The 142848-nt window shown below is 48.0% G+C and overlaps 4 protein-coding genes across 4 annotated transcripts in view; 1 reads left to right on the top strand and 3 right to left on the bottom strand.

The window, feature by feature from the left end:
* The first annotated feature begins 868 nt into the window (after positions 1-868).
* GARIN5A (golgi associated RAB2 interactor 5A) lies at positions 869-17073 on the top strand. The gene is made up of 5 exons (XM_056864606.1): positions 869-912; positions 10854-10971; positions 12491-12669; positions 16624-16850; positions 17015-17073. The coding sequence occupies exons 1-5, from the start codon at positions 869-871 to the stop codon at positions 17071-17073; spliced, it is 627 nt and encodes a 208-aa protein (XP_056720584.1).
* Positions 17074-20402: 3329 nt separating this feature from the next.
* MYBPC2 (myosin binding protein C2) lies at positions 20403-86699 on the bottom strand. The gene is given in 31 exon segments (XM_056863877.1): positions 20403-20432; positions 21321-21363; positions 21495-21681; positions 22383-22519; positions 22752-22911; positions 24844-24983; positions 33860-34055; positions 35604-35692; positions 36362-36529; positions 36836-36970; positions 37254-37442; positions 39300-39404; positions 39497-39656; positions 40799-40938; positions 41900-41929; positions 42576-42682; positions 45243-45408; positions 45504-45670; positions 47087-47192; positions 47364-47488; positions 48202-48334; positions 50379-50578; positions 50864-50923; positions 51375-51429; positions 53831-53948; positions 55236-55384; positions 56378-56452; positions 58083-58115; positions 59656-59769; positions 86518-86668; positions 86670-86699. Coding segments are annotated over 30 exon segments (3636 nt in total). The 3' UTR covers positions 20403-20432; positions 21321-21352.
* Positions 86700-92215: 5516 nt separating this feature from the next.
* On the bottom strand, positions 92216-111352 carry SPIB (Spi-B transcription factor). Its single transcript, XM_056863870.1, has 6 exons — positions 111330-111352; positions 105769-105796; positions 105163-105250; positions 98715-98917; positions 97085-97229; positions 92216-92533 (listed from the first exon to the last, which is right to left on the bottom strand). Exons 1-6 carry the CDS (start codon positions 111350-111352, stop codon positions 92235-92237), a joined length of 786 nt encoding a protein of 261 aa, XP_056719848.1. The 3' UTR covers positions 92216-92234.
* Positions 111353-121281: 9929 nt separating this feature from the next.
* Positions 121282-142848, bottom strand: part of POLD1 (DNA polymerase delta 1, catalytic subunit) — a 34135-nt gene continuing 12568 nt past the window's right edge. The window contains exons 14-27 of the mRNA XM_056863793.1: positions 142227-142315; positions 139719-139835; positions 139084-139197; positions 137676-137823; positions 135652-135747; positions 134769-134906; positions 134162-134337; positions 132219-132371; positions 130234-130336; positions 127603-127735; positions 125434-125547; positions 124113-124165; positions 122958-123055; positions 121282-121418 (exon numbers count right to left, since the gene is read on the bottom strand). Coding sequence (XP_056719771.1) covers positions 121322-121418; positions 122958-123055; positions 124113-124165; positions 125434-125547; positions 127603-127735; positions 130234-130336; positions 132219-132371; positions 134162-134337; positions 134769-134906; positions 135652-135747; positions 137676-137823; positions 139084-139197; positions 139719-139835; positions 142227-142315 — 1629 coding nt within the window. The 3' untranslated portion in view covers positions 121282-121321. The remainder of the gene's footprint in view (positions 121419-122957; positions 123056-124112; positions 124166-125433; positions 125548-127602; positions 127736-130233; positions 130337-132218; positions 132372-134161; positions 134338-134768; positions 134907-135651; positions 135748-137675; positions 137824-139083; positions 139198-139718; positions 139836-142226; positions 142316-142848) is intronic.

The raw sequence follows: 142848 nt of genomic DNA on the forward strand, positions 1-142848 counted from the left end.
AATGGCTTAGAAGTAATTGTCTTTTTTCTTCTTTTTTCCCCAGGGGAACGGTGATACGTGCCCAGCGTTTTCTGGACTGTTGTTTCCTCTGACCCACCCCCTCAGGACCTGCCAGCAGGGGGGGCTGTCGGAGGGTGGGAAATGAGCCCTCTTTTCCCAATCTCCATTCCCCCCCCCCCCGGAAGTTGCTGCCTGATGCATTTTTTTTCAAAGCCATAAAGGCAGCCGGTCGAGGCGCATTTGGATGTGGGGAGGGGGAGATTGTGGGGAGGGGGGGGTCTAGAGTGGAAGGAACGCCCGCCCCCCCCCCTTGTCCTTCGACGGTTGCTCAGTATGGGGGGAAGGTGATCTTTCGTGACATGCATGCTTTGGAGTCTGTTGTGAAAGAGGGGTGGGGGTTGCGCTTGGGGGGGTGTCCCTTTTGTCCTGGCAGAGGTTTGGGGACTCCAGCAGCTGCATGACAGGCCAATTCGACCCGGTCCCCTTCCTGGGCGGGGGCCGTGTCCTTGAATTTGCGACTGTCCCGGGACTGTTAAAAGCCAGAGAGCTTTTGCCCTGGGCGAGAACCTTTCCCTTGGCCAGTGTCCGGGCTCCTAGCTGTGAATTTACAACGGTGCGACCGTTCGTCCTGTAACCGCTAACGTGGGCCTCTGCTTTGAGGGAACGTCCTGGGCTCTCTCTCCCCCCGTCTCAGCGGACTTCTTGGGAGATTGGGACCCTTCCTCCCGCCTCCCCATCTGGCGGAGGGTCCTCCGTTTGGGGCCAGGATGCATGCAGGACCCTCCTGCCTCAGTCTGCATGACCCTCCAAGCCGAGAGGAGGAGGAGGAGGGAGACGGGGAACCACTGGACCTCCGTTGCTCGCCGCCATGCCCCGACGGGACAACCTTGGGCCTGCCGAGAGACTGCCCAGGTGCGGGCTGGGGTGCTTTTGTGTCCGCCCCACAACTTGGGAATCACCGTGGGATGTCATGAAACAAATTCGGGGAGGGGGATTGTGGCCAAGAGGAGCCAACATGGACAACGCCCTTTTTTTTTTGTTTTGTTTTGTTAAAGACCGATTTGGGCCTCCCTCAGATATAGTGAGCTGACTTTGGACTATTTCATGCGTATGTATGTATGTGTGTGTGTGTGTTCAGTGTACAGGGGTAACAGCGTGTTTCTTCTCTCTTACCCCCTTCTCCTCTTTCTAAACCTCGATAATTTTGTTCTGTCTGTGGTTTGCATGGTTCCCCGCCGCCCGTTTGGGGCGGCAGGTGGCGGTTCCCGGCTTTCGGCTGGGAGAGTCCGTTCGGAGAACCCAGGTGTCCTAGCTCTGATAAAAGTCCCGCCTGTGTGTGTCTTTCTTTTCCAACTTACCCCCCACCCACCCCCCGATTTCTTCTCATTTGGAATGTCCATTCTGTTTACCTCCCCCTCCTGATCAAACGCACGTCCGTTTGTCCTTCTGTCTTTGTCTGTCTTGGTTTTTTGAGATTTTGTCCTGTCGATGGTTGGTTTGGTTTTTTTTTTTAATTAAACAAAAGGTGTGAGAAATGAAGACGAACAGGAAAAAATAGCCCTGCTTCCTAAACCTCTGTCCCCCTTTTTTTGGAAAAGCCATATACCTCCCCTCACCGCTTGGGGGAGTTACACTCCCCAGCGTTAGGGGCGAGGAGGAGGGGGCCAGACAGGGTTCTCTCTTTGCAATAGGTTTGGAACTTGAAGCTGCTAAAACAAAAAAAGCGACATCAATAAAACTGGACAAAAATGTGATCAGTCGGGCATCTGTGGGGTTTGGGAGCGTGTTGATGATCAAAGTAAGCGTTTGACGGGATTGGAGTTGGCCTGATGGTCCACGTGGATCAGGACTTGCCACTCTCAAAAATATCTGGGCTGTCATTTTCAAATACAAAGACTAGTCCTTAGAGCACAGAGGAGACACGATCCTTTCTCAAGCAAGAGAAGATGGTATAGGTGAGCATCGGCTGGCTAAATCATAGAATCGTAGAGTTGGAAGGGACCGCCAGGGTCATCTAGTCCAACCCCCTGCACACTACAGGAAATTCCAAACTACCTCCCCACACACACACCCAGCGACCCCTACTCCATGCCCAAGATGCCCTCCCTCTCATGATCTGTCTAAGGTGACAGAATCAGCATTGCTGACAGATGGCCATCTAGCCTCTTCTTAAAAACCTCCAGGAAAGGAGAGCTTACCACCTCCTGAGGTAAGCCTGTTCCACTGAAGAACCGCTCTAACTGTTACAAAATTCTTCCTAATATCTAGATGGAAACTCTTTTGATTTAATTTTAACCCGTTGGTTCTGGTCCGACCTTCTGGAGCAACAGAAAACAATCCAGCACCATCCTCTATATGACAGCCCTTCAAGTACTTGAAGATGGTTATCGTATCACCTCTCAGTCTTCTCTTCAGGCTAAACATACCCAGCTCCTTCAACCTTTCCTCATAGGACTTGGTCTCCAGACCCCTCACCATCTTTGTTGCCCTCTTCTGGACACGTTCCAGCTTGTCCAGCTGCTGCAGTTGTCTTGTTTGTGGGCTTCCTAAGAGTCACCTGGTTGGTCCATTCTGTGAACAGACTGATGGACCATGGTCTGATCCAGCATAGCTGTTCTTATGTTCTCAATCTTACTGTAATCACTGCAGTTACCCAATCGCCTGGTAGAGGAAGCCCCCAGGGTTGACCCAGTAGGGGGGGGAAAGCTAATCCAGTGCAGTGGAAATTAGGAGGGCCAGTAACAGCATTTGGTCCATCCTGCCAATCTATGATTTTAACCCTTGGTACGGCTTGGTGAAAAGCAAACAAGTTAGTATTTTGCAAAGAATGCCACCAGCGACTGGTTGGAAAACCTAAGGTCGAGGTGTCCAATGAGGCTTATCTCTGCCAAGAAGGAGGAGGTTTTCTAAGCCGGATCCATAGGTCTTTTATGCATGGCTGTTCCCCTCGTTATCACCCCTCTGACGACGTCAGGTCTTTGTGTTGATTATGCATGCTGTTTCTGACCGCCAGAGGTCACCTCGCTCTCCCCCGCCTCTCCCCGTGGTTTTCCCATGTTTTCAAATTCGAGATAAAACAGTCTCTGAAAACACGGGGAAAGGCAGGTGGGGAGAGAGGCGACTTCTGGCGGTCGGATACAGCATGCGCAATCCAAGCAAAGACACGAAGTCGTTGGAGGGGTGACCACGAGTGAAAAAGCCATGCTAAAAGACCATGGCGCAGAGTGGTCAGCTGCAGTTCTGCAGTCCAAGCTCTGCTCACGACCTGAGTTCGATCCCAACGAAAGTCTGTTCCAGGCAGCTGGCTCAAGGTTGACTCAGCCTTCCATCCTTCCGAGTTCGGTAAAATGAGTACCCAGCTTGCTGGGGGTAAAGGGAAGACAACTGGGGAAGACACTGGCAAACCACCCAGTAAAAAAAATCTGGTGAACTGGATTTGTTTCTCCACTCCTTCATACGAAGCCAGCTGGGTGACCTTGGGCTAGTCACAACTCTGTTAGAGCTCTCTCAGCCTCACCTACCTCACAGGGTGTCTGTTGTGGGGAGGGGAAGGGAAGGTGACTGTAAGCCGGTTTGAGTCTCTCTTAAGTGGTAGAGAAAGTCGGCATATAAAAATCAACTCTTAAGGGTTCCCCCACCCCGCCCAACCACTATAGTAGCCTGGAAGATGCAGAAGAAAGCAAGCATATGCTAACCAACTTCAGCATCAGAAGCTGCAGGCACAAGCTGCTCGATTGCAGAATCAGCATGTTGGATGGCTTGACTTCCCTTGGGGGGGAAATATAATGAAACAACGTTTCTAGGTCTTGTAACCATCGAGAATAGATGGTAACCTGCGAGTGACGGTAAATCTCAGAATTCAGAGCTTCTGGGTATGGCTTGGACAGTTTACACAGCTCTGTAGCCTCTCCCTGTGACACCTACAAGCCACTGATTCATCTTTCAACTCCCCCGGTTCTGAATCCTGGCAGCAGAATTATACAATGCAACTAGAAAAATGCCCTTCTGAGGATCATTAGGCCCGAAGCTGAGTTTCAAAGCAGCAAAGAGCTCTCGCCGTGGGACAGCAATAATACTCAAGTCTTACTGTCATGTCGAATTTACAAGGGATCTTTTTAAATGCTACAGATCCAGCCCCACAGATGCACCCAATCTCAAATCAATTTGTAGCCCAATCTTTTCATTTATGCCACCAACATGTCACATATCCAGGACTCCTGCCCCTGCCAATTCCAAGCCCACCGCACATTTCCCTTCTTCCCTGAATTCCCAGGAGTCCTGGCTCTTTGCCCGACAAACCAACCCCTCCGGGAGCAGAACTTCTGGCTTTGCTTCCCAGTCCCACATATTCGACAATCTTTCAGCACTTGGCTCCTGAGTTCTATTCCTTTGTGGTTACAGAAGTTCTAGAAAACCATAGCGAGCCAAGCTGGGTGAAACCAGAAAAGGTAGTCCTTCCATTGGAGAGATGCCACGACGGTGGGGGATCTGCACAGTCAGGTTCTGAATTGTAACAGGTAGGTAGTCCCCATCTTCTGGAGACCGTGTGTGTGTGACGAAAGGTTGGGGAAACATTTTCTCTTCCCCCCTCACCCAAGGCTGCCCTGCTTACACCCCTTTTTTCAATAAGCTAAGCAGGGTCAGCTCTGGTTGGTATTGGGATGGGAGACCACCAAGGAAGTCCAAGGTTGCTATACAGAGGAAGGCACTGGCAAACCACCTCTGTTAGTCTCTTGCTTTGAAAACCCCATAAGGAGTCGCCATAAGTCGGCTGCGACTTGACGGCACTTTACACACACAATTATTTATTACGGTCCTAGACCAGACTGCTATTATATTAATAGAATTAAAAGTGTTAATAGGTTGTAAATATAAATATAATGTCTTCAATCTGTCTCCATATGATTGATAATAATTTGCCATCACTAAAATATCAAATAATACTAAAATGAGGATGAGTAAAAAAGGAGGTACATGATAATATCTGCTTATGATCCATCTTGAACCTGATTAGACCAAGATTTAAGATGACCATAAAAGTCATCTCCTGATCCTTATCTGATAACATCTGATAACATACTATAAAGATAAAACCTTGTATTCTTCCCTGGAGAGCCCTGCATTATTGGGACAATCAAAGCATCCCGAACATGTTTATAGATTTCACAGTCAAAAACAACATGTTCTAAAGATTTAACACGCCCCTCTTCACATAAGCATTCACGTTCTTCAAGAGGACTGGTTAAGAAGTACAGGGCAGGGGGTGTCCCCTTGGATCCTTTCAGTTGCTACCTCTCCATCTTACAATGGGTAACCCCACAGGAAGGATAGGACATACTTAAGAGCTTATTTGCATTGCCCTAATGAGGGCAGAAAGTTTCATTGGCTGTGGCAGCTAGGGACATGTCCCTCCCCCTCCACACCCAATCCAGAATCCTCAGTTCCAACCCTCTTAAGCTCTGTCGGAACCCACCACCAGCCCCACCTGGTGCAAAAAGAGAAGCCACACAGCCTCAGGGATGGGCTTAGGGTTGCCAGCTCCAGGTTGGGAGAATTTGCGGGTGGAGTCTGAGGAGGGTGGGGTTTGGAGAGGGGATGGGCTTCAACACCATATAGTCCAATTGCCAAAGCAGCCATGTTCTCCAGGGGAACTAATCTCTATCGCCTGGAGATCAGTTGTAATAGCGGGAGATCTCCAGCCTCCACCTGCACGTTGTAGAAAGGATAATACCAAGCTCGAAATTATTCAAATTGAAACTTATATTCTAACAGTGTATAAGTGAAAAGGCGCTATACAACATCATGCGAAACAAAAATCAAAGGAAACTTACTAATATAAACATACAAAGGAACGAGTTTACACAAAGTAGCTGTATACAAACGCTGCAACGTTTTGCAAGGCAACAATGTCACAAGGAAGCAAGGTAAATATAAACAGCAATTTTGTTAGTATCAAAATCTTTTTTCTTTTCAGAGTCAATTGAACGTGTAGGATCAAAGAACAAAGTCGAAATGCGGCCCGGATGTCTCGAACGTTTTCACTGCCTACCAGGGCAGCTTCATCAGCGGTTCATTCGTTCAAATGTCAAAATTCCTAGAATACAATAAAAACCAATCTCCAAAACGTGTATCTCATTCTTATTATTTTTAAAAATATTTTTAGAATGTTATACAAAAATTAAGACAACAATACTATACCTAAGAACGAATAAAATATTATTCATATTTCAAATAGGTCGTCTTTCTCTGTGCCTGTAGGGCTGTTCTGCCTTCAAATGCTTGGATCTAAGCTACAGGTGTAGGTAATTTATTCACTACTGATGGAAGGTTAAGCCCAATACTAAGCAGCTGTGATTCTTTAGAGTAGACAAAAAATTAAGAAAAACAAGATAAATCAATTTCATTATTTAAACCAAATTGAAAATAAGATTTAAAAAGATGAATAAAGCGCATTTCTTGTCTTAACAAGATTTTTTGTACATCATCAAGATCAAAAGGATTGCCCCTGTAGACCCAAATGACAAAAAAATGTAAATCATTTTCATTATGTTTGTTATTAATAAAATGAAGAGTTAATGGAGCGTCAAGTACTTTTGCCCTAATTCTAGATGTATGTTCACCTATGCGCACTTTAACGGGTCAAAGTGTGCTCCCAACGTAGAGTTTTGCGCATTTACAAGTGATGCCATAGACACACTGGCTAGTAGAACAACTGGAAAAATGGTTAAGCTTAAATCTAAAATTGGAAGTAGTAGAACTGAACTCCTTTAAAGGAAGGCTGAGGGGACAGGAAGAACAAGAACCACATGGAAAATGCCCAAGGACCAAAGGTGGTGGACGTCTAGGAACGATATCATTCAGATATCATTCAGACATTCCCAGCCATGTCCATGTGAACCATCAGCTTTGTCCAACAGATTTGGCTCTACCATGGAGCATTGCCGGAGGGGAGAGGGACAGACAGAGGGAGATGATAGTGATGGTTTTACTCTTTCCTATAAAGGACAATGTACGATGAGCCACCGGCCTGCCTTCCTGTAGCCCTCACCTCAGCAAAGGCATTGGTGAGGTGGTGGTAAAGTGAGTGAAGGGGGCTCCCAGCTATTCCCTTTCTGAAGCTTACAAGGGCCATCCCCTTATCCCATTCCAATAATTTCTTAAGACAGACCTTTAGTGTCCTCTAAAGTTTTTTTCTAGCATGGAAAGTCTCAGAAACGTAAATGTTGCTTCTCTGAAGATGGGACTGAGATCAATACCAGGATAATTTTTTGTGCCCCTTTCACCTGGAGAAAATGGCTGCTTTGGCAATTGGTCTCTATGAAGTCCCCAAACCCACCCTCCTCAGCCTCTGCCCCAAAAACCTCCCACCGGTGGCAAAGAGGGACCTGGCAACCCTATCATTGCAATGTGAAACAGCTCGCTAATTATATTATTGTACGATTATGTACAATACAATGCCTTTATTGGCATCATAACGTCTGTACAATAGTATAATTAGTAGGGTTGCCAACCTCCAGGTAATAGCAGAAGATCTCCTGCTATTACAACTGATCTCCAGCCGATAGAGATCAGTTCACCTGGAGAAAATGGCCACTTTGGTAATTGGACTGTATGGCATTGAAGTCCCTCCCCTCCCTAAACCCTGCCCTCCTCAGGCTCCACCCCCAAAACCTCCCGCCGATGGCGAAGAGGGACCTGGCAACCCTAATAATTAGCGAGCTGTTTCACATTGCAACACTAGGGTTGCCATGTGTGTACAAGAGCCCCGTGGCGCAGAGTGGTCAGCTGCAGTACTGCAGTCAAAAGGTCTGCTCAGAACCCGCGTTCGATCTCGACGGAAGTCGGTTCTAGGTAGCCAGCTCGAGGTTGACTCAGCCTTCCATCCTTCCGAGGTCGATCAAATGAGTGCCCAGCTTGCTGGGGGTAAAGTGTAGATGACTGGGGAAGGCAGTGGCAAACCACCCCGTAAACAAAGTCTGCCTAGTAAACGTTGGGATGTGACGTCACCCCATGGGTCAGGAATGACCCGGTGCTTACACAGGGGCCCTTTCCCTTTTCCCTTTACGATTGTGTACTACTACGATTGCTTTTTTTCTTGTTATGCTGGTCAATGAACGTATTTAATAAATCTTATCGAACTTTTATATCCCACCCGTCTGCCCAATCAGGGCCACCAAGGTGGCTAACAATAAAAACAGCATAACAAAATACATCATAAAACAGCATAACAAAATACATCACAAAACCAGCCTCCTCTGTGTCTGAGGCACTGTAAGACAGCTGGCCTACAGGAGCCAGAGGCTGCCAGGCTGTGCTGAGCAATACCATCTGCTCAGCCCTGGCCGCCTCGGGGCCTGAGGCACTATAAGGAAGCCTGCCTTGATATAGTGCCTCCACAGTGGCGAATGGAGGGGCAGCATTTGTAGGAAACTCGCTGATGGTTGCCTAGGGAGGCCTGATGGGAGGGGCCAGCTACCCTGCCTAAACTGTGGGCTGAGGAATCCCCTTCCAGCACGGGGATCTCTTTCTCAGCCAAGAACCAGGGAGCAGCGTGCATAGGGATCCTTATCAAGGCATGACCGGACATCATCTTTGATTCTACCGAGGACTGTGAGTCCTGTCGTGGTTCCTTTTTAGGATAGCCAGCTCCAGGTAGGGTGGAGTCTATGGAGGGTGTGGCTTGGGGGAGGGACTTCAGTAGGGTATAATGTCGTAGAGACCACCTTCCAAAGAGGCCATTTTCTCTAGAGGGCCTGATGTCTATCGCCTGGAGATCAGTCGTAACCCCAGGAGATCTCCAGCCACCACCTAGAGGTTGGCAACCCTATTTAGTGGCTTACTGACATCTCTGTTTTTCTCCCTGGTTGAAATTAGGTGTTTTGTCCATGGAATGTAGTCATACCTGTTGAATTGTTTATGCTTAAGGATACAGTTGTTATATGTTGGGAGACTACAGGTGGAGGAAGACTAAACAGAATCTAAAGGTTTAATGGACAGTTTAGGTGATTCTAGTTTCTACTGGCTAACCATGAGTTTAAAAAATAGAACAATTAATTATACCTGGGGGAGGAACTTCAGGTTTATTAGGATGTGAATTATTGATGAATTGATTACCTATTGATTATCTCAAGATCGGGCTAGCCTGGACTAAGCCAGCTTAAACATTGGAAATGCATTCTCCTATATTTACATGGGAGAGGGCAAAAGGTCTTGTTAGAAGGCCTTCAAAATGGGAATTCTCACTCGGCTGGCAAACCAGATAGGCCATCCTAGAAGGAGTTATGGACTGTTACCTGCCCATGTAGACTCCTTTGAAATGTGGTGTTGGAGGGGAGTGTTACGGATACCGTGGGCGGCCAAAAAAAAAACAAATCAGTGGGTTATACAGTAGATCAAATCAAGCCTGAATTGACCCTAGAAGCTAAAATGACTAAACTGAGGCTATCGTATTTTGGTAACATTATGAGAAGACAAGAGTCACTGGAAAAGACAGTCATGCTAGGAAAGGTTGAGGGCAGCAGGAAAAGAGGAAGACCCCACAAGAGATGGAGGGACTTGATTCCACAGCCCTCTATTTGCAAGACCTGAGCAAGGCTGTCAAAGATAGGACATTTTGGAGGTCATTGATTCATAGGGTTGCCATGATCAGAAGCAACTTGATGGCACTTAACACACAACTGCCCGTGGGACATTCCCAGATACTCTTTTTCTTCCTTTTCCCTTTAGAGGGTTCTTAGGACATCAAGGCTGATGTGAGTTTCCTGCAGTGCTACATTTCTTGTAGCTTTCTGCTCCCCCAAGTATCTGAACACCCATGAAGCTGCCAAATACTGCGGCAGACCCTTTGTCTGTCCAGATCAGTATTGCCTGCTCTGACTGGCAGCAACACACCTTGGGAGAACCTGTCGCTTTATCCTTTTCACTGGAGATGCCAGAAATTGGACTCAGAACCTTCTGCATGCAAAGCAAGTGATCTACCACTGAGCCACAGCTCCTCCCCTAAATGTTGCATGAATCTGCCTTCTCCTGAGTCAGACCATTGGCTTAGCTATGTCAATATTGTCTATTCTTAAATGTAGCTTTGCAGAGTCTCAAGTGGTGTTCTTTCACATTGGGCAAAATGCATGGTCGCTTTATCCTCCTTCATTCCCTGTTTCAGCCAGGATTCAGCCAGGATCAAACACACCTACCTACCTCCTACCTGACCCTTTTAAAGACAGATGCTGGGGATTGAACATGGGACCATCTACCTGCAAAGCAGATGCTCTAGCACTGAGTCATGGCCACTCCCTTATTCTTATTCCCCAATTTTGAGGGAATAAGACTCTAATCTGGTGAACCCGGTTGGTTTCCCCACTCCTATACAAGAAGCCAGCTGGGTGACCTTGGGCTAGTCACAACTCTCTCTGAACACTCTCAGCCCTACCTGCCTCACAAGGTTTTGTGTTGTGGGGAGAGGAAGGAGATTGCAAGCCAGTGTGATTCTCCTTAAAAGGCAGAGAAAGTCGGCATATAAAAACAAACTCCTCTTCTTCCTCTTCTTAATTTTTCTTTTTATAAAAACTTCTAGTCTTCACTATTACTGGTGTCTACTAAAAACTGAAAATAACTGAGGAACCGCAATTCACTGTATTCTGTACTCATGTTCTAGTTTTCCAGGTTGTCTTGGTATTTTCTCAATTGTTTTTGCATTACACACCTGAGCAGGTGCACCTTCTAGGACATCAAGATGAATCATAGCAGTCCAGGGCCTTCTACAAAGAGACGGTAACCTTTTCCTGGGTGCTCAGGCAGTGCTGAAATTCATGACTGATCCAACATGGCATCGTGTTTCCCTCCGCTTCTTCCAACAGGTTCCAGGATTCAGTGGCAAAGACCATGTTTGAAATAGGGGATCTGCAGAAATGCCTAGCCAGAGGGGAATATGGGGAGCTGAAGGACTGCCACCTATTTGAAAGCAATTTTGTACAGGTGAGGCCCAGGTAAAGGGAGTAGGGAACAGAACTCAAGAATCCTTGTTCCCAAACAAGGCTGAGACAACCCTTAGACAGAACAAAGTGGCCCTATTGTAGTAGAGCAGATTTGGGGATCATAGAAACGTAAGAGCCCTGCTTGGGAGGGATGCTCAGCTTGTAGAGCATCTGCTTGGCATGCAGAAGGTCCCAGGTTCAATCCCCGGCATTGCCAGTTCAAGAGATTAGGCAAGTAGGTGATGTCAGAGATCTCTGCCCGAGACCCTGGAAAGCTGCTGCCGGTCTGAGTAGACAATGCTGACTTTGATGGACCAAGGGTCTAATTCAATGTAAGGCAAGTTCATGGGTTCGTGTTAGATCAGGCCAGTGGTCCATCAAGTCCAGCATCCTGGACATCTGCCAGCATGGTGTAGTGGTTAAGAGCGGCGGACTCTAATCTGGAGCAGAAGGTCTGATTCCCCCCCTCCTCCACATGAAGCCTGCTGGGTGACCTTGGGCTAGTCACAGTTCTCTCAGAACTCTCTCCACCCACACGGAGGCAGGCAATGGCAAACCACTTTTGAACGTCTCTTGCCTTGAAAACCCTACAGGTTGCCACAAGTCAGCCGTGACTTGATGGCACTTTCTGCCACCCATAAAATTTTTTTTAAAAGATAAATGCGAAAATCAAATCACAAATTCTGGGAAAGTTTCTCGGTGGGGCCAGGGAGAACAAGAGAGTCTCTCTCAACCAAGGCAGTGAGGATTACATATCCCCTTTTTGGTTATGGAGCAGTTGTCACTCTTGACCCGGGGGCTAAGTCACAGGGTTTGGGGGACCCGTCCCATCTGACAGACAGGGCCTGGGGTTTCCCAGTCCCCACACTCACACTGTCCAGCGCAGCTCAGGACTGCAGCATGCATGTCAAAGGGGGTTCATCCTCCCCTGCATGAGCAGACACACAACATTTGCCTGATCTGAAATAGTATTGGGGCTCAGTCGGTTCTATGTTGGGGAGACTGCCATTTAGCTGAATGCTCAAACAAATTCCCAGCACGAGGTGTTTGGGCAGGCAGGTGCCTGTAGTGTGTGTTTTTTTCTAGCTTGATAACTGTCATGTGATTGTTATTGTAAGAGTTTTCCCAGGGGACATTATTATTCATATGAAGAAGTCTTATTATTCATATGAAGAAGTAGTTAAGAGCGGTGGTTTGGAGCAGTGGAGTCTGATCTGGAGAACTGGGTTCGATTCCCCACTCCTCCACATGAGCGGCGGAGGCTACTCTGGGGGACTGGATTTGTTTCCCCACTCCTACACACGAAGCCAGCTGGGTGACTTTGGGCTAGTTACATCTCTTAGAGCTCTCTCAGCCCCACCTACCTCACAGGGTGTCTGTTGTGGGGAGGGGAAGAGAAGGTGATTGTAAGCCAGTATGAGTCTCCCTTAAGTTGTAGAGAAAGTTGGCATGTAAAAACTAAGTCATCGTCGTTGTCTTCTCCTTCTCCTTTTTCTCCTTCTCCTTCTCCTTCTTCCCAGGTCACAAGATCAGGGGAAGTAGGCAACAGGGTCACCATGGCTGTTGCTGCCAGCAGTCCAAGCTTGGAGCTTTCCGATCTCATGATCCTGGCAGTGCCAGAGGAATACCCGAAGGCAGAATGCGACAGCGAGTATCAAGAATCCAAGTTTGCCCCTAGCGAGGAGCTGCGACTTACAGCGTGAGTCCCCATCACATCCAGTCACAATGACACTTTTCTCTCATAGGGGTGGGATTGCCCATTTCTAGGTGGGGCCTGGAAATCTCCTGGAATCACAGCTGATCTCCAAACTACAGAGAGCTAGGTTTTTTTAATTATTATTTTTTAATTCTATTTGTACCCTACCCTTCTTTGGCGAGCCGGGCTCAGGGTAGCTGGCAACATATATATAAATATGGATAAAATTTACAGTTAAAATAATAAAAATCTGATCTGACTAAAACATAAATTTATCCTGTATATTGATGGCACCCTCAATAGGATCTAATTTCCCTACTGACTAAAGGAAGGGTATTCCCACATGGTGGGAAGCCGAGATGGTATAGAGCTATAATTATAGAGCTAGTTTCCACGCAGGGATTTTTTCCCATGTGGGAAGCAGGAAGCCCGCATATTTAAAGGAAATGTCCACAAGATGGCATGTCAGTTCTGAGCACAACATGCGAACAACCCTGGGGCCATTTATGCTTGGTTATTAGCTGCACAATCCCCGCGGAACTGCCCCAGGTCTTCTTGTGAGTTATTCATGAATTTTCTATCCTTCAAGGGTCACCCCGCACTTGCCTCGCGGTTTCAGAAACCTCTTTTATCACGATTTCAGATTTTGCCTCGATCCCAAAAAGTGAAGCTAATCGAGGCAATTTTTGTGATGGTCTCAACTTTGAGCTTCCTCTTCCCCCCCCATTGTTGCCTGTCCCACACTCACACAAGCCATCCCAGAGAAGCCATTTTAGTAAGTAGTTTAAAGATCTCAGAACTGAGTCAGCTTCTCTCCACCCCAATTCGTCCTCTCTGGTCAGTTTCAGCAGCTGGAATGGAGATGATTTAATGAAAAAATCCCGCCGCTGGGCTGGCGGGGGAATGTTGACAAAGGTTCAGGCCGCTGGGCTGGTGAGGCAGTGGTGGCGGCCAAGGGGCAGGAAGTCTCAGGCGGCGAGCCGCAGTGTTTTTTGTTTTACATTGCTGTTTTAACAAAATAATGCTTAATTTCAAATCAAATGTCAAAACCTTTATTGGCATAAACAACATCCAGCAAGACCGTAATTATGCAGTTTCACTCAATAAAGTTCACTTGTTCCTGTTTACAATAGCCTTCACGAATCCTCATTGCTTACTGAAAAAACTTGGCTACATAGTCAACTGTGGCCACATCCTGGGTAGACATAAGAAAGGCTACCTTACGTTCATCCGGTTGCCACTCCCCAGTAGCGAACAACAAATTGATAAACTTAAGGTGAATTATCTGATAAAGGGAACAGTGCAAAAGAACAGGTGCAACTGATTCTATATGGTTCGTTCCACAAGGGAATAACCTTGCTGTGTGTGCTATTTTTTGAAATCTCCCCTGTAATATTGCTGATGGTAACAGAAATCTCCGCCCTTGGTGAAAACACAATGTAGATAAAGTCATATCTGCTCCTTAATTCTAGTGCCAATTAATCAAATTAAATTCTCGTTCAGATTAAATTGGATATATCAACAGGAAAATCTTTTGACCAATTAAAAAGGTGTGCCAGTTAATCAGACAAAATTGTTTTGACGTAAATACCAGTGGGGTACTCTCTCTTGCTCAGGAGGGAATACCTGATCGACTTCACTGGCTCTATTCAGATGTCGAAAGGAAATCAGAGAGTTTTTCTATTCCTCCAAGCACAGGCCTGGTCCTTCTCTGATCCCTTTGCACACAGAAATGTGAGCGAAACCTCCAGGCTTAAGAAGTCTTTGATCTAGCTCCGTTTTTGTTTGTCTGCAAGCACTTCAGCAAACAGGAAATTCTTCCTTTCCCTGTAACTGGGATTCTAAATCCAAGATTTAGAAGTTAGTTGGCCAGGGAGACCCTTTATGTAGAATGTTAGTTAGCCAGAAAAAAAGAAATCCTAATTAGTTGAAATGCCTGGGTTTGAAGAGCACTACAAACCAGATTAAGTTAATTCATGCCATCGTATTCCCTATTACTATGTACGGGTGTGAAAGCTGGACAGTGAAGAAAGCTGACAGGAAGAAAGTAGACTCCTTTGAAATGTGGTGTAGGAGGAGAGTGTTACGGATACCCTGGACTGCCAGAAAAAAACAAAACAAATCAGTGGGTTCTAGATCAAATCAAGCCTGAACTGACCCTAGAAGCTAAAATGACTATCGTATTTTGGCCACATTATGAGAAGACAAGAGTCACTGGAAAAGACAGTCATGCTAGGAAAAGTTGAGGGCAGCAGGAAAAGAGGAAGACCCAACAAGAGATGGATTGACTCTATAAAGGAAGCCACAGCCCTCAATTTGCAAGACCTGAACAAGGATGTCAAAGATAGAACATTTTGGAGGACATTGATTCATAGGGTCGCCATGAGTCAGAAGCGACTTGACAGCACTTAACACACACACAAACCGGAACTGGAGCAAAGAAGACTTCCCAAACCAAAAACCACATGTGTGAGAGGCAGGCATGTTTGAGCTCAATAACAAACCAGGTCCATGCTCCAGTTTGTTAATGATGCCTGAATACAGCCACATAATGTGCATCATCTAAAAACTTCTGCAGGATGATTTTTTTGCTATGCACATTTATAAACAAAATTATTATTATTATAATTTTTATTGCAAGATTTACAGAAAGGAGGGATAGGGGAAGAGGCAAAGTAAAACAAATTATATCTTCAAAGCCTTAACAAAACTATATTGGGAGTAAAAAATAAAAAAATAACAGATTTATCAAAATTTCAATTCATATACTATGGCCTAAAACACCTTAAAATCTTAAACATATCATATTCTTAATACTTCAGTTAATTATCTTGTTATAACTACCTTCTGAAATTATAAAATATTTATAAATTATTTAAATAGCAATAGTTAAAATAAGAAGCCGTTCAAAATTCGATTCTTATTTTTTATCTTGAAACACCTTAAAACTCTTTCAGTTGACTTAAGCATAACATACTCTTAAAACATCAATACCTATTCTTACTACAAATACCCTCTTCTTTCTAAAAATATTTATGTGTTGTTGGAGTAATAATCATAAAAAGGCTGCCTTTTAAACTCAAACTCTTCCGTTGATTTCTGATTCACCAATTGCGTTAGATACTGTAATATCTGGAATTGAATTGGATTTCCAATACTTGGCATATACAATTCCAGCAGCAGGACTTGCATATTGATATAGCTCTTTATGTGTACAGTTTAGTTGTGAAGGAAACATTCCCAGCAGCATATGTTTAGGATCCAAATCGTAATTCTCCCAAAACATTTTCTGAAGTTCCAAATGTATCATTCGCCAATATTTTGGACTTTTGTGACAAGTCCACCATTGATGATAAAAGGTTCCTTCCAAGTCTGAACATTTCCAGCATTTGGCTTGAGACATATTATACATCTTAAGCTCCCTGGGTGATAAGTACCATCTGAAAAACATCTTTTACCAGTTCTCTTTAATACTCTGTGAGGAGGTGAACTTGATTTCCATTGTCCACATTGCTTCCCATTATTTCATCGATTTGATTGATTGGAATTCATAGGATCAAATAGCTAAGATCTCTTTCTCTGAGCGACAGCCCTTACAAAAGTGTCTTCTAGAGGGACCTCTGGCTTTGGTGTTTCCAGGGGAAAGGATACACCACAAATTAAGGGCATCTGCTGAGAGAACCTTTTGTTCTTGTGGATATCGGTTGGCCCATAGTTGGGGAATGGAAGGGGTGTGTTTGTAGGTCAGGGTAGAATGTATGGGGGAAGATGATCTCTTAGACATGCTGAGCACAGGCCTTGTAGCAACCTTTTTTGGTTATCGCCAGGATGGATTAACCTCGCAGGGCAACAGGGAGTGCTATACAGCATGGCCACAAACTCAGATTGGGTAAGAGGGGAGGTGTTTGCTTTTTATGGTCTCTTGATTCACATGCACGCATTTCTCCTACGCACCAGGCTTCTGCCCTTGAAGTTTGTCCGGATCTTCGTTCATGATGCTAGCCAGTACCAGTTGAAAGTGAGCCAGTCCAATGGGCGCACATTTTACCTGCAGCTTCATGCCCATCCTGAAAAACGGGACTACATCTTTGGGCAGTGGGTTCGGCTGCTCTATCGCCTCCGTTTTTACCGCACGGACGCCCCCATCAGTTATCAGCAGATGTACCCAAGCTACCCCCATCTTTGTAAGTCCAAGAGATCATCATAGGTGAGCCACAGCTTCCCTTCCAAAGAATCAAACCATCTGAGGACCCCCTTCTTTATATACATGTCTGTTGCCGTAAGAACCATGAAGAAAACGAAGTTGCACTTACCTGTGACTGTTGTTCATTGGGTGTCTTTTACGCAGGCAGGCACGTGTCTGCGCAGGTGCAGGCGGCCACGGGCATACGAATGAAAAGCTTCTAGAAGTTTCAGACTGCTTGGAGCGCTACCCCCTCCCCTCCGTCTCGGGCCGAGAGCGAGACGATTTCCCAACCAAACAGTCACGTGACGGAGGTGGGGTGTGTGTGCTCCTCCCTTAGTTCTCCACTGCCATGGAAGACAGAAAACAAGATAAGAAACCACGGCAGCCCACAGTGGGTAAAACGACAGAGGGATGTGTGCCTAGACAGAAGACACTCGATGAACAATAGCTACAGGTAAGTGCAACTTTATTCTCATTGTTGTGTCTTCAGTGTAGTCCCATGTGGGAGAATAGCAAGATTACTTAACACAGGGGCAGGTGTGGCCTTATCAATGAACAATGCTGAAAAATACTCTCCCAACAGCTGCTTCCCTCTTGGAATCCACGTTGATGGAATAAAGCCGGAAGAACATGGACAGAGTGGACCAGGTCGCTGCATTACTGATATCCTGGAGACCTGGCCGGGCTAGGAAAGCAGTTACAGAGGCTTGAGCCCTGGCGGAATGAGCTTTAATCTGGATTGGGCAGTCCACGCTAGCATTGTCATAAGCTAACCTAATGGCAGAGACCAAACGCCTTGGAATAATCTGCGACAAAGCATCTTGTTCCTTTTAGGTCGCTTGAAGCAGACAAATAGATTGCCGTCATGCCTAAATGAGCCTGTTTGAGTTAAATCAAAAGCGGGCGCTCATCTGACATCAAGTTATGTGGAGTGTTTGCTCAGCTGGTGACTGAGGATTTGGGAAGAAAACTATCAAGGGAATGACCTAGAACAATTGGAACTAGGACACGACTTTGGGCCTAACATTAAAGATGGACCATAGGACCACCTTAACGGGATAGAGTCAAGGTGGAGAAAGGGGGAAGACAAACCATAGTGCTGATAAGTCCCCCACCCTTCTGGCCACAGTGGTAGCAACCAGAAACACAACCTTATAAGTTAAAAAAACAAATCAGACATTACCAGTGGTTCAAAGGGTTAGTGCATTATCTGTGATAAAAATAAGGATAACCCTCATGCAGGAAGGGTATCCGAACTCGTCAAAAAATCTCTTGAATCAGGTACTGAAAACAAAGTCGCAGAATCTACAGGGTCATGGAACGCTGAGCTGGCAGCCCAATGTACTTTAATAGAGCTAGTGGGCAGATCGGTGTCTCGTAACGTTAAAAAGTAATGAAACACATCCTGTAATAGACCTTGCCTACTTGGCAAAATGTGTCGACTTGGCAGCCTAAGACTTGTATGTGGTAGGTTTGTGTGTGTGTTAAGTGCTGTCAAGTCGCTTCCGACTCATGGCGACCCTATGAATCCATGTCCTCCAAAATGTCCTGTCTTTGACAGTCTTGCTCAGATCTTGCAAACTGAGGGCTGTGGCTTCCTTTATTGAGTCAATCCATCTCTTGTTGGGTCTTCCTCGTTTCCTGCTGCCCTCAACTTTTCCTAGCATGATTGTCTTTCCCAGTGACTCTTTTCTTCTCATAATGTGACCAAAACATGATAGCCTCAGTTTAGTCCGTTTTGATCTAGAACCCACTGATTTGTTGTTGTTTTTTGGCAGTCCACTGTATCAGTAACAGTCTTCTCCAACACCACATTTCAAAGAAATCTACTTTCTTCCTATCAGCTTTCTTCATTGTCGGGCTTTCACACCCATACATAGTAATAGGGAATATGATGGCATGAATTAACTTGATCTTGGTGGCCAGTGACACATTCTTACACTTCAGAATCTTTTCTAGCTCCTTCATGGCTGCCCTTCCCAGTCTCAGGCTGTTACCACACTAGGTATTCTCAGCGATGTATTAAGAGTTTGAAAATGTTATAAAAAATACTGTTCGCACTTTCTATGTATTCCCACCGATGTATTAAGAATTTGAAACTGTTATAAAAAATACTGTTCGCACTTTGTTTCGCCCCTTTAGCTGTGAAGACGTCTTCCAACCATTTTTTAGCCATGGCATCCAAAAACCCTTTTAAAGCGATGTTTTTTATAACGTTTTCAAACTCTTAATACATCGCTGGGAATACATAATGCGGTAACCCCCATTATCTCCTTCTGATTTCTTGGCTGCAGTCTCCCTTTTGCCTTTTCTGTAATGTAGTAGGTTTACATAACACTCTGTACCCTTTGTAGGTACTGAGCTATGTTTAGATTAACTCAGCCCATAAATGTAAGACGGAACACCGTGATGGAGTTCGGATACTATCACAAGATCCCCTTCCAGTGGAAGAGCCCTGAAGTTCTCCTGAGATATATAGTTTACACAGAGTGGGAAACCAAAACCCCTTTGACCCTAGGGTGCTGCAAGAATTGCTGTCGATCCATCCGCTCTCAGTCTTGCTGTGGTAGAATTAGAAGAGTTGGTTTTTATATGCCGACTTTCTCTACCACTTAAGGAAGAATCAAACTGACTTACAATCCCCTCCCGCTCCCCACAACAGACACCCTGTGAGGTAGGTGGGGCTGAGAGAGCTCTAAGAGAGCTGTGACATGCCCATAGTCACCCAGTCGGCTTCGTGTGTAGGAGTAGGGAAACAAATCCAGTTCATCAGATTAGCCTCTGTCGCTCATGTGGAGGAGTGGGAAATCAAACCTGGTTCTCCAGATCAGAGTCCACTGCTCCAAACCACCACTCTTAACCACTACACCACGCTGCCTCCAGATCAGAGTCCACTGCTCCAAACCACTGCTCTTAACCACTACACCACTCTGGCTCTCTACTGTGAAAACAATGGGAATAGAGGAAAAATAATAGACGAATGTGACCAGGGGAGCATTCCCCAGCGATCCCTTGTCCGCACCTGCCCTGGAACAGAACGGGACACATAGCATTGGCTCTTTTGGTGGGCAGATCCATATGGGGTGAATTGAGGGATCACTCGTGGCTGAGGAAATTGTTTGTCCAGGAAAAACCAAACAGTAGTGTCATGTTCCCTTGTCTTATGAATGGCCAACAGGTAAATGGTGTGTGTTGTATGACTCGATGCCATAATCGGGAAACACTTAGTAGAGGGGGTAGGGAAACGGTGCCCTCCACTTGATAATGCAAACCTTTTGCTGTACACCCAAGCCAGGATCATCCCCACAGCTGACCCTCCTCCCACTCCCAATGTAATCACCAATCCCCTTTCTAAAAAGGAGGAAAGATGCACAGATTATCCCATCAAGATCATTTTATTGATACAACAACTAACCAGACAGACACACAGACAGATATAAGGAAGCTGGCTGTTCTAGGGTCGTTGCTTCTATCCGAGCACAAGATGTGTGGTGGGTTCAAGGGGGGCGGGGATAAACACCTTGATGCCCGCATGCAGCACAGGTAAGGCGGCCACCTTGATGAAAAGGTCAGTTGTAAGCTGTGAAGAGAGCAAATCCAGAATCACCAGGGTTGACATTTTTCAAGGCAAGCAAGATAATTCACCTGATCAGTTCCCTCTACACCAAACCTTCCCCCCATCCAGGCTTCCAAAATACAGTTTATGTGCCCCCTTCCCAAATTTCGCCTCATCCCCTTCCATGAAGTATTTCCCCCCATAGTTCCCCCACACAGACGCAAGCCACTTGCTCACCCCCCCTCCCAAAAAACAGAAGCCCCGATCTCAGGGCTATTTCTGCACCCAAGTTTGCTTCTAGATAGTTGAATTGTGGAACTCCCTGCCCCAGGATGTGGTGATTGCTACCAACTTGGAAGGCTTTAAGAGAGGAGTGGACATGGTCTTGGGGAGGGGGGTATTCATGGCTACTAGTAAAAATGGATGCTAGTCATGATGCATCCTTATTTTCTCCAGGATCAGAGGAGCATGCCTATTCTATTAGGTGCTGTGGAACACAGGAAGGATGGTGCTGCTGCAGTCGTCTTGTTTGTGGGTTTTGTGGAGGCATCTGATTGGCCACTGAGTGAACAGACTGCTGGACTTGATGAACCTTGGGCTGATCTAGCATGGCCTTTCTTATGTTCTTATCTATAAGGGATTTCCATTCTGCCTTGAAATCCCAAGTGCTGCATGTTCTTTCTGTAGGGTTGCCAGCTCTGGGTTGGGTGGGGTTTGGTGAGGGGAGGGACTTCAGTGCCATAGAGTCCAATTGCCAAAGCAGCCATTTTCTCCAGGAGAACTGGAGATCAAGTGTAATAGCTGTAGATCAGTAGTAATAGCGGGGGATCTCCAGCCATCACCTGGAGGTTGGCAACCCGATCCTTCTGTGAACACAGCGGGAAGGGTGTGTGTGGAAGGCATCTTACCTACCTCTTGCAATCTTGGCAGGCGTGGCAACAAGATTACTGGGGTGCTAGAGGGACAAAAGAGGACAGAAAGGGTGTTAGGCAGAGATTCTGGAGGGCCTGTGAGTGAGAAGGAGTGTACCCACTTCGCCAAAGAGAAGACATTTTCAACCCGTCTCTTTTCCCGACCCATGGTCACCTTTGACCTCCAGCTTGCACTCCACAAGGGCTTCGCCCAGCTCGTTGATGGCCTTGCAGGAGTACGTGGCGCTGTCGAAAGGGCTTGGCTTCCGGATGTTGAGGGTCAGCACCCCTTGGCTGTTTTTCTGGAGGAACTTCGGGTCCCCGCTGAGGTCCATTTTGTTCTTCATCCAGAACACTTTGGGCTGGGGACAGACAAAGGCAGGACGAATTGACAAAGGGAGGCGGCTGAAACATCCTGACGGTGGCCGTCCTCGTTCTGATCCCAAAGTGCCCATCGTGGGCTAAATTGTGCCACCTACCATGCCCCAGAGCAACCAGTTTCAACCAGAAAGATCTGGGCAAACCTTGCAATGTTTAAAAATCAGAGTTCAGAATTTGCAGTTCATTAAGCTGTGAAACTGAAAATCCATGTCTGTTTGTTTTAATCCCTGAGGCCCAATCTTCACATTACCTAGGGTTGCTAGGTCCCTCTTTGCCACTGGCAGGAGGTTTTTGCGGTGGAGCCTGAGGAGGGCAGGGCTTAGGGAGGGACTTCAATGCCATAGAGTCCAATGGCCAAAGCGGCCATTTTCTCCAGGTGAGCTGATCTCTATCGGCTGGAGATCAGTTGTAATAGCAGGTGATCTCCAGCAAGTACCTGGAAGTGGGCAACCCTAACATTACCAGATTCTTTTGTTTTCTCTTACCGAGAGTAAGTGATTTTTTCATTGTTACACAACCTTTTTCAATTAATACAAAAGAACACCCTCAGTCACCCCAACCATCCCCTCCTCCGTTCTGTTTTCTCTCCTTCCCATTATCTCACACCCCCATCTTTCCCATCCACACCCCCCCACCCAACCACCACATTTCATCCTGTTCCATTCCCTCGCTCAGTACATACTTTGGGGTGTCCCCTCACGGCACAGTTGAGGGCGGTGGTGTATCCAGCCACCACTGTCCGATCAACCAGTGGCGTTAGAAACACCGGAGCCATGCAGAAGTCATGTTCCTTGTAGTCCATCTGTTTACAGATTATTCCTAGAGAGAAAGGGAAACAAGAAAGGGAGATATCCAATAGTAGAGTCTCAAGGACACAGGAGTCCTAGGATCCCACCCTCCTCTGGTATATCCCGCCAGGCTCCCCTTTCTCCAGAAAACACCATGAAACGGTGCCTTCTAATCCACTAGCACTCCAAGTCCTCTGGAATCCCACAATTCTCCCACAGAACCATGGGAGAAACCCAGTTTATCAATCAATGTATGCGCTTACCAGTTTTCTGAATGTAAGCAGTGTTCTTTGAGACTCCAGGATTCTCGCTGAGTCCACAAATGTTCTCACTGAAGACTCGGAAGTAATACTCGTTGCCCATGATGAGGTCAGACACGGTGCAGCGTGTGAGACGGTTGTGTTCGTATACCGTGAACCATTCCTTGGGGAAGGAAAGCAGGAACAGGTGAACGTTTAGAAAGGCGTATGTTTAGAGAGAATATAGCTGGGCTTGGGAGACCTCTCGCTATTAAGTACGTTTATCACCAACAGGGTAAGCTGCGATATGGGGCAAAGTAGAAGATACGCAGATATGCATGTGATCGTCACTTTCTCTATAAAGGAAAGCAATTTCAAGAGGAGCTCATTTTGAGTGGAGGAATAGGAGGTACTTCTCTTACTGGCCATTTTCTCTTATAAACTGCCCCCTCCAGCTGCATCCCCATTATGAGGTTACAAATGCAGGAAAACATACTTGGAATCCTTGCGGGGAGAGGAGGGACAATCTGAACAGAAAGCAATAATTATTCTTCCTCCCAGAATGACCTATCAATGTCCTTCAATAAATAATGGCTGTTTTTTAACATTGTTAATTATTATGCTGCACATGGAGGGGGGGATTGTGCCCTTCACTTTCCTTTCAAGCTCCCGTGACCCAAAGGTCTTGAGCAGTAAATGGGGAGCCTTTATTTCTTTAAGGAAAATATGGCGGAGAGCTACTTGGCCTCAGCCAGTGTTATTTTTGGATCTCTATTCACCAGCAGAAAGGGAATTACTTTGTCTCTTGGTATGGTGGCAGATAATTTAATTAGAATCGCGGTAATCCATTGATCGCAGTAAGTATTGTATACAGGACATTCCAATATTATATGAGATGGTGTGTCCACTCTCTTCCGGTCACGTGGACAAAATCTATCTGAATAAGGTAAGTTAGCATATCTCCCTTTTAGCACCGTAGAAGGAGCAGCGTTCAGGCGAACAAGCGAAAAAGCTCTGCCATAAACAAGGGATTGTTAGGTTGCTAAAATAAGCTGGGGTTCACAGAGAGGGAAGGATACAAATAATTGGATAGAGCATAGTCTCCAAACACGCATTTTAGCACTGGAGTAATTAATTTTTTTATATAATTTTTGATGGCTAATACAGACTAGGAGCTGGAAAAGATTCGAAAGTGCAAGGATGTGTCACTGGCCACCAAGATTAAGTTAATTCATGCCATCGTATTCCCTATTACCATGTATGAGTGTGAGAGCTGGACAATGAAGAAAGCTGATGGGAAGAAAGTAGATTCCTTTGAAATGTGTTGTGGAGGAGAGTGTTACGGATACCCTGGACTGCCAGAAAAAACAAAACAAATCAGTGGGTTCTAGATCAAATCAAGCCTGAACCGACCCTAGAAGTTAAAATGACTATCATATTTTGGCCACATTATGAGAAGACAAGAGTCACTGGAAAAGACAGTCATGCTAGGAAAAGTTGAGGGCAGCAGGAAAAGAGGAAGACCCAACAAGAAATGGATTGACTCTATAAAGGACGCCACAGCCCTCAGTTTGCAAGACCTGAGCAAGGCTGTCAAAGACAGGCATTTTTGGAGGACATTGATTCATAGGGTCGCCATGAGTCAGAAGCGACTTGACGGCACTTAACACACACAATATAGACTCTATTTTCCCCATACTTAATAAGGTAAAAATCGTGCCCATTGACTCAGGATCTGGCAAGAGTTGGCCTCAGTCTAGGACACTTCAAAGTTGTATGGTTGCCACTAGTATGCATTTTCAGCAGGGACTTGAATAGGTTTGTCAACTTCAGGTTGGGACATTCCTGAAGATTTGGGGGTGGAGCCTGGGAAAGGCGGGGTTTGGGGAAGGGAAGGGTTTCAGCAGGGTTTCCTGCCATAAAGTCCACCCTCCAAAGCAGCCGTTTTCTCCAGAAGAACTGATCTCTGTAGTCCATAGATCGGCTGTAATTCTGGGAGATTTCCAGGCCCCACCTAGAGGATAGCAACCCTAGGCCTGAAACAAGCCAGCTTGTTAACTAGGTTTAGACTTGTGCTTTGCTGAGACAGCTCGAACGAGGGAAAAGGTTGTGTTACCATGGTCTTCTTGTCAGCTTTTTGGATGGAGTAACCGGTGATCTCCGAATTCCCATCATCCTTGGGCGGCTCCCACTCTATCAAAGCGTTGAATCCCCACACCTCTTTCACCATCACATTATGCGCTGGGCCTGGCTTCTCTGCAAGGGAAATGGAAAGTGAGGTTACGGCATTGCGGAATGGGGAGGTAGAGACAGAATGGCCCTTTGGCTAATGGCATAAAGAAAGGTGCTTCCTAGGACAGGAGACCAGGCTGGGTTAGGGGTAGGGAAAAACACCAAGCCCCTGTAATATCGCATATTGCCCGCTAAGTGGGTGATTCAGGCACCAGATGTGATGTTTCCAATACGGCAAAATAGATGCGTATATGAATGTAAAGTGCCATCAAGTCGCAGCCGACTCCTGGCCACCAAGCAAGGGGCTTCCAAGTAGGGTTGCCAGCTCTGGGTTGGGAAATACCTGCAGATTTTTGGGGTGGAGCCTGAGGAGGGCAGGGTTTGGGGAGGGGAGGGACTTCAATGCCATAGAGTCCAATTGCCAAAGCAGCCATTTTCTCCAGGTGAACTGATATCTATCGGCTGGAGATCAGTTGTAATAGCAGATCTCCAGCTAGTAGTAGTAGTAGTGGTGGTTTTTATATGCCGATTTTCTCTACCACGTAAGGGAGACTCAAACCTGCTTACAATCACCTTCACATCCCCTCCCCACAACAGACCCCCTGTGAGGTGGGTGGAGCTGAGAGAGTTCTGAGAGAGCTGTGTCTAGCCCAAGGTCACCCAGCTGGCTTCGTGTGTAGGGGTGGGGAAACAAATCCAGTTCACCAGATTAGCCTCCACAGCTCATGTGGAGGAGTGGGGAATCAAACCCGGTTCTCCAGATCAAACTCCACCGCTCCAACCTGGAGGCTAGCAACCCTACTCCCAAGGCAAGTGAGAAGCAGAGGTGGTTCTTCATTTCCTTCCTCTGAAAAGTCTTCCTTGGTGGTCTCACTTCTGAGTGCTGACCCTGCTTATCTTCTGAGATCTGACAAGATTGGGCTATTCAGTGGTCGGCAACCCGCGGCTCCCAAGCCGCATGCGGCTCTTTGGCCCCTTGAGTGCGGCTCTCCGCATCCCCGCACCCAGCCAGGCAGAGGCGCTGCGCTCCAGTCGGGCTCCAGTGCACCCCAGGCGGGAGGAGCCAGCAGGTGAGCGGGAGGCGGCGCCCCCCTCCCCCAGCCTCCCCTCTCCTCTCTCTCTCTCCCCGGCGGGGAGGGATCAGAGGTGGCGGGGTGAGGCACCAGCTGGGAAGCCTCTCCTCTCCCTCCCTCCCCGGGGCGAGCGGGCCACCCGCTGCAGGCCCGCGCACCAGTGGGAACCTCCCCTCGCCCTCCCCATGGTGAGCGATTCGCCGGCTGCAGCTGCTCGCTCCAGCTGGGAAGCCTCTCTTCTCCCTCCCCGGGGCGAGCGGGCCGCCCGCTGCAAGCCCGCGTGCTGCATCGGCGCACGCACACACAACTGAACAGAAACCTCCTGCCGAAGGTGAGTGGGGACCTGGCAACCCTAATGTCCAATAGTTGCCAGTTCCCCTGAGTAACAGGGGCAGAGTCTCTCCACCCTAGAGACTTTCCTGAATTTTCCTTCTAGGATGGCAGAAGGTAAGGCTGCACATCTAGCCTCGCCCAGCCGGCCCAGGAAGGAGGGGAAGGCGGTGGCAGTGGGGAATCCCGGAGTGCAATTGGGGGGGGGGTCCCTGAATCTCTCCCCTCATTGGACCTTTCAAGCCGACCGCCTGCCAATGCCCAGCACCGGGGGGGGGGCAGAGAGGAGCCCCCTTCCTGGGGGGGCAGCGGGGGGCCTCCGAGGGTTGGGCAGCCAGCCTCGGTTGCCGTTTTATTGGGGGGGGGGGCTTGGGAACCAGGAAGGGGGAAGTCTGCACTTGCACCGTTTGGGAGGGGCTGTGGGTCAGTGATGGAGCATCTGCTTGGCATGCAGAAGGTCCCAGGTTCAATCCCCGGCATCTCCAGTTAGGCGTCTCTCAAAAGAAATCTCAATCGTTGTACTGTTAATATTTGGCTCTGTTGACTAATGAGTGCCGACCACTGGACCATGCTGCCTTCCCTCCCCCAAAGTGGATGTAGACAAAGCAAAAACGTTTTGTTTTTTTCCAATAAAGTTGGGCTAAGCTGAACTAGGACTGCTAGGCAATTATGTTCATCTCCTTTTAGGAGGATCAGGGTAGAATATTTGTAATGGCTCCCGTTGAGTTTTATCCTGCTGCGTGTTAATTGTGTTAACGGCATGTTTTGTATTTGTTGTTCAGATTCTGTTCCTATTTTTGTACCCATTGCAGGAATTTTTAGCTGAAGACTGCAGCTGTGTTTTAACCCACAGTTGGCTTCCACGTCCCCTGCGAGCCACTGGGGGGGGGGGCACCTCCGTGCCAAAAAACATGCTGACAGATTAATCAATTGCTGCAAACACCTGCAGGATGAAGAGAAACATGTATTTTTAAAAAAAAAGAGAGAGAGGCACTTGGTGATTGCACATGCTTTGAGCTCTTTTTAATGTGCGTGTGGTGCATATCAATGAATCAGCCCCTGCTATGAGTCAGTCACTCTTCCCCGCTGGCTGGCTGGCTAGCTGCTCTGTCTTGGCCACTTCTTCCCGTGGGTGAACAAAGTGCCCCGGGGATACTTGCCTGAAGTGGGCTGCATTCGGTCAATCCTGACAACCTAACTAGACAGAGGTTTATCAGGTCAGGCATGACCACAGCTTTTTTGCGCCACTGACTCCTCCCCCCTACTCTAGCGTGCAGAACTTCACGGAACGCTTCCCGGTTTGATCCTGTGCCTCTTTAATTCAGGGGTGAATGTTAAGCCTGTACTTATAGAGTTTCTGTAAGAAAGTGTCCGAAGTGGTAGTTCTCATACTCTTGCTTTGAGGATGCAGCTGCAAGGTACTTTCATTCCCCAAAGCAACACAATGAAGCAGCTCCCAGGATGGATGGATGGATGGAGGGAGGGATGGAGGGATGGAGGGATGGATGGATGGAAGGAAGGAAGGAAGGAAGGAAGGGCTCGCACGAGCACATGAACTTGCCTTATACTGAATCAGACCACTGTTCCATCAAGGTCAGTAGTATCTACTCTGACTGGCAGAGGCATTCTAGGGTCTCAGGTAGAGGCCTTTCCCATCACCTCTGACCTGATCCTTTTAACTAGAAGTGCCAGACACTGATCCTAGGACCTTCTGCATGCAACGCAGATGCTCTACCACTGGTCCATGACGCCTCCCCACTCGGTTGCAACTTCCTTTCTTTCCTCACTCTCCTCCCATCTCTGGCTCTTGCTGATGGTCTGTTTTCAATCTGCAACAAGCAAAGCAAATCCCAGCCCCTGTCCAATAGTGCCATTAGGGTTGCCAGATCCCTCTTCACCACCGGTGGGAGGTTTTTGGGTGGAGCCTGACGAGGACGGGGTTTGGAGAGGGGAGGGACCTCAAATGGCCAAAGCAGCAATTTTTTTCCAGGGGAACTGATCTGTATCGGCTGAAGATCGGTTTTAACAGCAGATCTCCAGCTAGTGCCTGGAGGTTGAGAAAATTAGTACAGGAATATAGCTGTTAACAAAGCCAAATATATTGTAGCTGAATTTTTTCACAGTATGTGGCAATACTACCACCCTCAACAATTATATATACCACAACAAAAAGATGTATAATTATACATGGTGAAATGCTTGCAGTTATACAGATGATGTATAACTGCAAGCATTGTATTTTTGTAAGTATATGAAGTATTTTTGTACATATTTAAATTATTAACTGTGATAGAATTTTAGTAATTTATTGGTAAATATGGCAAGTATTCCAAAGGAATTGGAAACAATGGAAAAGTATTTTTATTTATTTATTGTATTGCATAGGAAGAACTGAGGAAGAATTGGGCTTCATGCCCCGAAACGATCGTTTTCTCCTTCAATGCACATCTCGCTGCTGTATGAGGAAAGAGCATCTTAAAAGAACATTTCTAGTGAACTGTACTTCAATACTTACCTGTTACAGGAAATTGTTGTGACTTACCTGCTTGGATATTTCACCATGTATAATTATACATCTTTTTGTTGTAGTATATATAATTGTTGAGGGTGGTAGTATTGCCACATACTGTGAAAAAATACAGCTACAATATATTTGGCTTTGTTAACAGCTATATTCCTGTACTAATTTTCTCATCCTCTTGATACGGGTGCAGAGGTGTCTTTATTTTCTTTCAGTACCTGGAGGTTGGCAACCCTAGGTGCCGTTAGGGTTGGGAGCGGCGGAGGACAAGGGTAGCAACTTCCCAAATAGATTCCTCTTCAAAGGCACATCAGCAGCAGGCCCTTGGAAGATGCTACACTTCTCTTCGGACCTCACAGAGGCCAAACAGGGATTAGAGGCAGCAGATCCAAACTATGTTGTCTGGGAAATGGATTGGCAAACTTTTCTGCAGCATTTGGGTGGGGAGGGGGGAAGAGATGACATCTGGCTTAAGCCATCAAGAAAGCTTAAATATAGAGCAAAGGAATATGATCTCTCTGTGCTAGACGGGTAAAGGGCAGGAGCAGGAGGGCATGTAAAAGAAGACGGGGAGAGCCGGGCGGAGGGATGGGCGGCAGGCACGGAGCAAGAGGAGGAAGATTTGGAAGGCAAGGAATGGGCTCAGAGAGGAGATCCAGGCCCAAACGGGCAGCTCGAGATAGTCCTCAAAATGAGGGCAGAACCCCTAAAGGACAGGGCACAGCCGTCAGGAAGCGGCTCTCCCCCTTGGCTGGCATCCCTACAGTCTCCACTTGTTCAGCTGGCAGGAGGCTGAGTCATGCGATGCCAACTTTGCTGTCTCCAAGTCCTTCACCTCTCCTATACCAGCCATGGGAGCTGGGCGCAGGGAGGATTCCCACCAGGACTAGGGGCAAAGGAGTGGAGACAGGTGGAACAGAACCGGATTAAAGCTTGTTAACAGTTTAGCAGCTGCAGTGAGGAGAAAGGGAAAACAGCATACAGGCTCTGGCTCTCTTTCCTTTCCTCTGTAGGATCCGAGCCACTCCCTAGTCCTAGCCATACTGTATTCTGAGGCCTTCTGCACCCCCCATCCTGTCCCTATTTAAACCAAACCTCTTCCCCCACATTCTTGCCTGTTCTGTAGCTTTAAAGTTCTCTGCACAAATATGTGACCTCATTGCTCATGAGTAGGGTTGCCAACCTTCAGGTAGCAGCTGGAGATCTCCTGCTATTGAAGCTGATCTCCAGCCGACAGAGATCAGTTCACCTTGGAGAAAATGCAATAACAACCAGCCTGGGGCTCGATCCAAACAATATGCATACAACTATATCTAAACAACTGTTGGCACAAATAAGTCCATACATAAGGTTGGGGTGTGCCTGGGTGCAATAAGTCCTTATGTATGGTTACGGATACCCTGGACCACCAAAAAAACAAATCAAATCAAATCAAGCCTGAACTGACCCTAGAAGTTAAAATGACTAAACTGAGGCTGTCGTACTTTGGACATATTATAAGACAAGAGTCACTGGAAAAGACAATCATGCTAGGAAAAGTTGAAGGCAGCAGGAAAAGAGGAAGACCCAGCAAGAGATGGATGGACTCTATAAAGGAAGCCATGGCCCTCAATTTGCAAGATCTGAGCAAAGCTGTTAAGGATAGGACACTTTGGAGGACATTGATTCATAGGGTCGCCATGAGTCGGAAACGACTTGATGGCACTTCTCTCACACACACACACGGACTTATTAGCACTGACAGTTGTTTGATTTGGTTTATTTTGTTGAAGTTCATGTACCTACATTTAGTACACGCATTATAAGCGCCCAAGGATTGAGAAGTTATCAACTTTTGGGTGTGCAAAGGAAATTTAAGGAATTATAATAAAAGCAAGTAAAATAGTTAGATATAGTTGTATGCATATTGTTTGGATCAAGGCCCATGCTGGTTGTTGTTGCAGTTTCTACTATAGCAGCATAGGTTCATTGTTTGTTACAGCACCTGGAAAAAATGGCTGCTTTGGCAATCGGGCTCTATGGCATTGAAGTCCCTCCCCTCCCCAAACCCCACCCTCCTCAGGCTCCACCCCAAAAACCTCCCGCCATTGGTGAAGAGGGACCTGCCAACCCTACCCATGAGGGTGTTTTTTTTCTGCAGTGGTTGTGTTGCCGGTGCAATTGCTGCTCAATTCACGCTTGACTTGCACCAGAGATTCCACACTGCACAGGGTCATCCGGTTTCCCACCCTTGTGAGCTGTGGTTTCCCTTTCACGCAAGGTGTGGGTGAAGCGCGGTCCTGTCGGCTGTCCCCCCTAGCCCCTCACGCTCCACTTGGGGTCGGTCGAGGAGAGCTTCCTCGGCCTCAGACCAATCCGACGGGGAGTCTGAGCTGTCCTCCCCGTCGGTAGCAGCCAGCTTGCCCTCTGTTACTTCACAGAGCTTGGGGTTGCTGCTGCCAGAACTCTCCTCTTCGGCCTCCGCTCCTCCCCGCCTTTTATTTCCCCTTCCTCCCCCTAGGCGCCTCCTCCCAAGCTCATAAAGGTCCCCCCGGGTTCGTTCCCTCCCCTCTGCTTCCCTGCCGGCTGCGACCACGGGCCCCACCTCTGCCCTGCTTGCGCTCGCCCGCCAGTCAGCTGGGCGGCGCCGGGGCCTTCAGCAGCAGCGCATCTCCTGCTGGGAGCAGCGGTCCCAGGGGCATGGGGCTCCCCGGCTCTGTTGTCCCGCCCTGCCCCCAACCAGCTGTCTTCTGCCGGCACCGTCCTGTTCCCCCATGGCTAGGGTGGCAGCGTCGTCTCCGGCGTCGGGCGGCTCCGGGTGACCCTGCCACGCTCGTGATGCGGGGTCTCCATGACCCCGCAGGGTCCCTCGGTGGCCACCCCTCCTCCCGGCGGGCCAGCGTCCCGGCGGGCACCACGGGGGTATGCCCTGCCTCCTGGGACGGTGGCGTCTTCCTCCTGTCGGCCTGGCTCCCTGCTTTCGCAGCCTGGCTCCTTGGGACCCTGCTGCCAGGTACATGTGGCCGGAACGGGGCGGGGGGTGCCAGCCGGCAACCCAGGACAATGGGGATTGCATCACTGCCGCCGCTGCCCCCCCCCCACGCTGTCGTCATGCCGCGGTCATGGTTCTCCGCCCACCTGTTTTATTTTTATTGGCGTGTGTACGGCAGGACTGGAGAAGAGCTCCAGGACAACGCAATACTTGAATCTTTTGGCAATGCTAATTGCTGGAAGGTACTGGGGGCCCCCATTGTGGTCATCTACATTGAAATGACTAATTGGCCTCCAATTATTTGGGGGCAGGGGAGAGAGAGAGAACTTCAAGAACTTTTCAAATGCTAATTGAAACAGAAAGACACTCGTATGGTGGTAAGCTAGTAACCTGGATGGCCCAGGCTAGCCGGACCTCGTCAGATCTCAGAAGCTAAGGAGGTTCAGACCTGGCTAGTACTTGGATGGGAGCCCACCAAGGAAGTCCAGAGTCGCAACGCAGAGGCAGGCAATAGCAAACCACCTCTGAACATCTCTTGCTTGAAAACTCTACAGCAGGGGTGGGGAACGTCAGGCCGGGGGGGGGGGGCGTTTAAGGCCCGTGAAATCATTTGGTCTGGCCCTTCGTGGGTCCTGGCAGATCTCTAGCTCAGAAGGATCTAAGACTGGCGATCCGCCCCCTCCCGTGGAGAGGAATAGCCTCTATTCAAGGCGGATGTGAGGTTTTTTTGCCGAGAAAAGGAACCTTTTTCCCCCTTGCAGAAGAGTCATTAGCTATGGAGCTGCTAGGACCGCCCATGAAACTGTGTTGACCATTTCCCACCCCGGCCATGGAGAAACATATTCCCTCTGTACTACGAGAGGGCTGGGGGCAGAAGTGGCGACAATAAAGGGGTTAAAGGGGGCAGGGCCAGAATGAGCGGGGGGGGGGGATTTCTTAGCTAGTGTGTCCTCATTTCATCCCTGCAGGCGGAGGTAGCAGGAGCCGGCTGTAGAATCCAGCCCCCACCATGCTGAGCATGAGCAACTCCGGCATGCGGCTGGATGGCTATGCCTGGCTGGTGCAACAGACCATCCTGTGCCACCAGGTGGGCGAGCGCACCACTGGTTGGATGCCTGCCTGCTTGCCCACACGGGGGGGTCATCTGGGGCAGCTACCTGCTTGGGGCTTGGTTGTCTAATTTTTAAGTTGATAATTTTGTATGGCCTGCAAATGATGTTATAAATATCCAAATGGCCCTTGGCGGAAAAAAGGTTCCCCACCCCTGCCCTACAGGGTCGCCATAAGTTGGATGCGACTTCACAGCACTGGCCACCTCCAAGGTAGTAACAGTGTTCAGGGATTAAAGGGAGTCAGGTCCAGTTCTCGGGCAATGAGGAAGACTCCAGTGCACCATAGTGAATCACTCTGCTACCAACATGATAGAGGTCTATAAAATTATGCATGGTTTGGAGTGGACAGGGAGAAGTTTTTCTCCCTCTCCCATAATACCAGAACGCAGGGTCATCTGCTGAAGCTGGAGGGTGAGAGACTCAAAATAGATAAAAGGAAGTATTTTTCACACAACGCATAGTTAAATTGTGGAACTCCCTGCCCCGAAATGTGGTGATGGCTGCCAGCTTGGAAGGCTTTAAGAGGGGAGTGGACATGTTCATGGAGGAAAGGGGTATTCATGGCTACTAGTTAAAATGAATACTGGTCATAATGCATACCTATTCTCTCCAGGATCAGAGGAGCATGCCTATTATATTAGGTGCTGTGGAACACAGGCAGGATGGTGCTGCTGCAGCCGTCTTGTTTGGGGGCTTCCTGGAGGCACCTGGTTGGCCACAGTGTTAGCAGACTGCTGGACTTGATGGGCCTTGGTCTGATCCGGCAGGGCTTTTCTTATGTTCTTACGTTCTAACAAAGCCTAACCACGACAGCACTCTGGCCCTACAACGTATCATTAGGTTTTGTTTTTAAGATATATTGGCTGAATCTGCGGTAGCTGACAGATCCTTACCCACAACGCGAATCTTGATGATGGCCTTGTCCTCCATGTTCTCAATCTGAACGGAGAGCTCATAGGGGCCTGAATGGTGCCGGGCAGCCGAGCGGATGAAGAGGATGGTGTCCATGTCTGAGGTACGGACGGCCACCTCCTTGGGGTCCAGAGGCTTCCCGTCTTTTGTCCACGTGACTTTAGGACGAGGCTTACCCTGGAATTGGCAGAACACTTGGCATTAGACCTTCCCAAGCTCTCCCGGACTGTAGGATTCCCTTTAGATTGGGGTGGATCCAACCAGTTTTTCTGTGGATGAAAAATGAAGGAAGGGTCCCCTTTGACCCCTACCCAAAAAAGGTTATACAAGAGACCTGCAGGGACAAAAGCAGTGTGGAACAAGGGCCGTAGTAAGGAGGGAAACTGGGCAAGATGGAGTGAAAAAGCTGGATGGATCCACCCAATTACTGGGAGCTTCCTCAAATGAGATCCTCAGGTTAAGACAGCAGTCCCCAACATTAGGGTTGCCAAACTCCAGGTACTGGCAGGAGAACAGTATACACTTATGGCAATAATAAAGCAAGAGTCTATATTGCTTTCACAATGAGAATTACTGTATAAAGTAGAATGCAAATCCAAATACATGAATAAGAGCCAAATATACAACAAAAAATATCTTGAGGAACAAACAAGTGCACACTCCCAATTGTACAGGTAAGTGTTAACGAATGATTTTCTTAGAGAGGTTCATTAATTGCTAATAGTTATCCATTTTGGGTGTAGTCTTATCTTGCAACGAGGGTAGGTTGCTAATAATCCTATTGTGGTCTTCTGCCATACACACAAACATTTCCGACCAAGTAGCCATGAAAAGGTTATAGAAATCAAACTAAACAGCTTGTGTCCTAAAGATAGTGGCAGGAGAACAGTAGACACTTATGGCAATAATAAAGCAAGAGTCTATATTGCTTTAACAACGAGAATTACTGTATAAAGTAGAACGCAAATCCAAATACATGAATAAGAGCCAAATATACAACAAAAAATATCTTGAGGAACAAACAAGTGCACACTCCCAATTGTACAGGTAAGTGTACAATTACAACCAATCTCCAGCCGATAGAGATCAGTTCTCCTGGAGGAAATGGCCGCTTTGGCAATTGGACTCTATGGCATTGAAGTCCCTCCCCTCCTCAGGCTCCACCCAAAAAATCTCCAGGTAATTCCCAACCTGGAGCTGTCAACCCTACCCAACATGGTGTTTGCAGGCAACATGCCACCTGCCAATGTATTTCCTGTTCCCTACTTCCTTCTTCCCCAAAACAAAGAGCCATCCTTGGCTTTCTGCCAACCATCTGGAGTAGGAGATGTTTCAGAAGGCATCACTTTTTCATCTGCAGGGAGCACCCATTCATAAACAACTGTCTCCGTCATAGGAGACTAGGCTTGGAACTTCCCAATATTTTGTGAATGGCCCCAAGCCCCATGGCTGCCTTTTTGTGGTGGTGGTAACCACTTGCGTGTTCTCAGCCTTCCAAACGCGTCCACAGGCTCAATAAGGTTCAGGACTCCTGGCTTAGGGCAAAAAGGAGACCAGAGGAATTTAGGCTCCAGAGGCAACTATTAAAATATGACAGTTGTTCCCACCCTCGTGGCTTCAATATATTAGCATCCCTGATCCTAGTAAACGCCATGGGCTTCAAGCCTAAGCTGCATTTCCATTTACAAGTTCCAGAGCTGTAAGTTTTCCCAGCCCGTTATTCACCTGGAAGGGGATCAGCAAGTTGATCTGCTCCCCCACTCTCTTGATATAGGTCTGTCGGAGGTGGCGAGGAAGTCGAATCTTGGGCTGTTCTGCAGTAAGAGAGAGAAAACAAACAGAGAATCCATGCTGTGAGGACACATCCTTCGGGATAATTTTCAAGTTAGCAGTTTATCTATTTCACCTCCCTGAGTTCTTTAAGAATCCTTCAGAGAGGGCTGTCCATTCCAGCAACTTGTTAGTATTCATACATCTGTTAGTTGCATAAGGAGAAAGTCAGATGAATCATTCATTTGGCTCATGCGTGTCGAGATAGAAGAAGAAGAGTTGGGTTTTATATGCCGACTTTCTCTCCCACTTAAGGGAGAATCAAACTGGTTTACAATCACCTTCCCTTCACCTCCCCACAACAGACACCCTGTGAGGTAGGTAGGGCTGAGAGAGCTCTAAGAGAACTGTGACTAGCCCAAGGTCACCCAGCTGGCTTCGTGTGTAGGAGTGGGGGAACAAATCCAGTTCACCTCCGCTGCTCATGTGGAGGAGTGGGGAATCGAACCCGATTCTCCAGATCAGAATCCACCGCTCCAAACCACCGTTCTTAACCATTACACCACGCTGGCTCTCTGAGAAATTCTAAACTCGAGATACCAAGGAATCTTGGATTGTCTACATACAAAGCATTTGCTACTGTTCCATACCCTCCTCTTAAGTCAGGATAGAGAGCTCAAGGATTAGCGATCGAGACTCCTTAGTGGACTTACGGACAATCTCTCGGATGGTGACAGGCTGCGCGAAGGTGGCTGGAACACTCTTGCCCGCGATATTAACTGCAACGACCCGGAATAAAAGCTTCTCGCCAGTAGGAAGGTCCTTGGCAGTAAAGCCGCAGCGCTCAACCAGTTCTGTGTTGGAAGCTATCCATTCATCAGCTGGAAAAGTGATGGAGAAGGCAAGGTTAGCGGGGCAAAGACAATTGTGGTCATCTATAACCCTGACCTGGATGGCCCAGGCTAGCCTGATCTCGTCAGATCTCAGAAACTAAGCAGGGTCAGCCCTGGTTAGTATTTGGATGGGAGACCACCAGGAAGACCAGGAGAAGGTCTCCTGAGCGGTTCCAAGGGAAGTTTGGGAGTTCCTGCTTTAACTGAGAGGCATCAGAGATTGTCTTTAAAGAAAGATTTCCCCCCCTCACTCTCCCAGACCCGCCCATCTTGTTTTCCGCTGCAGCAACTCACTTCCTTCCTTGCAGTACTCGATGAGGTAGCCGTCGATGCCCCCCGCACCAATACGATCCGGGGCGCGCCATTTCAGCGTGGCCGTGGTGTCTGTTACATCCTCCAAGGTAAGGTGGAGTGGCTCGCTCGTGGGGGCTGTGGTGGGATATGGGAACACGAATTACTAATACATCATACTGTCTGATCCACGTGGACAATGTCACAACCTCCGGTATGCTTCTAGGACCAAAAGCCTGACAATTCTGTGCTTTCCGGGGAAACCCTGACCCCTTTCCCAGTCATGGCTCCTCCTCAACCTTTGGCTGCCATTTTGAATGACCTGAGGAAGAGCCCACATAAGCAAGCTGGGAGGAGAAAGGGATCGTTCCCTGAAGCTAGGGGACACAACGATCCTGCCTTATCGCCTTCACCCACTCACCAATCGGCATGAAAGGTTTGGTATTCTGACTGGGCTGAGAGACTCCAATGGCGTTGACAGCAAAGACCCGCATCTCGTAGAGCACTCCCTCGATCATCTTGGTGGACTCATAGGTAGTATCCGTGTAAACCTCAAAATTTATCTTCATCCAGCGCATGCTTCCCTTCTTTTTACGCTCCATCAGGTACCCTGACAAACATAAAACCAAGATAAATGAGCGATGGGATGAAATGAGATGCCTGCCGTATTTTGGATCGTTTCCTCAGTCAGGGGTCGACATGGTCGTGTCATGTCACAATGCCAGGAAATTTCAGGCTGTTCCTAGACGCCACCTCGGCCATTCACGGGTCAACGATGTGTCTGAGAAGAACTCTGTGCTATGCAAGGCAAGGGAGTTGTGAAATTGACTCGGGTAAATGCCAGCCAATGCGGGTCTAGTCAGTTTCACCCCCCCCCCCAAAGAAACCAGTGATGGAGGGCCTGATTTAAAAGAATGTGAGACAATTCATGAAAGGATGGGGCATCGCTCTGTAAGAGGAATAGGTAGCCTTGCACTATTACCGCATTTTTCTGTTTATAAGACAATGTTTTTTTCCTTTAAATTTTTAGTTAAAAATTGGGGGTCGTCTTATACACGGAATACACGGAAAAATATAGGCGGGGAAGAGAGCAGCGACCACCTGAAGGCCGGCCAGTGGCTGGCCAGGGCAACTGGGCTCTTCCCAGCTGCTCTCTTCCCCGCCTGTCAGCTGACAGGCGGGGAAGAGAGCAGCTGGGAAGAGCCCAGTTGCCCTGGCTGGCCAGTGGCCAGCCTTCCGATGGGCCCCGCTGTCTTCCCCACCCATATTTTTCTGTGTATAAGATGCCCCATGTATAAGATGACCCGATTTCTTAAGTTTGGGTTCAAAAAAATAGAAGTCGTCTTATACATGGGGGTGTCTTATACACGGAAAAATACGGTATATTTTAAAGTTTGACATGATAAATAATTGGTGTCAGCACTTGGATGAGTGGCTATGTGCACATCTTTGGCAAGCTAAAAACAATTAAGAAAGAAACCATCCAAGTTGTGGGGGACATGTTTACTCTCCACATCCATAGCGTGGGCACTAATAGGGTTATTTTAAAGACCTACACAAATAGAAATAGGAATAAAGCTATATAAGAAGGTATTCACACACTATTTACCTTCACTCAAAATCTGGAAAAAAAGAAAGTGCTCCAGATTGTGAATAGGAGAGTAATGTTACCGCTCACATCACAGGCACTGGCCAATATGTGCCTGTCTGTGCAACGTGGTAGAAAGTGAGGTCAAGTCACAGCAGACTTATGGCAACCCTGTAGGATATTCAAGGCAAGAAATGTAAAAGAGGTGGTTTGCCATTGTCTGCCTCTGCATAGCGATCCTGGACTTCCTTGGTGGTCTCCCATCCAAATACTAAATTAGTTAAATCGTAGTCATGGCTACCAACTTGGAAAGCTTTAAGAGGGGAGTGGACATGTTCATGGAGGAGAGGGCTGTCCACGGGTACTAGTAAAAATGGATACTAGTCATGATGCATACCTATCCTGTCTAGGATCAGAGGAGCATGATTATTATATTAGGTGCTGTGGAACACAGGCAGGATGCTGTTGCTGTCGTCTTGTTTGTGGGCTTCCTAGAGGCACCTGGTTGGGTCATTGTGTGAACAGACTGCTAGACTTGATGGACCTTGGCCTGATCCAGCATGGCTTTTCTTATGTTCTACTAATCATGGCTGAGCCTGGACTTTCTTGGTGGTCTCCCATCTAAATACTAACCGGGGCCAACCCTGCTTAGCTTCTGAGATCTGACGATATCAGGCTAGCCTGGGCCATCCACACCCTTCAAAGTCCTACACTGATCAGAGTCAATTGGCTTAAAAGGGTGCTTAGGGTGGCACTGTAAGATACCCATGTACACTTCTATCCCGACAGTCCTAGTTAAGTAGTTTTAGGCTCAAAAATTAATCTGATCCACGAATTTAATTTAACTTAATTTGACTTATGTTCACTTGAGATTCTCACCAGTCACGGGCATTCCACCATCATATTTAGGTGGCTCCCATACCAAAATGGCCCAGTCCTCGCCAACCTTAGTGATGTGTGCGGCCTCAGGAGGATCAGGAACATCTGCAAGAGACAAGGAGAGATGGAGCATCAGAACCCTGGGCCAGCTAGGACTACCCGTCCGTCCCATGTGCTCATCTCGACATGTTACTCACCCACAACTTTGACATGGAGAGTGGCTGTGTCCTCACCCACCGGATTGGTCACCTTGATGGTGTAACTCCCTTCATCAAAGCGCTCGGCACTTTCTATCACAAAACTGCTCAGTTCCTTACGCTCTTCTACACGAACCCGGCCCTCGGTGTCAGTAAAGACCTAAAGATGAGGGATGATAGTCAGGGACGTTCAATAGGATTTTGACATTTGCGGAGCCAAAAGTAAGTTACATACGTTGCAGAGTCCAGATTTCCAATACCAGGGTTTTTGTCCGAAATCAGAAAATATTGGCCATTTATGCAGGGTCAATTTTGATGCTCTCTCAAAGCTTTTTTTTTTAATGCGACCTTTAAAATGCCTACTCACGGTCCCGACGCAAAAGCAGAAATTCCACCACCAACCACTCGCCCGTTCCTTTCATTCCTGTTTGCATAACTATTAGCAACGGCATTGTGCATAGCTAACGCGCGGCTGTCATTTTGAATGCTTCCTTGAGGAGATTCTTTGCAGCAGGGGCAGAGCAAACACTAAAGTTTGCGTTAAAGAGACTCTTAAGAAATGCGAAGCAGGTATGCGGCGCCTTTGCGGTCACTTCCTGAATCATGGTTCAGCGTGAAAAACTAAAAAAAATATGTGGGGCACTTCACCCTGGAACATGCCGCTAATTACCAAGCATAAATGGCCATTGGGTTTTATCCAGCCAGCTCTTCTGGCTGCATCTCACCCAATTATTCTCTTTACGATCGCCTCCATCTCTCATGACTTTTGTCCATGCAGATCCCTATCATAGACTTTTTGGTGGAAAGAGACCCCCTCACTTCCCTTTCTCACCAGGAGAAAAGCTGCTTGTATCCAACCCACTGAGTTTTATGCTAAAAAAAAATAATGTTTAAAAAGTGTGGAGTTGACAAAACTGGGGTGGATCCTACCAGTGTTTCCACAAAAGAGAAAGGAGATGCCCCTTTTGATCACTGAAAAGGTTATACCAGGGATTGTGGGACTCATGTGGGCAGAAGCCATGTGGAATAGTGGCAGAAATCATGTGTTTGTGGAAATTTTAGGCCTCCCCCGCCCCCATTCTTCCTTTTGTTGTTACATACAGTCTGTGGCTTTAGGTTGCACAACTTTCCCATTTTGTTGTACAGGTTACATTTTTGTTCGTCTTGTTTGTAGTTCGGATCACGCTGCATCTCATAGTTTGTTGCATGTATTATACTGGCTTTTCTAATCGCATTGCCTTCTAATGCTGTAATTTGGCTCGAGCCCGGAAAAGAAAGGTGGTCTATAAATGAAACACCTACCACGTCGCCCCTCATCCAGGTGGCAACAGGTGCTGGTTCCCCAGTGATGGGCACATCAAAGCGCAGCTTATTCCCTGCAACCACCACAATGGTGTTTGCCTGACCTTGTCCGGAACAGTCCAGGTGGATCTTGGGGGGCTCTAGAGAAACCGGAAAGGACAATAGCATCAAACTGAGGGCAACCCCCTTCCTTTATATTAGTGCAGTCACTAAAGACTATAGGCACGATACTGTTCCCCAAAGCAATGCCTTGTTAGAATCATAGAATCGTAGAGTTGGAAGGGACCACAAGGGTCATCTAGTCCAACCCCCTGCACAATGCAGGAAATTCACAACTACCTCCCCCACACACCCCCAGTGACCCCTACTCCACGCCCAGAAGATGGCAAAAAAACAACAAGCCTTTAGCACTCCCAAAGCATGAAGTACTACATTAGCCTCCCTCTCCAGTAAGTAAAATTATTCCCATTTTTCAGATGGGGAGTTGGCAATGGAGGACAGTTGGTTGTGGCTGGGCTAAGCCAGAATTTAGAACCACTTCCCTCCAAGTCCAATTTAGTAAGCTTAGAAAGAAGGCGGTTAAGGGGAGACATGATAGAGGTCTAAAAAATTAGGCATGGTATGGAAAGAGTGGACAGGGAGATGCCTTTCTCCCTCTCTCATAATTAGGGTTGCCAGGTCCCTATTCGCCATCAGCAGGAGGTTTTTTGGGTGGAGCCTGAGAAGGGTGGGGTTTGGGGAGTAGAGGGACTTCAATGCCATAGAGTCCAATTGGCAAAGCGGCCATTTCCTCCAGGTGAACTGATCTCTATCGGCTGGAGATCGGTTGTAATAGCGGGAGATCTCCAGCTAGTACCTGGAGGTTGGCAACCCTACTCATAATATCAGAACACAGGGTCATCTGCTGAAGCCGAAGGGTGAGAGATGTACCACACCGGCTTTTCTAGAAAAGGAAGGTGGTGTAGGAGAAATGGTTCTGCCGTGCTCTGTCAAACCAAGTGGGTAGTCCACCAGCATCCATGAAGCACTTAACATTGACAGATATCTCAGGTTTCCCCCTCCCCCACGCCATTCCTCAAGGGGAATCTGTTCAGAACTCACCTTGTTTAGGGACATATTCAATCTTGATTTCTAGAAGTAGAGGAAAGAAAAAGAAGAAGAGTTGGTTTTTATACCCTGCTTTTCTCTACCGTAAGGAGTCTCAAAGAGGCTTACAACCGCCTTCTCTCCCCTGCCCCCACAACAGGCATCTTGTGAGGGAGGTGGGGCTGAGAGAGCTCTAAGAGAGCTGTGACTAGCCCAAGTTATCTCAGCTGGCTTCATGTGTAGGATTGGGGAAACCAATCCGGTTCACCAGATTAGCATCCACCACTCATGTGGAAGAGTGGGGAATCAAACCTGGTTTTCCAGATTGGAGTCCACCGCTCCTAACCAACACTCTTAACCACTACACCATGCTGGCTCTACACCTGTAGTAATATAGGGTTGGAGCCAGCCATCTCGCTCACTCTTGCCTCACTCCCCTCCTGACTTCAGCCCATCTCACATGGCTTTTGTCCATTTAAGTCTCATGAGCTCCACCACAGTGTTTGGGGTTTGTCAAAGGGAACCGGGAGATGACCTGGCTGGATCCAGAGTTGGGTTCAGAGAAGCTTGGGGGTTACCAGTCCAACCACAGGCACACAGTCTGTGCTCTATTTATGAAATTGGGTATGGGAGGGTCATGCTCCTGCAGAATCCCCAGACCCTCTTCAGGAAGCCCCTTTCTTTCACTGACCCAGGAAGTTGAGCTTGGCAGATAATGAGAGCGCGTATCCATCGGGAACAAAAGTATAGTCTCCCTCATCTTCTGGCCTCACGTCATCGATGACCAGCTTGTGGAACCTGCCAAACAAAAATATATGGCGCTAGGTAAAAATCAAGTGGAGAAGGAGGCAGGCAAGAGAGACAGTGGAGATTTCCATTAGGTTTTTTCCAAGTCCTGGAGAAATATCCTGCACTGGCATGCCCTTCTCAAAAAAAGAGATGAGACTCAGAAATAAATTATCTAAATCAACCACAGAATTACCTTGTTGGTCTTGGATTTTTTTCCCCCTGAAAGACCCTTGTCTGCAATTTTTCTCACATGAATACATGAAGCTGCCTTATTCTGAATCAGACCCTTGGTCCATCAAAGTCAGTATTGTCTACTCAGACCGGCAGCGGCTCTCCAGGGTCTCCAGCAGAGGTCTTTCACATCACCTCCTTGCCTAGTCCCTTTAACTGCAGATGCCAGGGATTGAACCTGGGACCTTCTGTGTGCCCAGCAGAGGCTCTGCAACTGAGCCACAGCCCCACCCTAAAGATACTGCATATCACAATGAAGGGAATAATTGAATGATTTTATGACAGTATTGAAGGAATCTAGGAAGTGGCAGAAGCCTCCCATGTATAAATGGTCTCTCTTGCTTGAGAGAGGTGCATGTCTACTTATGGCAGAATATATTTCTAGGGTAGTTGCTTATAGCCTTGCTGTGATCATTAATTAAATATCAGACCAGCAAAAAGCAGTCTGATAAGTAAAGAGGGGTGGGGAGAGATCTGAGAAACACGGCTAAAGATATTTCTTTCTCTAGCTGCAGAATTTTAGCTTGCTACCAGCAGACAGGAAATATACAGCTAGCTACAAACTGATAATAATCTTAAGACCCCTCCGGATTTGAACACACGAAGCTGCCTTCTACTGAATCAGACCCTTGGTCCATCAAAGTCAGCATTGTTTAAGACCAGCAGCAGCTCTCCAGGGTCTCAGGTAGAGGTCTTTCACATAACCTACTTGCCTGGTCCCTTTAACTGGAGATGCCAGGGGTTGAACCTGGGATCTTCTGCATGCCAAGCAGATGCTCTGCCACTGAGCCACAGCCCCACCCTCTGCCCAGGAATGTACAATCTATATTTTTCAAACCTAGTTCTCTTCTTGCCTTTGACAAATGCCCAAGGCTTTTTTTTAACAACCGCTAACGTGCACTCCCTGTACTGTGAACAGTTTAGAGTCACCAAATATAAAACACACTGCTTGGATTTTAATCAGAAGAAACCAGAACAAAATACATCTTGCTTCTTACATTTTCCCATCTCCCTTTCTTCTTGGTAATTAGAGCAGCATTTTTACATCTGCATAACAACCCAACAAGATAATGGGTAGGCTAAGAGACAGCAACTGTTCAAGGCCTCTGACATTGCCATCCAAAACAGAGTTACCCTTGGCCAAGCCCATTTATTTCAATGGACTTAGAAGAATGTAACTTAGGGTTGCCAACCTCCAGGTACTAGCTAGAGAAGGTAAACACCAATACTATAGGGCTAGGCTGTATAAAGTAATAGTATGAGGCTCTCAATGCTTATCAAAATGCTATATTATACTTGTTACAAACATGTGGTGAATACGTACAGAGTGTCCAAAATTATACAATTCTATACAGTGTAACAACTAAGACAATACAAAACATGAAGACAGAGAAACGAAGTAGCTGTATCTCTTTGCTACAATAGTACCAAAATGAATTATATTTCAGTTCAGTTAATAACTTTTTCTTTTCTTTTATAAATTTTGTTTCAATCATCAACTTCTTCAAGGGAACATGGAAGGAAGCATATTGAAATAAATGGAAACGCTGTCCGGATGAACAATCGTGCTTTCACTACCAAAGGCAGCTTCTTCAGCCAATAGCTTCACATATATTGTTGTTCCTTATTTGCAATCAATTAAGGTATAGAATTATTCAGTGGTTCAGGTTCTCAGTGCGCCCGGCTGCCTGCTAATCTGTTTGTTGCTATATGTATGTTGATGATTGAAACAAAATTTATAAAAGAAAATAAAAAGTTATTAACTGAACTGAAATATAATTCATTTTGGTTCTATTGTAGCAAAGAGATACAGCTACTTCGTTTCTCTGTCTTCATGTTTTGTATTGTCTTAGTTGTTACACTGTATAGAATTGTATAATTTTGAACACTGTACGTATTCACCACATGTTTGTAACAAGTATAATATAGCATTTTGATAAGCATTGAAAGCCTCATACTATTACTTTATACAACCTCCAGGTACTAGCTGGAGATCTCTTGCTATAACAACTGATCTCCAGCCAATAGAGATCAGTTCCCCTGGAAAAAATGGTTGCTTTGTCAATCAGACTCTATGGCATTGAAGTCCCTCCCCTCCCCAAACCCCGCCCTCCTCAGGCTACGCCCTAAAAACCTCCTGCCAGTGGTGAAGAAGGACCTGGCAAGGATTTGAAGCTGGATTCCATACATCCAAATGCATTAATTCAGTAAACGCAACATCTGGCAGATTCAGGAATAGTTCTACAGGTAGTTCATTGGAGTTCGTTGGAGCATCTGCCCCAATGTCAACCAATCCCCTTATTCTAAAACCCCAGCTTTCCCTCCCCTCTGGGCTCACCTGCCCTTGTGAGTAATGGTGATGCGTTTGCTAGGCCGGACCTCGACTCCGTTCTTGTACCATTTGCCAGTCACCTTCTCGTCGGACACCTCACACTTGAAGACGGCCTGTTCCGCAGCTTTGACAGTAAGGTCGGCGATGTCCTGAAGGACCTCGAGCTGTTTTTCTGGGAGGTGAGAGAAACGGAGAGGTCCCACCTGGAAAAGTCTCCAGATCCCTTCTAGAGCCCTTCTGCTCCCTGCCCTGCCAGTCCCCACGGACCTTCAACCACCAGGTCTGCCTCTGAATTGCCACCGTTGGTAATGATCTGGTAACGACCGGCATCTTCCTTGGTGGCCTCATTGATAATGAGGATGTGCTTTTTGCCATCCTTCTTGAAGCGGTACTTGAAGGCATCCTCCCGAGTCAGCTCCACTCCATCTTTCTTCCTGGTGGGTGAAAAGAGAGTCAGGATTCAGAGCTGACAAAGCCAGGTGGATAGTGGCATGTCCATGAGGCATTTGGGGGACACCAGAAGACACAAGTCTTCCCAGCCATTTGCCAAAGCAGCCATTTTCTCCAGGTGAACTGATCTCTATCGGCTGGAGATCAGTTGTAATAGCAGGAGATCTCCAGCTATTACCTGGAGGTTGGCAACCCTAAAAAGTGAGCATTTTCAAAGCTCCTGCCCACCTCAGTGCCATTTTCCTTCCATCAACCCCTGCGGCCATGGTCCCCAATGTGCCACTAGGATTTTTTTTTGGGGAGGGTTGAGGGAGTTTTAAAAACTGGCAGCTAACTTATGGCAATCCCAGCAAGGGGCTTTCAAAGCAAACGAGAAGCAGAGGTGGTTCGCCATGGCCTTCCAGTGAGAGAGCCAGTGCGGTGTATTGGTTAAGAGCATTGGTTTGGAGCAGTGGACTGATCTGGAGAACCGGGTCTGATTCCCCACTCCTCCACATGAGCGGCGGAGGCTAATCTGGTGAACTGGATTTCCCCACTCCTACATAGGAAGCCAGCTGGGTGACATTGGGCTAGTCACACTCTCTCAGCCCCACCTACCTCACAGGGTGTCTGTTGTGGGGAGGGGGAGGGAAGGTGCTTGTGAGCTGGTTTGATTCTTCCTTAAGTGGTAGAGAAAGTAGGCATATAAAAAACCAACTCTTCTTCTTCCTCTGCAGTCTTCCTTGGTGGGCTCCCATCCAAGTACTGATCCTGCTTAGCTTCTGAGTTGTGACGAGACCGGACTACACCATGCCACTTTCTCTCCCAGTGTTCCCATAAAGCCAATTTATTTGCTCACTGTTTTTCACCCCAATCTCATTGCCAAATTCAGGATCAGCTGCAGCTTTTGAACAGCCTTTTAAGGCAGCCCCCCCCCCAGATATTATCCAAACTCTCCTAATACATCTTAGCAGAAGAGGCAAAGTGTTGGTTGAAAAAGAGAGCAGAATAACAAGTCTATGAAGGAAGACTGAAGGGAAGGAGGAGGAGGACGAGGAGGAGGAGCAGCAGCTGGTTTTTATACGCCGACTTTCTCTACTATTTAAGGAAGAACCAAACCAGCTTACGATTGCCTTCCCTTTCCCTCTCCACAACAGACACCTTGTTAGGTAGGTGGGGCTGAGAGAGTTCAGAGAGAACTGTGAGTAGCCCAAGGTCACCCAGCAGGCTTCATGTGGAGGAGTGGGGAAACCAACCTGGTTCACCAGGTTTAGAGTCTGTTGCTCATGTGGAGGAGTGGGGAATCAAACCCAGTTCTCCAGATCAGAGTCCACCGCTCTTAACCACTACACCACGCAAGGGGTTTGTTTGGATGATGTAAGTGCAGGAAAGGTGGGGAATTATCAGGGCAATGAACGTACCATATCACTTGGGCTCCTTCCTCAGACACTTCTGCTTCCAGCTCCACCTTGTCTCCAACATATACCTGCTGATCATCCAAGCCAGCACTGATGAGGACAGGAGGCTCTAGGGACAGAAAGGCAGATGAGCCAAGACAAACCCCAGCCCCAAACCCTCCCTTCCAACTCGCCTCTTCGACTAATCGCCCCAACCTCACCTCGGTTCCACCACCATTTCCTTTTGCCAACCCACACCATTTGGCCCAGCTGTTAACTCAAGCACACACCCTGCCCACACCTCTGACAAAGAGCTCCGTGAAGCTCCTCTCTTCCCCGGCAACACATTCATAAGCTGCGTCGTCCGCCAGCGAGGCTTTGGTGATGGTCAGGATGCGCTTCTTGCCCACATTCTCAAAGATGTACCTGCCACAAACGGGGAAAGCCGCATGCAGTTGGGACAAGGAGACACGGAACCAGGCACCGTGACTCCCAGCTGCCTCCAAACGACAACCCTTCCAAACCCACTCCCCTCTCAGAGATCCCAGACCTCATGGCCCTCGTTATAGAATCATAGAGTTGGAAGGGACCACCCCATCACACCCCCAGTGACCCCTACTCCATGCCCAGAAGATGGCCAAGATGCCCTCCCTCTCATGATCTGCCTAAGGTCATAGAATCAGCATTGCTGACAGATGGCCATCAAGCCTCTGCTTAAAGACCTTCAGAGAGGGAGAGCTTACCACCTCCCGAGGAAGCCTGCTCCACTGAGGAACCGCTCTAACTGTTAGAAAATGCTTCCTAATGTCTAGACGGAAACTCTTTTGATTTAATTTCAACCCGTTGGTTCTGATCCAACCTTCTGGGGCAACAGAAAACAACTTGGCACCATCCTCTATATGACAGCCCTTCAAGTACTTGAAGATGGTTACCATATAACCCCTCAGTCTTCACCTCTCCAGGCTATACACACCCAGCTCCTTCAACCTTTCCTCATAAGACTTGGTCTCCAGACCCCCTCACCATCTTTGTTGCCCTCCTCTGGACACGTTCCAGCTTGTCTACATCCTTCTTAAATTGCGGTGCCCAGAACTGAACCTACATGAAAAATCAGATTTGCCCGCCCCGTTCAGACTCACTTGCCACTAGGCTTGATCACTTGCCCATTCTTCATCCATTTGATAACCAGGTCTGGGTCACTCAGCTCCACCCACATTTTGATTTTATGCCCTTTGTCAACTTGGTAGGCAGGGTCCAATTTTGTCATGAATGCTGAAAAAGGGATGAGAAACTAGTCATGTGAAATCCTATCACACTTTGCAACATGCCACTTGCCAGTTCAGCTACAAGTTTGGTGGTTCTTGCTCCATCCCCCTCCCTCTCCGAAATCAATAAGAGGGCTCTTAGATGTCCTAGTGCCGTGTTGGCGAACCTATGGCACGCGTGCCACTTCCGGCACGCGTAGCCCTCTCTGCCGGCACGCACGGGTGAGCTCCAAAAGACCTCCCAGGTCGTCTGTGCCCCTCCCTCTCTCAGCCGAGCTCCTCCCCACCGTGCGTGCGTCGGCGCGTCAGCTTCCTGCCTCGCACACACGCGGCTGGCTTCTTCCTCTTCCCCCCCTCTTGCTGACAGGCGGTGGGGAGGCCAGCAGCAACGAGGCGGGGCCTCCTCCTCCAGGCTCCAGCAGCAGCTCCTCCTCGCCGCCTTCCTCCTCCTCGCCCCCCTCAGGCGGCTCCCAAAAGTCCAGCTCCAGGCTGCCGCCGCCATTGTCCTCCTCCTCCTCAGGCGCCTCTCCCCTGGCCGTTTTCGCCTGCCTCCTCCTCCTCAGGGTGCTTGCGGAGGGCCAGGCGGCCCCTCAACAACCGCGCATCCGCCAGATAAAGGCCTGCCGTCTCCCGCCGTCCTCCCCCTCTCCCCCACTTGCGCTCGTCCCTGACTCCTGCTGTAAGCTTGTGGGGTAGCCGGAGCCACCCTCGAGTCCTCTGGCTCAAGCGTGCCTGCATGGCCTTTGCCTTCTCCCTCCCCGCCCCCTATGGTCGCCCGCAGGCTGGCGGGGTCGCAAGTGTTGGCACGCTCGCCCTCGCTCTCGCCGCCCCCTCCTCCCCTGCCCCCAACAGCCAGCTGGGAGGCACCCGATGCTGCCGCGCCGGGGCCCAACGTCTCCTCCGTCCCGCGCCGTCGCCTTGCTACCTCCCCAGAGCTGCCGGTAAGGGGGAGAACTTCGGGTGTGCGCCCTGTAGCAAGTCCTGGGTGGGGCTTGAGGCCCGACCCAGGACACTTTCTTCCTTCCATCCTTCCTTCCATCCTTCCATCCTTCCTCCCTTTCATCCTTTCTTCCCCAGTTCCTTCCTTCCTTCCTTCCTTTCTTTCTCCGTCCCTTCCCCCTTTCTTCCTTCCTTCCTTCCCCAGTTCCTTCATTCTCTTTCCTTTCCCAGTTCCTTCCTTTCTCCATCCCTCCCCCTTCCCTTCCTCTACTGGGGCTGCCAACCTCCAGGTGGTGGCTGGAGACCTGGCAACCCTAGCAATAATGTCCAGTGGCTGAGCAGAGGACCTGGAGAGATGCATGCCAAATACAAACAACTTTTTATTGAAAGGTAAAAGTTTGCATCATTGAAAGCTCTGTTATTGTGTTTTTCTTTTAACGCAAAATATGTGAATGTATGAGTTGTTTTTTCTAAACTAAAACCTCAGTATTCACGTTAAATTGCCGTATTGGCACTTGGTGATAAATAAGTGGGTTTTGGGTTGCAGTTTGGGCACTCGGTCTCTAAAAGGTTCGCCATCACTGTCCTAGTGAGAGACTTCAGACATCTGCACAACACCACATGTTTGTCCACAAGATCAGTCCAGGAGCGCTGCACACAACCGAGACAATCCCGCTTAACAAGCAGCCACTTGACAAATTCCCATTCCTCTCAACTTCACCAAAACATCAGCATGACAGATATGCCATGTCGATGTGCGTCACCTTCCTGAAGCTTCCAGAAGCTTCCAGTGGGCGTCTCCACCCATCCTCCCACACCACACGGACCCCATTCCAAATCCAGAACCTCAGGAGACCCAGATCCCAGGCCTCCCTGCAGCTTCCAGAAGCTTCCAGTTGGAGTGTCCACCCATCCTCCCACACCACACGGACCCCATTCCAAATCCAGAACCCCAAGAGACCCAGATCCCAGGCCTTCCTGCAGCTTCCAGAAGCTTCCAGTTGGCGTCTCCACCCATCCTCCCACACCACACGGACCCCATTCCAAATCCAGAACCTCAGGAGACCCAGATCTCAGGCCTTCCTGCAGAGAACTCAGGCAATCCGGCTGACCTGCGCTCTTCTTGATCTCCACCTTGGCTTTCTTCAGTCTTTTGAGCATGCCACGCAGGTCAGTGACACCGTACTGGAAGGCAATGCGTTCATATTCGCTTTTCTTGGTCACGCCCTTCAGCATTTCCCAGATCTCCGGGGGGATCCCCATATCATCGTCGTCATCTTTCTTTTTCTTCTTCTCTTCTTCCTGCCCTTCTCTAGGGGGATAACAGAAGGCATTTTTAAGGTTTCGCTTGCCGAATAACCACCGTTCCTCTGCCTTCTACGTTCCACACTCACAGTTGTGGGTAATAAGCTGCATGCGTTCACCACCCCCATTTTCACGTACAATCCATGGGAAGCTCTTCAGCAGAGTCACATCAAGCCCATCTACCCCATGTCATCCAGCAAATCAAAACCCAGCACTCAATCACACATGCCGAATAATGCGCTTTCAATCCATTTTCAAAGCACTGCAAGTCAATGTGGACAGGACCACTCACCTCTTCTTTAGCAACCCGCTGAAGTCCAGCTCGCCTGCAACTTCACTTTTGCCGGTGTCTCTGCAAGAAGAAAAGGAAACAAACTTCACTCCATAGAAGAAGAAGAAGAATTGGTTTTTATATGCCGGCTTTCTCCATCACTTAAGGAAGACTCAAACCAGCTTACTATCACTTCCCCTCCCCACATCAGACACCCTGTGAGGTAGGTGGGGCTGAGAGTGTGACTAGCCCAAGGTCACCCAGCTGGCTTCATGTGGAGGAGTGAGGAACCCAACCCGGTTCACCAGATTAGCATCCGCCGCTCATGTGGAGGAGTGGGGAATCAAACCCGGTACTCCAGATCAGAGTCCACCGCTCCAGACCACTGCTCTTAATTACTACGCCACGCTGGCTCTGTACCTGAGCCGAGATGGCTCAACCAGCCAGAGAACGCTGTCCATGGCCGTGGGGTGCAGGTGTGTCTCAAGACTATCCTCTCTCAAATAAAAAGATCCATCCTTTAGCCACAAGCACTTACGTCCTCTTGAAGGCCTGCAGCACATTGTTGGATTCATCTGTCCTCGGTGCTGGAAGAGAAGAAAATGAACGCATGAAGCTAAAATCCTGAACCGTGTCTTCTCTTTCCATGAAAAACGTAATCACCACTTTGGGGACCCCCGGGTCTAGGGGATCAGAGTGGGAAATGAAAGTGAATGGAACTCCTGAGTTCTTTAAGCAGGGCTGGTGGTCGGTTCTTGTGGTCATCTGGGCTGTGTGACCGTGGTCTTGGTATTTTCTTTCCTGACGTTTCGCCAGCAGCTGTGGCAGGCATCTTCAGAGGAGTAACACTGATGGGCAGTGTCTCTCAGTGTCAAGTGTGTAGGAAGAATAATATATATAGTCAGAAGGGGGTTGAATTTGAGCTGAGTCATTGTCCTGTAAAAGTATCAAAGGTAGTGTGCTAATTCGGGTGTGTTATGTTAATGTGGAACCATTGTATCCTGAAGTGATCTGTTAACATGTGGAATACAAAGCTAATCCGCATGGCTATTGTGGACTGTAGTCTTTGTTAGTCTGGAGGTTTTCAGGATTGGTGGTGTTAGGTAGAGTATTGTGGTGGAGCAGGGGAGGAAGGAACCAGAGATGGGGACCACTGAGACAAAAAAGGGTCTGCAATATTTTGGCGACATTAGCTATCCTCCAAAAAACTGAGGGTAGCCTCCATTCATCTCTCCATGTAAAGAAGAAGAGGAAGAGGAGGAGTTGGTTTTTATATGCCAACTTCCTCTACCACTTAAGGGAGACTCAAACCGGCATACAATCGCCTTCCCTTCCCCACAACAGACACCCTGTGAGGTAGGTGGGGCTGAGAAAGCTCTAACAGAGCTGTGACTGGCCCAAGGTCACCCAGCTGGCTTCGTGTGGAGGAGTGGGGAATCAATCTCGGTTCTCCAGATCAGACCCCACTGCTCCAAACTACGGCTCTTAACCACTACACAATGCTGAAGAAGAAGAAGAGGAGGAGGAGGAGGTTGGTTTTTACACCCTGCTTTTCTCTACCTTAAGGAGCTTTAAAGCAGCTTACAATCGCCTTCCCTCATACACAATAGGCATCTTGTGAGGTAGGTAAAGCTGAGAGAGAGCTGACAGAACTGGGACTGGCCAAGGGTCACCCAGCAGGCTTCATGGGGAGGAGTGGGGAACTGAACATGGTTCTCCAGGTTAGAGTCTGCTGCTCTTAACCATTACACCACGCTAGCTCTGGGTCCAATTAGAAACAATTACAAGTCTGCATATCATCTATGGTTTTCTCACTGTTGTGTTAACAAAGAAGAAAGTCCCACCAACTCAACGTTCTCCAGACTCTCTCTCCTATGATGGTGAACTCAGTTTCTGGGTTGCCTGAAATCAGATGTTCAGAGATGGGTGGATAAAGGAGGAGTCCTGAGAACACAGCTAGGGGACACGAGCAATCAGTGGTGAAGGTATGCAGGTCCAGGCTGGTACAGAGTACCAGTAACAAAATGCCCCAAGTACCAGTGGGAAATTTAAGCTATTTGCACCCCTGCTAGTCATCAGCCTAGTGAATAGGGATGACCAGAATCAACCTCTAGGGTGGTTTGAATATTTAGCAAAACGTGGGCAAAGAACAGCAGTCTTTTCTTCCACACCTCCCCAGGTAGCCAACCCCGAATACAGCTGTCCATACTAAAGCAAAGAAAGAACATCCAGACCATTTATGCTTGGTAATTAGCTGCGCGTTCCAGGCTGAAGGGGCCCCCATATTTTTTTGAGTTTTTCACGCTGAACCGTGATTCAGGAAATGATTGCAGAGCTGGCGCATACCTGCTTCACGTTTCTTAAGAGCCCCTTTAATGCGGCCTTTTGTGTTTGCTCCGCCCCAGCCTCGAAGAATCCCCTCAAGGACGCGTGCAAAATCACAGCCGCATGTTAGCTAGGCAAACGGCAGCTGCTAATGGAAGGAACGAAGAAGTAGGCGAGTGAGGGGGGTGGGATTTCTCCTTTTGCATCGGGACCGTGAATAGGCATTTTAAAGGTCACGTTTAAAAAAAGAGCTTTGAGTGAGCATCAAAATTGACCCCCAAGAGAAAGGCAGTTCCAGAGCTGGGAGGAAGCCACTAAGAATATCTTTCAACGTGTTCTCACCATTCACACCCTACCTTTGAAGAGCACACACAAACTTGCTATTAAGATCAAAGTGAAGAGGAACTCTCTAAAGCAGAGGTTCCCAAACGTTTTGAGTCCCGGAGCCCTTTTCAGGGGAAAAATTCATCACAGAGCACTAATTTTCACCTAGCACCTATATACTATAGCAGTATTTTCCTTTCCAATCTCTTCACAGAGCCCTAGGAGAGGTTTCGCGGAGCACCAAGTGCTCCACGGAGCACAGTTTGGGAACCTCTGCTCTAAAGTACGGAGCATGGGGCAAAGACATTTAGGGTTCAGAGACACAGTTCCTGATCATACCTTCCACGTCAATGTTGAAGGGGCAGCTGTCGAACTTGTCCTTGGCTTTCACTTCGCAGCGATAATCCCCCCGGTCTCCAACAACCACCTTGCCAATTTTCAGCTCATAGGCGTAAACCTTGGGGAGAAATAAAGAAAGGGGAGGGTGATTAGTAACAGCTTTTGTCTATAATGGATGAGATGATTGAAACTAGGAAGAACTAAACGTTACAGGGGAAACTGGTGGAGTTCCGAAGAAGAAGAAGCAGCAGCAGCAGCAGCGTTGGTTTTTATATGCCAACTTTCGCTACCACTTAAGGGAGAATCAAATCAGCTTGCAATCCCCTTCCCTTCCCCTCCCAACAACAGACATCCTGTGAGGTAGGTGGGGCTGAGAGAGTGTGACTAGCCTAAGGTCACCCAGCTGGTTTCATGTGGAGGAGTGGGGAAACCAACCCTGTTCACCAGATTAGTGTCTGCTGCTCATGTGGAGGAGTGGGGAATCAAACCCGGTTCTCCAGATCAGGGGAGGGACTTCAATGCCATAGCGTCTAATTGCCAAAGCAGCCATTTTCTCCAGGGGAACTGATCTCTGTTGGCTGGAGATCAGTTATAATAGCGGGAGATCTCCAGCTAGTACCTGGAGGTTGGCAACCCTAATGGTAAATGGGCTTCCTCAGGGATGTCATTAACTCTTTTTTTGAAAAGCTGGCACTGCAGTCACAGATTTCCAGCTATCCTGTTTAGGCGTACCCTAAGAAAGACACAACAACAGTGAATTTTCAGTCACCTTTGGAAGGATCTCTTGGAAGGAAGGCAGCTGTGATAGTTATCACTCAACCCCATGTAAGCTTATGCTGCATTATATTTGTTAGTCTTTTAGTCAGGACCTGTCTTTGTTTTTTTGTTTCAGAGAGTAACTAGCATAACTAGCTATCACACCCCTTGGAATCAAATGCATAATTGCAATTACAGATCAGCATTCCTACTTTGGACAGGACCTTAAAAAGATAAAGGTTCCCCATCCTTCACAGTGAGAGAGCAGACAGGACCTTAAAAAGGTAAAGGTAAAGGTCCCCTGTGCAAGCACCGGGTCATTCCTGACCCATGGGGTGACATCACATCCCGACGTTTACTAGGCAGACTTTTGTTTACGGGGTGGTTTGCCAGTGCCTTCCCCAGTCATCTTCCCTTTACCCTCAGCAAGCTGGGTACTCATTTTACCGACCTCGGAAGGATGGAAGGCTGAGTTAACCTTGAGCCAGCTACCTGAAACCAACTTCAGTCGGGATCGAACTCAGGTCATGAGCAGAGCTTGGACTGCAGTACTGCAGCTTACCACTCTGCACCACGGGGCTCCTAGACAGGACCTTAGCAAGTCCTTAACTTCTCTTTCCATAAACTTCCCTTTCCACAGAAGACTCACGTTTTTCTCCTTGTCAAAGCTGTCCTTGAACTGGAATCGCTGGCCGCTCTTAATACCCAGCTCCAGCCATTTACCCTTGAACCATTTCACGGTGGGTTTGCCAGGGAGCTGAGCCCCATCCACTTGAAAGGAGATGATCACATCCTTCCCTGCATAGCAAACACAGCAAGGTCAGTACATTCATCCCCGACCAAACACGTATTATGCCCTCCCCTCTCATCCAACCCAGAAATTTTTGGGGTGGGAGGACAAGCAGATTTTGTAGGGGAGCAACCTCAGCAGATAGGGTTGCCAACCTCCAGGTACTAGCTGGAGATCTCCTGCTATTACAATTGATCTCCAGCCAATAGAGATCAGTTCACCTGGAGAAAATGGCCGTAGAGTCCAATTGCCAAAGCGGCCATTTTCTCGTGGTGAACTGATCCATTCCATTCCATAAACCTTTAATGGCATAGACATTATGACAAATATCACAAACAGAAAACATACATCTTAAAATCGGTACGATAACATCAGAACTGAGAACCGTAAGTATCAAAGATTTTAAGGTTTTGGATTTTCATCACTTCAACCAAAAACATGGCTACATCCACAGTTATCTCTGGAGTTACATCATTCATTAAGAATTGGCATTTTATTTTATTAGGCAAGTGAGACTTGGCATGTAGCCTATTTCTTAACCATTTCTCACGTGGTGATACATACAGTATAAAGAGCAGTCAAGTAATATGTGATCAAGCATATCCAGGGAGTTAGAGTCACATGGGCAAATTCGATCCTGAATTGGAATTTGGTGAAACCTTCCGTACAAAATTCGAGATGGGAAGGCATTAAACCTGGCAAGAGAAAATGCTCTCCGAAGGGAAGGAGTATGGTGAACTGATCTCTATCAGCTGGAGATCAGTTGTAATAGCGGGAGATCTCCAGCTACTACCTGGAGGTTGGCAACCCTAAACATGGGGTAGGGGACACAGTGTTGGATCTAGAGGCAGTGCATGCCTCACAGGAGAAGCAAAGGCAGGTTGAAGCAGAGCTCACCCTGCGGCAGTAAATCTTGCATCTGCTCCCATTCAAAGGTACCTTTTTTTAAAAGGAGAGTCTAGCGTTGAGACGATTGGCTACCATTCAGCTCCACCACTTACCAGCCTCTACTAACGCATGTTCTGGCTTCTTGACAAACAGCCCATCAGACTGGCTTGAGGGCTCCCCTTGGGATTCTGGCAAAAAAAAACATGGGGTTAAAAAAAGAGGAAGGAAGGAGCCTGGAGCAAAAATTGCAGTAGTTGTGGTGGTGGGGAGATAGTTGTGAATTTCCTGCATTGTGCAGGGGGTCAAACTAGATGACCCAGTGGTGGTCCCTTCCAACTCTATGATTCTATGATAGGGGGTACTGGGCAGGCGATGAGGCTCTCTCTGCACTGGGGTTCTGAGAAGGATGGGGCAGTTCCTGTGGAAAGACCCCTACCAATAATTGCAGACGCCACATGGGAATTGGCTTTCAGCAGATGCCAAATTGCTCAGCACTGAGTGGCTAGTCCTTGTATCAGTTACAACTCCACAACCACAGGAATGAGCCTACCTTGCAACCCACTGAGGGAACTCAGTTCTCAGGCATTCAGGCCTCTGATCTGGAATGGGACCAAACAGCATGGGGAGAAGGTGCTTCTCCCCTACCCCTTCCAAGCTGTTTTCCCAACCCCAAAAATGTCCCAGGAGGCATTATCTACTCTGTGCGCAACTGGGGAAGTAGAATCCCCCTGGGGTCAGAAAAATGGCTCACGGGATAGGCAGGAGCCCATTCTCTCTGTATGCCACAGTCACAAACCAAACTGGGGTCCCTTTTGTGGGGAACGTGCAGGTGATGTCTGACTAAAAGTCTCCACAGAGGATAAGTGTAAAAGGTAACGTGTAGCTAGGACCTAAGACAAACCATTAGGGAAACCAGAGCCTTTTATCCATGACAGTTTCACTCACCATCACCCGACTACTTCGGGTGTTGATTATGCATGCCGTTTCCGACCGTCAGCGGTCCCCTCGCTCTCCCCCTGCCTTTCCCCGCGTTATGTCCGCGTTTTCAAATTCGAGATAAAACAGATCTCTGAAATCGCGGGGAAATCGTGGGAAAAGGCAGGGGGAGAGTGAGGCGACCTCCGATGGCCGGAAACGGCACGCATAATCCAAACAAAGACCCAAAGTCGTCGGAGGGGTGACGGCAAGCGAAACAGCCATGCATAAAAGACCTGGGATTATTTCAGACAGGGTGCTGAAAAAGTGGTCATAAACCTGTGGCTTCACATCAGTGAGGGAGGTGGGCCCTGATGGTTGGCATATCTGCCATACGCTGCAGAGTATATACATAGACTCAGTGCTCCCACAACCAGGGGGCCTTACTCCAGAAACCTAGCAGCTTACCTGTCACAATTAAGGGAATTTTCCTTTCTATTTCAAGAAATTTGGTCTCGACGTAAAGTGTAATACTAAGGGCTGCAGTGGTAAATTGTGAAAAGCTGTGCTAGTTTATGACAGTTTTTAAAAAAAATAAAGATCGATAGCAATTTGGTCTCTCATGTCATTCTTATTAAGAACATCTTTGAACTAGTAAAAAGATAATGATACTACGTATAGATAACAGAAGCAGTAAAAGTCAGGAATCGGGATCAATATAGCACTTAAGATTTGATTTTATAACTATACAATTAGTAACTAACAGGTTAGTATTTTATAGTATAATGAGTACTGGCACACTTTGGAAGGGTGGAATGGTTGAATGTGGTATGTATGTGGAACTTTGTTTTTGTTTTTGTAAAAATGATAAAAAATATTTTAAAAAAAGAAATTTGGTCTCACCTGCTGGAGCTGGCTGTGCGGCTGGTGCTGCCTCTGCTGAAGGGGGGAAAAGAGGGACATTGGTCTAAAATGCATGGTCCCTTAGCCCACTTTCTTCCCTGTTTATTCCCTGTTTCACCCAGGATCAAATCTTCGCGAACGGACGGGACCTGATTTGCTGCTGGCTCAGCCCTGTGGCGACGCCAAACGAACCCGGGTTTTGCAATTCACAAGTCAAACCGTTATCCCTGGCTCATCTCAGATAAACATGGGCTGAGTCTTCCTGCGTCACAACGGCCAGCCCGACTCCAAACCTCTCCCCTTGCGACTTCTCCGCCTTTTTTTCTCTCTCGAATGTTTATTTTCGATATATTGAAATATCAAAAGATCAAGAAAATGTTTTGACGAAAATTAACCCAAACCCTGTATGGATAGGGACCGTGGACGCTCCCCTTGCGAGCGAGCAAAGTGTTAAAAAAAGACGCATTTTTATTGACGGGCTGGTTTGTTAAGAAAGTTCAACTGTCCCGGAAAGGGGGCGTGGAAACCAGAGCTGTTAGTCTCCTGCCCGCCAAATTTTGGCGACCAATCACCAGGGGCGGGGGCGTTGCTGAAGTACGCGTCTTCCGCATTTTCTGTTTTCATGGATGGATCAGCACACAGTTTCACCCTGGATCATTCAAGGTAATGCGTACAGTCCCCCCCCCCCAGGCCCAGGTTCATTTTATCCTGGCTGGAATGGGGAAGAAAGTGAGCTAAGGGACCATGCGTTTTAGACCATTAGCATTAGACCCTTCGCTTGAAACTCGATGGCGTTCTGCTTTTCCACTACTTCCCGAAATGAAATATAGCACAGCGGGCCCGACACTTGTGAGCTCAGGGAATATTTCTGTGTCTCGAAGTCTGAATTTCACCCACGTTCCTACTCTATTCCCAGATATTCATTTTGAGTTAATCAACTATCTGGGGTTTCTTGCTCTGGAGACCGCCACAAGAAACTGCGATTGGCCCTGGGGCTTAACCAGAGAGTGCATCCATGGGTTATTTACTTATAAATAAAGCCGCTTACAACGTCATTCTCCCTTGCTCCATTTTTTATCCTCACAACACCCACCCAGGGATAGTAGAAATACAGTGAAAAGAGGAATCAGGGTCGATCAAACAGAAGAGCTAACAGAATCCAGCCTTGTATTTCCCCCACAATTCTTCATTCTTCTAGCCCAGAAGAAGATGAAGAGTTGGTTTATATGCCGACTTTCTCTACCACTTAAGGCAGAATCAAACCAGCTTACAATCACCTTCCCTTCCCCTCCCCACAATAGACACCCCATGAGGTAGGTGGGGCTGAGAGAGTGTGACTAGCCCAAGGTCACCCAGCTGGCTTCATGTGTAGGAGTGGGGAAACAAATCCAGTTCACCAGATTAGCCTCTGCCACTCATGTGGAGGAGTGGGGAATCAAACCCGGTTCTCCAGATCGGAGTCCACCGCTCCAAACCACCACTCTTAACCACTACACCACGCTGGCTATGTGACACCCTGTGAAACCCTCAATTTCTGCTAGCCAGCATGAAAAAATAGGACTCCTGACTCCACCTTTTGGCTCCTCTTTCTTCTCCTCTTTCTTCTCCTCTTTCTTCTCCTCTTTCTTCTCTTCTTTCTTGGCTGCTTTGGGATCCTCTTTTTTCGTCGCTTCTTTCTTTTTTGCGGCTGTCAGGAAATGAGAGAACATCAGACCAAGATGGGAAGGCCAAGAACAGCTACAGCATAGACTCATGGGCCTGCTGGATCAAAATGTGTACAATCTATTATTATCGGCAATAATACAGCTGTTATTGTGCAGCCCACCTAAACGGTAATTACAGAACAGGGTCAGCAAAAAGAACAGGTCCTTGCCCCTAAGAAATTTAGTCTACATTTTGAAAATGTGGATGATGAAAGGAATTGGAAAGCCAATGGAAATCAAGAATGTCTGTGAATGCACATATATACTGGGATTCGTTTTGGCTGGGGTAATAAATTAGGAAAAGCTCGCATCCATACAGAAAAGGGGGCTTCAAGGAAGGATCTAAAGGAAGAGAGAAAGATGGGACCATGGAGGTATTCTGGGAGAAAGTGGCAAAACAAATTGGGTGGGGAACAGGCAGAGAAATTGGAGACCTGCATGTTAAACTAGGCACAAAATTTATCTCTCTCTCACACACACACACACGCACACTGCACCATATCTTTGAAATAATGTGTTCATGGAATAAGTAATTTTGTTTGTCCCTCCAAGGAACTCAGGCATACCGGTTCCCCTTCCCCATTTTCCCCTCACAACTAGGGTTGCCAACCTCCAGGTATTAGCTGCAGATCTCTTGCTATTACAACTTCTCTCCAGGCGATAGAAATCAGTACCCCTGGATAAAATGGCTGCTTTGGCAATTGGACTCTATGGCATTGAAGTTCCTCCCCTTCCCAAACCCCGCCCTACTCAGGCTCTGCCCCAAAAACCTCCCACTGGTGGTGAAGAGGGGCCTGCAACCCTACAAATGGAATATGGTTCTGGACAACATATTGTGTGTCATGCTCACAGTGGAAACCAAACAGAGTTACACCCTTCTATTGAAGTCAATGGATGGGTTTAGAAAATTGAACCTCTTGTTAGGATTACACCATCAGGGAGTAATCTGGAGGCATGTAAATATGTGTAGTAGTTGGTGAGTTTCAATAGTTGCACTGGCAGTGTCCAGAAAATGGACATGTTGTTTGGACTGGTTCAGGTTCAAGTCCTTGTGGAATCTCTTAAAGGTTTTCTCCCCATGGGTCCAGACAATAAAGATGTCATCCATCAATCTCAAGCAGAGAAAAGGTGTTAGCAGGTAGGACCTGAGGAAGTATTGCTTTAGATCGGCCCTAAATACATTTTCAGCGTGGCTATAATGGTATCCATGGCTGTGCCATTAACCTGAAGGTACAAGTTGTTACAAAATCAGATGTAATTGTGTGTGTGTATGCAGTTGTCTTGTTTGTGGCTTCCTAGAGGCACCTGGTTGGCCACTGTGTGAACAGACTGCTGGACTTGATGGGCCTTGGTTTGATCCAGCAGGGCCTTTCTTATGTTCTTATGTGTTAAGTGCTGTCAAGTTGCTTCTGACGGCGACCCTATGAATCAACATCCTCCAAAATGTCCTGTCTTTGACAGCCTGTTGTAATTATAGGTGAGGACAAAGGGACAAAGCTTAGTAACAAGGTGTACTGCAGTATTTTCAAGGATAATTTTGTTGATGCTGTGTAGACCATCTTTGTGCCAGAGGTTGGTATATAGAGCTTCAACAACCATAGTGTCCAAAATGGGAGACTATCCACGAATTGCAGTTTTATCAGAAAGTTGTAACATCTCACAATTAACAGGTGTTGCTAGCATAGGGCCATAGTGAGGATCCACTCATTATATCTGAAGAAGCAGACTCTAGTCCACAAAAGCTTACGCTGGAATAAAACTTCGTTTGTCTTTAAGATGCCAGAAGGCTCCTGTTTATTTTTTTTATCGTGCAGATGTTTGCCCTCTGGACTGTGCTCTTCTGGCAGGGATGATGGAATACTGCATTGTCCTGGCCCTCAAATGGAAATATTTTATTGCAAGGTAAAATAACAGTATCCCCCACAACCCTTAGCTGGCATATCTCTTGCTCTTGCAAGCAGGTTGCACAATTGTCATAGCTACCTATTAGATAATTTTGGCAATAATGGCTCCGGATCGGAGCCATTGACGCGCTTCCACTAAGTCAGCTCCAAATATTTTCCTTCCACGAAAGACCTTTCCAGACATTATGTTTGGGATTGGGAATATTACGCAAACACTAAAATGTGTTTTGGCTACATTTTCACAGTGCAGAATATAATGATTACATTATCCAAGCAAACATGCTTATCCAGGCGTCTCAATGTTGGATTGAATGGAATCATCTCCCTACAACATGGACCATCTGTATGCATTTTGCCCTTTTCCTAGGGTTTCCAGGTCCCTCTTTGCCACCTGCGGGAGGTTTTTGGGGAGGATCCTGAGGAGGGTGGGGTTTGTGGAAGGGGGCTACTTCAATGCCATAGAGTCCAATTGCCAATGCGGCCATTTTCTCCAGATGAACTGATCTCTATCGGCTGGATACCTGTTGTAATAGCAGATCTCCAACTAGTATCTGGAAGTTGGCAACCCTACTTTTCCCCAGGAGGACTGCCTCCCAGCCTCGAAACTCCCATCTACCCCCAGGAACACATTCCCCCTCGCAGTGCCTTCCATTCCTTGGGCTGCTCTCCAGCTTTCCTCACTCCCCCCCCCCACGTGTAAATGTGTCTGCTGGGGGTGTTAATCCAGAGTAAGGACGCTACTTACCACCTATGGCTTGATGTAGAAGGAAGTGTGGGATGTGCATTTGGGGGAATGTCAGGAGCAGGCCATGAGGATGGTATGTGGTAGTGTTGTTGTGCTGCTTCCAGATGCTGTTGTGCTATTCTGTCCAAGGCCAGTCTAAGCCCCGTGTTTAGTCTTCATAGATTCCCATACTGTGGGAATCAAGTGCTCCTTCCTGCCTGTTGGAGGGGGGGGGTTGCCTGAATAACCGGTTATCTCCTTTTGCTCTCCCATATATGCTATGTGCCTTGCCTTTGACCCTTACTAGTGTCCTTTTGAATATGGCTTTGCCGCAGGGCTAGAGCTTACAGGGAGCAAATTGGGAGCCTAAGGCTGCAATCCTGAATGGGGGGTGAAGCTCCTTAGGAGCCGGCGTGACCCTGCACTGGTGTAAGTGCCCCTTTAACACGGGATAAGGGGCACTTATGCCATCCCGGGGGCAAACATGCCAGTGTCAGGGAGCCGCGAAGCTGCACCAGCCCCTGCTGCCAGCGCAGCAATGCCAGCAGGGAATTCCTGGAAGGGAAAGTCCACGCCGGCATGGTGGGGGTGTTCCTGGGGGCGGAGCTTCCTAACCACTTTTGCCCCATGATTTCTCCCTAAAGCTGTGGCGTTGCTACGCCACCTTTGTTGGTGGCATAGACTCGCTGTTTCAATGGGGGCATTTTCTTTTTTTATTTTCAAACTGTTTATAATTTCTTTCCGGTGGTCGGGGAGCCTCTGTGGTGGCAGCGTGGCTCCCAGCTGCTCCCGGCTGCTGCTTAACTGCCCCCCTTCAGGAATTTCCTGCCCAGATAGGGTTGCCAGGTCCCTCCTCGCCACCAGCAGGAGTTTTTTAGGGCAGAGCCTGAGGAGGGTGGGGTTTGGGGAGAGGAGGGACTTCAATGCCATAGACTCCAATTGCCAAAATGGCCATTTTCTCCAGGGGAACTGATTTCTATCGGCTGGAGACCAGATGTAATAGCAGGAGATCTCCAGCTAGTACCTGGAGGTTGGCAACCCTAGGACGAGGGGATTAGCTAATTGGGGGTGTGAACCCAGGAAGCAAGGAGCTGCAACAGAGAAATCATCACGATGGGACAGAACCAAAGGAAAACCACAGGAAAATTAAGCAAAAATGCTGTTTGGGCATTTGAATATATGTATATATATTATTTCACCTGAATTACTATGCTGAGCAAGCAGGTACGCAGCCCAAGGACTACAAGACTGATGTAAATGCTTAATGTAGGACAAAAAGTATGTAAAATTCTATGTTTTATTAGGCCAATCAAGGTTGCTGTACTCAAGTGTTTTCAACTTCATAGAACTTTCAACTATATTCTTTTTCATTATGCCTGATCAATAGGGTTGCCAAGTGCCCGGTGATGGCGGGTAAAATCCTGCCAATCCACCAGGTTGCCCGCCGACCAGCTGAGGGCCGGCAGGCAATGCGGGCGTGCGCATTGCTTTCTATGGAAACCACAGAGTTTCGGCCAAGATCGCTAGAGCGTCTGTGTCGCTTCCAGGTAAACCCGGAAGTTAGACTCATTAGGGCCTGCACGGTAACAGCAGCTGAATGTTTAATATGACATTTTAAATATACTTGGAGAGTTCCGCAAGTCCTATTTACCGGAAATTAACGCTTATTTGAATAGGACCCTTAGGAGGGAAATCATCGGGAATCGTCAGACTTCACGCAGCTATATGTATGACACGATCGCCCTCTGCAGGGTTCTGCTTTGCATGCTGGAAAAATCCACGCATTGCCCTCTTCACACAATACACTGCGAGCTCCCTCTCTGTATGAACAGATTGCCACCTACAGAGTGCTCACATATTCAGCCTTCTCTTTGGAGTTCAGCACAAGGCAGCTTTCGATGAAAATCACCACAATTTAAAAAATAAGTCATTAAAACAGCCCACGATGAGTCCATTTTGACTGCCAAAACCACAGGGGTGGTAGGAGTGAAAAGTGTTAAAATGACGCAAACCTGATCTGAATCAGGGATCCCCTAGTCGCCATTTTCTTTTAAAAACTGCTAGGAAGATTCGGACACGGCTCTTACAGTGTCTCCTCTGGTTTGGTCCTCAGACCCAAGGTACATAAGGTAAGAAAGAGATGCCTTTGTGCATGTTATTATTGATTTTGGACACTGGCCATTACTAGAACTAACATATTTAAAACAATAAACAGCAAAATTAACATGTCATTAAAAAAAATTCAACTATTTCCAGTAGTAATTAAAAGGGAAAACATGAAGATGGATTAAGAGTAATTTAAATCAACACTGAGCAACCCACCATGACAGAAAGTGTCTCTCATATTGATCAAGACATCAATCAAAAAAATGAAAACTGACAAAAAATCTCATCTCTTAGGGTTGCCAAGACTTAGTTGGGAAATTCCTGGAGATTTAGGGATGGAGCCTAGGCAGGGTGCGGTTTGGGGAGAGACCTTTAGCAAAGTATAATGCCAAATAATCCACAGACCAAAGCAGTCATTTTATCCAGAGGAACTGATTTCTGTAATCTGGAGATCAGTTGTAATAGGAGAAGGAGAAGAAGCAGGAGGAGGAGGAGAAGAAGCAGGAAGAGGAGGAGGAGAAGGAGGAGGAGGAGGAGGAGAAGGAGAAGGAGAAGGAGAAGGAGAAAGAGAAGGAGAAGGAGAAGGAGAAAGAGAAGGAGAAGAAGACATTAATGGTAGCAAGATTCTTGGAAACCTCCCTAGGAGCGCTGCGCCAAACTCTATCAAACTGATTATTTAGCACTTTAAAACAGAGGCTTTAATAACTAGTTTATTGATATCTTATTGTTCAAAGATTGTATTTTAATCATGGAATATATAGCACTTTAAGACTTAGAGATTTGAACTAGTTTATTGATATCTTATCGTTCAAAGATTGTATTTTAATCATTGAATATATAGAACTTTAAGACTTAGAGATTTGAACTAGTTTATTGATAGCTTATCATTCACAGGTTGTATTTTAATAATTGAATACAGTATTTTAAAGATCTATGCCAATAAAGGTTTGATTTGAAGAAGAGTTGGTTTTTATACGCTGACATTTTCTACCACTTAAGCAAGAATCACGCCGACTTACAATCACCTTCCCTTCCCCTCCCCACAACAGAAACCCTGTGAGGTAGGTGGGGCTGAGAGAGCTCTAAGAGAGCTGTGACTAGCCCAAGATCACTGAGCTGGCTTCGTGTGTAGGAGTGGGGAAACCAACCCAGTTCACCAGATTAGCGTCTGCCGCTCATGTGGAGGAGTGGGGAATCAAACCCGGTTCTCCAGATTAGAGTCCACTGCTCCAAACCACTGCTCTTAACCACTACACCACACTGGGAGATCTCTGGCCACCACTTGGAGGTTGGCAACCCTATCTCATCATAGCCAGTACAGGGACAAATGGACCCCCTTTCTGCACAGTCGAATAACGGTCTATCAATGATCACGAGATTTTGAGAAACAAAGGAAATAGTACTGGCAAACTGTTACCATTTGCGGTGAATTTACATTTATATTATTGTGATGATTTCATTATCCTTTACCTACCGTTGGCATGACATCGCTTCTGGGAAAACTCTGAAGTGATGTCATACCTCTCTAGGAATCACTCAAATGCTATGGCAAAACCATAGTGTTTCCGGCAATTCCTAGAGTGGCGTGATAGCCCTTCCGGGTTTTCCCTGGAAGTGACGCCATGTTATCTTGCTGATAGCGATTTTTGAATTAATTTCAGTGGGAAGCGAGGGTTGCTAGCAAGTCTCCTGACATAGCAGCAACCCTAGAACTGGGGAACTTACCCTGAGACCCTTCTGTTGCCCAGTTGGCTCCAGGGGGCTACGAGGAAGGAGGAGGGGCTTCCTGTTTCCCTCCCATGCTGTTTTCGCCAGCGGAAACATTTTAAGCAGACCCGTGTGTGGCAGGTACCTGGATAGGAGACTGCCTGACTACCCTAAGGATGCCACCTTGGGCTAACGGCAGGATATAAATAAATAAATGTGAGCTGGCCGGGAATCCCAGGCAAGCTTAAGCCCCAACACTTCTCATTTCAGAAAGTAAGCACGGCTGCATGACACCGTCCTGCTTCCATTCCCACTATGTGCTGACCGTGCTCTCCCCGCCTCAGAGTCGCGCTTCCAGCCTGTTCTGACCCCCCCTAATATAGCCAGGCACAAAGTGCTGAGCCTTCGCTGGTGGTGATCAATAATAACCCAACCTCTTGGGCTACAGTCAACGGAGCAGGGAAAGGAGCGACGGAGGGGTCCAGCTGTCATCAGGACTTCGCCAGAACCTGCATGGATCCTGGGCAGCCGCCGTAAGAGAGCTGGTCCGACACAGAAAGCAGGAAGTGTGAACGAGGATCTCCTTGACCCATTTGAGATCACTTCTTTCAATCCTCTCTATTGAAATATTAATCCAGCTCTCTTGTTTCCCGGCTAAGAATTCATTCTTAGTCGCGCGACCACTATGTTAGAATGGTGTATATAAAAAGGGTTGAAGAACGACTGTAAACATAAAATTACATCCCAAAAGTTTCACGCAACTAACGTAAAGGATATCTTCTTACTTTAAAAGGGGTGGTCAGTTGTTCCTCAGTTGGAAGAAGCCAAGGACAACACAGGATCCAGCTCCTTCATTTATTTATCTGTTTTGCAAAATGTATACTCTGCCTTTCTGCCCTCGTTTGTTAACCAAGGTGGTTAACAAAATAAAAACATACATAATAAAAAAAATCACATCTTAAAAACCATTAAAACCAACACATGCACCCATCATTAAAAAAATTATAACCAGAACTAAACTACACATACAAAACCGTAACAAGAATAGTTAAACCATTGGGCAGGAAGGAGGGATCACTAAAGGAATGCCAAGTGGGCGGGGGGGGGGGAAGGCTTCATCTGTAGGGTTGCCAACTGCCAGGTAGTCAGCACAGAGATATCAGTACAAAGTGGACACAGTGTAGTAGTGTTTAAACATATAATAAAACTAAGTGCAGTGATACATACAAGAGACACATACAACTATATATACAGATATACAATTCTTTTTCTATTGCAGTCTTTATGCACAAAGGTTTTCTTGCATGATAGTAGTTGTAGGAGAATTCTTAAAAGGTCCATAAGGTACTTCAATAAATATCTTCATAGGGAAGCAATAGATGGGGGACGGCCGTTTCAAGAAAATTTCTTCAGCCCCAATTAAATTCCCAACCGCAATCTTGCAGTTCCTGGAATGAGACTCTTAGGTTTGAATGGACCTAAGAGTCTCATTCCAGGAACTGCAAGATTGCGGTCAGGAATTTAATTGGGGCTGAAGAATTTTTTTTGAAACGGCCGTCCCCCATCTATTGCTTCCCTATGAAGATATTTATTGAAGTACCTTATGGACCTTTTTAAGAATTCTCCTACAACTACTATCACGCAAGAAAACCTTTGTGCATAAAGACTGCATTAGAAAAAGAATTGTATATCTGTATATATAGTTGGATGTGTCTCTTGTATATATCACTGCACTTAGTTTTATTATATGTTTAAACACTACTACACTGTGTCCACTTTGTACTGATATCTCTGTGCTGATTTCCTAACCTTATGGTACTAGCACAGGTGTGCTTTATTTCTGTGGTTAACTGCAGGTAGTAGAAGGAGATCTCCTGCTAATTCAACTGATCTCCAGCCGATAGAGATCAGATCATCTGGAGAAAAATGGCCGCTTTGGCAATTGAACACTAAGGTGTTGAAGTCCCTCCCCTCCCCAAACCCTGCCCTCCTCAGGCTCTGGCCCAAAAATCTCCCGCCGGTGGCGAAGAGGGACCTGCCAACCCTATTCATCTGCTGGCCACAGAAGGGGATAGATAGTCTCTTGGGAGAGGATTCCATAGTTTTGGTGCCAGCACCAGGAAAGCCCCCTCCCAGGTTGCCTAGGGCTGCCAAGACCCCAGTCAGGGTGAGGAATCCCCCACCAGCACAATGGTGTCACCGGCACAATGATGTCACTTCCAGGAAATACTCTAGTGGTAGGTCTAGGAATCGCCAGAAACTCTATGATAAAATTATAGCGTTTCCAGCGATTCCTAGAATTTCCGTCATTGCTTCTGGGTATTCCCCAGAAGTGACATCATTATGTGGGAAACACTGCCCCCCTCGCCATGTCCCCACCCCCACCCTCTCTAGGGTCACCACCCGTCTCATCTCAGAAGGCAGCACACCCAAAGCCGGGCCTTGTAAGATGATCACACTGGTTGGGTAGGTTCATAAGAGAGCAGGAGGTCTTTCAGGTATGTTGGTCCCAAACCATATAGGGCTCTAAATGTCAACACCAACACAGATTGGGAGCCAGTGTAGATAGCCCAAGACTGGAGTGATACTGTCCCTAGAACACACTCAAGTCAACATCCTGGCCACAGCATTCTTCACCAATTGAAATTTCCAAACATTTGTTATGGCCAGCCCCATAGAATTATAGAATCATAGAGTTGGAAGGGACCACCAAAGTCATCTAGTCCAACCCCCTGCACAATTCAGGAAATTCACAACTACCTCCCCCACACACACCCTGTGACCTCTACTCCATGCCCAGAAGGTGGCCAAGATGCCCTCCCTCTCACAATTTGCCTAATGTCATAGAGTCAGCATTGCTGACAGATGGCCATCTAGCCTCTGCTTAAAAACATCCGCGGAAGGAGAGCTCACCATCTCCCGAGGAAGCCTGTTCCACTGAGGAACCGCTCTGTTAGAAAATGCTTCCTAATGTCTAGACGGAAAATCTTTTGATTTAATTTCAACCCGTTGGTTCTGGTCCGACCTTCTGGGGCAACAGAAAACAACTCAGCACCATGTAGAGCGCATTGCAGTAATCTAATCTAGATGTAACCAGGGCATGCCCCACATTGGCAAGATTTTTTCCGCCAAGGAAAGGCCACAGCTGGCTAAAAACACTTGTGACCAATGGTTACACCTGCTTATCCAGCAGTAGGTCTGGGGGCAAATTTACCTCCAGACTATGGACCTGTTCTTTCAAGGGGATTGTACCCCCATCCAGAAAGAGTGATACCTCAAATCCCAGCTCACACCTTCTGCTCACCAGTAATGCTTCCATCATGTCGAGATTAAGTTCCAGTTTCATAGCCCACATCCACTCCAAATAGGGTTGCCGCCTTCCAGGTACTAGCTGGAGATCTCCTGCTATTACAACTGATCTCCAGCCGATAGAGATCAGTTCCCCTGGAGAAAAATGGCCACTTTGGCTATTGGGCACTATGGCATTGAATTCCCTCCCCTCCTCAAACCTTGCCCTCCTCAGGCTCCGCCCCAAAAACCTCCCGCAGGTGGCGAAAAGGACCTGGCAACCCTAACTCCGAAGCTGCCCCCGGCATCAGTTCAGAGTTTCTACAGCCTCCCTGAGATTGGTTTGAAGCACAGTGTCATCGGCTTATGGTGACAACCCAGCCCAAATCTCCAGATGAGCTCACCCAGTGGTCTCACCTAGATGTTAAATAAAGGACAGGATGCAGCCTTGCAAGACCCATCAGGCCAAGGGGTTGAGCAGTAGTCCCCACCACCACCTTCTGAAACTGACCTCCCGGTCCTTCTAATGCCTGTCCAGAAAGGCAGTTCAGAAGTATACCATAATGGATAGTATCCAAAGCTGCTGAAAGGTCCAGGAGAATCAACAGAGTCACACTCCTTCTGTCCATCTCCCAACACATGTTATCCACCAGGGCGACCAAGACTGTTTCAGTCCCATAACCAGGTCTAAAACTAGACCAGAAAGGAGCCAAACAATCTGGGTCATCCAGGAAAGCTTGAAGTTGTCCAGCCACCACCCATTCAACCACCTTGCTCGAGAATGGAAGATATGATATCTCCTGTATCCTGGGTGGGCTTCTTGGGGGTGCACCACAACCTGTTTCAAGGCTGGGGCGACCTTAGGGTTTCCACATCCCTCTTTGCTACCGGTGGGAGGTTTTGGGGTCGGAGCCTGAGGAAGGCGAGGTTTGGGGAGGGGAGGGACTTCAATGCCATAGAGTCCAATGGCCAAAGCGGCCATTTTCTCCAGGGGAACTGATCTCTATTGGCTGGAGATCAGTTGTAATAGCAGGAGATCTCCAGCTAGTACCTGGAGGCTGGCAACCCTAGGCAACCCACATTCCCTTCTCTCAAGAATGTGTTAACTACCCTCTCAGACCCAATCTGCCAGCACACACACACCCTGGCAGATTTAAACAGCCTGGAAGGCCACTCTGCACATGGTCAGAGGCACTCTCGTCTTTTTATTACTTCACATATACCAGGCTAAGGTAAAGGTAAAGGTCCCCTGTGCAAGCACCGGGTCATTCCTGACCCATGGGGTGATGTCAGATCCCAACGTTTACAAGGCAGACTTTTGTTTGCTGGGTGGTTTGCCAGTGCCTTCCCCAGTCATCTTTACCCCCTTTACCCCCAGCAAGCTAGGTACTCATTTTACCGACCTCAGAAGGATGGAAGGCTGAGTCAACCTTGAGCCGGCTACCTGAAACCAACTTCGGTTAGGATCGAACTCAGGTTGTGAGCAGTGCTTGGACTGCAGCACTGCAGTTTACCACTCTGCGCCACGGGGCTCCTTCTATACACCACACTAGCACTGGGTAAATAAACACAAGATCTAGTTTTTTGTTTTGTTTTTTAATTTTGATACATACAACTTGGTAGGTGTCCCACATGCATGCATACTCCAGTATCTATTGGGATTCCCCTTCTTAGTGGGTTCTGTAAATTGACATTTTGGGATATGCATTAGATATATGTATTCTAAGAATCTATTTCACAGAACCGCTGCAAACACATGTATGCATCTTTGTAAGTACAGTGCATAGCAAGGTACACCTTATGTATGTTCTCATGGTATGTTCACAGAACATTCAGGGGTGTCAAACATAAGGCCCACAGGCCGGATCCGGCCCCTTGAGAGCTCTTATCCATCCCATGAGCCAGCCAAGGCAGCCAACCCCCCACTAAAAATCTGGGTTGGCGAGGCATAGCCTGGCCTAACCAAGTGATATTTATGTCATATCTGGCACTCATAACAATTGAGTTTGACACCCCTGTTCTACATGTTAGTTGTATGTAACTTAGGTACAGTTTAGGTACAGTTAGTTGTATGTAAGTACAGTTAGTTGTATGTAACTTAAGTACAGTTTAGTTGTATGTAACTTAGGTACAGTTTAGAGCTGGAATATACTTTGCACCACCACACACAAACAGACACACTCCAGAGAACATTTGTTTCTTTTTTAATAATCTTTATTGAAATTTCAAAAACACACATAAAAAACTCAATCATTCCCATACATACAGTATAATACACCTTCCAGGGGCATCCTTTTAAATTTATCATTACCAGCTTACAAAAATAGTAATAATGATTGATAAAAAAAATGGGAAATGGAGAAAACAATGGCTTTTCAACTATTTCGCAATGCACTGCTTAATCTTGAACTATGCCAATAGTATTAATCATTCTTACCTATTCACTTAATCTTCAATCAGCTAATGATCTCTATTTACCTTTCCTTAAAAACTAGATCATATGTCCTTTAAGTATATCATCTAATATTGCTACTCCAGTTATTATTATTATTCCCCCCCCCCAAAAAAAATAAACTCCAATGAATCACAGAGAACATTTCTGTACCTAAGGGGCTATTTCTCTCCCCCACAGAGATGCTGTTTGCGGAGCTTCAGCCGAGGGACGGTGAACATCTCAGGCAGAAGCAGAATGTGGTAAACTGAGAAGCCCCGTTTGCCTGAAGTGCTGATCCCAGGGGATTCTGCTCTGGGCTCGGGGGCGTTGAGTTACCTAAGTGGATGAGCAAAACGGCCCAAAGCTAATTATAAACACTTCTTGGCCCAGCTTGCTTCCGCGGAGCACGGAGGCCTGTTCCCTCTGTGCCCCTAATAGGACACAGGGTCCCCGAAAAGGCAATGCAAGAGGGAGTCCATGAAAGGTCAAGCAGGCGATTGGGAAGAGCTGAAGAGCCTACAGGCGGACAGTGCTAAATCAATGCCCCCTGGAAGGAGATCGGCAGACCCTGAAGGGTGAGGCTAGGGTTGCCAACCTCCAGGTACTAGCTGGAGATCTCCTGCTGTTACAAACAATCTCCAGCTGATAGAGATCAGTTCCCCTGGAGAAAATGGCACCTTTGGCCATTGGACTCTATGGCATTGAAGTCCCTCCCCTCCCCAAACCCTGCCCTCCTCAGGCCCCGCCCCAAAACCTCCCACCGGTTGTGAAGAGGGATCTGGCAACTCTAGGCGGCCCGTCTCAAGGGGCGGCTTTTGGGATATTCATTTGAAAGCGCGTTTAATTTTATTTTCACCACCATTATCTGCCTCAGGCACCCAAAATATGTTAGGCAGTTTTCAGTATGCATACAGGGCTAGGGCTAGGAAAGATAAACTTTTGTAGTTGCTATTGTTTGTTAATTGTTGTATAATTTGTTGTAAGACGCCCTGAGCCCAGCTTCTGCCAGGAAAGGTGCAGGATATAAATCAAACAAACAAATAAATCAAAAACATACATACAGCACCACACATGACCCACAAAGTTTAGAAATCCAGGCAGATAAAATGTCATACGCGCTTCACAATAAATAGGGTTGCCAGGTCCCTCTTCGCCACCGGCGGGAGGTTTTTGGGGTGGAGCCTGAGGAGGGCGTGGTTTGGGGAGGGGAGTCCAATTGCCAAAGCGACCATTTTCTCCAGATGAACTGCTGTCTATTAGCTTGAGATCAGTTGTAATAGCAGGATATTATCTCTGTTGTGCCCAAATATAAGGGCTGGTATAAAACACTATGCATTCATATGCACACACATAGAAGTGTTAGGGAAGTTGGCATCCAAAGACTATGAGCCAACAAATCACACTCTCTGCCTGGTACTGCCTCTCACCATAATGAGAGAGAGCTGTCTTTGAATTAGCTCACAGTTACTCTTACCTCTATCCTTAGGAATTTAGTTTCTGTTTCCTAGCTCACAAATCAAGCACTTGTTTAGTTACGCCCTCGGGCAATATCTATAGGCTATGCTAATTAACAACTAGTAGACACCTAACGTGTATTGGTGCTTTTGTGTATCAATCTGCTTGTAAGCAGCTATGGGCCTACCCTTCCTAATGCATAAATAATGCTTACCTTCCTTTGTTCTCTTGTGGGTAACCCTGTGCCTTATCTGTGGTTATCCCACCCAGCTCTGTGTTTAGCTAAATAAAAGATCTGCTGCTTTTCAACTTAACCTCCTCCTTGTTGTCTGTTTTATTGGGCTGTATAAGACAACCAGGCACTTCATCTCTATGCTAGAGATAAGAGTTAGGAGCCCCATGGCGCAGAGTGTCAAGCTGCAGTACTGAAGTCAAAAGCTCTGCTCATGACCTGAGTTCGATCCCAACAGAAGTTGGGTTCAGGTAGCCGGCTCAAGGTTGATTCAGACTTCCATCCCTCCGAGGTCGGTCAAATGACTACCCAGCTTGCTGGGGGTAAAGGGAAGATGACTGGGGAAGGCACTGGCAAACCACCCCGCAAACAAAGTCTGCCTTGGAAACGTCGATGTGACGTCACCCCATGGGTCAAGAATGGCACGGTGCTTGCACAAGGGACCTTTACCTTACCTTTTAGAGATCAGAGTTACACTCATTTTGATGCTCGGAGGATATGTTCTCCACTTGCCCTGGGCCTGTTATCTAAGGATAATCTTCCTTCCTATATGGATTATCTGTTTAGTCCAAAGTTATGCAGAATTTTTATGCGTTCAAGATTTAATTGCCCTTTTAAAATGGTTTTGCTGAGCCGTATCCTAAAGATCCCTTTTCCAGACCGGCTGTGTCCCTGCCCTCTTTAGTCAGTGGACTCCTTGGTACATATCCTTTTGCACTGTCCTTACGTATACCAACTTAGGCTAAAATGGATTATCCCCTGTTTTAACAAACAGTCCACAACTTCTCGAGCAACTTTGGAGCAAAAGGTTCAGTTCCTCTTAGGGGGCTCTGACCCTCAGTGTATTGATTGTGTTGCTCGTTTTTTGGAGGCTGCAGAGAAGAGATGAAGGGAGGTGTTTTTAGAGATGGGTCTTATTTAAGTTTATGGTTTTATTGTTCAAGACCTTGGTCTAAGAACAGGGGAAAAGAAAAGAAAAAAAAGAAAATGGCAGCTTCAGAAGGTGGTCTCTATAGCACCACATCCCTGCTGAGTTTCCTCCTCTCCCCAAACTCCATCCTCTCCTGGCTCTACCTCCAAATCTCCACCAACTTCCCAGCCGGGAGCTGGCCCTACTGTGCATAAATTGCAGTCGGCATTCCCAAACTGACAAGTGAATCCCTGTGGCACACCAACCATCTTCAGTCAATCCTACAATGCAGCACAGTCGTGTTTGACAAAGCAGCCTGGAGACAGTCCAAAATATCTAGAGAATCCAAAGTCCAGAGAAATAGCAGGCTTTGTTTACACTAATGTTTCTTTATTTGCTTATGAGCCTGCCCTGGCAGATTTCCAAAGGTGGGAGTGAGGATCAGAATGCTAATATATAATATAATGTTCAGATAATAAACACAAGGGCCTGCATGAACTTGGGGATCACACAAGTTGCTTTATTTAAAAAAAAAAGGTGCCATCTTTGGATGCCGCAGTATGGCATTTGAGACGCTCACAGCATGCTATAAAAAAATCCATATCTGACAATGATAACTAGGGTTGCCATCCTCCAGGTACTAGCTGGAGATCTCCTGCTATTACAACTGATCTCCAGCCGATAGACATCAGTTCCACTGGAGAAAAATGGCCACTTTGGCAATTGGACTCTATGGCATTGAAATCCCTCCTCTCCACAAACCCCGCCCTCCTCAGGCTCTGCCCCAAAAACCTCCCACCAGTGGTGAAGAGGGACCTGGCAGCCCAAATGATAACAGGTAGCTCCAATAAAACTCAAACCCATAAAACTGCCAAATTGTGGCAGAGGTGGGAAACTGCACATGGTCACACACATTGAAGCATTATAAAAAGGTAAAGGTAGTCCCCTGTGCAAGCTCCGGGCCATTACTGACCCATGGGGTGACGTCACATCACGACTATGTTTCAGAACATAAGAACACAAGAAAAACCATGCTGGATCAGACCAAGGCCCATCAAGTCCAGCAGTCTGTTCGCACAGTGGCCAACCAGGTGCCTCTAGGAAGCCCCCAAACAAGACAGCTGCAGCAGCACCATCCTGCCTGTGTTCCACCGCACCTAATACAATAGGCATGCTCCTCTGAGACTAGAGAGAATAGGTATGCATCATGACTAGTAGCCATTTTGACTAGTAGCCATGGATAGCTTCTCCTCCATGAACATGTCTACTCCCCTCTTAAAGCCTTCCACAGAGATATTGCCAGTTCGGTTCCAGATCCAGACCACCGCAATAGAGTCACACAGATTTTGTTTGGTTTCCTGGTGCATATAAAAGTTATGTTTAAACTATACTGTAGTCTATTAAGTGTGAAATAGCATTATGTCTTTAAAAATTGTACTGTAATAATGGAAAACTTTGAAATATCGCAAGAATTACCAAAATGTGACATAGAGTCACAAAGCTAGCACATGCTATTGGAAAAATGGCGCCGATAGACTTGCTCGAAAATGCAATATCTGCGAGTCAAAATAAAGCAAGGCGCAATAAATCAAGGTGTGCCAGTGCTTGTGGGCTCTGCTCCTGTCTCTAACAAGGAGTTCATCAGGTTAGTGGAGAAGAACCCGCTGGCTTTGCTCTTCTGCTATATACAGTGCAATCCTATGCAGAGTTACTCTGGACTAATCCCGTTCAAATCAATGGGCTCAGACAGGAGTTAACTCTGTCCAAGATTGCGAGCCACAGTTTTGGGGCAGCAGAAGTGACTTCTTGTCAAGTTAGGATGCACCCCCAGAACTAATTTAAATCTGGACTAATTTAAGCCAGCATGGTGAACTGGTTAAGAGCGGTGGACTCTAATCTGGATAACCGGGTTCAATTCCCCACTCCTCCACATGAGCGGGGGACTCTAATCTGGTGAACCTGCTTGGTTTCCCCACTCCTCCACCTGAAGCCAGCTAGGTGACCTTGGGCTAGTCACAGTTCTCTCAGAGCCCCACCTATCTCACATGAACACATGAACTCATGAAGCTGCCTTATACTGAATCAGACCCTTGGTCCATCAAAGTCAGTATTGTCTACTCAGATGGGCAGTGGCTCTCCAAGGTCTGAGGCAGAGGTCTTTCACATCACCTACTTGCCTAGTGCCTTTAACTGGAGATGCCAGGGATTGAACCTGGGACCTTCTGCATGCCAAACAGATGCTCTACAAACTGAACCATGGCCCCTCCCCAAATGACAAGGTGTCTGTTGTGGGGAGAGGAGGAGGAGGAGGAGGAGGAGGAGGAGGAGGAAGAAGAAGAAGAAGAAGAAGAAGAAGAAGAAGAAGAAGAAGAAGAAGAAGAAGAAGAAGAAGAAGAAGAAGAAGAAGAAGAAGAATTGGTTTTTATATGCCAACTTTCTCTACCACTTAAGGGAGACTCAGACCGGCTTACAATCACCTTCCCTTCCCCTCCCCACAACAGACACCCTGTGAGGTGGGTGGGGCTGAGAGAGTGTGACTGGCCCAAGGTCACCCAGCTGGCTTCCTGTATAGGAGTAGGGAAAATAAATCCGGTTCACCAGATTAGCGTCCGCCACTCTTGTGGAGGAGTGGGGAATCAAACCCGGTTCTCCAGATCAGTATCCACTGCTCCAAACCACCGCTCTTGACCACTACACCATGCTGGCGATTGGAAGCCAGCTTGATTCTCCTTAAAAGGAAGAGAAAGTCGGCATATAAAAACACAACTTCTTCTTTTGGTTTAATTGCAGAGGCCACCCCAAAGATCATGGGAATGACAGTTTTGTGAGGGTTCCTAGGGGGTTCAATTAAACTATTACAATTAAGCAGGCTTAAAACGGGTATTGGCAAAGATACCACAAACATCCTGGTGTGAGCATTAGGTTTGGCCCTGGGAGACCCGGATCTCTGCTCGTTCCCTTGTGCTCATTGGGAAATCCGCTTCTCAGCCTAACCTGCCTCACAAAGCATCTATAGATAAGAACACACTGTAAAGAGAGAGAGAGATAAGGAGAGAGATTAGCACAGAACATCCTGGGAAAGGAACCTCACATAAGCACACGAAGCTGTTTGATGCTGAATCGGACCATTGGTCCATCAAGATCAGTCCTGGCTGCTTCCAACCAAGACGGATGAGATTCTGTTGGTCATGTAATTTTTCATCGATTTGTGCTTGCAACAGACATTCCAAACACCATAAAGCAATCTGTTTCCCCACTATTATTTGCTGTTGTTTCCCTTTTAGACCAGGTGTGCATTGGACACCTGGTCAAAGATTCGTCCCCTGTGTCAAGATTCTCTGTCATGATTCTCTCCTTATCTTTTTAAGTGCCCAGGTTTGAATCTGAGAACGTCTGCCTGCAGAGTGGGCCCTCTACCCCGCTGAGCCACTGTCTTTCCCATAATAACCACACACCCTTCAATCCCAACCATCATGTCACGCAAGATTCCTGTCCCGTGGCACATTCTTCCCCTAAGATTTCTGGCTTTGACAGTCAAATCAGATCGCCACCACACTTCTAAATTTATAATCTTTTGGCATTAGGCATGCCAACCTCCAGGTTGGACCTGGGTAGAGTTGCCAGGTCCCTTTTCGCCATCAGTGGGAGATTTTGGGGGCAGAGCCTGAGGAGGGCAGGGTTTGGGGAGAGGAGGGACTTTGATGCCATAGAGTCCAATGGCCAAAGCAGCCATTTTCTCCAAGTGAACTGATCTCTATCGGCTGGAGATCAGTTGTAATAGCAGATCTCCAGCTACCTGGAGGTTGGCAACCCTAGACCTGGGGTTTCCCTGGGATTACAACTCAACTCCAGACTACAGAGATCTGTTCCTCTGGAGAAGATGCATGCTTTGGAAGGTAGACTCTATGGCACTGCACCCCCCCCCCGAGGTCCCTGTCCTCCCCAGGCTCCATCCCCAGATCTCCAGGAGTTTCCCATCCTGAATCCGAGAGTCCCCTAGGGTTGCCAGCTCCAGGTTGGAGCTTGAGGAGCCTGAGGAGGGCAGGGTTTGGAGAGGAGAGGGGCTTCAATGCCATAGAGTCCAATTGCCAAAATGGGCATTTTTTCCAGGGGAACTGATCTCTGTCGCCTGGAGATCAGTTGTAATAGCGGGAGATCTCCAGCCACCACCTGGAGGTTGGCAACCTTACTACCCCCACCCCACCCCGCCAGTGGCCAGGAAGGACCTGGCAACCCTATTTGGCACTGAGGGCAAACAGGCCTGGTGGTTTCCTAGCAAGCAAGCACCCGATACGAACCCCGACTCAGAAGGGCTCGGGGAGCGTCTGAAACCATTGCCAGGCAACCATACTTCCTTCGGTCTCCTCAAAACAAAACAGCTCAGAAATGCAACAGCAACTGGAGAAATCAATGGGGTGGAATGTCGGCTGAATTTAGAGAGTCCTTCCTTCCAGCTGACCCCCCTGCCTCTTACTGGCAGCTGGCTCCTCTTCTCCTTGGGTTGTCACGAGATACCGCCAGCCACCAATGGCTAACTGACATGACAAGCGGAGTGTATGGGAGCATTCGTTGGTTCATTTAGATAGCTAGACCCCACTTTTCTCCACAACGGGGACCCAAAGTAGGGTTGCCAGGTCCCTCTTCACCACCGGTGGGAGGTTTTGGGGACAGAACCTAAGGAGGGCGGGGTTTGGAAAGGAGAGGGACTTCAATGCCATAGAGTTAAATTGCCAAAGCAGCCATTTTCTCCAGGGGAACTGATCTCTATCAGCTGGAGATCAGTTGTAATAGCAGCAGATCTCCAGCCACCACCTGGAGGTTGGCAACCCTAGGTGAGGTTTGGGGGAGAAGTCTCATTGGAGATTTGATGCCGCAGAGGCTGCCCTCTATATTGATTTATTTATTTTGATATTTATTATCAGTTGATATACATGTATAGAGCTCTGATAATTGTGTCACATTATGTATTGTTTGTAGTGTTTATCCCACTGTGAAATTGGCTGAAATGGAGACGGCGTGATTCCCGTTCCCGATTTACAACAAAAAATAAGAACTTGCCAGTTTGTTTGCATCGGCGAAATAGGCTACTGAAGAAGACGAGGTGGAAACAGGAATTAATTTACCGGATACCTGTATCGCCTATGTTTTTTGCCCATGGTGTCCTTTCTGAAGAATTGCATGGCATTTTAGAGCTATTTGATATATGAGAGTTGAATAGTTCTTATACATGAACTTTGATTCCGCAGCATATTGTGTTGTGGGAATGGAACATTTTCTGTATTATGGATTGTAATAACCTTGCATGGTTTAGAACCACTATATTGTGTACCATTTTTGCATAAAACAATATGGAAGCCGGAAGAATATATAGGAAACTGACACATTAAATTTGAGCTTGTTGGTATTACATTTATTTTGTTTTTGTTAAGTTTATGATAAACTTTTGAGAATTTATGATTCCCATAGTGGCTGCAATTTCTGTATAAACTACTTGGAGGTTGGTAACCCTAACCTGAAGTGGCCTACAACCTCATTCCTCCGTTTTATCCTCTCAACAACCCTCTCCGTTTTATCCTCCGTTTTATCCTCTCAACAACCACCAAGGTCGTTCAGCCAGCTTCTTGCACAGGACAGTCTCAGAAGGGAAAGTAACCGAACAACAACAGCTACCACCTACAGCTCCCAGCTCAAATCTCCCTAGGCCTAGGGCATCATCATAGGTAGGAAAAATCAAATGGATAATTATAGGATGGGGGAGACTTGTCTGAGCAGTAGTGTGTGTGAAAAGGATCTTGGGGTCTTAGTAGACCAAACACTGAACATGAGCCAGCAGTGTGATGCGGTAGCTAAAAAGGCAAATGCGGTCTTGGGCTGCATCACAGTAGTGTCCAGATCAGGCGAAGTGATGGTATCGCTTTACTCCGCTCTGGTTAGACCTCAACTAGAGTACTGTGTTCAGTTTTGGGCACCACAATTTAAGAAAGATGTAGACAAGCTGGAACGTGTCCAGAGGAGGGCAACAAAGATGGTGAAGGGTCTAAAGACCAAGTCCTATGAGGAAAGGTTGAAGGAGCTGGTTATGTTTAGCCTGAAGAGGAGAAGACTGAGAGGGGATATGATAACCATCTTCAAGTATCTGAGGGGATGTCATATAGAGGAGGGTGCTGTTTTCTGTTGCCCCAGAAGGCTGGACCAGAACCAAGGGGTTGAAATTGAATCAAAAGAGTTTCCATCTAGACATTAGGAAGAATTTTCTAACAGTTAGAGCGGTTCCTCAGTGCAACAGGCTTCCTTGGGAGGTGGTAAGCTCTCCTTCCCTGAAGGTTTTTAAGAAGTGGTTAGATGGCCATCTGTCAGCAATGCTGATTCTGTGACTTTAGGCAGATGGTGAGAGGGTGGGCATCTTGGCCATCTTCTGGTCACTGGGGGTGTGGGGGGGGGAGGTAGTTGTGAATTTCCTTCATTGTGCAGGGGTTGGACTTGATGGCCCTGGTGGTCCCTTCCAACTCTACGATTCTATGATCATCAGGGATCTACAACCTCTCCTGAAAGGTGAAGATCCTTCCCTGTCACAGGACACGGGTGGGGAGACCTGTCCTTGCTTACAGACTTGCCCCAACCAAAAGGAACTACTAATCAGCAACAATGGACCTCCGACGTAACCTCTGAAAGAAAGGTTTGCCTGAGCCCCCATGCAAATGCCACACCCTCCCCCCATGCCACCAGTGGGCCTTTCAAAAATTGATATTTCTAGATTGCCATAGCATCAAATGTTTACCATGCTCTATTGCCGCAGTTTACTGGTTTCTCTGAATTGCCAGCATTAATTTCTTTAAGTCTCTAATCCTTTTCATTGCAGAAGTATATGGGGAAAGATACATCCCTTATACTGCCAAAACAAAAAGGTCCAGGGTATTTAAAAAAAATATAAAAGAAAGCTAATAATGCAAAGGAATGTGTCAACAGATAGCTATAATGCTTAAGCCAAATTTCATTTTGTTCTGCCTCTGGTTTCAGAAATTCTTATATATTACAACATATATTCTTATATATTCACCAGCAGTGAATGCAGCGTTTTTCATAGGCCCTTTATGCGCAGGTTGTTTCTGTTGCCATCAAGCCCCGACTACTACTTCAGGGCTTTGTTTTCATTATGCATGTATTTTCTGACCTCGCTCTCCCCTCGCATTTCCCCCATGTTTTGTGGATGCTGTTTTACCCCAAGTTTAATGTTTGCCTTGATCCCAAATCAAAAGCTGCTCCTGTGCATACAGTTCAGGGTTTTCTCTCCACCCTCATTCTCGTTTCTCCCTCCCACTTGTCTTTTCCCTAATCCAACCCCTCCCCTCAAAGCTGGACTGCTATGAGGCTGCTTATTTGGTCCGTTCCTCAGCAAGTGTGGTCGGTTTCAGACCTCAGCCTGATCGAACAGGGTTTTTTTTTTAAATATTGTCGAAGGCTTTCACGGTCAGAGGGTTTTTTTTATTTGCAATTAGGGAGAATGCTGAAATAATTACAAATAACCTATGCGGCTGCTTGTTTGGTCAGTTTCACAGCAAGAGTGGTCAGTTTCAGGCCTCAGCCTGATGGAACAGGTTTTTTTGTTTGCGACTAGCTAGAATACTAGTGAGAAGTTTTGAAGCTTCGCATTTTCCCTGGCGATGCATACATTTAACCCCAAGTATTCCAGGAATTTCTTTGGAGAAAAAAGCCCCTGTGCATAGTGATTTGAGAATTCGAGTACAAATACTGTGCATCGAGAGAGCAGCATATCCAGCGGAAACTCCCCATACATAAAAGGCCATAGTCACACAAGAAAAAAACAAGTGTCTGCCCCAGTGAAGGGGAGAGAGTGGACAGAGAGAGGCAGTGGTTGGAAGGAAGGAATGCAAGCTAATGCAAATATTTAGGCTTCGTTTCAGGCAAGGATGAGGGCTACACCACAGACACATCACTTCCTTTCTGGCCTCTTGTTCTTCTTGGTAGGCCTACACCTGTTTCCTGCTCGCCCCACCAAGCTGTGTGGGCAGCACCTGCCAGGTGACAGTGATCTGTGACGCACCGAAGACCTTGGCACAGAGGCATGGAAAAGCTGGCTGTATCCCATCTCCCCCTCCTCCCTGGCACTGAAACAATAGAGCTCAGGCCACGGGCCATATTCCCACAGCCTCATCTGCTCCACCCTCTTGGCAAAGGTCCCAGGTGGCATCCGACACTCTCCAGCAGAATACGTTGCCCCAAAGCCCAGCCCCAATCCCTGCAGAAGTGGTTTGGAAGTTACAAGAAATGTCCTGAGAGCTTGCCCCCAGGCGGGGCTGAGAGAGCTCTAACAGAGCTGTGACTAGCCCAAGGTCACCCAGCTGGCTTCGCATGAAGGAGTGGGGAAACAAATCCAGTTCACCAGATTAGCCTCTGCCATTTGTGTGGAGGAGTGGGGAATCAAACCCGGTTCTCCAGATCAGAGCCCACCGCTCCAAACCACCATTCTTAACCACTGCACCACGCTGGCTTTCCCATGTCTATTAACTACTCCTGAACCTTGTTTTCTCTCCTAGAAAAAAGGAATATTGTGGCATCTTAAAGATCACCGATTTCTGCACATGCTACTTAGTGCTTTTCAGTCTGCCTTTGGCTGCGCTTGCACGCGTGAGAAACAAAAAGGCCGTTCTGCATGAAGAAGCATCAGGTTTCTGACACAGGAACAAAAAACAGATGGGTTGTTTTGAATGTGCTTCTGTCAATGCTTTGAATCGGTTTATTGCCAAGCAGGAAGGCTGATTTATAATTTCATAATACACATGGGATTTTGGTCTAACAGATTTCTTATAGAAGCACCTTTCGAAGACCAGGCCCTCCTTTACAAGACACACAAACTGTTAGCATCAATTGGCTACATCTACATGTATATTCGGGTTGCCAGCTCTGGGTTGGGAAATTCCAGGAGATTTTGGGGTGGACACTAAGGAGGATGGGGTTTGGGGAAGGGAGGGACTTCAGTGGGGCACAATGTCATAGAGTCGACCTGCCAAAGCAACCATTTTCTCCAGGTGAACTGATCTTTGTAACCTGGAGACCGGTTGTCATTCCAGGAGATCTCCAGCCACCACCTGGAGTCTGGCAACCCTGTCGCTCCCACTTCCACGCTCTTTCTCTCTCCCTTCCCAAACCTGCAGCTTACTTCCAAAGCTATCTTTCCATCACCTGCAACCTGAGAACCTTTAATGGAAGATCCCAGGGACTGAACCTGGGACCTTTGGCACGCAAACTATGAGCTTTATCACTAAACCACAGCCTGGCCCCAGCTAAATGGCTTTATATACAGATAGGAGATGATTTATTAGCTGTGACCAACACATTGGAGTATATATGCAAGCAAAGTATCAGCTAGCATAAGTGACATAGCCACCTGTTGCCTTAGGAGGGGGGGTGTATTGCCCCCAATTGGTTATTTCTAAACTCGCTTTCCATGTGTGGATAATATTAAAATGGGCTTCTATTCCCATTTATCTGTTATTTTTTATTATACCTCCATAATTATAGATCATTTCAGAACAGTTTAGGCTCTAAATTTACGATCTGAGAGCGAGCAGGGCATAAAGGTTAGAGTCTTAAACTAGGATCTGTGAGATTCAGGTATTAATCCCTGATCAGCAATGGCAGCTTGCTTTGTGACCTTGGTCCAGTCCTTCTCTCTTGGCCTAACTTTCCTCACAGGTAGGGGTGCTGGCTCTAGATTGGGAAGTACCTGGAGGTTTGGAGGGTGGAGCCTGAGCAGGGCGGGGTTTGGGGAGGGACCTCAGCAGCGGACAAAGCCATAGAGCCCGCCTTCCAAAGCAGGCCCCTTTCCCCAGGGGAACTGATCTCTGTAGTTTGGAGCTCAACCGCGATACCTGGCGATATCCAGGCCCCACCTGGAGGTTGGCATCCCTACTCTCAGGGTTGTTGTTGTTGCAAGGATAACATGGAGGAAGGGAGAACAGTGTTGTAGGCCACTTTGGGCGAAGAGTAGGGCATAATTATCTAAATAATAATCACGGGGGGGGAGAAAAAAGGGGAGGGCCAAGGTCGTGAGGACTGATTGTACAATTGTACATAATTGGTAGGGTTGCCAGGTTCGTCTTCACCACCGGTGGGAGGTTTTAGGGGTGGAGCCTGAGGAGGGCGGGGTTTGGGGAGGGGAGAGGCTTCAATGCCATAGAGTCCAATTGCCCAAGCGGCCATCTTCTCCAGGGGAACCGCCCTCTATCGGCTGGAGATCAGTTGTAATAGCAGGAGATCTCCAGCTAGTACCTGGAAGTTGGCGACCCTAATAACTGGGGTTCTTTTCAGTTGGAAACAGACCATCAGACGCTTCAGGGAAAAGGTGGATTCTGAGGTGGAACCATTGCAAACTAGGACAGAATGTGCGTCTTGCCCTCTTGTGCGTCTTGCCCTCTGGAGGAGCGCAGGTTAGCAAATTAAGCTGAAAATTGCAGGGTATGCGGTTGAGGGGGAAGGATTGCCAGTAGATTTAAATCCGTTTTAGCAGGAAGGGGGTTAGTAGCTAAAGAAGAGAAACCAACAGTTCGTTCTCTCTCCTGTTTCCCTCTTATATTAAATGAGGTTCCTAAATGCAAACGCCGTCTCTTGTTCCAGAACACCACAGTTCCTCAGAACACACCACAGGTGCCTCGTCTCTGACAAAAGACATATTCGGACATTTTGAACTAGTGCTTTCTATTGACTGCGTTTTTGTCCTGCCTTTCCTCTAAGGAGCTCAGAGGCAACATACATGGTTCCCTCCCTTCCATTATATCCTCACAAATGCAGCAGGTTAGGTTAAGTGACGGTGCCAGGCCCAAAGTAATCTAGAGGTTACTCTAGATGGCTACTGGTTACTCTAGTTGGCCACTGTGTGAACAGACTGCTGGACTTGATGGGCCTTGGTCTGATCCAGTAGGGCCTTTCTTATGTTCTTAGGTTCTTAGAAAGGTACATGGCATAGTGGGGATTTGATCTTAGGGGTCCCCATTCTTATTCCAGCACACCAACCCTCACACAGACTTCACACTAATGCTTGGGGCTGGCCATATCAGCAGCAGCAGCAGCAGCAGCAGCAGAAGAAGAAGAAGAAGCAGAAGAAGAAGCAGCAGAAGAAGAAGAAACAGAAGAAGCAAAAGAAGAATTGTTTTTTTATATGCCGACTTTCTCCACCACTTAAGGAAGACTCAAACCGGCTCACAATCACCTTCCCTTCCCCTTCCCACAACAGATGTCCTGTGAGGTAGGTGAGGCTGAGAGAGCTCTAAGAGAACTGTGACTAGCCCAAGGTCACCCAGCTGGCTTCATGCGTAGGAGTGGGGAAACAAATCCAGTTTACCAGATTAGTCTCCGCCACTCGTGGAGGAGTGGGGAATCGAACCCGGTTCTCACATCAGAGTCCACTGCTCCAAACCACCACTCTTAACCACTACACCACGCTGGCTCTCATACCGTTACCTATCTCCATTTGACCCTAGGCTCCTTGAAAAAGGGATACTGAGCTGCTGCCTCTGACCAGTTGCCATGGCAGGTTGCAAGGGGCCCTAAGAGGCTTAAAGTCATTTTTGTTTTAACCTGAGGTACAACACACGTAAAAACTGCCTTGTGCGAAACACGCATTCGGATCGCAAAATGCCTCTCTCGTCTGCTTTCGATCTCAAATGAACAAACATCCACAAAAGACCGGCCAACCCATTCAAAGGCGTTTGAAAAGTCACACCGAAACGTCAATATTATGTCAGATTGCACACACCGAACACCCGAAATCCAAAGATGGGGCAGTGAGAATCCAGGGACGATTGCTTTTCAAAGCACAGAGTTATGGGGTGGGGCAGGCACAAATGCCAGCCACACCTGCAACCCATCCCAGCCCCAAAATCCCACGGAAAATAAAACTTTGGTTCCTGAGCATCTCTGTCCACGATGACCTTGAAAAGGCTGCCGTCCCTTACCGGGTTTGGCGGGTTCAGGCATGGCTAAAACCACTGGGCAGATTCGCTGTGACGGTCGGAGTCGGAAGATCTCCCCGGGGAGTGCTCTTGGCCCCTTCCCTTTAAAGACCCAGCCGAGGGGACGCTGAGAAGGTGTCACCTGACCCTCCGGGGCCCTGTGCCAAATTCCAGAGCTGTGGCATAAACCGTCTTCAAATCCCTGGCTTGGCCTTACTAGAAAAAGAACTTCAGCTTGGGGGGGTCATAAAGGGGAGGGTGTGGAAATACGGGCCCGAAGCAGCTCAGAATAAGAAAGGGGGGAGTCAGTCCAGGGAACAGCATCTCTATAAAGAGGGCGAGGACGTTTCCAGAACATTACCCATTCAGGGTTACTCAACTGAACTGTGGGGCATGCAAACCCTCACACACACACCATACCTGTCATGGTGGTAGAATAGGGTTGCCAGCCTCCAGGTACTCAGGAAAATAGGTAACCTGTGCTGAAATAGTATAGACTGAAAGAGAAGGCAGCACGAGGCTCAATTACAAAGAAAATTTATATATATATATATATATATATATATATATATATATATATATATATATATATATATATATATATATATATATATATGTATGTATATGTATGTATATATGTATATGTATGTATGTATAGCAACTGTTATAAGAACAAAATTGTATGCTTCATTCGTCAACAAAGCAGAAAGTAAATTTACTCAGGAGTAGAAAGTAAATTTACTCAAGAATAATATATTACAGCATACAAAAAACTGCCCCACAGGGCGTAAATTCACTCAAGAGTAGAAAGAAAATTTACTCAGGAGTAATATATTACAGCATACAAAAAAATGCCACGCAGGGCTTAATTCTCATCAACAAAACAGAAAGTTACTCAAGAGTAATGTGTTACAGCACACATAATTACGCAAAAATTACACAAAAAACATTTACAAAAAGCCTCACAAGGCTACAATCTGTAAATAAGCCAGGATATTTAAATAAGCAGGATATTTTGGGGGCGGAGCCTGAGGAGGGCGGGGTTAGGGGAGGGAAGGGACTTCGATGCCATAGTGTCCAATTGCCCAAGCGGCCATTTTCTCCAGGTGAACGGATCTCTATCGGCTGGAGATCTGTTGTAATAGCAGGAGATCTCCAGCTAGTACCTGGAGGTTGGCAACCCTAATCAATCATCTGGTAACACTAGGGATAAAATGGTAGGAATCCCATCACTTAGGCTTCCAGTGTCCACACTGGGCGGCGGGAGCTCGGTTTACTTCAGTTGTCAAACCAGAGTAGCCTAGTGGTTGAGGATACGGAAAACTTGGGTTCGAATTCTGACTCTATCAAGGATGCTCGCTGAAGGGCTTTGAGCCGATCACTCGTTCTCAGCATAACCTCCCTCACAGGGGTTGTTGTGAGGATAAAATGTAGGTGGGGAGAAGGACGGACACCGTCCTGACCTCCATGGAGGAAGGGTGGGTTAAAGTTGTACTAAATAAAGCATCTGTCTCTGAGCAGCTGCACCTTCACCAATGTACACCAATTTGGTTGTGTAAACTTTGCTCAGAATCAGTCCGCTCCCAATAGGGTGGCACCTGTATAAATGCAAACGGTACCTGTATCAGCACCAGAAAAATCACTTGTACCTCATCCCTGGTGGTGAAGAATAGCTTGATTAAGGTAAAAGCCGCCAGGAATCTAGCACCATTTCAAAGATGGGACTGACCATTTCATCAGGGACCAGGAATAGCTTTGGGTGCCCTGACTCCCGCTGCCAAATTCTGGGGCAAGAATTTGAAACTTCCTGTTTGAGAGATTAAAGATCAAATCCCCAATTTAGTGGAGATTGGGCAGGGGAGCAAAGATTAGTCCACTTTTTTTACCCTTGCCAGAATCTGGTTGGCAGCCTTTGAAAGCAGAATTCTGACGGGGGCATGTCAGGAAAATTGCCTAGGATTAAAGCTTCCTTGATAGGCACAGCCTTGGTTTTTTCAGCAGGATACTCTCCAAGTTAGGGCCTAGCTCCCTCCTGTGGTCAGGAGCATGGAAACACCCAAACCAATCGTAAGCATGTGCAAAGGGAGGGACAGTTTATAATAATTTAAGCAAAGTGAAGCAGTGAAGCTTCCAGATTCCACCCCTTTAGCCTGCAGGAGAGAGTTATACCTTTGAATATTGTGCTGTCCTTAAAAAAAAAAGAGAGAGAGAGAAAAGAAACTACAGATAGAAAACAAGCACTCATGCCTGACTTGTTATAAGACTTTTGGGAGCAAGGGTTATAGTTGCAGGGAGAGCATTGAAGCATGTATCTCCCTAATTGCCTGAAGTGGTACTTTACCATGGATTCTGCATGTGGTCATGTTATATGCTCCTACTTTCTCCAGCAGCCAGGAGTTCCGGTGCAAACTCAGAAGTAAATCCCACTGAGTTTGATGGGATTTACTCCTGTGGCCTGATTGCAGCCGTAGGGCGAAAACGCATGGTCGCTTTATCCTCCTTTAATCCCTGTTTTAGCCAGGATCGAATGCACGTTAGGCGAAACGCATGCGTTCGATCCTGGCTGAATCCTGGCTGAAACAGGGATTAAAGGAGGATAAAGTGATCATGCGTTTTCGCCCTTATTTCCTTTGGGAGAAAAAGCACTGGAGACTTAAAGTGCCAGAGCACAGGTATGATTGAAGATCACCTGTTTCCATCCTTCTGTAAAAAAAAAAAAAAAAAACTACGTGCATGCATCTGTGATTTGGATCAGGGCCACAGGAGAAGGGGAGATGGGATTTTTTAACCCTTCAATCCACTCTCAGTTTTGCTAATCAAAATTAAGTCTCCTGTACCTTTATTAGCACACTAAAGTTTTAAACAGTGTGAAAGGGTGGGAGCTGTAATATTGGCTTCATTTACAAATAAACATGCAAGCAGAGCATGGTGAAAGCAAATCTACACTGCTGCAGCAGGCAGTAAATCCCCAGCAAAAAAATGTGCTTCACACTTCAGGGCAGGCATAAGGTTTTTATTGCCCTTGTATACCACTTGTCAAGTTTTGGAGGTTAGACGCTAAAGTAACAGGTTAAATGGGTGGCTTCAGATTTGTTCGCACTGAACGACTGGCCAATAGCCCTTCTGCCAGAGGAGTCACAACTCAGTTGCTTTTGGCAGCATACACATGGCCACAGGACCCAATGTTCATCCAAGTAGGGTTACCAACAAACTGGAGAGAAAAAATATCCTGCACTTTTAATAGACGATTAACTGTGTGGAAATGGGCAGCTGAAGCTTTCCGTGGCACGGAGATAAATAACATAGCTTGGTAAATCCCCCCACCCACCCCGATTTAGCCTCTATTAAGGGGGCAGGCCTTTTTCTCTCTCCAGACAGTTGGCCCAGGGGCAGCCTTAGTGATTCTGGGGTCCTGGGCAAAAGTCCAAGATGGGACCCCAGAATGAACTGCCACTCCGCCGTCAGTCCCCCTGCCAGGGCCAAGCAAGGATGGTTTTTGCCCCATATGTGGTGTGTGAGTTGCCACAAACCTCCTGCCTGAGACCAAACGTTCACAAGAAAGGCGGACTATACATAAAGTATATGAGAGCCAGCGTGGTGTAGTGGTTTGGAGCGGTGGACTCTGAACTGGAGAACCAGGTTTGATTCCCCACTCCTCCACATGAGCAGCAGAGACTAATCTGGTGAACTGGATTTGTTTCCCCACTCCTACACACGAAGCCCAGCTGGGTGACCTTGGGCTAGTCACAGCTCTCTCGGAACTCTCTCAGCCCCACCTACCTCACAGGATGTCTGTTGTGGGGAGGGGAAGGGAAGGTGATTGTAAACCAGTTTGATCTCCCTTAAGTGGTAGAGAAAGTCGCCATATAAAAACCAACTCTTCTTCTTCTTCTAAATAAATAAATGTATATCCCAAGGTGGACGCAGCTCTCAGGTTGCCAGATGTCTTCCTCGGTATCATTAAAAATATTAGGCAATACTAAGTTTCCATCTAGATATTAGGAAGAAATTTTTAACAGTTAGAGCGGTTCCTCAGTGGAACAGGCTTCCTCGGGAGGTGGTAAGTGCTCCTTTCTTGGAGGCAGAGACTAGATGGCCATTTGTCAGCAATGCTGATTCTATGACCTCAGGCAGTTCATGAGATGCAGTTCATGAGAGGGAGGGCATATTGGCCACCTTCTGGGCATGGAGTAGGGGTCACTGGGTGTGTGTGGGGGAGGTAGTTGTGAAATTCCTGCATTATGCAGGTGGTTGGACTAGATGACCCTGGTGGTCGCTTCCAACTCTATGATTCTATGTAGTAGTTAGATGATCAGACTAAGATCAGGGAGAGACCTGGGTTCAAATCCCCATTCTGCTATGAAGTTCACTTGGTGGCCTTAAGCAAACCTTCAGCCTAACCTACTTTACATGGTTGTTTTGAGGATAAAATGGGGAAGAGAGAACTACATATTTCAGCCCGACCTAGTTGAAGGAGAAGGATAAAAATGCATCAGAGTCATAGATACATAGATTGTACCGAAAATGGCCAGTTGCTTATTTTTCTGACTACGCATTAAGGTAAAGGTAAAGGTCCCCTATGCAAGCACCGGGTCATTCCTGACCCATGGAGTGACATCACATCCCGACATTTACTAGGCAGACTTTGTTTATGGGGTGGTTTGCCAGTGCTTTCCCCAGTCGTCTTCCCTTTACCCTTGAGCCGGCTACCTGAAAACCGACTTCTGTCGGGATCGAACTCAGGTCGTGAGCAATGCTTGGACTTCAGTACTGCAGCTTACCACTCTGCGCCACAGGGCTCCTTAACCTGACTACGCATTAATTCCCCTTAAAGAAAATCTTAAGAAATGTAGCATCACCTGTCCATAAAGCTTCACCCGTACACACATCCACATGTTTCAAAACAAGATTATTGTAAACTGGTCATAATTTTTTTTATTATCAAATTTACAATTTATACAGAAAAGATCCATTGAAAAATAAATCAGATTTGTACAAACTTTGGAGACAAAAAAAACCCTATTAAATAAACATCTTATGTACAAAACTCCCAGGAAGGAGCTTTAATAGGTATTATTGTCCCGATAACCTGAATGATCTCATTCCCCTCACAGAAAATCCAGCAAGCCACATATATCCACAAAAGATCTTTCTTGTTAAAACCAGCTATTCTTAGACTTGTTTGCCACAGGGGCACACAGGAAACTTCTAACCCATTCATCTTTGGGCCTTATCCTTTCCCACACACAATAATACCACCCTCTCACACAGTAACCCCCTTCATCAACAGGAGGCAAACCCTGCAATCCATTTCCTATTAAAAATCTTATCCCGTTGCTCAGCCGCTTTCCCGCATCAAAGAAAAGCTATGAAGTGGACTTCAGTAGATAGGATGCTCCCTCCTAGTCCCCCATCAACCAGATAAAACCTAATCCCCTCCCGAGAATCCCAGAAATACTCATTCCCAGCCCCATCCCTGATGTATAATGCTACCTTCCCTCCCACCCGAGAAAACCCAGCAGCCCCATGAAGCTCAGACCCCTCTATCCTGGAAGCTGGCAACCCCCGGAGTCCGTCTTCCCCTCGCAGACGATTCTGGGGTAGTTCCTATCCTGAAGTGGCTGTGCAGATTCTGAGGAGGGGGACACACTCAAATTGGGGTTGGAGATCTGTTCATTTGACTGTTCAAAGTCCCTCTAAATCCCGGAAAGGGGGACTGCTTAAGAGTGAGCCGGCTTGCCCAGCAGCGAGGTCCCAAACTGGTACGTGAGCTTCTTCTTCACCTTCTGGATCTCGCCCGTCTTGCTGTAGTTGCGTAGGGCCCGGGCCATCTTCTGATAGGTCATCTTCTTGCGGTTCCCCTTCTGCTGCCCCCAGCGGTGTGCCAGGACCTCCTTGTGCTTCGAAGAGAACTGGAAAATGCCAGCGTCGCGTTGAACCCACCACACGCACTCCTTCATGTCCCCGCGCTCCAGGAGTTCCAGCAAGAACTGGTAAAGACGCAGCTTTCGGCGGGACCCTGAAGACGACAACAAAAAGCCCAGGTGAATCTGTGGCCTTCCTCCAAGGAAGCTCCCCTCCTCTGTTTTATCTTCACAACAACCCTTTGAGGTGGGTGTTAGGCTTAAAGAAGGTGACTGGCCCACAGTGACCAAGTAAGATCCATAGCTAACAAAGATCATAACCCAGGTATCTCTAATGCTTGTTCAACACTCAAACCACTTTACTGAGATGGTGTATTTATTTAAAGAAGAATTCCCCCACCCGCCCCAATTTTCAGAATGTATATCTGTTCCATTTGTTATACATAAGCCACCACTAGTGTAGGAGAAGGAATAAATATGGGGCAGAACCCAATCAGCTTTTCTGCTGGTGTAAAAGGGAAAAGAGTCCCTTTCACCACCAAAGAATCTGTGCTGGAGATCATGGGACCTGCATGGATAAAAGCCACAGGTGTAGTGAGAACACATGAAGCTGCCTTATACTGAATCAGACCCTCGGTCCATCAAAGTCAGTATTGTCTACTCAGACTGGCAGCGGCTCTCCGGGGTTTCAGGCAGAGGTCTATTCACATCACCTACTTGCCTGGTCCCTTTAACTGGAGGTGCCGGGGATTGAACCTGGGACCTTCTGCATGCCAAGCAGATGCTCTGCCACTGAGCCACGGCCCCTCCCTACAGGAGGAGAATTGGGCAAGATAGAACAAAAAGACATGGTTGGATCCATAATCACAGATACAAAAAGTGACCTATGTCTCAGAGATTGTTTGCAGCAGCCATGAGAGATGTAGCACAAATAGAGCATTCTCCGTGATTTTATTAACTAGGAGTGTTTCTGGGTGGTGGCAGAAAATGTAAGCTGAATTCAGAAATAAACATTTCTGCCTCTCCTCAGGCGAGGGTTTAAAACTTTCGGAGTCTGAGTTCTAAGTGGTGAGTAAATCACGAGTCTCTGACATTCCCTCGCCGCTGAACGTACACATGATTGTGGTTTAAAATAAAAGTTTCCAGGTCAGAGGAGGCAACTCTGATCAGCGGCATCTCTCCGGCTAGAAAACAATCGCTGTCTGTTGTGAATTTGGCAGAGTGGGCCAGGTGGAAATGCAGTTAAGGGTTTTTTCGGATGGCCAACACAACAAATTCTGCCATACAGACCTCCCTTGAGAATGATACAGAATGTGGACCTCCTTAAATCTTCCTTCCCGAGGTTACCGTTGAACACATAAAGAAGTCTTTATACTAAATCAGAAGTCCGTTAGCCTGTTAAGGTCTGCTCTTCCCTGAGGCTCTCTAGGGTCTCAGACAGAAGTCTTTCCTACCACCCGCTACATGAGCTTTCTAACGGGAGATGCTGGGGATTGAACCCGGGACCTTCGGCATACAAAGCAACCATGAAGCCACAATTCTTCTCATTCTAGTCTCTCTCTCTCTCCCTAGCCTACATAAACCCTACCGTTCCTTTTCCCCTGTCCCGTCTCTTTAGATCATGTGATACCCACAGCCTCCTGCTCCATCCCTACGGTTGCCAACCTCCAGGTACTAGCTGGAGATACCCTGCTACTACAACTAGGGTTGCCAGGTCCTTCTTTGCCACCGGCGGAAGGTTTTTGGGGTGGAGCCTGAGGAGGGCAGGGTTTGGGGAGGGGGAGGGACTTCAACACCATAGAGTCCAATAGCCAAAGCAGCCATTTTCTCCAGGTGAACTGATCTCTATCAGCTGGAGATCAGTTGTAATAGCAGGAGATCTCCAGCTACTACCTGGAGGTTGGCAAACCTAATTACAACTGATATCTAGTCGCTAGAGGTCAGCTCACCAGGAGAAAATGGCTGCTTTGGCCATTGGATTCTGTGACATTGAAGTCCCTCCCCTCCCCAAACCCCGACCTCCTTAGGCTCCCCCCAAAAAACCTCCTGCCAGTGGCAAAGAGTGACCTGGCAACCCTATCTATCTCCCATCTTTGGCCCCCGAACTTCTGGGCTGTACCATTTGTGTCATGTTTCTAAGGAGAGCATGAGTATTTGCATCCACTTCCAATTTGCTTTTAATCATTAATGCAAGACAAAGATTGGCCTGCATGCCAATTAACTCCTTCCGCCTCTCATGTGACAATGAACTCTGTCCTATCAGGAAGCTTGCATGCATGGGCAAAGGTGGCAGTGAAGATTCCTGAGGAATAGCCACGTTAGCCTGTAGCAGCCAAATACAACAGTAGTCCAGCGGCACCTTAAAGACTAACAACGTTTATTCCAGCGTGGGCTTTCATGACTCAACTCCCTTCATCAGATGCAATGGAGTGTTTGTCCCCTAGACATATAACTGTTGTACGAAAAACTGCTAACAACAGAAAGGGGACAGCAGGGGAGGGAGAAGATCTTGCAGAGAGAGGCCAGCTTAGAACAAGATCCCGTCCAAAGAGTAATCAACCCGGTCAGAGTGGGTGAGGACCACTCCCAACTATTGATAGATAAGCAAAATAGGATTTTCCACTAAAGTTACGTCCTTTGTGAGATCTGATTTTAGGTTGATCCTACTTTGCCTATCTACCTACATTTGGGAGGAGTCCTCACCCACTCTGAGTAGACTGATTACTCTTCTGACTGGATCTTGTTTTCAAGATCCCTTTGAACCCAGGAGGGCAGAGTGAAGTCACTTTTCATAAGCTGCTCAGCATCTCTACTTCACCCACACAGAGAGAAGGGGTGTCTGGTTCTCTCTATCAGGCTGAACATCTGTCTGTGGCCTAGGGTTGCCAGCCTCCAGGTGGGTCCTGGAGCCCTCCCAAAATTACAACTGATCTTCAGGCTACAGAGATCAGTTTCTCTGAAGAAAACGGCAGCTTTGGAGAACTGGTATACCGAGGCGTAGATGATAAGTGAAATCCCTCCCCAAACAACCCCTTCCACAGTCCCTCCAAATCTCCAGGAATTTGCCAGGCCAGAATTGGCAACCCAGCTCCACTCATAGCTGTATTTTTTGAACAGAGCTAAGGTTGCCAACTGCTTGGAGATTTAAAAAGTCCTGTTCCTTTAACAGAGACTTAATGGAATGTTATTTACTTATCTCAGTGCCATGAAAAGCTTCAACTATCCACTTCCACCCATCCATGAACACATGAAGCTGCCTTATACTGAATCAGACTCTTGGTACATCAAGGTCAGTATTGTCTACTCAGACTGGCAGCGGCCCTCCAGGGTCTCAGGCAGAGGTCTTTCCCATCACTTCCTTGCCTAGTCCCTTTAATTGGAGATGCCGGGGATTGAACCTGGGACCTTCTGCATGCAAAGCAGAGGCTCTGCCACTGAGCCACAGCCTCTATTAAGAGGGACTGGACCTTTTGCTCCAGGCCTGCTGGTAACTCTACTCAGGGTTCAACTGCTTATTACACTATCCTCCATATTCCCCTCCTCCAAACAAGGTTCTTCTTTGTTTCTAAATCCAGCCTCCCGGATTGTTTTATCGAGAAGCAGAACGGCACGGGGATAGAGGTTATCTTTAGCTCTTTCTCCCCGTGACATTTTCTCGCCGGAAACAGCCACCCCTGTTTTATCCCTGCCTAAGGAAAAAAATACAGGTACCTGAAAGATTTCCCCAACATGAGTGAAAGCACCTCTGTGGAGTATAATAATGATAATAATAATAATTTATTAATATGGTTACTGACCAGCAAAAAACAACAACCACAACAGATAATAAGAAAACCACAACAACAGCTACTACTGCTACTACAAATAATCTAAGCCTATGGAGTGTTTTTATTCCCCCGGTAAGAAAACTAGGAGCCCTGTGGTGCAGAGTGGTAAGCTGCAGTACTGCAGTCCAACTCTGCTCACGCCTGAGTTCGATCCCGAGGGAAGTTGGTTTCAGGTAGCCAGCTCAAGGTTAACTCAGCCTTCCATCCTTCCGAGGTCGGTAAAACAAGTACCCAGATGACCGGGGAAGGCACTGGCAAACCAGCCCGTAAACAAAGTCTGCCTAGAAAACGTCGGGATGTGACAGCACCCCGTGGGTCAGGAATGACCCGGTTCTTGCACAGGGGACCTTTACCTTTTAAAGAAAACTACAGGGGAGGAAATGGTTTAAACTTCCCTCAATCTCTTTCCACATACAGTTCTGCTCCCTGTCAATAAAGCAGTCCCAGAGGTTGCATTTGCAATAAAAAAAAGTTTAAAATAAACATGGAAGAAGCCCTGACCTGTTCCCTGAGGTGTAGAGATAGCAAAAGAGGAAGTCTGAACACCCAGAGCAACGTCTGACTTTGTCCTGTGCCAGTAGCAACATAGTACTGACCTGCTTACTCATGACTAGGGGACAGTAACCAGGGAACAGCAACCAGGACCTCCCTCTTTAAATTCAGTAGGTGGAACAAAAGAAGAGGGCAGGCGGGAGGGAGGCCAGCTATGATAGCACACTGTAGGCTTGGAGGAACATCTCTGATTGCTCAGATTTAGGTCCTGAGAGAATTCAGGAGATCAGAGGCCAGAAGACCCAACCGGCAATGTTCAGGATTTGTGCCAAATATGTTCGTCCAAGACACATCTGGGATATAAAAATGGGGGACGGAGACACCCACCTGGATCGAACCCAGGCGAGAGATTTTCATCCGAATCGCTATCAGACACCTCGAGAGTTGGGCTGCCCACATGGAATTCCTCTTCCTCAGAAGACGGGCTGGAGACGGCCCCAGGAACAGAATAGTGTTCATATGGGATGTAGACCTGTGGAGGCAGAAACCATACAAGAAGGGTCAAGGAAGGGGCTGTGGCTCAACGGGAGAGCATCTGCTCGGCATGCAGAAGGTCCCAGGTTCAATCCCCGGCATCTCCAGTTAAAGGGACTAGGCAAGCAGCTGATGTGAAAGATCTCTCTGCCTGAGACCCTGGAAAGCCACTGCCAGTCTGAGTAGACAATACTGACTTCGATGGACCAAGGGTCTGGTTCAGTAGAAGGCAGCTTCATGTGTTCATGTGAAGGATTAACTGACTCAGAGAGCAACCCTGGTTCTCTGGCCATGTAGCATAAAACAACTCACTGCATGAGAGATCCATGACTGGGTTGACCAAAAAAACATTCTTATTGAAATGTGGTTATGGTGGGGTAAAGTTTACCAATCTGACTGAAACAGATGAGAAAAGGATGGCCCTTTTTAACCCACTACTGGATCACACAAGCAGAGGTGGTGGTGGGGAGATGCATACCCATTCTTTATGTGCTTTCCCCCCCTTCCCCACTCTAATTTACTCCACCAGATACAAGTTCAACTGTGGCATCTGGAAAAGTCTCTGAAAGGGTGTGTGTGATTTGGAACAGGGGGGAAAAATAAGGCTGAGGCCAAAAAGGTTAAAAATTATTAGAATAGAATTTCCCTATGCATTTCGCCTAAGAGGCTTCTTCGGGGGAATCTGTAGTTATTACAGTAGTCCTTCAGATGAGAATTTATGCTCGTACAAATCTGTAGTGAGACCACACTTGGAATACTGTGTACAGTTCCGGTCACCACACCTGAAAAAGGATATTGCAGAGCTTGAGAAGGTGCAGAAAAGAGCAACCAAAATGATTGGGGGACTAGAGCAACTGCCCTGTGAGGAGCGGTTAAAATGCTTAGGGCTGTTTAGCTTGGAAAGAAGGAATTTAAGGGGGATATGCTATAGGTTTATAAAATTATGTATGGCATGGAGAGAGTGGACAGGGAGAAGCTTTTCTCCCTCTCTCATAATACCAGAATGTGGGGTCATACGCTGAAGCTGGAGGGTGAGAGATTCAAAAAAGATAAAAGGAAGTATTTCTTCACACAACACATAGTTCAGTTGTGGAACTCCCTGCCCCAGGATGTGGTGATGGCTGCCAACTTGGAAGGCTTTAAGAGGGGGAGTGGACATGTTCATGGAGGAGAGGGCTATCCATGGCTACTAGTCAAAAAGAATACTAGTCATGATGCATACCTATTCTCTCCAGGATCAGTGGAGCATGGCTATTATATTAGGGGCTGTGGAACACAGGTAGGATAATGCTGCTACAGTTGTCTGGTTTGTGGCCTTCGAGTCCAGACTGCTGGGCTTGATGGGCCTTGGTCTGATCCAGCATGGCTTTTCTTATGTTCTTATATGCATTATCCAATGTGTGCAAAAACAGCACTGGATTCACTAGACCATCCCGTAGACAAACCCCATCATTCCCACCTCTCCACTGGGCATTCCCCTCACCTGAGCATTAAACTCCTCCTTGGACCCAAGACACATGTTCTGTGAGGGCATCATCTCATCCTGGCTGTAGACCGACTCCAAGGAATGCTGGGGGTAAGAGCCGTGCAAATAGGAGACTTGGACATTCTGCAGTTGGGCCAAGTGCCCTGCTTCGAAGTCGGCGTAGACAGGCTCCGACATCTCTAGCCAGTTCATACAGCTCTCTGAAAAAGAAAGCTCTAATTCAGAAAGAAAATCCAGGAGTTTGGGGCTTTCAAAAAACCCCACACCTGGAACAATAACCATTCATTTAGAAAGAAAATAAAAACAATGGTCCAGGTTTGTTCATTCTACACGTGTGCAGGTTTGTGGCACAAGTACAGAATCTTGAATCTAGTAAAGAATTCAGCTGCCTTAAAAAAAAAAAACCTCAACCTTCTAGTCCTTATTGGGTTTTTATATAAAATCAGAGTATAGAACTTCCTCTGTGGCTGTTTGTTAGTTTGTTCGTTTATTGGATGTTTAGGCCGCCCTTTCCTGACCAAGTCAGGCCCAGAGCAGCTCACAACCATTTAAAAACAATTTAAAACCAATCCCCAAATTACAGTTAAAACTAAAACTTAATAAAATCCAGGTGCCTTCAAGCCATAGCAGCACTAGTAATAGCAATAAGAGTAACTTCGTCCTACTGTTCCCCTTTATTTATTTAAGTACTGAATTTATAGTATGCCATTCTCACTGAAGCTCAAGGTGGATTACATGATTTTAAAATCATGCAACGGAAATAGTATAAGACAGGACATATCAGAAATAATGCAAAAACTGAATTGTGTGTGTGTGTAAAGTGCCATCAAGTCGCAGCCAACTTATGGCGACCCCTTTTGGGGGTTTTCATGGCAAGAGACTAACAGAGGTGGTTTGCCAGTGCCTTCCTCTGCACAGCAACCCTGGTCTTCCTTGGTGGTCTCCCATCCAAATACTAACCAGGGCTGACCCTGCTTAGCTTCTGAGATCTGACGAGATGAGGCTAGCCTGGGCCATCCAGGTCAGGGCTACACACCTTACACCCTTCTAAATTGACTGAAGTCAATGGGATTAGAAGGGTGTCACACTTTTCAGGATTACAGTGTTAGGAAACAATGCAGTTGAGAACAAGGTAATATATACCATAACGAGTGTCATAAACCACCATTCCCTTTATAAAAGCCCCTCCTGAACAAGTCCGTTTTACACATTCTCCTTCAAGGGCCTGAGGCTTACTATGATGACAGTGAGAGAGGAAAGTGGCTGGAGACAGATGGGCCCTTCAACCAAAGGTCATAGAATCATAGAGTTGGAAGGGTCCACCAGGGTCATCTAGTCCAACCCCCTGGCAGGCCACAGCCCTGGAGGGACGCTCTTACTCGAGGCTGGCCAGAACCACACCTTGCTGGCTCTTGGGCCCTTTTCCTACTCCAATTGCCCCTTGAAAGGGCATTCAAAACACATTTCCTTCTCTTTCTTGGAATCCAGTTTTTGCATGGCTTACGGCATATCTAATACTTTTCAAAAGCATTTCGCTGTTTTCTAATTTTGTAATCCGTCTCGGGGTTCAGCAAGAAAGGCGGACCGTAAAGAAAGAAAGTAAATAAATGGCCAGAAATCCCAGAGTATAGGGTTGCCAGCTTTGGGTTGAGAAATACCTGGAGATTTTTGGGGCAGAGCCTGAGGAGAGTGGGTTTGGCTGTGACTTTGATGTCACAGAGTCCAATGGCCAAAGCATCCATTTTCTCCAGGGGAACTGATCTCCATCGGCTGGAGATCAGTTGTAACAGCGGGAGATCTCCAGCTAGTACCTGGAGGTTGGCGACCCTACCAGCGTATGTCCGCTGCTTACTCCGGGACATGCCTCGCCCTTTGACTTTGCCATGCAACGCCAGCATCAACAGCTAAAAAGCTGCTCTAACATCCCCCCCCCCTTTTGAGAACCCTGGTGTCCTGGCTCTGACGCACACTTTGCTTTCTCAGGTAGAGGAAGGGGTGCTCCTGCAAGGCACAAAGGCAGCTCTGTGTGCTGCTGGCAGCTGTGGGCCCGGAGCTGTGCAAATCGGCTACCGTCACTTTGCATAGGGTGCAGCGTCAAAACGCCAGGAGCCAGCAATGTTGCGTCTTTCCATAAGAGGGAGCTTCTTTCAACGTGGAGGGGTTATGTGTGTGTTAAATGCCATCAAGTCGCTTCCGACTCACTGCAACCCTATGAATCAACGTCCTCCAAAACGTCCTATCTTTGACAGCCTTGCTCAGGTCTTGCAAACTGAGGGCCGTGGCTTCCTTTATGGAGTCAATCCATCTCTTGTTGGGTCTTCCTCTTTTCCTGCTGCCCTCGACTTTTCCTAGCATGACTGTCTTTTCCAGTGACTCTGGTCTTCTCATAATGTGGCCAAAATACGATAGTCATTTTAGCTTCTAGGGTCAGTTCAGGCTTGATTTGATCTAGAACCCACTGATTTGTGGGGGGTTTTGGCAGTCCACGGTATCCGTTATGGGCCTTGTTAAATTTCCTCCTTAGGGTTGTGGGGGAGGGTTTAGTATTTTTTCATTGGTTTTTATACCCCGCTTTTCTCTACCTTTAAGGAGTCTCAAAGCGACTTTCTCTCCCACTTAAGGAAGAATCAAACTGGCTTACAATCCCCATCCCTTCCCCTCCCCACATCAGACACCCTGTGAGGTAGGTGAGGCTGAGAGAGCTCTAAGAGAGCTGTGACCAGCCCAAGGTCACCCAGCTGGCTTCATGTGGAGGAGTGGGGAAACTAACCCAGTTCTCCAGATCAGAGTCCACCGCTCCAAACCACCGCTCTTAACCACGATACCACGCCAGCAAGTTCCGCTCTTCAGCCAACCCAGCCATGTCCCACCTCCCAACACTCTCACTCCAGGGGGTTGTAAACCCTCAGGAGCGTGCTAATATCTCTCCTCTTTCCCCCCTTTAACCGATTCTTGTCTGCTGTCAACCGTCTGCACCACTTGAAGCAGGCTCAGCCCTTAAAAAAAGGTAAAGGTCCCCTGTGCAAGCACCGAGTCATTCCTTACCCATGGAGTGACATCACATCCCGACGTTTACTAGGCAGACTTTGTCTACGGGGTGGTTTGCCAGTGCCTTCCCCAGTCATCTTCCCTTTACCCCCAGCAAGCTGGGTACTCATTTGACCGACCTGGGAAGGATGGATGGCTGAGCCAACCTTGAGCCGGCTACCTGAAACCAACTCCCGTTGGGATCGAACTCAGGTCGTGAGCAGGGTTTGGACCGCAGTACTGCAGCTTACCGCTCTGCGCCACGGGGCTCCCTAGGCTCGGCCCTTACCAGGCCCTTTTTGCAGGGTTTTCCCCCCTTTTGCTTATTTACAAAGTTGTATTTTCCTGCCCACCTGGGGAGTCCCCAGAGGATGTCGAAACCTCACTTGCCCGGGCTTGCTGCTTTTGCAACTGGTACAGGGGAGAGCTTTTTTAACTCTGAGATAGAGTGATATTGATAATCTTTCATGCCATACAGGTTGGTATAAAGAAGATCCTTTTTAAAGACTGGAGCATGGACTAGCACAAGGCAGACAACTTGTGGTGTGGTGGTTTGGAGCAGTGGATTCTAATCTGGAGAACCGGGTTTGATTTCCCACTCCTCCACATGATCAGCGGCGGACACTAATCTGGTTTCCCCACTCCTACGCATGAGAGGCAGACTCTAATCTGGAGAACCGGGTTGGTTTCCCCACTCCTACACACGAAGCCAGCTGGGTGACCTTGGGCTAGTCACAGCTCTCTTAGAGCTCTCTCAGTCCCACCTACCTCACAGGGTGTCTGTTGTGGGGAGGGGAAGGGAAGGAGACTGTAAGCCAGTTTGATTATTTCCTAAGTGGTAGAGAAAGTCGGCATACAGAAACCAACTCTTCTTCGTTCTTTTTTGGGCGTCACAAGCAATCCTGGCTGTAGGCAACTGGAACCCACTTCCTGCCCTTCTCTTCACTGCAGCCTTGCCGCCTGCTTCCAGGCTTGGTACTTCAAGGCAAAAACCAACCCAAGAACACGGATGGGAGTGGAAGCTCCTTATGTACACGTGAAGCTGCCTTGTACTGAATCAGACCACCAGTCCATCAGGGCCAGTCTTGTCCAATTGGACCGGCAGCAGCTCTCCAGGATCTCAGGCAGAGGTCTTTCGCATCACCTACTGCAGATCCTTTAACTGGAGATGCCGGGGAATTCAAAAGTCAAAAGTATTTATTATGGTCCACAACCAGCAAACGCAGCAAAAGTACAAAAATGGGAACAAGAGGTGCTGGGGGTGGAACCAGGGAACACATGAAGCTGTCTTATAGTGAGTCTATCAAAGTCAGTATTGTCTACTCTAACAGGCAGAGGCTCTCCAGGATCTCAGGCAGAGGTCTTTCACATCACCTGCTTGCCTAGTCCCTTTAACTGGAGATGCCGGGGATTGAGCCTGGGACCTTCTGCATGCCAAGGAGATGCTCTACCACTGATCCACAGCCCCTCCCCAAGCAGATACTGTACTGCTGAGCCATGGCTCCTGCCTGATGCACCCCAGCTAGGATTGCCACCTCTGGGTTGGGAAATACCTGGAGATTTTGGGGGTGGAGCCTGGGAAGGGTTGGATTTGGGGAGGGGAGATACCTCAGCGGAGTATCATGCCATGGAGTCCACTTTCCAAAGTGGCCCTTTTCACCAGATAAACTGATCTCTGTCGCCTGGAGATGGCAGGAGAGTGCCAGGTGCCACCTGGAGATTGGCAACCCCAATCCCAGCACACTTCAGACTAGGTCTGACTTGTGGTCCAGTGGCCCAAAAGGATGGCCACCGGTGGACCGGATCGTGATGCACAGGTAAGAACATAACAAGAGCTCTGCTGGATCAGACCAGTGGTCCATTCAGTCCAGCATCCTGTTTCACATAGCAGCCAACCGGTTGCCCTGCAGGGCCAAATGAACAGGGCACAGAAGCCAAGGCCTTCCCCTGATGTTGCTTCCCAGCACTGGCATTCAGAGGTGTGCTGCCTCTGTATACACATATGAACACATGAAGCTACCTTATACTGAATCAGACCCTTGGTCCATCCAAGTCAGTATTGTCTACTCAGACCGGCAACGGCTCTCCAGGGTCTCAGGCAGGAGTCTTTCACAACACCTATTGCCTGGTCCCTTTAACTGGAGATGCTGGGGATTGAACCTGAGACCTTCTGCATGCCAAGCAGATGCTCTACCAGTGAGCCACAGCCCCACCTATATGGAGGCTCCCTTCAGTCACCATAGCTAGCAGCCACTGATGGACCTCTCTGTGAAAGGAGGTATGTCCTAGCCTCCTGGAGACCAAAAAGGCAGCATTTCTTTCAAAATAACGCAGCCTGGCATGCCTATGACGGACACTTTCCGAGCATCGAATAAGAAAGCTCGTCCCAGAAATCAGGCAGCAAACGGAGCGTGTGTCTAAATCCAGATTGCTTAAGGGAGCAGGGGGGGTTGGGGGGGGAGAGTGGCTTTCCTGCTGTCATCTCCTGCCAAACAGGAAGATGCGCCTGCAAGTCACTTCTCCAACCATCTGATGACAGAGCAGAAACTTCCTCTGCAAACCCAAAAGGAGCCCTGGTAGACACTCAAAGACCGACAGTTTTACTATGGCATAAACTCCGCTCGACAGAAACGAATGCCAAAACAAATCCGTTAAAGCGCTGTCAGACTCCTTTTTCTTTTGCTCCCTGCGACGAATCACGGCTCCGCTCCGGGATTTTCTAGCAAGCAAGGGCCAATCTACAAAAGACTGCAGGATCTGCGATAGGATCTCCCATCCCTTCTTTAAGTAGCAACCATGGGGGGGTGGGCAATTTGGATCACGCTAGCTGAAGGGTTTAACCCTTCCCCCCCGCAAGCAAATGAGCAGTGTTTACCCATCGGGCAAACATATCAGCCAAAGGGCCAGTTTACATTGGGGGAGAAGGCGGAGGATGAGAAAGGTTAGCCCCTTCCGTTGCTGTGATCCTGATCCAAATCAGCCTCCCCTATGCCGATCGCAGGTCGCCGACGCCTCTTACAGTCTGGCCCTGAAAGAACGTAATGTAACCAGGGGTCCCGTGGCGTGGAGTGGTAAGTTGCAGTACTGCAGTCCAAGCTCTGCTCATGACTTGAGTTCGATCCCGACTGAAGTCGGTTCCAGGTAGCCGGCTCAAGGTTGACTAAGCCTTCCATCCTTCTGAGGTCGGTCAAATGAGTACCCAGCTTGCTGGGGGTAAAGTGTAGATAACTGGGGAAGACAATGGCAAACCACCCCATAAATAATAGTCTGCCTAGTAAACGCTGGGATGTGACGTCAACCCATGGGTTAATAATGACCCGGTGCTTGCACAGGAGACTACCTTTCCTTTAGTCATGTAACTATTACCATGCAACCCCAGCGCATGTTCTTGGCATGTTCCCCCAATGTGCCCACTTACCTGGGGAGCTCTCAGGGTCTGCAATGCAGGGAGGAAAAGACAGTTCTTGCTTGCAAGGTTCCAAATCATAGATGCTGCTACCGGGATACTAGAAAGCACAGAGAGCATTATGAGCCACATTTTGAAAAATCCTTGCTCCTCTCCCAAAACAGGCAAGATGACCTGGCTCTCAAGCTTACCCTAATCTGCTAGACTGACTTCCTCCCTCCAAGAAGATCACCAAGGGTCCAGGCTGCCAAGACAAGGTTCCTCAAACTAAGGTCTGGGGACTCCAGAGGATTCACGTGTCCTTGTAAGAACAGACAACGATCCCCTCTCATACCCAAGCAGAGGACAACACAAACACTGAACCTAAAACTCATTTGTAAATGGGGTTATCGCTATGTTTTTGAAGACAGTGACTTTTATGGGCACGCATGGTTCACCGCACATTTGGAAAGAAGGATGTGGGGCATATGGTGGAATCAGTGATGGAGACTTGGGTTGGGGGTTGGGGGTCTGTGAAAAAAACTTAAATCAAAATAGGGGTCCCTGGCGTGCTAAAGTTCAAGGATCTCTGCTCTAAGATCTCTGTTTCTTTCCCACAGGACGGAACCACTTCCTTACCGTATATCCATACTGGGACCCTTCGAACCTGCAGAGAGAAAAGGAAAATTAATACGTAAGATATGCTTATAGGCCATATTAGTTCTCTTTCCCTTTTCTCAACCCCTGTACCCTTTATGTTCATTATACCTATTGGGAAGAATTCCTGCAACTATAGTTAATTAAGAGGTGAGCTTTGGCAGAACAAGGTATGAAAGGCTCCAGGCAGAGGGGAAAATAACATGGTTGTTGTGATTAATTATTAGAGCTGCCCAGGGATTTTACAAAGCAATCCTAAACAGAGGTCTTTTATGCATAGCTGTTTCACTGGCTGTCACCCCTCCAATAACTTTGGGTCTTTGTGTTGGGTATGCATGCAGTTTCTGATGTCAGAGGTCACCTTGCCCCTGCGTTTCCCGGTTTTCAGGGACCAATTTTATCTCAAATTTGAAAACGCGGGCAAAATGCAGGGAAACGTCATGCATAATCAACACAAAGACCCGAAGTCTTTAGAGGGGTGATGATGAGCAAAACAGCCGTGAATAAAAGACGAGAGTTTCATCCTTCTGAGTCCATCGAAGTCAACGGGCTTAGAACGGTGCCATTCTGTTCAGAATCGCACTGTTAAAGGACCACAGCTACAGATTGACTAAACCTCACAACTGGCACAACCAAAGGTTTGGTGTGGGGTAATGGTTAAAGTGTCAGACTAGAATCCGGGAGAGCCAGGTTCGAATCCCCGCTCTGACACAGAAGCTCGAAAAAATGGAAGAAAGGAGAAAGATGCTGAATGCTGCTTTAGGTCCCCATAGTGGGAGAAAAGCAGGGTATAAATGCCTAAAATAAATAAATAACACGCCATTCGATAACCCAAATCTAGAAGGAAAGCCCATCTCGAATTTTCCCGTTCTCCCATTATCTCTTACAGTAACACACCAGATCCAAAATAGCCTCATAAATTAAGGCGCTCATAACTCCATTCATGAAAATTTGTCTCCGACCTATACAATGATGGGTCCCATCATTTGCTTAGCGAATACTTGGCTTGATTAAGCTACTAATTAAACAGATTCAGGTCAGCTGGTTTGTGCCCAGGACTTTTAGGGTTGGATCCAATTTGCTTTTCCACGGGCCTCTGAAAAGGACTACACAGGGGATCATGTGGGGTGGGGGCTGTAACAAAGAGGGGAACTGAGCAAGATTTAGTGAGAAAAGCTTGCTTAATCTACAGAGGACTTTTTATGATCTCTGTTGGAATGAAAGCCTTTGTTTCACAGAAGCAGAAAGATGAGGCTGCTATTATTCTTGTTGTATAGACTGAGTACTGAGTACTGAGGCCACACAAGGAAGCAAGGGGAGGGGCTGTGGCTCAGTGGTAGAGCATCTGCTTGGCATGCAGAAGGTCCCAGGTTCAATCCCTGGATTCTCCAGTTCAAGGGACTAGGTTAGTAGGTGATGTGAAAGACCTCTACCTGATACCCTGGAGAGCCGCTGCCGGTCTGAGTAGACAATACTGACTTTGATGGACCAAGAGTCTGATTCAGTAAAAGGCAGCTTCATGTGTTCATGTGTTCAAGATTTGAAGCTGGGTCTCCCAGCATTGACCACTGGACGATATGGTCCCGCAAGATTTTTTAAAAGAAACTTATTACAGTGACTGCTCGAGTATATGGATCATACAAGTTCCTCTTCCCCTATGACGCCTACTTTGGACCAGGTTTTAAATTCTTGACAAAACCAAGAAATACCAGCCTCAAGGATACTGTGAGTAGCCCTAGATCTACAAGGATTCATTCTTGAAATAAGTCAAAAGAAAGTAGGATGGAGTTAGTGTTGCCAACTGCCAGGTAGTCCAAAGTTAGCGTGCTGTAGATAATTAGCAAACAGAAAACAGCAACAACCTGCAAACAATACTTCTTTATGCTACAGAAAGCATATAAAGATACAACCAGTATCTAATACAGTGGTGGACAATGTCCAAAGTTACATATATGGCCACAATAAGAAGAAAAATCCTAGAACGTAAGCTAGGAACGTGTCTTTCTTTCCAAGAGGTAAGGTGATGGAACAGTCCTACAGAAGTCCGGTTTCCTTTCTGTTTCGGCTTAAAGTGACAGCCTTCCTCAGGGACCAACGCTAGCTGTAAATTACAATGCTTCTCCAGATCACCTGGAGAAAAATGGCCACTTTGGCAATTGAACTCTATGGCATTGAAGTCTCTCCCCTCCCCAAACCCCACCCTCCTCAGGCTGCACCCCAAAAATCTCTGCAAAGAGGGACCTGGCAACCCTAGATGGAGTGGAGTTGTTACTTTTCTTAACAATCCACCAGAGGCACACTGAATACATTTCTACACAAATTCAGCCAAAGCGGTTGCAACAGTTGGTTGGTTTGAGACCTGGATTCTAATCCCCCCCAGTGTAGCCTTAGGAAAGGACCTCGAGCCAGGCACCCATATATACCACATCCTCCCCCCCCCCCATCATCTGCAACATAATGGATGCTGGGCCGGACCAACGATCTGGCACAACGATCCGGCAATTATCTGATCACTTTGAAGGTGAACAAAGCCCTATAGAGAAGAATCAAACAAAACAGGACAATAAATGAAAGACCTCTTCCAAATTTCTGGGAATGCAAATAGGGTGGAGGGGACATGACAGATTAAAATGTGAAATTAGAAGTGGGGGGAGGGAAGCAGAGAGGAGGGGAAAGTGGTGTGGCGAGGGGGAGGGATGTTATAAGAAAGGAGGGAGGAACAATGACTGGATGGAGGAATTCATTTTGATATTTATGTCCCGTTTTTCTCTCCAAAGGATACCCAAAGCGGCTTACATCATTCTCCTGTCCTCCATTTTATCCTCACAACAACCCCTCTGCGAGGTAGGTTTGGCTGAGAGAACACAACTGGCCCAAGGCCACCCAGGCAAAGTTTCCTCAGTGTGTGCGTGTGTTAAGTGCTGTCAAGTCACTTCCGATTTATTTCCTAGCCTGACATTTTAAGCACCACACCACGCTGGCTCTCCATGGGCGAAAATGCATGGTCGCTTTATCCTCCTTTAATCCCTGTTTCAGCCAGGATTCAGCCAGGATCGAACACATGCGTTTCGCCTAATGTGCGTTCAATCCTGGCTAAAACAGGGATTAAAGGAGAATAAAGCGACCATGCGTTTTAGCCCAACGTCTCCTCCTTTCTTCACAAGAACCCTTTAAGGTAGGACAGGTCCCGAGAGAAGACCAAGGTTACCCTGTTAGCTTCAGGTCAGAGTCGGGATCTGAAACCAGGTCTCCACTAAGAGACCAAGTCCTATGAAGAAAGGTTGCAGGAGCTGGGTATGTTTAGCCTGAAGAGGAGAAGACTGAGAGGGGATATGATAACTATCTTCAAGTACTTGAAGGGTTGTCATATAGAGGATGGTGCCGGGTTGCTCAAGAAGGTCAGACCAGAACCAACGGGTTGAAATTAAATCAGAAGAGTTTCCGTCTAGACATTAGGAAGAATTTTCTAACAGAGTGGTTCCTCGGTGGAACAGGCTTCCTCAGGAGGTGATAAGCGCTCCTTCCCTAGAGGTTTTTAAGCAGAGGCTAGATGGCCATCTGTCAGCAATGCTGATTCTATGACCTTAGGCAGTCCATGAGAGGGAGGGCATCTTGGCCATCTTCTGGGCATGGAGTAGGGGGGGTCACTGGGGGGGGTGTGGGAGGTAGTTGTGAAATTCCTGCATTCTGCACGGGGTTGGACTAGATGACCCTGGTGGTCCCTTCCAACTCTATGATTCTATGATTAAGCCAACACTCGAAGAGACTACACTGCATTGTGTTTCATGCGGTGTGGTGGTTCACTCATGGCGGAGAGGGGAAATAATCACAGGGGGGGAGGCTGGGGGACATGGAAGCTGTACACACCCTTTACATCCCCCCCCTTAATGCAAGCCAGCGCTATCCGCCAACAGTCACAAGCTTTAGAGCTAAGGAAATATTCAAATTTTTTCCCCATCTTTGCAGGCCTCAGTATTTGCATAAAAAGGCCACCAGAGAAGGGGAGGGAAAGTGAGAGGGAGAAAGTTAGAGCTGCACAAAACACCTGACAGGAGAGCAAAGAAATTTTTAAAAGAGGGTTGGGGAAAGGGGGGGTGCAAAGGGGCTTCTATTTTGATTTCCTTCAGCAGCAGTTTTCTTTCACAAACAAAAACTTTTTTTGAGATCAGGTCCTCCACCACCTTCCCCCCAAAAAAACATGGCCCCATGGGGAGAAAGTTCCATTTTTCTTCGTCACCAACTTGTTCTGTTCTATGCAGCAAAATACCTCCATGACAATTTCCTTTGGAGGGACACCCCTAAATACCCAAGCCTTCTGCCACCTATTTCTCAGGCCAAATAGCCCAGAAAACCAACCCGCAAGATCCAAAGTGAAAACCCACAAACAGACAACAAACACAGGGGAACATGCACTGGAAGTCCAACCCACTCTTTCCCACTGCCTCTGAGTCATCTTAATCTTTTCAATATTAGGGTTTTCCAATTTTGTATGACGGATGGATCGGAATGGTGCTTTAAGAGATTGCTAGCCACAGTTCGTCGCAAGCCGCCCGGAGCATAGAAAACGGGGCAGAAATCATTCACCCAGCAAGACTGCATCTCCCACCCCGAAGGGCTCCAGAATTTGAACCCACGCCTTGCTTTCGCGAAGACCCCAGTACCTTTTTCAAGCAGAGGCTAGACGGCCATCTGTCAGCAGTTCTGATTGTATGACCTTAGGCAGTTCATGAGAGGGAGGGCACCTTGGCTATCTTCTGGGCATAGAGTAGGGGTCACTGGGGGTGGGGTGGGGGGGAAGTAGTTGTGAATTTCCTGCATTGTGCAGGGGGTTGGACTAGATGACCCTGGTGGTCCCTTCCGGCTCTATGATTATATGATTCTAGGGATTTCTGTTTGTGAGTGTGAATACACAGACTATACAGCAAATGAGTCTAGAAAGGTCTTGCGCTGAATTTGAGGGTTCAGGTCCGCCGTTCCCCCCCATCGCCACCCCAACCCAACCCGCCGGAAAGAACCCAGGAGTCCTGGCGGGCGGTTTTTCTAAAGAAGCCCGCCTTGGCCACCATCCCCCCCAGAAACGCCCGCTCCCTTTTGCAAGAGCAGCGGGGCAGAGCCCGGGAAAGCGACTCTCCAACCCCGACAACTCCCAATCGTAGAAAGGGGCAAGAGTCCAGCAGCACCTTAAAGACTAACAAAAAGATTTTCTGGTAGGGTATGAGCTTTCGTGAGCCACAGGTCACTTCTTCGGAAAGCTCACGCCCTACCAGAAAATCTTTTTGTTAGTCTTTAAGGTGCTGCTGGACTCTTGCCCTTTTCTACTACTGCAGACAGACTAACACGGCTACCCACTGTGAACTCCCAAGCGGAAAGTCCCCGCCGGCTCCTGATCGCCGCCGGTTGGGAAAGAGGCGCCGGGGACCCGTGACAATCACAGACACGGGCTGACGCGCGTGCACTTTGCACACGCTCAGGGGCCAGGCTTTTTCTTGTCGCCTTCCGTAGCTAGCCCCCCGTCCCCTCGATCCCGGCTCCTTGCCACTCACTGCGGGTAGTCCACGTCCAGCATCCTCGGGCGGGGCAAGGGGGCCGAAGAGCCCGGGAGGGTGTCGGCAGGCGGGTGTCTCTCGCTGGTGTCAGCCGCAGCTGGACGGGGCGGGGGGATTTATAGACCATCGTGCAGGGAGGGCAGGAGGGAGGGGGAAGAGGGCGGCTGGGGGGTGGGGGGGGGTGGAGTGATCTCAGACCGAAATTCCCCCGATGGGGAGGCGTGGCTGGCAGGCAGGCTGGCATTACGCAAGGAGGGTTGCGCCCAGTGCCAGGAAGGAGGGTGGGGTGGAGGGTGGCAATTCAGGAAAAAGATGCACGGGAGTTCCGGAGTCGCTTCCAGGCAGCTCGGGGTTGCCAACTGGCCGGGAGGAAAATGCCCTTTCACTTTAAAGGTAAAGGTCCCCCGTGCAAGCCCCGGGTCATTCCTGACCCATGGGGGGAGGTCACATCCCGACGTTTCCTAGGCAGGCTATAATAGGGCAGTTATGCACGGGAGGTTTTGCCTTGGGTTTGCCCCTTTCTAGATGCGCATCTTTCCCATCTGAACTCTCAAAACTCAAAAAGAAGCCCCCATGCAGAGTTTTGAGAATTTAGATGGGGGGAAATGTGCATCTAGAGAGCAGCAAATCCAAGTCAAAACCTCCCATGAATAAGTGGCCGAGGGGGGTGGGGACGCATGGGAGGTTTTGCCTTGGATTTTCCCCTCTCTGAATGCGCATTTTCCCCAGCCAGATTCTCAAAACGCAAAAATAAGCCCCCATGGAGAGTTTTGAGAATTCAGATGGGGAAACTAGAGAGCGGCAAATCCAAGGCAAAACCTCCCATGCGTCCCCACCACCACCACCCGGCCATTTATTCATGGGAGGTTTTGCCTTGGATTTGCCCCTCTCTGAATGCACATTTCCCCCAGCCAGATTCTCAAAACTCAACAATAAGCTCCCATGTAGAGTTTTAAGAATTCAGATGGGGGAAATATGCATTTAGAGAGCGGCAAATCCAAGGCAAAACCTCCCCTGCGTTTTTGACCTATGGCCATTTTTGCATGGTCATTAGCAGCGTGTTCCAGGCTTAATTGCCCCGCATATTATTTTTTTGAATTTTGCATGCTGAACAGCCATTCCGGAAGCAACTGCTAAGCCGGCGCATACCTCCTTCGCATTACTGAAGACCCGTTTAATGCGACCTTTGGTGTTTGCCGCGAAGAATCCCCCTTAAGGAACCATGCAAAACAACAGAGGCGCGTTAGCTATGACATGCTAATGGCTATGCAAACAAGAACGAAGGAGCAGGCGAGTGAGGGGGTGGAATTTCTCCTTTTGCATCGGGACCGTGAATAGGCATTTTTAAAGTCGCATTTAAAAAAGAGCTTTGAGCGAGCATCAAAATTGACCATGCAAAAATGGCCTATGTTTACAGGGTGGTTTGCCATTGCCTTCCCCAGCCGTCTATGCTTTACCCCCAGCAAGCTGGGTACTCATTTTACCGACCTTGGAAGGATGGACGGCTGAGTCAACCTTGAGCCGGTTACCTGAAACCAACCCTTTAACTTTAGGCGAGCCTTAATGCGTGGAAATGGGCATTTTCAAGCTTTTCCTGGCAGGGAGGGAAATAACATCATATGTAGGAATGCCAACCTCCAGGTGGTGGCTGGAGACCTCCCGCGGTTACAGCTGATCTCCAGCTAGGGTTGCCAACCTCCAGGTATTTTTGGCTCAACGTGAACTTTTGAAGGAAGACTTTTATCTATTGACTCTGTATGAAGGATTCTTTCTTTGAATTGTGAAACTGACGACGTGTGATATTATTACAGCGTATGCCGTGCTAATACATGGAAATATTTATGTTTTGGAGCCTGTCGTTTGTGATATATGTTATGGTAAATGTGTGTATATGTTTGGCCATAGTGGCTGTGAATTGTGATACTAAATTTGGATAGCAGCTCAAGTTTTGTTTTTGGTTGCCAACCTCCAGGTACTAGCTGGAGATCTCCCGCTGTTACAACAGATCACCTGGAGAAAATGGCCTCTTTGGCAATTGGATGCTGTGGCATTGAAGTCCCTCCCCAAACCTCGCTCTCATCAGGCTCCGCCCCCAAATCTCCAGGTTTTCCCAACCCGGAACTGGCAACCCTAATCATGTGATATTTGCTGCAGATCAAACTGATATTAAAGGGAAAGTTGGAGGGACCAGTTTGAAAGTTGGCAACCCTAAGGCAGTTAGTTCCACAAGCCTGCTTCCTAGGAGGGAAACTGCACCCAGTCCGTGGTGTTGCACTTATAAACAACAAAAACAAACAAAAGTTACTTTTGTTCCCACCCTGACGCACATATATAGCTCCCCTCTATCCCCACAACAACTCGGTGAGGTAGGCTAAGAGGGAGGGAATGGTCTGAGCTTATTCCAGTGGGGTAGGCAAATTCACTGGTTTACAGCCAAAGTGGGAAGGTCTGGAAAAAAACCAGAAAAATTGGGGGGAAAACAGTTTTTTTCTGTTTTTTTCCAAAGGTGGTTTTTTTCAGAAAAAAATGGCTTTGGGGAAAAACGGGGAAAAACAGAAAAAAACCTGTTTTTCCCCCAATTTTCCCGTTTTTTTCCAGGTCTTCCCATCTCTAAGCCAGACATAAAGAGGAGGCTTAAATATGTGAGCCCCGTGTAAGCTGCAGTACTGCAGTCCAAGCTCTGTTCACGACCTGAGTTTGATCCTGACGGAAGTTGGTTTCAAGTAGCCGGCTCAAGGTTGGCTCAGCCTTCCATCCTTCCGAGGTTGGTAAAACGAGGCCCCAGCTTGCTGGGGGTAAAAGAAAGATGACTGGGGGAGGCACTGGCAAACCACCCTGTAAACAAAGTCTGCCTAGTAAACGTCAGGATGTGACGTCACCCCATGGCTCAGGAATGACCCGGTGCTTGCACAGGGGTCCTTTACCTTTTTTTAAAATATGTAGTCCCTTAAGACCCACCGGTCAGATTAACTTCTGAGTAAATGTGCTTAGGTTCACATTTGTCCACAAAGCAATCCCATCCTGCTCACGTGGCTTTGCTCCCTAGTAAGTTGAAGTCAAAGATGATTTATCATCTATTTTCCAAAGTCCATAGGGAAAACTTTGAGCCTTTTAGAAAGGGGATAGGTATCCTGACACCCACCACAGCTACACAGAACCTTAGATCAGACTCAGTGGAATGTTCTTAGTATTGATTTGATTTGATTTGATTTGAATCCCTCCCCAACCAAGGCTGGGCTCTTGGCGGCTCACATAATACACGGTAACAATAATACACATTTCTATGAAAAACAACACAATAAAACATCACATCTAGTTAAAACTTTAACACATTTTAAAAATAATCTTCACAGTTTCACAATCCATAGGTGCTGTTCAGGCGTAGCTACTCACCAGGTTCAAGTCAGTACCGCCGTGAATAAATTTAAGTATCTCCTGGCGTAGAAGGGATCTAACAGGAAGAAGGAAAAACCCATAATCTTCCAAATTAGTGCATCATGGCCATAAAAGCCCTGCTGGATCAGACCAAAGGTGCATCAATTCTAGTTGGAGGGCTTTAAGAGGGAAGAGGACATTTTCATGAAGGAGAAGGCTATTCATGGCTATTAGTAAACATGGCTACTAGTCATGATGCATCCCTATTCTCTCCAGGATCGAAGGAGCATGCCTATTATATTAGGTGCTTTGGACCATAAGCAGGATAATGCTGCTGTTTGTGGGCTTCCTAGAGGCACCTGGTTGGCCACTGTGTGAACAGACTGCTGGACTTGATGGGCCTTGGTCTGGTCCAGCAGGGCTTTTCTTATGTTCTAGTATCTGTTTCCAAGGGTGGCCAGCCAAAGGCATTTGGGAAGCCCCCACCTTTATGATCACCACTTGGGCCTACTGACCGGCAGTCAAAGGTACATTGCCTCTAAACTTTGAGGTTTCATTGGTTCTCGTAGGTTATCCGTGCTGTGTAACCGTGGTCTTGGTTTTTCTTTCCTGACGCTTTGCCAGCAGCTGTGGCAGGCATCTTCAGAGGAGTAACACTGAAGGACAGTGTCTCTCAGTGTCAAGTGTGTATGAAGAGTAATATATAGTCAGAAAGGGGTTGGGTTTGAGCTGGATCATTGTCCTGCAAAAAGTAACAAGAAAATACAACAAATGCTACGATCAGCAAAAGACAAAAGAGACCCCCTCACCTCTGCAGGAGTATATCCTATACCTTGCAGCTGTGGACAAGTTTACATGCAGATTAGCTTTGGATTTCACACATTAACAGATCACTTCAGTATACAATGGTTCCATATTAACATACCACACCCTCATTAGCACATTATCTTGATACTTACCGGACAATGGTTAGCACATTACCTTTGTTACTTTTTGCAGGACAATGATTCAGCTCAAACCCAACCCCTTTCTGACTATATATTACTCTTCATACACACTTGACACTGAGAGACACTGTCCTTCAGTGTTACTCCTCTGAAGATGCCGGCCACAGATGCTGGCGAAACGTCAGGAAAGAAAATACCAAGACCACGGTTACACAGCCCCGATAACCTAGGAGAACCAATGAACTCTGACCGTGACAGCCTTCGACAATATTTTGTGGTTTCATTTGGCCAGTAGTCACTGGGATCCTATTTTCCGTCAATGGTTTTAACAGTCATTTCCAAAGAAAGTCAGAATGGTTCGGACACCTTTTAAACGGGCAACCAACAGGTCTATAGATAAGCGTGCCTAATTTTTCCCTACTAGAGACCCAGTTTGGTCTGGTGCTGAAGCTTCATGTTGTGAGCTGTGACCAGCCCCCTGCAGAGTAGGAATTAGTAAGGATGTGCAAGACGGACAAGGCATTCAGCTCCTGGTGCTGCTGTGTATGGCCATCTCTTAGGCAGTGCGTTGACATGCTAACGTGGAGGTCTACAGGCCGTAATCTCTGGAACCTTTTCAGTGCTTGGACTAAAAGGAGATTCCTCTGAGCATACTCAGGGTGCATTTCTCTGCCACTCACCCAGCAACCACGGTCAGCCCAGGCACCCTACAACTGGCTTTCTAGGATACAGGGTGCAAAATATCCCAGCAAGCTTGACGTGCATAGCATTTGGGAAATTGTGCACTCTATCATCCAGCTCCATCTGTAGTAACCTCCTTTCCCTGCCAGTTCTTTGCTTCTCTGCTTAAAGACAGTTCACTGAGGAAGGCCCTTTTTATGGTATTGATCTGCCAGTTCTTTAGGGACCAAAACCTTTCTTTCACCCCAGCTTTTAACGAAGAGGTTTCATCTTTTAATGTTATTTTTGTTGTTCGCTTCAAGCTTCCTGATTGTTTTGTGCATCTCCTCAATGTTGTTTGCTGTATTAAAAAAAATTTAAAATTTTTTTATTGCACTTTGACCAGTATAACAAAAGTTATAACAAGATTCAACAAAAGTTCCAGATTTAAAACAATGATTCAAAACAACAGAAGAATAAAAGTCTACAGCTTTACAACGGCTTTACTATCATTCCCCCGAGTCATACATCTCCCGAGGCAAAATTTAGCAACTTGTCTGGTTTGTTGTATTTTTATGCCCTTGCCAATATGGATAATCCTTCTTTTAAAAAATAATTTTCATGGTAAGTGTGTGTTTTTACCTTGTGAGCTTCTTGGAGTGGGTCTCTGGAGAGGCAGCATATACAGTATATATTTTTTCCTAAATAAAATCATTTGACAAGCAAAGGATAAAGGCCAAGTTTATGCAACATGCTTGGGGCAGGGGGGCGGCTTAAGCGCAGTACAAATTACAGGAGAGATAAGGGACCTGGAAACTGGGCCTGCCCTCCCAGATCGCGTATATTATTAGCAAAGCAAAAAATCTGAACAAGCTCATGCCGGTGGAGTGAAAAAACGCACGTGAAAAACCCGAGGCAGATCTCGAACCCAGGCCCAAGAAACCCAGGACTGCACGCAGTATAAGAAATGGATTCTCAGCCGTCCGGTTTTATGCCATGAGGGGGTAACCAGGCTGATTTTGCTTCCTTGGTTACTCTGCACGATTTGCTAAACCGACTCCAGAGGTGGGGGAGGATCCTGTACTGCTCCCTCCCCAACCCCACAGCCTCCCCTAGATTTGCATCAGGCTCATGGGGGAGCTCACATGAATGACCATCCCTCCTCACTTGCAAAAGAATCTGCAGACTTATCTCGGCAAACACCTTCCTTCACTATCTCCTCCCGGGGCTCTGGATCCATCCAGCCTGGGGGAGGGCCCTTGCTCAATGGGAGGGAACAAAAAAAGTGCCTTGAGAGAGGTCTCCCTCCCCCAAGTCACTTGTCACCTTTCTGACGCCCCTTACTCAATCTGATAACTGATAACTGTCCTCACCAAGGCGGGTAAGGAAGATGGAGAAGGAGAAAGGGTCGTGCAGCATTACAAGCAGAAAGCAGGTAGTGAGTAATCCAAAGGAAGAGGTCAAAAATTGCAGCCAGAACGCCCCCCACCCCAATACCTCTACCCCCAATACCTGAAAACTATTCTTAAGGATTGTTGTGCAAATGCAGTGCTGAATAGCAATTCCCAACAGTCCTCGAAATCGCCCTGTGAGACAGATTAAAAATATTTCCAGTTCGCAGTCGGGGAACTGAGTCTGCGTGTGGGAAAGTTGTCCAAATGAATCCTGGCTGAGCTGGGATTGGAAGTGGTATCTTTTGGGCCTCTTTGTCATAGAAACCTACCTAGTGTGTATTTATTCCACTGAGGCAGCGTGCATGGCTCTCCCTTCACAACCTCCCTGCAAGGTAGGCTAGGCTAAGGTGGATGGCCCAGGGTCACCCAAGCAAGCTTGATGAGTAAGTGGGGATTTGAATCCGTGGATAGCCCCAGGCTAGCCCAATCTCATCAGATCTCAGCAGCTAAGCAGGACTGAGGCTATCGTATTTTGGTCACATCATGAGACGACAAGAGTCACTGGAAAAGACAGTCATGCTAGGAAAAGTTGAGGGCAGCAGGAAAAGAGGAAGACCCAACGTGAGATGGACTGACTCAATAAAGGAAGCCAGTCCTCAATTTGCAAGATCTGAGCAAGGCTGTCAAAGATAGGACATTTTGGAGGACTTTCGTTCATGGGGTTGCCATGAGTCAGAAGCTCAATGGGAGGGAACAAGCAGGACTGGCCCTGGTTAGTACTTGGATGGGAGACCACTGAGGAATCCAAACTTGCTATGCAGAGGCCGGTGATGGCATGCCACCGCTGTTTGTCTCACACTTTCAAAACCTTATAAGAGTCACCCTAAGTTGGCTGCGGCTTGATGGCATTTTCCACCACCAGCTCCCAGAGACTAGCCTGAGACACTAACCCAGTGGTTCCCAAACTTTTTGGGCCACCCCCCAACCTTGGTTCCACAAACTCAACCCTAGCACCCCCTACCCTATAAAAAGCATTATTCAAAATAAGGGTTTGCATGACTCACTAAAGAAAATAATAACAATAAAATTTCACAACAGTAACAATTAATTGCACATCTATTCAAAATCAAATTAAAACTTTTTAGTTGAAATGTATTCAACTTGATCCAGTGGTACCAGCTCTTCAAAGTCTGGGAAAAAAATCCTGATAGTTTCCACCAAATTTGCCAGCGTGGTGCCATAACTTGATCTATTGTAAATTAGTGAACAACACTAAGTTGAAAGGGCCCACCTCTTGCGCCCCCCCTCCGTCCCCTTGCCTCCTAGTGCCCCCTTAGGTAATTCCACCGCCCCCCAGGGGGTGGTACCACCCACTTCGGGAACCACTATACTAACCACCGTCCCATACTAACCCTCTGAGTTAACAGCATATATTTTCAGTATTTTGGTAGCGCAGTTTGTTGATAAGAAGGGCTACAAAAAGCTGGGCTACACCAAGCAGTCAGCGGTAAGTAGCACTAGGAATAATTTATGGGTTTCCTTATCTCAGGGTTGCAGTGGAGGGGGGAGGGAGTAAAAACTAACTAGGTTTAAGGGAACACAGGGAGGGTAGTACAGATACAGATAGCAACCCGAGAATCTTGGAATGCAATGCGATCTCTGCCAAGTGAAAGTTGTGTTATCCTAGGACCAGAAATCCAACTTGTAATGCTTCGCTGTATTTGGAATATCACCTCGAAGTCCAACCATGAGGACAAGAAACTTGTCCGGAAGTAAAGCAAGACTCTGAGTCACAGGATGGCCAGGGGAAAACTGTCAGATTTGGAATTCCAGGCAGGTCTCTAAGTTTTAGCCCATGATTGGTCTTCCATGCGCATCATGAACAAATGAAGCTGTCTTATAGTGAATCAGCCCCTTGGTCCATCAGTCAGTATTGTCTACTCAGACCGGCAGTGGCTTTCCAGGGTCTCAGGCAGGGGTCTTTCACATCACCTACCTGCCTAGTCCCTTTAACTGGAGATGCCGGGGATTGAACCTGGGACCTTTTGCTGCCACTGAGCCACAGCCCCTCCCCAAATCACTGCCTGCTAACCCCCCATACACACACACACACACACACACACACACAGAGGCAGAACCTGCAGAGAAAGACCAAGATTACAATTCTGCTGAAAAGCTGAAATTGGACTCAGGAGCCCAGAGGACTTCCCCCACCCACAAGCAGCAACATCCTACTCAATTGCTCCCTTAGGAAATACAAGAATCTTGGCTCCGTCTGTCCCATACTTAACTCATGCATGTCTTTTCCTCCAGACAATTCAGCTCATCATGTCTGTTAATCACAAATTCATTTTCTTTGGATTACCACCAAATCTTCCATAAAGCAAACGGTATTATGTAATAAAAAATATATTAAAAGCCTTCCTGGCCCCAATGGGTGCCTTTCCATCAAGCTGTGTGGTGACAAGAGGAGTTGGCTTTTATATGCCAACTTTTCCTACCACTTAAGGGAGACTCAAACTGGCTTATAATCACCTCACCTCCCCCTCCCCTACAACAGACACCCTGTGAGGTAGGTGGGGCTGAGAGTGTGACTAGCCCAAGGTCACCCAGCTGGCTTCATGTGGAGTGAGAAAACAAATCCAGTTCACCAGATTAGCCTCCGCCACTCATGTGGAGTAGTGGGGAATCAAACCTGGTCCTCCAGTTCAGAGTCCACTGCTCTAAACCACCACTCTTAACCACACTGGCTCTCCTTGGGGACTGCAGGGAAGGCCTTGGCTAGGCAAGCGTGGGCATGAGACAGTGTGGTGTAGCGGTTACTTGGAAGTAGGATCAGGGAGACCCAAGTTTAAATCCCCACTCAACCATGCTGGGTGGCCCCGGGCTAGTCACTCAGCCTAACCTATCCCGCAGAGTTGTTGTGAGAATAAAATGGGGAAAGGAGAACCATGTATACTGCCCCCAAACTCCTTGGAGGAAAGGGGGGATAAGAATGTACTAGGACAGATGGATAGAAATGGCCAGTTGCTACCACCTACGGTGGGTATTACAGCCCCCAAGGCCATACTTAAGGAGAGCCAGCGTGGTGTAGTGGTTAAGAGCGGTGGTTTGGAGCGGTGGACTCTGATCTGGAGAATCGGGTTTGATTCCCCACTCCTCCACATGAGCGGTGGATGCTAATCTGGTTTTATGGTGCATTAAAATGGCTTGTTTTTTGTATGTCAACGGTAGTTTATAAGCATTTCCTTTTTTTGCCCTTTCGACTTTTCCTTCCCTTTGCGTTGTCTGTTTTCCCCAAATAAGTTTCAAACATCCAGGGGTAAAAAATAAGGAAAACTTTTATTTGTAGAAACTCATACTACAAAGACAAGTCCATGCAATCGTTCAGTCCAGGGAACTGTAATGTGCTGAGCACGACATCCCTTCCCGCAACACTCAAGAGTCTTCCCGGCTCCTAAATCCTGGCTCCAGGAGCCACGGCCACAATGAGGCACAGCTTTGATTGGCGTCCCGCGATAAGGATAAATTTCCCCCACGACAGCTCCGGCCGCACTCCGGCCCGGACTGGGGGGAGAGCTTCAGTCCATTCCCAAAAGAGGCAGAGGAAGCATCACCACGTCGGGGGGCCGAAGCGTGAGATCATCGCTTCTTGATCGTCGAGGTCCTTCTGCACTTTCTTCCGCATGTAGAAGATGGGGCAGTCGCGGCTGCGGGGACAAGAGGATTGTTAGTTCAGGGTGAGGCGAGACCGAAGAGCTGGCAAACTCTATGGGGCTGGCAGAAGAGCAGGGGATGCTGGGGGTGGTGGACTAGGAGAACAAGAGACTGGGGCTCCCCTGCTGGAAAAGAAAAAGAGAACCCAAGTCTCATCCTCAGTATTTGACGTGTTGTGTACGCATCCTGCAGAATCATCTGACAGCAATGCTGATTCTATGACCTTAAGCAGAAGATGAGAGGGAGGGCATCTTGGCCATCTTCTGGGTATGGAGTAGGGGTCCCTGGGGGTGTGGGGGAGAGGTAGTTGTGAATTTCCTGCATTGTGCAGAGGGTTGGACTAGATGACCCTGGTGGTCTCTTCCAACTCTATGATTCTATAATCACATTCTCTAAAACGATTCTCCTAACAAAAAGAAACATGGGGAGGGGGGACAGCACAGCTGGCAATGGCCTGAGCTAGCACTAGGGTTGCCACCCTCCAGGTAGAGCCAGTAGATCTCATAAGAAAAGCCATGCTGGATCAGACCAAGGCCCATCAAGTCCAGCAGTCCGTTCACACAGTGGCCAACCAGGTGCCTCTAGGAAGCCCATAAACAAGACGACTGCAGCAGCATTATCCTGCCTGTGTTCCACAGCACCCAATATAATAGGCATACTCCTCTGATTCGGGAGAGAGTAGATATGCATGATGACTAGTATTCATTTTGACTCCTAGAATTCCAACAGAGCTCCAGGCGACAGAGATCAGTAACCTTGGAGAAAATGGCTTCTTTGGAGGGTGGACTCTATGGCATCACAACCCCCCCCCGCAAGTCCCTCCCCAAAGCCCACCCTTCCCAGGCCCCACCCCCCAAAATCTCCAGGAATGTCCTCCCTTGGAGTTGGCAACCTTAGCTCGGACCCTTTCCCACACTTCTGTATGCACAAGGGATATTCTTATAGTTCTTTATTATTATAATTCACGACCAATAGGTATATAAAGGAAACATTAACTACAGAAAGAATAAAATTTATATAAAAATCATCTTGATACACAGGATAGCTGTAATGGATAGCAGCTAACAAGGGATATTTGACGAAGATAATATCTTCCAAAGTGGTACATCCTGCCTGTTGTCCGAAGTGGTCCAGTCTATTCTACCACCTCGATCTGCCGGCATGAGCAGAACCAGCCTCCCCACCCCACTCTCTATAGGTTATCAGGCCTCCCTCCTCTCTCTCCAGAGAGAACCTGGGTGACCCAGTCGATATCTTTCCAGCCGGGGCAGAAGGGCTGGGTCTCTCCCTGTTCCCCACAGCCTCCTGACAGGTGCAGTATTTATAAAGGCAATAAAATGGGTTCGGGCGGTACCCCCACCACCGTGCCTCCCTGTGGGAGCCATCTGTTTGCTGATCTCGGACGGGTCTGATAAGCAGGCATAAACATAGTGGGGTGGTGTAAAGCCATATTTTAGCCCAGTTGTCCCCGTGGGAACGGGACAGGAGCCGGGGCTGCTCCGCGAGGGTGTGGTGGGCGGCCCGGTCCTCACCTGGTACACAACACGTCCTCGTGCAGGCTGCCCTGGCAGCGTTGGCACTGCGTCCATAAGCGCGAGAACTTCTCTTCCAGGGAGCTCAGATGGGCGACCTATCGAAGGGGGGGGAAGAGGCAGATGGCAGAGCCCGCGACATTGGGCTGCTATTGATGCCGTTTGTTTGTTTTTAAATCCCGTCTGCGCTTCGCTTTCCCAGTCTCATCCTCCTCCCAGGAATACCCACCACTTCCAGGGTCTCGCCCCATAACTCGCAAGACAGCCTCTCCTGGTATACCCCCCGAAGGACACTACGATCGTCCGACAAGAATCTGCTGGTGGTCCCTGGCCCTAAGGGCGTGCAGCTGTCCTCAACTAGAGCCAGGCTTTCTCAGTCCTGGTGGAACGCTCTGCTGAGCAACATCAGGGCCCTGCAGGACCTGAAAGAGTTCCGTAGGGCCTGTAAGACAGAGCTATTCCACCAGGAAGTACCATCACGACTGGCCTCCTCCCCCCTTCCAACATGAGCAGAAGGGGTGCCACCTGTACAGTGCCCACAGTTTAGTGATTTACGTGCCATCTTTATTATGGGGTCTGTTATGGGGGTTTGAGGATTTTATCGCTGCTTTTATTGCTTTAAGGAGCCCCGTGGCGCAGAGTGGTAAGCTGCAGTACTGCAGTCCCAAATTCTGCTCACAACCAGAGTTCGATCCCAACGGAAGTTGAGTTCAGGTAGCCGGCTCAAGGTTGACTCAGCCTTCCATCCTTCCGAGGTCGGTAAAATGAGTACATTTTATCCCTTGCTGGGGGTAAAGGCAAGATGACTGGGGAAGGCACTGGCAAACCACCCCATAAACAAAAGTCTGCCTAGTAAAGGTTGGACATCACCCCATAAGTCAGGAATGACCCGGTGCTTGCACAGGGGACTACCTTTACCTTACCTTTTATTGTTTTATTGGGTTGTATGTGATGTTTTAATGATGTTACCCGCCCTGGGCCCTTGCTGGGGAGAGCGGGATACAAATCCGAAAAATAAATTAATAATAAATAAAATAAATAAGATTCTTCACTTTGTACAGAAAACGGAGGGCTCCCGGGCTCCCAAAATCCTTCGCTGGATAGCTGTCACTGGCTGCTGGTGACTCCACCAGCCCTTCCCACAGAGCCACTCACCTCCTTCTGGTAGAGCTCAGACTGGCGGCCTAAGCAGAATTTGCAGACAGCACCTGGAAGGAAAACAGCAAATCAGTAAACATCTGTCGTTCTCTCCCCACCCCCCACTTAGGGCTTTGGGGTTCCTCTCCACCCCATTTAGGACCTTGGGGTTCCTCTCCCCATGCCAACTCTGCAGAACAGCCACCAATGAACCCTCAGGTGTCACAGAGTTACATCTGGTGCAGAAAGATTGGCTGGATGGATGGCACTCATGCTCAGGAGTGGCTAATCTCTGTTTGGGCTCAGCGATCCCGAAATGTCTGGCTTTCCATTCTAAAAGGTGGTTTGGCTCACTGGCTCGAGTCACCTGAAGGTATTCATCCAGCCATTTCGGCCATTAATTCCTGGCGCATTGCGAACTCATTTGCAGCTTGGTAGGATTGTGAGATGGAGGCGGGGGGGAGGACGCCTGTCCCAAGCACAGTCCTTCCTCAAGTGAACTCTTGATGCAGATCAAAGTTTCAGGAAGACACCAGCATGCTCCCGCAGAGGCCCCTGGAACCCGTGTTCCCTTCCCAATGCCAACCCCTAGGAATCACTCTCTACCAGAGAGGTCCCGAGTCCTGCTAAGCCAGCCCCTGTTTTAAACATCTCAGACATCTCAATTTTCAGCCCGCATTCTACAAAATGCATAAGTGTGGTGGAGTAGGGCATTTTGTGGAGAGATGAAGAACCGGGGGGGGGGGGGAGGAAACGTTGTGCAGGTCAAGATCTGTGTGTGCTAATCTATTAGAGGGGTTTCCTGTTGGTTACAGAAGCTCAGCTCACGCACACACACTCTCTCTCTCTCACGCTCTGTGGCAAGTTCTGGCAATAGGAACTTACAACACACAGTGCTGTTAAGAAGCCAAGGGGGGGGGGAAGGCACTCATTTCGGTAAGAGGCTGGGGAGGGGCCGTGGCTCAGTTTGTAGAGCATCTGCTTGGCATGCAGAAGGCCCCAGGTTCAATCCCCGGCATCTCCAGTTCAAGGGACTAGGCAAGGAGGTGATGTGAAAGACCTTTGCCTGAGACCCTGGAGAGCCATGGGGAGGGGCCGTGGCTCAGTGGTAGAGCCTCTGCTGGGCATGCAGAAGGTCCCAGGTTCAATCCCCGGCATCTCCAGTTAAAAGGCCCAGACAGTAGGTGATGTGAAAGACTTCTACCTGAGACCCTGGAGAACTGCTGCGGGTCTGAGTAGACAATACTGACTTTGATGGACCGAGGGTCTGATTCGGTATAAGGCAGCTTCAGGTGTTCAAGACCGGACCAGGCAAGATGGACACAAGACAGGATCTCACCGTGGTGGCTGAGCACCGCCCGGCAGCCGATGCAGGTGCTTCGCTTGGTGGCGAAAGCCATGAGCCCCCCAACTTTGGCCGTCAGCACAGTCTTGCAGCGGGTGTGGTCCCCCTCTGCAAGGAAGGGAAGTGGAAAGGGGTCAACCGCGCTCCATTCCCCCCATCCTCCACGCGCTCTAGCAGAAAGGGGTCAGGACTCCACTCTTGCCACACACCCCTTCAACCGGGGAAGAATACAGCCAATATCCAAAGTTCCCCATACAGCATCCTCTGAGAAGGAGCCTGCTAACTCTAGAGAGGCCTCCATTATAGACCCACCCCCTGCCATCTAGTCGGAGCCCTCAGAACCTGGACTTGTCACCCTCGGCTCATGTGAAGGGTTTGTCAGCCTGGAAGAATCTCTCCTCCTGCCAAAACCGGGTGGGGGGAGGCTGTGGTGTCCCCTCCCATTTTTCTCACCTCCTCATCTGCAGGTGTGGCTCATACCTGGACATAACCCCCTCATTTCCTTATTAAAGTCCAGGTAGAGTCAAAACACAACAAAGAAGAGAGCCAGCATGGTGTAGTGAAGAAGAAGAGTTGGTTTTTATATGCCGACTTTCTCTACCACTTAAGAGACTCAAACCGGCTTACAATCACCTTCCCTTCCCCTCCCCCAACAGACATCCTGTAAGGTAGGTGAGGCTGAGAGAGCTCTAACTGAGCTGTAACTTGCCCAAGGTCACCCAGCTGGCTTCATGTGGAGGAGTGGGGAAACAAATCCGGTTCACCAGATTAGCCTCCGCCGCTCCTGTGGAGGAGTGGGGAATCAAACCCGGTTCCCCAGATCAGAGTCCACCACTCCAAACCACCGCTTTTAACCAGTGGACTCTAATCTGGAGAACCGGGTTCGATTTCCCACTCCTCCACATGAAACCTGCTGGATGACTTTGGGCTAGTCACCATTCTCTCTGAACTCTCTCAGCCCCACTTACCTCCCAAGGGGTTTGTTGTTGGGAGAGGAAGGGAAGGAGATTGTAAGCCGGTTTGAGACTCCTTAAAGGTAGAGAAAATCGGGATGTAAAAACCAACTCTTCTTCTTCGTCTGCCCCATTCTGAGAATCACCCTTGGGCAACCCCTGGAGACCACTTCATGGAGACGGGGGGGGGGGGGCACTTTAAAATGTTTTGGCCACCCCTTTGGTGCTCCGGGTGTGAACACGTGTTCTGGTCTTTCTGCCATTATAGACACGAGCTGGTGAGGATGCCGAGGCAGAAGAGCTTAACGCTCTGGGAAGTGCATTCGCCAGGCTGTGGTCAGATACGCAATCTCGTTTTCCCCCCTCTTAGGGGAAACCAGTCTGCCAAAGAAGCTGGCTGTGCATTATGCTGATTGGCCAGGAGGGGCTTGTGACATCATAAAGTCCCTCTCGAAGCAAAAAGAGAAAACAGCTGAATAATCTTTTAAAGCTGACAGATCAAATGCACAAGCAGCAATTTAAACATAAAATGTAAAAAAAAAATTAAAAAACCTGCCTGAAGAGTGGTGGGGAAGATTAACAACTGCAGGGTGAATCATTGCTTGATAAAAGGCAGGCACAGTACTAAAAGTGCAAAAGGCAAAGGGGGAAACTGGGCTCTCTCTCTCTCTCCACAGTACCCTGTTTTGAGAGGAGGTTGAGGGGGGACATTTATTTGAAGGGCTGTCACTTAGAGGAGGGGAGGGAGCTGTTCCTGTTGGCAGAGAATAGGACTTGCAATAATGGGTTTAAATTGCAAAAGGAAAGGTACCGGCTGGATATTAGGGAGAATTTTTTTTTTACAGTAAGAGTTGTTCAACAGTGGAATCCGCTACCTAGGGATGTGGTGAGCTCCCCCTTACTGGCAGTCTTTGAGGCTGGACAAACACTTGTCAGGGATGCTCTAGGCTGCTCCTGCATTGAGTAGGGGGTTGGACTAGATGGCCTGTATGGCACCTTCCAACTCTAGGTTTCTACGATTCTAAGGCAATGTCTAGATTTTCTCTGCACTGGCAATTGTGAGCACGGAACCAGGTGATGGTAGACCATCCGGACAGATTACATCGCCGGTCAAGAAAGGTGCGATCTGGGGACACGTCTCCCCCACTCCTTGCTCCCCGGTGTAGAAGCCGAGCCCAGCGGCACGCCGGAGGAAAGGTGTCGCACTCACTCAGCAGAACGTTTTGCGCCTTCGTCTCTCCCAAGATGGGGTCAAAGATGCGTAGGAGCGGCTTGGCCAGCTGCTGCTCCAGGTAGTACTGGGTATCAATGGGCAGGTTGTTCTCCAACACGTAGATCGGATCCTGAAGAAACAAGGACAACGTGAGCAGGAAGTGGTGCTGGAGCAGAGAGAAATGCTGCAATCGCGGAAGACCACATGCGGGACTCTCGTCCTCCTCTGGAGGGTCGTTGCCCAATCACTTCCACCCTGGACGGCTGCAAACTGGAAGCTTTACTGCAACAGGGTTGCGTGTGTGCAGGCGCACCAGTGAGCACTCACATATGCACACAAAGACAATGTGGGGAATTCAGGTTGGCCTCAGAGATCCAGTCCATCACGGAGCCCTCAAAGAGAAATGGCATTTGGACTGGAACACAGAGCAACTGAGAGGGATAGGCATGCAGACCACTCAGGGCATGCAGACCACTCAGAGATCTGCTCTGCCGTTCCAAATAAATAAAAGGATTCCAGCCACCAGCCTAGAGAGCCAATATGGTGGAGTGGTTAAGTGTCGGACCACAAAACCCAGGTTCGAATCCCCCCTCATGCCATGGAAGCTTGCTGGGTGACCTTGGGCCAGTCACACACTCTCAGCCCTGACCCTTGCCAGCGTGATGTAGTGGTTAAGAGCGGTGGTTTGGAGCAATGGACTCTGATCTGGAGAACCGGGTTTGATTCCCCACTCCTCCACATGAGTGGCGGAAGCTAATCTGGTGAACTGGATTTGTTTCCCCACTCTTACACATGTAGCCAGCTGGGTGACCTTGGGCTAGTCACAGCTCTCTTGGAGCTCTCTCAGCCCCACCTACCTCACAGGGTGTCTGTTGTGGGGAGGAGAAGGGAAGGTGATTGTAAGCCGGTTTGAGTCTTCCTTAAGTGGTAGAGAAAGTTGGCATATAAAAACCAACTCTTCTTCTTCTATTTGGATGGGAGGCCTCCAAGGAATACCAGGGCGTGACTGCAGAGGCCAGCAATGGCAAACCACCTCCAAACATCTCTTGCCTTGAAAACTCTACAGGGTTGCCATAAGTCAGCTGTGACTTCACGGCAACAACAACAGAAAAAGCCATCTGCTTGGAGACTCAACCTCTGTCTCAAACTTATCAGTTCAGCAGAGAGCAGGAAGGAAAAGGACAAGAGTTAAGAACGGGATGAGATCTAGTTCTGCACAAATTCACACAGCATCGGATAAATCGTGCAGTGGAATCCAACGCTGTGAGAAAGAGAGGAAGGGTTGCCTCTGACCACCTCAAAAGGAGGGGCTGTAACTCAGTGGAAGAGCCTCTGCTTGGCATGCAGAAGATCCCAGGTTCAATCCCCGGCATCTCCAGTTAAAGGGACTAGGCAGGTAGGTTATGTGAAAGACCTCTGCCTGAGACCCTGGAGAGCAGCTGCCGGTCTGAGTAGACTATACTGACTTTGATGGACCAAGGGTCTGATTAGTATAAGGCAGCTTCATGTGTTCATGTGTTCAAAAGGCTATCCTGGGGATCAGGGGCCCTGTCTTGCATGTGCAAAACCATGTGGGTTGTACAAAGGAGGGAAATTGGGTACGATCAACTGAAAAAGCAGGCTGAATCACCTCCCTAGGACTGGATATGGGAAGGGCTGTGGCTCAGTGGTAGCACAACTACTTTGCATGAAGAATTATCTTCATTGATGCGCTTCTCTCCCAGTAGGGACCTAAAGTAGTTTATAACGTTCTTCTCCTCTTCCATTTTTATTCTCCCTACAAACCCTGTGAGGTGGGGTTAGCCTGAGAGTGCGAGACTGGCCCAAGGTTACCTAGAAAGCTTCCATGGCAGAATGGGGATTCGAAGTCGGATCTCCCAGATTTTAGTCTGACATTCTAACCACTAGACGACACTGGTTCTCGAGGCCACAGGTTCAGTCCCTGGCATATCTAGCTAAAAGGATCAGGTAGTAGGTGATAGGAAAGACCTCCGCACAAGACCCTGGAGGGCTGCTGCCAGTCAGAGTAGACAATACTGCCCTTGATGGACCAATGGTCTGACTCAGTAGAAGACAGATCCATACATGCAACCCAAACGAGCCCTATTACAGACATTAAGCCAACCCACTAAAAATGGAGGGGGGAGGGGGGGTTGAAAATTTGCAACACAAGTTTAGCCTTGACCCCCACTTAACACCTAAAGCTACCAACTTTTTCTTCTTCCCCAAAGCATACCAGTGACTGATCTATTTCTGGCCTAGACTGCTGGGCTAATAATTGACATCCCTCCAGATCACATGAGCACATAAAGCTGCCTTATACTGAATCAGACCCTCGGTCCATCAAAGTCAGTATTGTCTACTCTGACCAGCAGCGGCTCTCCAGGGCCTCAGGCAGGGGTCTTTCACATCACCTACTTGCCTAGTCCCTTTAACTGGAGATGCCGGGGATTGAACCTGGGACCTTCTGCATGCCAAGCAGATGCTCTACCACTGAGCCACAGCCCCTCCCCTGGCCCTTGATGTGAATATCTGTACATAAACAGCTATGCACAAACATGAGTGAATATGCACCCCCACACTTAATCCCAATTGCCCGCCACATCCCTTCTCCCTTCCCCACCCCACCTCAGATTTCATGTAAGCCGCAACTCCTTTGGCAGCACCGATAATAACGTAAGGCACTCGATCCCCCAAGTTGGGTGCGCTGCCAGGGTCCCGCCGACGCATCCTGTGGAGAGAAGGCACAAGCGGCGACCCGCGGGTCAGGTCCGAAGGCCGCAAGGAAGGCTACCTCTGTCGGGACTGAGCATATTCCTTTGGGATAGGGACACCATTAAGAACATAAGAACAACCATGCTGGATCAGGCCAAGGCCCATCATGTCCAGCAGTCTGTTCACACAGCAGCCAACCAGGTGCCTCTAGGAAGCCCACAAACAAGACAACTGCAGCAGCATTGTCCTGCCTGTGTTCCACAGCACCTAATATAACAGGCCTGCTGCTCTGATACTGGAGAGAATAGGGATGCATCATTACTAGTATCCATTTTGACTAGAAGCCATGAATAGCTCTCTCCTCCATAAGAATATAAGAAAAACCATGCTGGATCAGACCAAGGCCCATCTAGTCCTGCAGTCTGTTCACACAGTGGCCAACCAGGTGCCTCTAGGAAGCCCACAAGCAAGACGACTGCAGCAGCACACTTCCTGCCTGTGTTTCCCAGCACCTAATATATTCGGCATGCTCCTCTGATCCTGGAGATCACCCTGCCCAGCAAGACACTGCTGCAAGTCAGGCCTCAGGAGTCTTTTCAGAGAAGGATGAGGGTTTGGGAGGGGGGGGAGCGCAATGAGCTTAAGCGGTGGCCAGGGACAAGATTCAAAAAGGTTCTGAAGGCGACAACTCTGGAGGTTGGAAAAAAAACGGCACTATGTTAATAGCGCAGCTATATTGGTCCGTTTACCCTCAGAATAGAGGTTCTGCCGAGACACCGAGTGACAGAGAATGAAACACGTTTGCGTCGTCTCTGCCCTGCAGATGACACTGGGCAGGGGTGCCTTCATCTTGTTTGCTAAGGGGGCGGCGAAGCAGCCAAGCAAAAAGGAGCCAGCCCGCCTCGCTGGGGTGTCTGTGTGCAGCGGATGAGACAGCCGCAGTCAGTACAGGAAGCCCAGAGCCCAGGGGTGGGCGTCTCAGGAGGTTCCACTCACAGCTGGGACCCGGCCACGGCTATTTCTGCCCTTCCCTTCGGTCACGCCTCACCAGCCTCCCCCACACCCACATACCTCCCCCCTTCCAAGTACATACAGGCTCCCACCAAGACTGAAGACATCAGGTGGGGGCAGAGCAAGAGCACGAGATGATGGTCAGCAATACCCACTAAACCCACTCGCTCGACATTTGCAAAATCCACCCACTGAACAACTGGATACCAGGAACAGGGTTGGGCCAAGGGACATCACCCCGTGCTCTCTTCTTCCATGGGTTGAGGTCCTTGAAGGAGCCTCAAGGAACTCCCCCCTCCCACCCTCTAAGAAGAAAGAAGAAGAGTTGGTTTTTATATGCCAACTTTCTCTACCACTTAAGGAAGACTCAAACCAGCTTACAATCCCCTTCCCTTTGCAAAACCACCCACTGAACAACTGGATACCAGGAACAGGGTTGGGCCAAGGGACATCACCCCGTGCTCTCTTCTTCCATGGATTGAGGACCTTGAAGGAGCCTCAAGGAACTCCCCCCTCCCACCCTCTAAGAAGAAGAAAGAAGAGTTGGTTTTTATATGCCAACTTTCTCTACCACTTAAGGAAGAATCAAACCAGCTAACCCTAACCCTCCCCACAACAGACACCCTGTGAGGTAGGTGAGGCTGAGAGAGCTCTAAGAGAGCTGTGACTAGCCCACGGTCACCCAGCTGGCTTCGTGTGCAGGAGTGGGGAAACAAATCCAGTTCACCAGATTAGCCTCCGCCGCTCATGTGGAGGAATAGGGAATCAAACCCAGTTCTCCAGATCAGAGTCCACCGCTCCAAACCACCGCTCTGAACCACTACACCATGCTGGCTCTCTAAAAGAGAGATTTCATTTAAAAATAGAACCGGTCTCCTTCAACTCACCGCTCGGCCAGCTCCACGTGGGCCTGCCGCCCTGCGTACTCATCTGCCGTGCGGGTCAGCTCCTTGGTAATCACCAGCTGCGAGATGTCGACTCTGTTACACAGCAGGTCAGAGATGACCTCCTTGGCGTGGTCCACGGCACCCGCAGGGTCTCTGAAGAGACAGAAAGAGGCACACATGTGTGACAGATGGGGGCTGTTTTCTCAAAAAGGGCTACCAAGAGAGTCAGGGCAGTAGTAGACTGCAGCAGTCAGAGGTGCTCTGCTTTTTCCAGGTGCTCTACATTTTCCAGGAACCAGCTTCTAAAAGATTTATTCTGGCAACACATGATGACGGCTGGGTAGGTCTGTAACCGCAAACTACAACAGGAGCCCAGCAGCACCTTAAAAGACTAAGAACATTTAACCCAACCTAAATTTTTGTAAGCCAGAGAGCTCTCTTCTTCAGATGCGTTGTCGTGTCCATCCCAAGCAGCTAAATGTATACTTGTAGTTCAAACAGAAAAGGGGCAGAGAAGTGTGGAACTTACAAGGAGACCAGAGTAAAACAAGAACGAATCAAAGGGTAATCAATCCATTCAATTAATCTTTAATTGATTCTAGTTTTATACTGGCCTCTAACTGTCACATGTCCAGGGCCGGATTTAGGTTTGATGAGGCCCTAAGCTATTGAAGGTAATGGGCTCTTTATATATCCAGCTGTCCTTTGTCAACAACAAATTGTCGCTGTTTTTTGTGTTGAATATATGCTATATGGTAATTTATGGACCTAATAGGTATCTAAAGCCATTTGCACATAACAAAATATGTATTTTATCAAAGTAATTGTTGAACTGAAATACAATTAAGAAGAAGTATATTAATAGTGAAAAAATTATTAAGCTCTAACTTAAAATGATTTTTTATTCATAACAAACTTAATAATGCAAACACATTGGCATCTGGCAAAAACAAAAGTTCTTTTAGAAACACAATTTACAAAGACTTACAATCTAGTCTCTAGAAACGATTTTTTCCTTTAAAAAATTTGGGGGGGGGGGCCAAGAGAGTGGGGCCCAAACTATAGCTTGTTTAGCTTATACGTAAATCCGGCATGTCACTCCCCAAGCCACCCCTTGTCTGTTAGTCGAACTATAAATTTCGCTGCTACAGATGGTTGCTCTGTGCATAACGAAACGAGGTCTGACTCATTAAAGCTCCCGATGGAATAAAGTTTGCCAGGTCTACCGGACTTCTGTTTACCGTATATACTCGCGTATAAGCCGAGTTTTTCAGCCCAAAAAAAGGGCTGAAAAAGCCGGCCTCGGCTTATACGCGGGTCAATACGGTAGGGGAGGGGAGGGGGGAGGAGGGAGGAGGGAGGGGGCAACTTACCGCCACCGCCATCGCTGCCGGGCCCATGCGGCTTCCCCCGGCCAGGAGCGCCCTGTGAGGGCCTCCTGCGGCCGCTCCAAGACCGCGCGGCCGCCACCACCGGGCGCGCCTGGCTCCCCCCGCCCTGGAAGGGCCGGGGGAAGCCTGCTGCGGCCGCTCCAAGGCCGCGCGGCCGCCACCGCCAGGCGCGCCTGGCTTCCCCCCGCCCTGGAAGGGCAGGGGAAGCCTGCTGCGGGGGGCCCGCCGCCGCCACCACAGCCTTCGCCGGGCCTCAAGGTAAGCCTGCGGGGGGGGGAGGGGTTATAAGCCGACCCTCGGCTTATACGCGGGTGCCTAATTTTTCCCCATTTTTGGGGAGAAATTAGGCACCTCGGCTTATACGCGGGTCGGCTTATACATGGGTATATACGGTAATTCTGGTCCCCAGGAACTGGAAATATTTTTCCACCCTGGACCAAGGCACGCACCCACCACCACTGTGCCTCGGAGGTGCCCACCACGTCCTGGGTCAGGCTACCATACCCCATTCTGATTGGGGGGGGAGGAATCTCATCTCAAATATCAACGTACCGATCTATGAGCAGCTTCTGCAGACAGGTGTTGATGAGGTTCGCCACTAGGGGGCAGTTGTCACGGCGCACGGTTTCGATGCCCTTGCAATCCATCTTGTCGTGCGTGTCGGGGCTGGATGAAAAGTACAGGCCGGCGTAACGCTTTTTGTTGATGAGGAGGTAGGGAAAGTACACCTGGCAGGTGGGCAGATTCAAGAAAACAGGGGGGCGGGGAAAGAATTCAGTATACAACTGCAATCAGGGGAGGATTTATACAACTCCCATCAACACAGATGCTGATACAGAACCCTGCAAAATATGTATCTAAACAAGATTTATTGAAATAATTAACTTCATAAGAAGAGTTTTTAAAAGTACACATTGAAATGCAATGTTTGTGTACATAGAAGAAAAGTTGGTTTTTATAGCCCGCTTTTTCCCTACCTCCAAGGAGCCTCAAGGCAGCTTACAATCGCCTTCCCTTTCGCTCCCCACAACAGACACAGATGAATGACAGAAGATGAAAGATTCGGAGTTTTCAAAAGCGTCGTAAGCTGCTTTGACCCCCTATGGTCAAAAAGCAGGACGTCGACGTAGCGAAACAAACCAGCAATCAGGCAACCCACCTTCTCAAACTCCAGCTTGATGGGGGGTATGAAATGGCTGGAGACCCAGGCAGCCGCTTCCCTGCCTATTTCCATGGCTTCGGCGACCGACGGCACACCCAGACGGCACATCACCGAGTCTGTGTCCCCGTACACCACCTGCGAGTCAAAGGACAGCAGAATGAAAGCCGTTCCTTGGCTCCGGCACAGAGATTCCAGCCCACTCACCCCCTCCCCAAGTCCCACAGGACAGCTACCTTGAGCCGCCATCAACAGCAGGAGGACGAGGAGGAGAGTTGGTTTTTGTATGCCGACTTTCTCTACCACTTAAGGAAGAATCAACCCGGCTTACAATTGCCTTCCCTTCCCCTCCCCACAACAGACACCCTGTGAGGTAGGTGGGGCTGAGAGAGCTGTGACTAGCCCAATGTCACCCAGCTGGCTTCATGTGGAGGAGCGGGAAAACAAATCCAGTTCACCAGATTAGCCTCCGCTTCTCATGTGGAGGAGTGGGGAATCGAACCCTGTTTCTCCAGATCAGACTCCAACGCCACTGCCCCCCACCCCCGGTCACAAGCCTGGCTACCCACATGGTTGCCCTCCAACTCTTTCTGCCATGGCTTTCTCCACTCCCAGCGGCCGTTATGATGACATCAACACTGCCAAAGACAGCACACAAGGGGAGAGAACAAGCCCCCCCCAAAAAAAAACTAAGACAGGATAGGTTTTAGCAACTCAAACTAAGACAGGATGGGTTTTTAACTCATCAGGGTTTTTTTTGTCCCCTAGAGTGCTCCTACATCTCTTTCCCCCTCAGGAAGGTGGCAGCCAGCTTCTTTCTTTCCCTTACGGTAGCCTGGCACTGCCTGCTGTTACACAAGGAGCCCACCCATCTCCTTCCTACCTTGGCATCAGCGCTGTAGCCATTGGCAATGGTGTATTTGGACTCTACCAGCTGCTTCGTCTTCTCGATCATCTGACGTCCAAATCCAGTCACGCTCTGGACGCAGGGAAGAAAGCGAGATGTGAAGAAGGACTTTTGTCGGGGCAGCTTTAAGGGCTCCAGATTTCAAAAGATCACTGCCTTAGACGCAAGCGGAACCTCTCCGTCTCACTCCTGCCACGGCCACAGAGTTCGCCCAAAATGACACGCATCGATATATCCCAATCCGTCACCACGTAAGAAATTCTTCCCCCCGCCCCAAGACCTACTTTGCATCCATTCTCACAGGCTCAGCAAGGCTTCAAAATGCATTTTTTTAAACCATTGTTACTTTGGCCAGCAACAATGGCTTTTCAGGAAGTGATCCCCAGCATGGTGTAGTGGTTAAGGTGTCAACCTAGGGTTTGGGAGACCCAGGTTCAAATCCCCGCTCTGCCATGGAAGCTTGCTGGGTGGCCTTGGGCCAGTCCCCCACTCTCAGCCTAACCCACCTCGGAGGGTTGTACTGAGGATAAAGTGAAGAAGGGGAAGAAAAGTGGGGTATAAATGATGTAAGTAAATAAAGTGCACCCACACGCATGTTGCCCTTACTGGGCGAGATCGATGCAGGCTCAAACCAAGTACACATGAAGCTGCCTTATACTGAATCAGACCCTTGGTCCATCAAAGCCAGTCTTGTCTACTTGACTGGCAGCGGCTCTCCAGGGTCTCAGGCAGATGTCTTTCACATCACCTACTTGCCTAGTCCCTTTAACTGGAGATGCCGGGGATTGAACCTGGGACCTTCTGCATGCCAAGAAGATGCTCTACCACTGAGCCACGGCTCCTCTCCTAAGAGTCATGTAATGCTGGCTTTGCTGAAATAACATTCTCTTTATATCTCATAAGATGTTTTCCCATGCTAACTGCTGTGTACTCCCAGTTGTAGGGGGGCGTAAACGAAAATGTGCCTAGCACAATTCTGCTTGCAACAAGCTATAGCGCATGGGCAGGAGCAGCACATGGCACTCCTGTATAATTTTTAATGGAATAACAACATGCATATGGAGCAACAGAACATTCAACAGGCAATTTGCATGTTACTACTTAAGTAGTAGAAGAAGAAATACCTCCTGCTGTGTCTTCTTTGCAGGCGAAAAAGACAGGAGCGGGGATACAATTGCCTTAACTTAGTCCAAGCAGACAGGGAGGAGTCGTTGTGGGGAGCTTTCACACATACGGTTAGACACATGGAAATCTTCCATGGGGTTCATGCACCCCAACCTCCGTACCTGAAGCTCCCATTTAGCTGTCAGGTCTACAACAGCCTTAGAGCAGGGGTCTTCAACCATTTTGAGCCTGTGGGCACATCTGGAATTCTGACATGGCTTGGTGGGCGCAGCCACAAAATGGCTGCCGCAGGAGACGGAGCCAGCCACAAAATGATTGCCACAGCTTAACTTCAGTAACACAGTGTAGATCCTTGTGCTGCGGAGGCAGCTGCTGCCAAAGCAACATTTTAAAAAAACCTGCACAGCCAATGAAATCTGCAATAGTTAATCAGAAGCCTTGCTGGGTGAAAGCCCTACCTGCCTCAAAGAGATCTATCCCCTGTGCATTTTTCGAATCTGTTTCTAAAAATAATTTGGACTAGCGGCAATGACCGCATCTTGAAGTTGTGAATTCCATAAAGTTAATGATGCGTTGTGCAAAATGCTACTTCCTTTTGTTTGACCTGACCCCTGATCTAGTGTAAAAATGTTTGTTTGTTGGTTTTTCTTTACCATACTTCATAAATCAAAGCAAACCACAAGGCCAAGGATCGCCTGTAGGAATGGGCTCCGTCAGCTTAAGTGACAGCAAAATGAAGGATAGCTTAACTCGACATCCAATTTGCCTGATTTGATAACAGATGGGGGACCAACGATAGCAGCTTCCCACAGTCAAGGGACGATCAGCTGTGATTCAGCCTGCTGCAACTCAAAGAGGGAGGAGGGCAGGCTCACCTGAGAGATCTCGAGGCAGGGCAGCTTGCCCACTTGGGCGCCGGTGAAGCCGTAAACGGAGTTGGCGCTGACCTTCAGGGCCAGCTGCCGCCCATCTAATACCTGGCGCTTGAACGGATCGGTCTCCCGCTGAAGCTCTCCCTTGGCCCTACACCATTGGCGACAAAGAGGGAAGATCAGAAAAGGGGCAGAGTAAAGGCCAGCCTAGACCTGATAGGAGAATCCATGTGTCTTTCTGCTCACCTGTAAAGTATGGTGGGGGGGGGGTCTATTTTTTAAAACTGAAAACAGGGCATGAGGGGCGAGGGAAGCGATTCCCTAACCCACTCTTATTATGACGCAACGGTTCAAGGTGATTTAATAAAAAGGACGGGTCTGTAGTAGGGTTGCCAGGTCCCTCTTTGCCTATGTAACTGCATCTTTGGCATTGTTAACGTATGACATCTAATACTTATGCTTTGTTTTCAGATTTCTGAAACCCCGGTCCTATTACTTTGATTATCAAATGTCTGATTCTATCGATTGCACTGACTTGTATTCTGCCTCGAGTATTCTGCATATTCTGCCTTGAGTGAGAAAGGCAGACTATAAATAACGCAAATGAACAAATAACTAGATTCCACCCTTTGACTGGTCGCACACACCAGTCAAAAGCCCGGGTATTCCGGTTCACAGTCCTAGCCAGGTATTCCAACTACCACTCAGGAAACGCAACCCTTTTTTGGTTTCTCTCTCTTTCCCTCCCTTCCAACCAGCCATAAGTCCAAGCTATCCCTCCGTGATCTTCTTAAATCTCCATCAAGGAACCCAGAAAATCCCTGGCTGCCCTATTCCTCACTACAGAGAATTCTGGGTTCCACATACGAGCATTCTAATCTATCTTGTAATGTGTGTGTTAAGTCAAGTCGCTTCCAACTCATGGCGACCCTATGAATCAATGTCCTCCAAAACAGTCTATCTTCAACAGCCTTGCTGAGGTCTTGCAAACTGAGGACCGTGGCTTCCTTTACAGAGTCAATCCATCTCTTGTTGAGTCTTCCTCTTTTCCTGCTGCCTTCTACTTTTCCTAGCATGATTGTCTTTTCCAGTGACTCCTGTCTTCTCATAATGTGACCAAAGTACAACAGCCTCAGTTTAGTGATTTTAGCTTCTAGTGTCAGTTCCAGCTTGATTTGATCTATAACCCACTGATTTGTCTTAGATGCAGCTAAACCATTGGCTCATCTAATTGAGCACCAACTAGGCCAACAAGAGGTACACACGGGTCTCTCTCAGCCCTGTTACTGGAGAGACTTTTAACTAGGGGGTGCTGGGGACAGAGTGTAAAACATGTGGGCACTACCGAAATAGGGCTCATCCTTCCCGTTCCTATTACTTTAAGATCCACAGGTGCCCCCCACTGCGTCACCTCTTGCGGGCAGCCAGCAAGTTCTCCAGGATTTCAGGCAGCAGGCCTTTGCGAACAGACGCTTTCACAAATTGGTCACTGGTCGGGGTGCGGATGAACTGCTCCGGAGACAGCCTAGCAGGGAAAGGCAACACTCGATCAGAGGGCAGACAGGCCAGTAGTCTTGCCACCCCCTATTATACATCTTCATCCCCAACAGCTCCTTCTCCCCAAACATCCCATATTTAAGCGGCAGCATCCCTCCAACTCCTATTAATCACATCCCACTGAGATCCTGGTGCAGAGGAGGAGGAACCAAGTCCTTCTTGAGGCTTGAGGATTATTGAAGAGGGGCTGTGGCTCAGTGGTAGAGCGTCTACCACTGCAGAAGGTCCCAGGTTCAGTCCCCAGCATCTCCAGTTCAAGGGACTAGGCAAGTAGGTGATGTGAAAGACCTCTGCCTGAGACCCTGGAGAGCCGCTGCTGGTCTGAGCAGACAATACTGACTTTGATGGAACCAAGGGTCTGTTTCAGTATAAGGCACAAGACACAAACAACGACTCCTCCCCAACACACACAACGGTCCGACCCTGCTCCTCCCAACTCTGCTAGCTCAGCATAAAGCAGCCATCAAAAGGTCCCCCTCCAGCACTCACTCATAGCGCTCTACCGCCCCCTGTTGCAGCAGCGTGGTATAGCACAGGTTGTGAGCCATCATGATCGAAGGGTACAAGGATGAGAAGTCCAACGTAGCGATGGGCACGTCGTAATAGCTAATGGGGTGGGGGTGGAAGAGAGAAAGAGAGAGAAAGATGGGTGGGAACTGTCATATTCCTCCTCCCCACCTTGTTATGTTTCACCTGAATATCCTACTGTGCCTGCCCTTCTACCCCTGGAGAATTCATGTTCCAGCTCTAGCCCCGACCGTACTCTTTATCTATTACTTTTTTAATCTGTGAGGAACTTGGGACCTGCTTCCCCCTCCCCTTCCATCACACCCTCACAACAACCCTGTGAGGCAACCATTCAGTGAGCGACTGGTCCCAGGCTACCCAGTCAGCCTCCATGGCAGAGTGCTGACTTCAACCCCTGTGTGGTTTCTTCTGCACTTCCACCACCTTATTTCTCACCAAGTGAATGCTTAACAAAAACCAGTCCTTCTGATTGCAAACAAAATGGAAAGTATATTATAACTATGCAAAACTGTAACTTTTAATGTTAGCAAACATTTAAATAATCTAGTAAAATTATATAGCTATATATATTATATTAGGTTAGATATATTAGATAAGAATACCGTATATACTCGCGTATAAGCCGACCCGTGTATAAGCCGAGGTGCCTAATTTCACCCCAAAAATAGGGAAAAATTAGGTACCCGCGTATAAGCCGAGGGTCGGCTTATACAACCCCCGGGTCGCCCTCCTGCCCGGACTCCTGGGCCCTCCAGACCCACCCCGACCCCAGCGCCACCCTAGGGGGGGAGGGGGAAGAGCCCCTGAACCCCCTACTTACTGGGAGAGGCGGCGATCAGCTGGCGGAGGCGGCGGCGGCGCCCCCCCCCCCCCGGCGCGCAGGAGGCTGCGCAGGCCGCTCCTGGCCCGGGGGAAGGCGCGCTGGAGGCGGCAGCCGTGGCTGCGCCCCCCCCTCAGTGCGTAGGAGGCTGCGCAGGCCGCTCCTGGCCCAGGGGAAGGCGTGCTGGAGGCGGCGGCGGCCCCCCCCCCCCCGGCGCTCAGGAGGCCGCGCAGGCCGCTCCTGGCCCGCCTTGCCCCTGCGCAGGAGGCCCAGCAAGCCGCTCCTGGCCCGGGGGAAGGCACGCTGGAGGAGGCAGCAGCGCCCCCCCTGGCACGCAGGAGGGCCAGCAGGCTGCTCCTGGCCCGGGAAAAGGCGCGTTGGAGGAGGCGGCAGTGGCCCCCCCCCCCCGGCGCACATGAGGCCACGCAGGCCGCTCCTGGCCCTGGGAAAGGCGCGCTGGAGGCGGCCGTGGCCCCCCCCCCCCCCCCCGGCGCCAGGAGGCCCAGCAGGCCACTCCTGGCCTGGGGGAAGGCACGCTGGAGGAGGCAGCAGCGCCCCCCCTGGCACGCAGGAGGGCCAGCAGGCTGCTCCTGGCCCGGGGAAAGGCGCGTTGGAGGAGGCGGCAGCGGCCCCCCCCCCCAGCGCATATGAGGCCGCGCAGGCTGCTCCTGGCCCAGGAGAAGGCGCGTTGGAGGCAGTGGCGGCGGGCCCCCCCGGAGCGCAGGAGGCCCAGCAGGCCGCTCCTGGCCCGGGAGAAGGCGCACTGGAGGCGGCGGCAAGTTCCCCCCCCTCCCTCCACCTACCGTATTGACCCGCGTATAGGCCGAGTTGGGATTTTTCTGCCCTTTTTTTGGACTGAAAAACTCGGCCTATACGCGAGTATATACGGAATATTGATATGCAATTTAAATGAAAACACAAAAAATTACTACAGTTGTATAAAAATACAAGTAAAATATTAAAAATAAGTTTAGAGCATTATTCTAGAAATTATTTAATGCGTGTCTATAACAGTGGTTATATGTTTAAGACGACATATGTTATTTTGACCTGACGATAGTTTTGACTGTGTAATGCTAGGAAGTAGAAATAGATTTGATCCTTTTCCCCTTATTTCCCTTCTTACTTTCTGAATTCCTTTATAAAAACAATATATTAAAAATATATATAAGTAAAATAGAATTAAAATGCTTTCCTTCCCATGTACTGTACTTCAACGTAGATAATATTGTGACTGGATGTAAGTTACCAATAAGTAAAACTAATAAGTATAGATTCAATGAGTTGATAACATAGATTTTTTTCTTTACAGATAGTAGATCTAGAGACAACTGTGGCACACTGGATTTATGTTTTGTCCTGTGTTAGATTGTGTATGCATGGTTACTGTTATGTTACTGTTAGGTATAAGTTTTAAAAATAAAACAAAACAAAAAACACAGTCATTCTGGCTCTGAGAGCCACATCATGCTCCACCTTAATAGACTCCCCCCCCGAACCCGAGCTCCCTTAAGTCCACTGTTTCATTCTAAATGGGTCGGGCTCTGCCGATACAACCTGCAGGGCAAGAAGAAACCATGCGACCCTTTGCATGGAGACCTGGTATTAGGCTTAACCTCTCCCCCAGCATCGGCTCCCGCAGGCCTTACCCCTTCAGGGGCTCGATGACGGTCGCGCCAGCGTAGTCTTCCCCAGCTTCCGACTTCACCACCGGCATCACCAGATCCTGTTTCATGGCCTTTGGGTACAGAGAAGAGGCAGATCTGGAGCCTCCTAGGCACTCTCCCGTAACCCTCAACGTTATCCCCACATGCGTCTGTCCCACCACTCTCAGGTCATGTGGTGGTTAACAGTGTTGTGGTGTTGTGGTTAAGAGCAGTGGACTAATCTGGAGAACCGGGTTTGATTCCCCACTCCCCCACATGAGCGGCGGACTCTAATCTGGTGAACCGGGTTTGATTCCCTGCTCCTCCACATGCCGCCTGCTGGGTGACCTTGAGCTAGTCACAGTTCTCTCAGAACTCTCTCAGCCCCACCGACCTCAGAAGGGGTCTGTTGTGGGGAGAGGAAGGGAAGGCGATTGTAAGCCTGTTTGAGTCTCCTTAAAAGAAAAGCGGGGTATAAAAACCAGCTCTTCTTCTTCTACTTTCCTATTGCATAGACAAATAAAAAAATCCAGCAAATGACATGGCACTTTACAGAATAACCTAAGCAAAAGCATGAATCAGGGAAAAGCCTAGACCGGATGCCATAATCAGCTGCCTTACAAAT

Source organism: Euleptes europaea, chromosome 18, assembly GCF_029931775.1.
Source record: "Euleptes europaea isolate rEulEur1 chromosome 18, rEulEur1.hap1, whole genome shotgun sequence".
Classification (NCBI taxonomy): Eukaryota; Metazoa; Chordata; class Lepidosauria; order Squamata; family Sphaerodactylidae; genus Euleptes; species Euleptes europaea.

Excerpts from the sequence above, each read along its gene's own strand:
- GARIN5A (XM_056864606.1), top strand. The coding sequence starts at position 869 with ATGCCCCGACGGGACAACCTTGGGCCTGCCGAGAGACTGCCCAG. Across the intron at positions 10,972-12,490 it reads TTGAAAGCAATTTTGTACAG|GTCACAAGATCAGGGGAAGT; the intron begins GTGAGGCCCAGG and ends CCTTCTTCCCAG. Across the intron at positions 16,851-17,014 it reads CCCAAGCTACCCCCATCTTT|GCAGGCACGTGTCTGCGCAG; the intron begins GTAAGTCCAAGA and ends TCTTTTACGCAG.
- SPIB (XM_056863870.1), bottom strand. The coding sequence starts at position 111,352 with ATGCTGGACGTGGACTACCCGCA. Across the intron at positions 105,797-111,329 it reads CTGGACGTGGACTACCCGCA|GTTCGAAGGGTCCCAGTATG; the intron begins GTGAGTGGCAAG and ends TTCTCTCTGCAG. Across the intron at positions 105,251-105,768 it reads GGTCCCAGTATGGATATACG|TATCCCGGTAGCAGCATCTA; the intron begins GTAAGGAAGTGG and ends TGTGCTTTCTAG.